This window comes from Microcebus murinus, chromosome 23, assembly GCF_040939455.1.
Source record: "Microcebus murinus isolate Inina chromosome 23, M.murinus_Inina_mat1.0, whole genome shotgun sequence".
In the NCBI taxonomy this organism is placed as follows: Eukaryota; Metazoa; Chordata; class Mammalia; order Primates; family Cheirogaleidae; genus Microcebus; species Microcebus murinus.
In genome coordinates, this window is record NC_134126.1 from 33,411,777 (window position 1) to 33,533,672 (window position 121,896).

The 121,896-nt window shown below is 35.3% G+C and overlaps 1 long non-coding RNA gene across 1 annotated transcript; it reads left to right on the forward strand.

Annotated features, from left to right (window-relative positions):
• Positions 1 to 46,635: 46,635 nt before the first annotated feature.
• On the forward strand, positions 46,636 to 106,147 carry LOC105860012 (uncharacterized). The gene is made up of 3 exons (XR_012914498.1): positions 46,636 to 46,826; positions 81,764 to 99,880; positions 100,194 to 106,147. It is a non-coding gene; the product is annotated as an uncharacterized LOC105860012 (long non-coding RNA).
• The last annotated feature ends 15,749 nt before the right edge of the window (positions 106,148 to 121,896 follow it).

The window sequence follows — 121,896 nt, forward strand, 5'->3', positions numbered from 1 at the left end:
GTTTCTTTTCTTCTTTAATTTTTTAAATAACTATTTGTTTAAACTGAAATTGTTCAGATTAAATTAGATTTGCTTACTTGTAGCTTTGATATTTCCTTTTCAGAAGCCCCCAATTTTTCAGCTAAAGTTTAATTTCTAGTTTAAACTGCATACTTTTGGTTTTCCCATATTTTATTTCAGATGTTGAGCCAAGCCCAAATTAGATTCATATTTTATTTTATTTTCTGAAAAAAAGAATTCCAAAAATTCTATACATTTATAGATTATGTGTGTTTAGAAAAAATTGGTTAGACTAAAAAGATATGCTGTATGATATGAACCTCATAATTTATCCTGAAAAATTCCCTTTAAATTATTGCCATTAAATAAAATGCACCAGGGCTAGTATGGGGATAAGTGAATTTATTTAAATAAGGAAGGACTCTAAAGAAAACATGACTTCAAACAAAATTAGCATTTTGCATGACAGATCCCATTATTGCTGAATATTCAATGTGTTTGACCAACCTCCAGTAGCACAGAATGCAAAGAAAGCCTTGCTCAATCATTTTATGAAATATTTACTTAGGAAATAAAATCCTAGTTCCATTTATTAATTATATTTTAAGTCAATCATTTGGAAGTATTCAAAATTTATTATTTCATCCAACAAGTAGTGATGTTCTTTGATCTCATATCTTAAACTCTGCCCACAGGAATTACAGAATGCTCTGATACTCCAGTCTCACAAGGCTCATTCTCAAAGTATGATCTGCATGGATCTTAGGAACATCAGATTCTCATTTCTCACTTTGGAACCTAATTTTGCAGGATATTCAATTAGTAATGAATACCACACAAAGAAGCTTGGTGCCAATATTGTAGAAATTTGCAAACAGGTCAAATAGGTCAATTAAAAGAACAACTAATAGAAGAAAGGCTGTGAAGTCAAAAAGGCATGACCTAGGTTCTAATCCCAACTCTACCACTATTGCCCTTACCAATATGCCAGAAGATCATGAATTATTCTCATTTTAAATCTGTATCCTAGAGTACAACTTTTTAAAAAAAGACTCTAAAGGAAGAGTAAATCTGTAAGTGTCTGCGTGTTGGAAGGCAAGGCCAAATGAAGCCAGCTGGGTCTGGTAACAGGGCACAGGCCCCTCTGGTCTGGGTGGCAGACAGTGAGGACTCAGGGCAGTGAGGCTGATAGGATGACAGAGCTGAGAGAATGAGGTTGATAGCAGGTGATGAGAAAATAGCAAAAGCTTGTCTTGAAATAGAACCCAATCAAGTTTTGACAAAGTCTGCAAAGAAGACAGATGGATAGAAACATCTTTGTGAAGGAAGCATTTAAAAGACAGAAATAATTAGTTATAGCTTCTAAAACAATGTACGGATTCTCACCTAATTAAATTGAATGTTGGCTAGGACAAATCTTATAAGCTATTATTGATGCGTAAATAAAAAAGTAGATTACAGAACAAATTTGTTCCTTGTGCATCAGGTCAAGACATGTTTATTCCAGTGTGTTAGAATTTGTTTTTAAAAGTGTATAACATGTGCATGTGGTTTTATTTTATTCTCTGAAGTTAATTACTATTGTTTTAATGTTTCACATACTTGTGTCTATCTATATTTACTGTAATAAATATCTAATCAGTACACATTATGCTGTGAACACCACATCAAAAATTAGAGATGCTGAAACACTAGTGTCTGCCCTTGAGGAACTTACTGTATGTTTAGCAGAGGCAGATCATAAACATACATAAATTTATACTATGCGTACTAGGCACTCTAATAGATTTATATATAAGTACTGTAGGACCACAAATGAGGAAATAATTCTGATTGGGAAAGACATTAGCAATTATTTAGTTCTATTGCTTCATTTTAAACAGGAAAAATGGGACTTGTTAAGTATTTGCTGAGAGGCACCAAAAGTAAAAGGGGAAGAGAGATCTTGGTTTTCAGTTCACTGGACTTCCTATGTCCTACAGGGAGTCTGTCCCCAAACCAGAGGGCCCTCTTCAGAAATCCTACTCCTAAGTCCAGTTCAGACCAGTTAATATAAGTCTAACACACACCAGTTAATAGCGATCCATTCCTGAATAGGAAAACACTTAAATCTCAATTTAAAGGAGAAAATGATTCAAGCAAAAACCTAGAAACAACATTTTTAGTTGTTGTTTCAAGATTTTCCCATTTACTTATTCCACTAGCTAGGAAATATGATGTTTATGTATATATCATTTAGTTTAGCATAAAAAGCATAATACTATTTTTTTAATTAAAATTCCAGAAATTGTTAATTTGCAAATGTTATTTATTATTTAGAATACCCCATGAAAACCCATAGCCATCTGAAAATGACTTCCTGGGATCTGGCAACTTTGAATTGGGCCTTTTGCCATTTTGACAGATGGTCAGAAATATAAGAAGCCAAAATACCATATATGTGCACTGATTGTGAAAGTTTTGGGTGTGATTCTCAGCTTAATCACCCACATGGCTTTCAATGCTGATTTACATGATCATGATTAAAGAGATGAGCATGGTAAAAACAGCTCTTGATTTGGTGGCTAGATATAGATGCTCAAATTCTTCTGCTGCCTTGTAGTTCTCTTGATATATAGTTCGTATGCATTTTTAAAGCTACAGAAAAGTGTATTTTGAATATTGGTAGACCTCTGTATATTTCAAGCATATGCTTTTATTTGGATGTACCTTAATCCCAGAGCAGCCAGACAACATATTTGGCACTCAAGTATGGACCATAGCCATATTATGCTTTTGGATAGAATGAGCAGAACATTTATATCATTTAGATTTAATATTTTTCTTATAATAAATATATATTATTGCAAGCTTGAATATTTGAAATTTAAGATCCAACTAATTACATTGTTAATCCATTCTGTACTTATGGTTTTAACAGAATAACAAAATGGAGAACTGGCTCTTCACATTATTTTGAAAATTTCAAATAGCTAAATTAGTTTGGCCATATGGAGATCAAATGACAATTATTAACTGCTCATTGATTAGCCATTATAATTGCAAAAACATGACCATCTTTGGGTCACTTTGATTAAGCTACAGAGACTATATCTCTGCATTACACCACCTATAAGATCTTTTTGAAGAATTCATTGATTGAGCTCAATTTTATTTTCACTTTCAGTATAACTAATATGGATATAGTTAGTTGATTAATTAAATGCTGATATAATTATTAGTATCAGTAGAAACCTTTTAATTCATAATCATTATAAAATTACTATAATTTTAATGCATGCTAAAATATATGCAGTATTTGTGTAATGAAAATTGTCAAATTCTACAAATTCTTATTTTGGTTTCCATTAAGTGCAGTCTTAATTTTTTTTCCTTCTTAATCATTAAAGGAAAAAAGGCTTAACATTTCAACAATTATTCTGATATAGAGCACAACAAAATATCTATATTTTTCTTTAATGTTAGCACATTATGATTAAATGTCAATGGTATCTTATTTTATTTATTTTTATTATATGAGAAATTATATAGTTTTACAGTGCATAGTACTGTGGAATCTTTAGGATAATATGTGATACTTATTTAAACAAATGACAAGAATCATTAATACTTTCAATAAAATTACCATACACCAAAGAAAATAACCATATTAATTGATCTTTTCCTTTAGGGAATTGGGGAAATGAAGTAGGAAAGATGATTGGCATGGCGATTTCCTTGTCTTCTTCCAAATGCAAGGATGATAATCATTATTCAAATCCTCCATTCTTTCTCCAGTTTGAAAAATAGTATGTGGGGGAAGAACTGGCACATCCTGTGGAATATAAATTATATTTACTAATCTTTCTTCCCACCCACTTGCCCTTCAAAAGGAGACATTTCTTGATTGGTTATTTGAGGGTAGTAGCAATTCAAATGCAAATAGAGATCCTCTTTTGCACTTGAACTCACAATGACCCACCTCAGAGCTCTTAATAAATAGGTCATAATGTAAATGCTTTAGAACCAAACAAAGAAAAGCACAGACAATCTAGATGTTGATACATGGTTCAAATCTTTCCAAGAATAGAAAAGTTCAGTCTTCCACTACTTGAGGTGGGATGTAGAATTAGAGAAAGGCAGTTTAATTTTTCAATCTTTTCACCTTTGGCTCAGTAGTGGCTAACCTGGAAAGAAAAACTGGAAAAAAGTAAGTTTTACATTTGTGCTTCTAGTAGAGTGTTTTCTCCTTAACCCACTACATATTTGTATTGTGTGTCAGAACACAGCATATCATACCAAAAGAGTTTCTAAGATTAACTGAGTTATCACGAGAGGAAGTAAGTGCTTTCTCACAAAGTGTGTGTAATATTAGTATACATATTAATTTTAATTATATATAATGTTAATTTATAAATTTATATTCTCTGTAAGTTCATAATTCTGCTTTGGGGTATAAAAGCATAAAAGATATAGAAGAATTGATGAAGTCTTAAGTCTGATCAAAGAAACTTAGAGGACTTTTCCTAACAAATTTTGGGGCAGAGTTGATCCTATATCCTTGTGGGAAAGTTAGGACATATAAAGAAAATGTTAGAAACACAAAACTCTCGTGATAGACTGTTGTAATACTGTGTCCATTGTATGATAGTTTTCAAGTGAATGAGCTTCATCTAGTTTCTTTCCAGATAAAAGAGAAAGTGAACCTTATATTGGATACTGGAAATAACAGAAAAGAGAAAAAATGGATAATATGAACATCCTCTGATTATTTCCATATGATCTCTTGCAGACTAACATCGATTCTTTTTCTTACAGCAAAAAAACAATAAAGGTCAGGATTTTCAAAGGCCATGGCTTGTAACAGTCCAACTAATAACAGCAATAAAACCTACGTACAAAGTTAGTGTCTATGTGATGTTATATTAGAGTAAAAAATAATAATAAAAGTGTTAAATAGCGATCTTTTAAAAAGTCATTCTATTATAGTTTATAATCCTCACATTCATTAGCATTATGAAAATGTCACTCAATAATTTGATGGTTTAATCACAAGAAGAGTTAAGCTTAGAACAAAGATATTTTTCCAAACTGGTCAATTTTTTTTCTCTATTTCCTCTTGCTAGGGAAAAAATTACATTGCTAATGTAAACACATATTGTAGCGCAGGTATTATTAAGAATATCAAAATAGCTGATGTTTGATTTAAAATGCTCATGATGGTTCCACAATTTAGTCCTAAGAAAAAATATACCTTTTTTTTTTTTTTTTTTTTTAAAGAAACACACCTATTCCCAGATGTCATTCAATGCATCTTTATTTCTTGGCTACTCATATTTCATAACTTAACCAGGCTGATGCACCTTTGCTGTCTCAATAAGAGAACAAGAAGAGCAACCAAATGTTCAAATGAATGAATGAATGAATAAATAAGTCTAAAACTTTTGACAAAGAAAATACTAATACATTGATAAAGTATCCTATTTTATTTCCTTGAAACCAAGAGAGGAGTTATTTTCCTTGTAATGTTAGGTCGTATCTGATGATCAAAGTGACACAATGTATGGCCATTTCACTGTAGATTCAGCATGTCCTTGCTTAGAACCCACGTGTCAGTGTGTAATCTTGTGCCTGGTCATAGAGTTCCTACATCATACTATTGTATTTTCTATTGATTGGCTGGAGCTTGCTGTTGCACAGGGGTACTGTTGATCCTCAAGTAATTACCACCTCCTTGGGGTCGACTAAGGGTCACAGATGAGCCTTAGGTTTAGATTTTGTGAATCTGGATCTTTGAAAATATTTATTCACATTCGTTTGTATTTTCATCAATTTTTATCTAAATGTCCCCTGGATTTTTAGCCTAAATATCCCCTGGATACCAATACTCCTTCTCCCCATTTCTTTTAGTATGTCACTCTGGGTAAAGTATATTTGTTTGTGAGTTAGATTTTGAACATCCTCAGCCTGTAGAATTTTTTTGCATTGTTTCTGAATTCTCTGCCAAAGTATGACTCTATTTGTACTCTTGAGTTTACTAATTATTCACTACCCTGCCTAATGGGTCTACCATTACAAATTTTATCATGTATTTTTAGAGCAATAAAGCTCCGTGTAGAAGCTAATGCACAACAATACAAAATAATTAGCAACTCATTTGCTGATTTCACTTTTTCCAAATTCTTAGGTATCAAGAAAATGTGTGTTCATAGCTACTTATTGCTTTTAGATAGTTCATTAAAACACACACCACCATGGGTACAGGGCAGATTTTTATTTCTTCTTTCATTTATTACTGTGTTCCGTGATCCATGTGGTTATGTTGTAAGCAGGTGGCTATAAGTATGTAATGATATTTTTAAAGTTTAGATTCAGGAAATACCCTGATGTCCTTGAATGTGTGTTGCTGTAAGAATTGACAGTCATAACACACGTGTCATTTTTCATAAGTACATTTTAAAAATAAGTATGAGTCAATTAACTTTAATTTGTCTACTATGCTCCCTCTACACCAGATATTTTTACTTTAATGAAATCTTTTGAATTGAGCTTCAAACAGTAAATTGTGTTTGCTTCTTTTTTATTGTCGTACTATTCATTAGATGTTCTGATGGCCAACACACGGTTTCTTTCAGAAGTTTGTAAAATTTTCATGTGAATTTACTGCATTAATATATTAAGAAGAGTCTTTAAATTCCGTATACCATTTCAGGAATATTTCCACAGGTTTAAACTGGAGAGTTGGTTTCAAAATCACATTGAGAATTCACCAAACTACTTTTTCTCCTCCTCTTTTCCAGCTTTGTGTCTCACCACACACTTGACACACTTGGTCCTTTCTAGTTGTCCTGGAGGGACACGTATGCACCCATGTTCTGTCTGATGGTTCACCAGCTTACATGGAAAACATACATTGTGATGCATGTGCATGAATACATTTGACATGAATATTTACATGTGCATAGAAAGACACACATTTGTAATTTACCCTTCATTAGCACAGTTCTAAAATGTGAGCAAAATGCTCCCATAAGATTGAATTTAAAGCAAAATGGCTTCACTGGTATTAATACTTTTTTTCCCATCATTGGGAGGGAGAACCCACATGTCAGGGAATTAAACTGTGGAGAGGATTCACGTTAGTGCTGAATTTAATCTTCTTTCAAAAGGAGCAGGGGGAGAGAAGGAAGCTCATGGAGGCGGAGGGAATATCATGGCAGAGCCAGAGGCCCCTAACGTGCTCTGCAGGCCCAGAAACACTGCCTTGCTTCCTTTAAAAAACCAAAAGACGATATTTATATTTTCTGGGTTTAAGCAATTTCTTTTTCAAAATAAAATGCATGTGCAATACCTGTAACTACTATTTTTTGAGCACCTATCATGGAATCCTTATCACCACTATGCAAGGGAAGCTTTGTTGTCCTTATTTTACAGATGAGAAAACGCAAGGTTGGAGGGTTTTTTTTTTTTTATGATTTGGAATTATAATACATTAAATAAGGGATAGATTCGAGAACCAAAGCCAGTTTAACTGGTGTCAGAGCACATGTTTGATCTTTCATCATAATGGCTGCTTAATAACATTTGTATTTCGTCTAAATTTTGAGGGCTAATCTCCCCCATGATGATTTTCTAAATCACTTATTTTGTCACGTTTGGAATCTCTTAAATCATTCATTTATTGATTGGGCACATAATGGTTTATCACCTGATACATGCCAGGCACCATGCGGGACCTGCTCTACTGGCCTGAAAAATATCTTCTGTATTTAATTCTCACGTAGAAATCTAAACTCAATCTTTGAACACCACAAATTCTTGCTCTTTCAATATTTTCTGAAATATAGCGATAAATGGTAATGGATATGAGCTGAGAATTCTCTGAATATTTATCACAAAGTCTGAAAAAAGTACATTTTGCATTACTAGGTCATCCAATTCATATGCCATAAATCACAATTATGTCAAATATTTCAGCCATAAAAAGGGATATATTTGTGTCTTTAAGAATCTTGTTTCTTCTAATAGCATGATTCTGACAATTTTATTATTAGTTTAGTTACATAAGTGAATCTTCTTTCCCTTTTTCTGCTAATAAAGTGCTTTTGAAATAAATTACTCCAGCTTGTGTGTAATGGATAAGGACATTAAGCCCAGTACTGTTAATCATGACTGCAGGTCACTTATTTTTAGCCAGGAACTGTCTCTTAAATTTTGAAATTGGGAACTGGCCACTAGGTTTGTCTACAGTTTTCACTGTAAACTCATAACAAATCAATATATTGTACTAAATTAAATTATGAAAAATTGATGATTCTAAAAATCTCCTTTATCAACAATTATATAATGTTTACTTCCAACTGATACCTAGTTTACCACAATAATTGAATCAGACTGTGGATCTTGTTTAAATGAAGGAAATAGAAATATCTTTAGGCATTTTTGTGCAGACAGGGGTTTAAAAACTGCTGGTTCTTACAAATCTGTTGAAAGCACTGGAACCATGGGCTCTATGGTGGCCTTTCTAGAATTACTGACAGAATACAGCAGCACTGATTTGCCAGGTGAACTACTACTTCTAACACAGCCAAGATGAGCTGAGACTGCAGCTATTGAGTCCTAGAAAATACGAACTTGGCTGTGATTCAGGGATCGGGAAGCCAGAATCAGACCCCCTCCCCCAAAACTGCTTATACAGTGACCGTAGAAACAGAGTCTGGTCACTCTTGCTAAAATGCCACTTATATTCCAGACTCTAGAGACCGGACTCTGGTTATCCCAACACTTGTGACCACAATCATGGCTTCACTTTCCACCAGGTGACACTGGTATTTCTATGACTTGACAACAGGAAACACCCCAAAACAGTAAATTGGCCTCAGCCTCTTGTTGTATCTAATTGGGGAAATCAAGTTTGCATTGCTTCAACCATGGTTGCAAAACAGACCGAGATATGTCGCTTTTTAACTTTCCATACTCTACATAACAGACTGGTACACAGAAGGAGGTAGAGTACTAATTTACTACATCTAGCGCTGATCCTGGTAGGTCGTGAATAAAATCATTCCTCAATAATAGTAATTTGAAGAGTGTCCTCAGTGAAAAAGGGAGAACCTTCAGAGTCATCTTTGCTACTTCATGTTTCCTTGTCCCACAAATCCAATCTATGTGCACGTCCCAAATATTCTATACTAAGAATATATTTTAAATCCATCCACTCTCCTCCATCCCCAATGCTATACCTTAATCCAAGTGATCATCTTTCGCCTGCTCTACAGAAAGTGATTTCAAACTTGTTTTCCAGCTTCTACTTTTCATTCATCTAATCCATTCTCCATGCAGCCAGTGTACAATCCTTGCCATGGCATGAAAACTAAATTCAAAATCCATCCAATGGCCTACAAAGCCTATTATCATCTATCCCTGCCTACCGCTCACACCCCTTCTCATTCCACTCTTCCCCTCTTCTGCTACGTCATAGTCATGTTGAATCTGGACAGTTCCTTGCAATAAGACCTCCTCTTTTCCAACTCAAAGCTGTCACTCTTACTGTCCCCCTGACTCGTGGTATCTAATCTTTCAGAAGATCCTTATTTAGGAGTTTTTTGCCCATCATGTGTAAATTAGCTTCCTCATTAAAGTCTTTTATTTTTTTCTTCATGTTTCTTGACTGATCACTGTCTATCTTCCTTATCTGACTTTATAAACGTACATGGGCAACTATGTAATATTACTGTTTTGTCATGTATTCTCATTGTCTAGTACAATGCTTAGTACACAACAAGTGCTCTGTAATTATCTATTGCAGTATTTTTCAAAGCAAAATGCCCACATCTCAAAGTGCAAGTAGGATTTTCTGAGTTTCATTGGAATTATATAATTAATTAATATATATGTGGATGACTGTTATGTGAAAACAGAGATACATGCATTAATTTTAAAAGAAATACATTAAGCATTATTGATATTTATATTGTCATGATTTGTCATACTCTGACAAATAATCCTGTGCCTTCCATGATCAATGACGTACTCCTACGGAAGGGAAGTGAGCATTTCGCAATGGGAAGGGATCACAATTGTTTCTTCACATATTTGTTCATTTAAGCACATTGTGATATAGTTTTTATATGCCTGGTTGTATGGGATTCTGGATTATATTTTCAAATTTTAAAAAATAAATGCTTAAAAAAATGGACAAGTGACAAAAAAAGATTCCTACAATCAAACATGGATTGAAGATGCCACAGAAATAGAAGTAAAACAAACAAGAAGGTGGTAGAGCTAACACTTTCCCCATTTAGACCTACCTATTGGTTCACATTGCAATTTCTTAAACGATAGGCATTTTAGTTATCAAGAATCTCAAAGTCTAAGACTTCTCACAAAATTTCTTTGGAGCTAAAGCTAATTTTAGCTTTTTAATGTTTTGATCCTTTCATCTGTAATATAGCATAATATTTTTATGCTTTATAATGTTATTGTGAGGATGAAATGTGATAATATATTCATATATGAGAGCATCAAGAAATGGGTATAAGAGCTGGAAAATATAAGTTTTTTCTTATGTTAGGGGAAGGAAAATAAAAAATAAAAACAATATTCATTTTGCATCTATTATACAAAAATCTGTCTTAGGTTACATGCTGATTTTTTAATTTTCAGAATAAGACTATGGTGTACGGTATAGTTGCAGCATTTTAAAAAAGAGGAAACTGAGGCTTTGAAAAAGAAACGATACATAGTCAAATACTAAAAACCAAAATAAAACAACAATGAAGTAGAACTAGGATTCAAGATAGGTCCAGCTGACTCCAAGCTCAAGGAATGCCTGAAGATGATTTGTTGTTTAAAACTGAAATAGTTTATTTTTATCAAAAAGCCATTGAAACTTTTTTCTGGGTAGCTCATATAATGACAAATCCCAAAACACCCACCAAATAATTAACATGAATATGCATAATAATAAAAATATGCATAAATATATGTGTACACGTATCAATCCTGCTGAACTCTATGTATGTAAATTGTTTTTTCAGTATATATATTTTAAAACTGAGCTGCCTTATAAGTTTTACATTATAAAATGTTTGTTTTAAAATTTTAAAAATTATTTAAAACTTATAAGTAGACTTATCCTACTGTAGGAAAACAATAGCAAAAGTTCTATTTTGTACAACACAGTTTTGCAGAGTTGTGATTCTCGTAAAGGTTGTGATGTGCTGCACACACATGTTTGGAAACCTTCCTGGAAGGGAACATTACCTAATTGTAAGTGTTTTAAAACATTGTTTGTTAAACAAACACAAATATTGTTCACTGGAGTGCAGCATTAACATATATTTTACACAAGACTTCAAAGACCTTTCAGGCTTCTGAGATACAGTTTAAGTTATGCCCTTGTTGGGAGGGGTACACATGACTTGGCTTTGTGGTTAAGGGACTGCATTGGTCAGATTTCTCAAGGTCATGCTGCATGACAAACAGGCTAAAAAATAACTCAGTGGTTTGCAACAACTATTTATTGTTCATGCAAATAAATTGTTCACAGACACAAGCTGCAGGTTGCTGATGTCCTTACAGGTTGCTTCTGGCTGTGAGCCAAGTTCAGGTCTGCTTCCCCTCACTTTTTATTCTGGGAATTAGGCTGCAGGAATGTCCCTTGCCTGGTACATGGGAGAGGGCACAAGAGCAAGAGCTGGGGCAGAAATTCCGCTCTGCCGTTAAGTGCCTGTGTAGGAGGAGTGTAGCACATCCACTCACATTGGATTGGCCACAGCGAGTCACCCTCACCAGTGGGAAAGGACTAGAAAGGGAAAAAAAGGGAATAACCATTTGGGAACAGTAATTCAATCTACAACAGGCACTTTGGAGAAAAGTTTTTGGAAATGGTAACATAGAACCTTTTATATTCACAGGGAGCCAGTGAGACTCAGCTTACTGATCCCATTTAACAGATCAAAGAACTGAGTGTCAAGTGTGTTAAGTGACTTGCTACATGCCAGGGTCTCCAGCTTTCTATCTGCCATCTCCATTAGAATGCTCTTCCTAGTACCCCACAGACTAGATGGGATACTCATTTTTGCATTTCTTTTAGTGCTTAACACAATTGATTGCTTGTAGCATTGATTGATTGATTAGATTGTATGAAGGATAGCTCATTCACTCCTTTATTCATCAAATATTTATTGATCATTTATCTTGAGTCAGGTACTAGGCTAGATGCTAAGAATAAATTTATGAATTAGAAACACTGCTTTCATTGAGTTCATATGAAGTAGAAAATATCCCATTTTAAAAATACAGGATTTGATCACCTTTCTTTGTCATGATTTAAAATCTCCTTATGTATTTATGTTAACATAATTCTATGTGCAAATGGAAAAGAGTAGGAATCTTACATATCATTTTATCATAAGGAAGGATAAAGTAGGATAAGAGCAGAAGATATAATATAAAAAGAGGGTCATGTTCTGCAATCCTGGGGGATTCATCCTAAAGAATCATTTTCTTAATTTATAGTTTTTACCCTGCCATTCTAGCCCTTCTGCGTGAACCTTTAAAGTTTTATCTTTCCAGGAAAAGGTGATTAGTATTTACTTTCAGATTCTTACACTTAAAATGGAAGATTAATGATCAATAAAATAGTCAAATATTGGCTGTGGTTTGCCTAGAAGTCTCTCAGTGTCCTGTCCTGGAGGAGGCAGTCTGAATCAATGGCTGAAAGCAAAGTGGAAGCTCAGGTCCTAACCACTGCCTTGTCACTAAAGTGCCCCAGGGTCACTGGCTCCATTGTGGAATTTTTAAATTGGGAGGTAAGATTAATCTTTAAATTGCATGGCGCGATTGTTAAAAAATTCTTAGGTATTATTGCCAAGGATTGTAGGTAAAGCAGAAATTGTCTTTGTGTGTCTCTATCCTTTTCTATATCTTTGGCTTTTTCTTTGTATCACATGTTTACTCTTCACTTCATACGAATTTCATTTTACTAATCCTTGATTCCACACTTTTTACATATATCACTTTTCACTTTCTTCTTGTCTAGCTCCCGAAACTGTCAAGCCACTGCTTCCTACCTCAAGAATGGAGCAAGTACTTAACCGAGCAGCCCTATCAATGGAACACTCCAAAGACACAGGTCAGCAGGCCTTAACAGACCAGGCTCTGCTCATGTTCTCATTTAATGTGCTTTCTCTGTCTTTATGCCACTCCATACTTTTCCCTATGGAAATAAATTCTTATTACTCATTTATATTATTACATTTCGCTCTGATGGTCATTAGTTAAAATAGTCATATTCAAAATTTTAGTAGGAATATTTCTAATGAATATTCAAACTAAGACAAAATGACTAACAATGGGGAAAAAAAATCACCTTTCAAAGCTGGAGAGATGAAATCACAGTGTTTTGTTTAAAAATCAGGCAAACTTGACCTGAGTTAGGAGCACCTGGAGAAGAGGTAAGGTCAGGAAACAAACCTGCAATTTCTTATGTCATCGGCAGGTGTCTACTCTATCCTGTTCTTACCATTCTTCCCTCCTCTCCTCCTTACCCTTTTTGTTTTTCTTTTGGTCTTAGAGGAAATAGTCCTTCTTCCCATAACCGAGGTTAACCCCGCCAGTGCTCATGCCATGCGAGGGCCCCCTATGGGTAATGCCCCGCTGACATTTCCTCCTTGCTCAGGCCATTCTCTTTATCTATAAGAATATAAAGAAGAGCAAATCACTACCATCTTTAAAAAAAAAAAAAAAAAAAAACATAAAAAGAGGAAGATTTCAATCCTGTCTACACCTCCAGTCCTCATTATATTCCCTTCACAGCCAGTGCTGCCAATCACCTTCAGCCTGGTCTTGCACTCCCCTGGAGTATGGTCACTGATATCAGCAACGACTTCCCATGCCAGGGCTCTCCCTCCTCAAAGAATCGCACAGTGGCAGAGATGAGAGACCAGATACTCTAGTGTTGGAAGAGGGTCCCCAAAGCTATCTTGCTGTAAAACTGGTATGTCAGATATGTTTTATATCTCACCTGAGAAATAAGTGGAATGTTTTCATTATACATATATGTATACCTGTGTTCTACTTGGATACAAAGATGATTCATAACAGTCTTGCTGGATAATGAAAAAATACTGTGAGAATGTATTACTGCATTCTCTAACATGCAAATATGTTTTGTGGGCCTACTTTGAGCACTCCACTGGAGATTAAACAAAGAGCAGAAACCAAAAGGGTCTTTGCCTTTATGAAGCATATAGTCAATAAAGGAGATAGAAATTAATTCATTATACTAATATGAATATAAAACTATAGCATGCATGATAAGCGCAGGAAGAAAATGGACACAGTGCTATTAAACATTGTTGATCAGAGTTTAAATGTCCTTGATGGCAGTTTCTGTGCACAAAAAATAATTAGCTTGATGCTTTTTTAAGAATGTAATTTGATATTAGTTATTCCTTGTGCTTAAGTTCAGCTTTCCAGTTTTATTCTATTTATAAATCTAGCTAATTTTAAGAGTAATTTTAAATAGAGCCTAGTTTAATGTCTTGTTTCATTTATAAACTAATTAATTAAACTCACCTAAACATTTTAAGTTCCATATTTGTCTATAACATTCTACTTCCTTTTAAAATATTTCAATTATATAACCAAGAAAACTGCAAACAAAATCTATAAGCGCTTTAATAATTTTTAAACCTAACAGAGAGAGCCTATACATGAAGTGAAGCTTATTTTTATTAAATGTTTTGATATTAAATATGTACTTAATATAATTTAATCTCAAAATCATGAGTCTAAATCAATATTCAATGATACTTATTAAATTGATGTCACAAGTCTGATCTATTACAATAATACATGGGAAACATTCTAAAATATTATAGATACATAAAAACTTGTCTGTATTTTCTTGCTGTAATACTTTATTGCCAAAAATTAATGCAGATGATTGTAAGTATATCCATCTATAGCTATGGCAATTACAGTGGAAAAGCCACCCCTGCAGATAACCGAATCCTTTTAAATGGCAGAGCTAACAGTGTAAATTTTACACCTTGCCATTCTTTCCATTCTCTTGCCTTTGCCTACCATGTAACAAACAGACTAGAAACCTCATCACCTAGCCATATTTCCTTCTTTTATGCTTCATGGCTATATTTGAATATTTTAATTAATTTCCTATTTATTTCTTAATCTTTTCTGCTCAAAACTTTATAATTATATTGGTAGTGATTGCTTTTATAATTCTGTCTGTAATTTGAAGAATATTGAAACAATATATCATCAGAACAAGAAAAATTGGCTTGTTCAAATGGATGGGGATTGCAGAGCAGGTTACTAAATAGAAGAAAGCTATTCAGAGACAGTGTTACAGAAAGCTTCCAAGGAGTCCCCTATATTTTTATGCAGATATTAACTGTACCTGAGCAAAGGGAGCAAAGGGAGAAAAATATGAGGTATGGAAAAGGACAATGAGTAAGAGAGCTGTGAGCTGAACAGAGATCCTGCAGTGTTGGGAGATATAAGATTTCCAGTGTCCCAGAGAGAAGAGAACACACTAAATAGCACAGCCATTTGTAATGACTGAGTCCCCAGAATAGTTATATAGTAGAAATAAGGCAATTGTAACCCCAGAACTAGAAGTCTATTTTAGAGAATAACTGATAAACAAGACTTCAAAGGATCTAGCTCATCTACCAGTACAGAAACTGTCTTCCAGAACAAATTCAACATGCTCATTGTCTTGAAAGGAAGACAGTAATAGACTGTCTACAATATATTCACAATACCAGCAAACAGTTTAAATTATTGGACATGAGAAGAAATAGTAAAATGTGAACCTATAGTTGGCAAGGGTATTACAATAAAACATTTATTAAAATATGTTTAAAATATAAAGAGGATGAACATAACAAGTGAAAAGTTAAAGAATCCTAAGCAGGGTCATGGAAACTATAAAAATGAACCAAATGCAAATTCTAGAACTAAACAACACAATAACTGAAATGAAAATTCAATAGATGTGTTTAACAACAGATTAACACTGCAGGAGGAAAGATCACAGTAGTAATTGTGCAGCACAGTAGTAATTATTCAAATTGAAACTCAGTGAGGAAAGAAAGGCTAAAATATGAGCAGAGCCTCAATTACCTGTGTGACAAAAACAGTCAGTCTAACATATATATAAAGGAGAGAAAAGAGAAATTGGAGCAGAAATATTTGAAATAATTTCACATTTGGAAAAGAAGCCACACTAAAAGTCATTTATCAGCTTCTCTCTTGTCCATTAATTCCTGGAATGCAATAATCTTTTCCATCATGTAGAAGGCTTCTCTTCTAGTTATTTTGGGTAACAAAATAAAAACAAAACAACAACAAAAAACAATCACCAAACAATGGAGTAGGTTTGTACCCTTACTCTTTTTCTTTTCTTTTATATATATATATATATATATATATAACTTGGGCCCTCACCTCTGGCTCCCTTTATAATTCTTACTTGAATCCTGTGGTAATACATTTTAAGCCAACATCTGGAATAGTAACTGTAATTACATTTACCATCTGATTAAACTAAAAATAATCCATAATCCATTGCCATTCCCAAAACTAATCTATCTTCTGTGCTGCTTAAACTGTAAGATTCAATGGCATATAATAGGAACCCTTACCCATGCATGCTTTGAATCTTTGACGGTGGCATTAGTCTCTGTGATATCCCTACGTATATAGAATTGCATTTGGTTTAATATTTTGGTGAGAAGTAGGAGTTCCAATTGCTTTCCCTTGGTCTTGCCTAGCATAATACCCTTCAATTGATCAGTAAGAGAACCAATGTGAGGATTCTGCCAATTTCTAAAAAAAGATATCAACTACACACTCAAGAATTGAGTACAGAACCATGAAATGAGGTAGAGAACTCAATGAGTTTACTATGATGTGAGCTACAATCAAAAGCCTGTCATTAAATGACTCTCAAAAGCATTGCCCCCTGACTGACAGCCTACCAAGATTGTCCAGATTCCCTGGAATTAATACTGTCCCAGATTCAAGGTCTGATGGTACTGAAAAGTTTGGGTATTTTCCTTTTCTCAATGTAGAATATCCTGGTAAATTTAAGACAGTCTCAGGGACATTTGGTGGAAAATTTAGAACATGTACTTTGAATATTATTACAGGGCCTTCATCATGGTACTTGATTCAAGTAGCTGCGCCCTAGGAGTTGACTAGCTGCAAATGGGGTGAACAGTTATCTATTTTGATGATTTATCTCAGGCATTTTTTGCCAGATGAATTGTCCCTTAATAAAACAAAGAAGATGTTTGTGTATTGCCTGTCTTGGTCTCGTCTCTTCTGACTCTGGAGACCCAATCTAGTGAGCAGGCTCATACCGCTTTCCATCACAGTTGTCTCTCTCTCCTAGAATTAACATTTCATCACCACTACCTGTCATAACAAACATCTCCTCATTCTTGTCGAAATCAACTATGAAGTCCACCATGAGCTTGCTTGGTCTATAGAGAATTTCCACAAAATTATTTTTCAAAGATGGCAATGCATTCCTCACCAATATTTTTTTCTTAAGGTCTAGATGAAGGGAAGGGCAATTGTGTCTTTTCAGAAGGCACAACCTCTAAAGTCTTTGGATTCTTTCTGTATGTCTTAACAACACACTTTTGCCCTCTCAACTGTGTTGAGTGTGGCCCACTTTTGAATCAAACCAACCTAGCAAATAATTCAAACTCCTTGTAACTGTTTTTGGGTGGATTCCTTGGCTAAGTGCGTCCAAGCTGATAAATTCAGCTTGATCTAAAATTATTTCTCTTTCCTGGTTCTATCACCTCAGAATTAATTCTCACATGTATTCTCCAGAGATTTGGCTTTATAAGTCAGCAAGTTCTTGCATTATTTTCTAAGGAGATCTGACCCTGTGTATTAGGTTTAGCAATGACACAATTACTCCTCTGTGTCTTAAAGTCACAATGTGTCAAAAACCCCAGTTTTACACAAATATGTAGCTATAAATAGCAACTGTGGTTTTTTTTCACACAGTTTTATGTGCTTTGTCTGGATACCCAAGGAATCATGCTGGAGCCACTGCCAGATACGTGGTCTGATGTAACTTTTATAGCTTTGTCTTCATAGTTATTAGTTAGGTATTTGAACTTGTCATTGTAAAGCATTTTTAGGATCCATTATTTATCATTATGTAAACAATATAATCACCATTTCTAATTTTTTTTATGTTCTCATTTTCCCCAGAGTAAAAAACAATTTAATCCTGAATTAAGTTGTTCCAACATTTTCTTGCTTAGAAGGCAGTCCATTTGACCAGCAGAGCAAGCTTTCAAAGTAATTAGTTATCGCCTAGTTCCTACTCTTTAGTGTTTCTCCATTTCTTATCCTAAAGTATAAAATCCAAGATTATTTTTAAGACACATGAGCTGTGTTACTTGGAGAAGGTTATCCTTCTCCAAATCTGCATCACATCACACTCTTACATTGTACTCCAATAGATAGAGCTGCTTGCTGTGGTTTTTGTTTGTTGTTCACTTTTGTTTTTAAAGTAGCATGTTGTGTCCTGCTTTCCTACCTATGCACATGCTGGCTCATCCAGCAGGGCATGATAGATCCCTGTCCAGCTTTAGTGATCATACTCGGTGATATCCCTTGACCACTTATTAACAGCAGGCAGCATGTCTGCTATGTAATGCTGTGCTATAACTTCAATAATATTGTTTATAGCTTTGTCCACTCTCAGGTTAGTGGCTGTGAGGTTCTCAAAATGTAGATATAAAAAATAGTGACTTAAATGAGGTGAGGAAATGAAGATGAAGTAGAAGTAAGTAAGAAAATGATGCTTTAGACTCCTCAATATTTTACCATTATTATAATAAAATACTATTGTTTTAGAACTCAAATAGAGTTTACTGAACTTCTGCTTACTTGTAAATCATAAGATGTGTTTCAGTCTTGCTTCTGAAGCAGAACTCAGCTACACACACAGATATATTGCTACAGTCTTATTATGCTGATTATTCTGTTTGGTACATCCCTAGAACCAAACTTCTCCTTACTCTGCCCTCTTCAAGAGCCTTAGGAACTTGTCATCTGTGGATTGCATCAGGAGGTTCCCCTGTTGGCTGATCCCAGTGGGTTTGGGCCAGTGGGACCCACTGGTGAAGGAGTTGAGGTCTACAGGTTGGAGATTGGACCGGAGAGAAGGGAGAGATCAGGGGGTTTCCTGCCTTCCCTCTTCCTGTTTTAGGCCATGCTTCCGGCAACAGCTGAATTCCCCAGGACCAGAGCTCCTGTGCATGAACCCCTGTCTCCCATGGCAGAATTCACTGGGCTTTGCAACTCCACATGCTCCTTAGCACTTTAGGCCAATAGGTGATGAACGCTTCTCGCACTTGCTAATCTCTGGCTGCTTCAACATACTTTGTCAATTCTTTTCATTCTCTTCAAACCCTTCATTAGGTTTCTTGAATCATCTTAGTTGTATTCTGTTTCCAACATGAGCCACAATTGTACAGAATGTTGTGGTCTGCTTACTTGTGTGTGGTTCATCTCAGGCGAATATAAGCCTTTATGCGTACCTCTTTAACACTAAAATGCATTATTAATTTATCTCCTTGCTTCTAAAATGAGAACAAATCTTAATGCAATTAATTTATTTATGATCTGTGGAGCTATGATAATAATTTATAGCATTTCCAAAAAAACCATGACATCTTTCTTGGGACGGAAGAAAATATAGATGACTCATTTTTTAAAAATAATAAATCATAACTTTAGCATGAGTTATGCTTCACAAATTACTTTTTTTAGTGTTTAATTGCAGTATATTATATGTGACCAGTGAAGACTCCATATGTTTTATTATCTCTGCAATGTTGATCAGTAGCAAGGTCTATTATTGTTCATATTGAAAAGTTTATATCAGTAATTATCTTCAATTTTAGCCTATTAATAAAATCCAAAACAAGTAAAAGTTATTGATTTTTTTAAATTATGTAAGCATCATTAGTGGTAATTTGGAAACTGCCCAGGACCTGTTACCTGCTAAAATGTGTTGAAGTTGATTACCCCCATGAAGGAAAGAAGTTAGTACAGGCAGTCCTTGCTTTTCACAATAGGGTAGGACTTTGAAGAGGCATGAAAGCAGCCACTGTACAAAGCAAGCTTATTAATCAATGAGAAAATCATTGTTCTAAGATTTGTGAAAGTTTTTTTCTAGAATGTTAAGACCTGTCTTATTATTAGTGGTAAATGTAGAGGAAATGAAAACAAATAGTATAATTAATATATTTCTAAAACACTGTACTTCAAACATTTAGAAACATTAAGAATTAAAGTGTTTTATCTCATCATAAAATTCTTATCGAAAGTAGTTGGAACAGTGTTTATCTGCCTCTCATTATATCATTTAAGATGCAGGATGAGCATCTTTTCTATGCCTCAGTAAACTGACGTACTCCTTTCCAAGTGTGGATACACTTTCAACATTTTATTGTTTAAATTTTCAAAGTCATGAAATGTCACTGAGAAAATCATTAATACAAAATCGTTTGATGGCATCACCTTTTCTGGGACATCTTCATCTTTTTTTGTCATCTTCCTCATCCTTTTCATTTGTGTTGATAATCTGACCCTCGCTTAGTTCCTCTGACTGTGTACATTCGGTCTCTTCTCACAGTTAACTATTTCTTCTGTGCCTCTATCTGTTCAAGTTTCACTTCCAGTATCATCGCTTCATTTCTTTGCTGAAATTACATCTTCATTGTCCAATTCCCTCTTTCAACAATTCATTTTGTAAAATATCCTATGCGTTTGCCAGTAGGAGACAAGGAGGCAACACAACCGCATGCTTTCCTCTCCGTGTGTGGACTGAACAACAGACCCGTTACGACCAAACACCCACCCACTCTGAGATAACTGACATCACTGGCCACTGAGCATGATTCGCATCTGTTATTTACATGGCGATTGGTGGACTGAAGAGCTAGCAGCAAATTTTGTAGTTTGTGCAATTATTCACAGTTAATATGAGATGATGACTGAAATTTGAACCATGGTGTTTGGGGGCTCATATTATATGTCCAAACTGTCTTGACTAAAATCAGTGTATGTTAAAACTGTGAAGAATGAGAATACTTAGGCTATTGTTTGTGTTTTAATGAGAAAACTCTTTTTCATTATTTAATGTTTTTTAAGTCACTATTATACATTAGACATCTCTTGGCATGTGCAAAAGTCATGAGGACTTGTGATGTCAAAGAACATTTATATTGAAATGAAAATAGTTCATATATTTTTCTTCTCCAAACTACAGATGTAGCAGGTTTTACAACTATTCCAACAAATGTTATCAATCAATACCAGAGCAAAACAATAGCCTCATTTCCTCAAGCATGTCTTTTAGACATTAATATAAATGTTATCTAAAAACAAAGTTTATAAACTGGAGACAGAGTTTGGAATGTACAGTCTAAACATAACTTATTCTGCTTCCTAACAATAATCTCAGACTGAAGTTAGAATTCTCAAATCATTTGATAGAAAAGAGAGCAATTACATTTTCTAAGTTCTGAATGGAATAGAGGAATTTGGCAAATTATAAAATTAGAATTACATTCCTCCTCAAGTAAACTAATTAACTATTCTCCATTGGTCAGACATAAAGTGTATAAAAATAGAAGCCAATTTCTATATCAATTAAGGTAAAAATGTATTAACTATACTCACAAACATAATTTAAAAACTAGAACAGTACAAAAAAGGCTCTAAATCAAGTATCTAATATACCAAAATCCAAGAACAGATGTTGTAATCACATTTTACCTACTGGAGTATGACTTTTAACAACTTTGTGTGGTTTCATGGTTTCACGTGGTATGGAAAGATGTTGGTTGCCCAAACTCTGCTATCGTTGCTGATGGCTCATGTTCATGCACTAAAAATCCAGAGGATAATGAGAAATTTTCTTCCTTTGTTCACTAATTCATTTACTTTCTCACCCATTCATTCATTCATTTATCCACGTGTCTATTAATTTCTTTAGTAAATATTGCTTCCTGTAGCCAGATCAGTATTTCCTAGTGCTAAGCCCACCCCATGGGGCCATATGTCCTTTCAGTCTTAGTTCCCTTAACTCTTTGATCTGTCCAGTTTTGCCAAGCTATGTCCTAAATACTAGAATTCACTTGTTCTCCTATCAATTCACTTATCTACTGGGAAGTGTCTGAGTAAGAGGTCTAGCTCTTGTTATTGAACTCTTGAGAAAATTTTTGTGTCCCTCTCTCTGATTAAACCTCTGTAGGGTATGCTAACTTTGTTTGTCTGTCTTTATAGAGGTCAATTTCAATTTTTATCTCTCTTTCTAAACTCTTCTAGATAATTCTGTTTTTTTTTTTCTGTAGCTTTAAATGCTTTGTAAATATAGAGATTTCTCAATACTTTTCCTCTAGCCAAGATAATTCTTCTAAGTGCCAGACTCATGTATCTCACTTGACATATCCTCATAAATGTCTCATAAGCATCTAAAAATTCACATGTTCATATTTGATCTTGCTCTTCCTCCAGCCCCCACTAAAAAAAGCAACAACTTGTTCTCTGAATTTTCTGTTTTAGGAAATGGCACTAACATAGCCTTAGCTGTTGAGCAGATGATTTTGACTCCTTTGCCTTTAAGAACCACCTAAAGAAAAAAATCAGAAAATTCTTTTGATATCTTCAGAAATTATCTAGAATTTATCTACTTTGCTTCTTCTCACACTGCTTTTCCCCATAATCCTCCATTCCTTCTTACTTCGCCAGGACAGTAACTTGCTAATTGATTTACCTGATTATACCTTTGCTTCCCTTCAACCATGTAGACGGGCATCCTACAATCCCATGAACACATAAACAGTTTTACCCTTTTTGTTTCTTGAGACCATCCAGTACTGTCTCAAACAACTTCAACTGAAAGCATAAAAAATATTCTTACATTTGTTACATTGGGATTCTTAACATTTCTTACATTTTAGCATGTTTAGGGAGAAGTAGGTGATAATGTTGAGTATTTCCATTTCCTAAGTTCCCAGTTTGTGTGAGGCAACGAGAATCTTAATACAAATAGTCAATAATAATAATAAAAAAAGTATTTTAACCAGGGGCATCCTTTGCAAACATACAAAAAATTAGCCAATTAAGTATCTCTTAGCTGCTAAATAGTAGTTTAGACTTAATAAGTCTTGCCATCAAAGTTAAATTACTATAAATAAAAAAGTAAAAATTATGTTTGGTTAAAAAATGAGATAAAATAAAATGTTTATGGAGATAGAAGAAACTGAAGTGAGTTGAATAACGTAGACATCATCTTCCTCATGGGACACAGTGCAGGAGGTTGGGCAGGAAAGGGGCATGGCTGTCTTTGGTATTATTTTAAAACATAGGGGACAGTGTCCAACTTATGCTTGAACTCTGAGTGGCCACGTGTTCATTACTTTCATAGCCCATCACACTTAAAAATATCCAAAACTATTAGAAAATCTATCACTATTTTTGCCCCCAAACAAAACCTTGGTCCCTGATCTGCCCTCTAGAACCATATTCCAATCTAATTCCTCTTCCGCTAACCTTTTAAGGGGAAAGCTCTTACTTTGTGTCCTATTGAGCAGCTTTTCTACTGGGACCTAACTTATCATGGTTCTTTGCAATCTTTCTTCATGTGATTTTGTGTCACTATTCAACTTATTCTGGGTATTCTTTCTGGGCTGTTATTTGGAATTCACATCAAATTTGCGAGTATGTAATTTCCGGAATCATTTTGTTATATTTACTTTACATAAAATCCTGTCGAATTATGTTTCTTAATTTGTCTGGAAACATTACTACTCTCTAAATTTTCCCAAAGTTTCTGGAGTCGTGTTTAAAAGTTATTTCAGTGTCTTTATGTATAATCCTCATGATCATAAAAATCTGAAGTTCTTTGAAGCAGGAAGAGATTTCTTTCTTTTTTGTCATATTCCAGTGTGAGTTCCAGTTCTCATTTAATGATATTCATCAGATTTCCAGATTGACAATAAGCCTAGATGGATGAGAATTTGAAAGCACAGACAAAAATAAAAACAAACAAAAGAAATCCCTTTACCAGAATCACTGTCAAAGTGCCTTTTGCCCAGCTGGAATTTAAAATATCCAAGTGATCTTTTTCCTATTATTTTATAATATGCTTTGATTATTTGTCCTGCATGAAAATTACATGAGAATTTTGGAGTTCTCCAAGTAAAGCCGATCCCATACATTGCTTTCTCTCCAGAAACAAATGGTCTGATTTCATAAAATGCATAACCAGATTTTCAAGAAGTTTGAATTAATCTCTCTTTACATGACCTCGATTATATGGCACTAACAGAAAAAAGGAGAAAGACTATGAAACGCATAGTAATCTGCAAATTTGTAACCATTTTCCATACCCCACATAATAAAAACTGAGATTTATTTTCTGACATGCTTGCCAAGAGGTAAGGGAAGAGGCACCCCAGAAGTTCAGGCTCATCGTGAATGTTTCATATCACTGGTTAGTGATGCTACATATTAAATTTAACCACCTCATCTTCTTGCTACAGTTACTACGTGATAGAGTTTCAACCGCTCTTTTTTTCCTTCCCCTTGCTCATTAGGAAGCAGATATTACAGGGGCTAAAAGGGGTCGTGCGTTAACTGGATGAGATCCAATTATGGGAAAAGCAGAGCAGTACTCCTGGGCAAACTGAACGCTGTCCTAAAGTGATCACATGACTGCACATTAAGAAGCATGAAAATGTTCACTTTTTTCAAGATAATTTAATATATGTATGTCAGTAAAATTATGATTAAAGGATCCACTCAGTCAGATATAGATACCAAGTGACTGGAATTCCTAGAAAAAGAAATAAGCCCTTCCATCAAAAAAGCTATTTCATATTTGATATTTGCTAGTGTGATTTTTATTTAATTGGCTGTAGAATTGTACATTTGGAAAATGTACAATTGAATTTTTTGTTAAATAATTGAAGAATTCTTTTTGGTTTTCTTCCTGTATTTAAAATATTTTTCAATTGAAGTTACTATTACTAGTATTATAGGAAAACTATGTTCTCTTACAAATTGTAGGCAACCTGATTTATAAATTTTGAATGTGAAAATCATATATTGTTCTGGGAAATTATCATTATCTGAGTGGTGAAAATATATTGATGCAAACATGTATCTACTTCTAGTAGAAACCAAGCATTATTTATATTTCACTTTTGAAGATAATATATGTGAAATATATTATTTCAAGTACAAAGTTTCTGTACAAAAATATTACTTTAAAAAAACCTCAACAAATGGTAAGTTGTGCTTTATAAAACAAATCCTTTTATCTTTCACATTTCAGAATTGTTTCCCATAGTTTTACATTCAATTAGATAAAATAGTTACAAGTACATATTTACTGGTAGCTAATAATCAACTTTATTTTCAGTACCAACTTGGTTACATCTAAGAGTACAGGCACACTTCATTTTATTGCTCTCCATTCACTATATGATGCATTGCAGATATCGCGCTTTATACAATTTGAAGATTCCTGACAACCTTTCACCAAGCATGGCTGTTCTGTTTTCCAACAACATGTGGTCACTTTATGTCTCTGTGTCACATTTTGGTAATTCTCACGATAATTTAAACATTTTCATTATTTTATCTGTCATGCTCATCTGTGAGCAATGATCTTTGATGTTACTGTTGTCATTGTTTTGGGGCACCATGGTTACCACTCCTGTACGGAATGCAAATTTAATCAATAAATGTCTCCTGTGCTCTGATTGCTCCACAAACCAACCTTTGCTTGTCTCTCTTTATCTCTTCTGGCCTGCCTATTCCTCGATAAACTACAATATTGAAATTAGGCCAATTAATAACCCTACAGTGGCCTTTACGTGTTCAAGTGAAAGGATGAGTTGGAAGTCTCTTTCCTTAAGTCAAAAGCTAGAAATGATTAAGCTTAGTGAGGGAGGCCCATGTAAAGTCAAAACAGTCCAAAAGCGAGATATCTTGTGCCAAACAGCCACGCTGGGGATACAAAGGAAGATTTCTTTAAGGAAATCAAAAGTGCTACTCCAGTGAAAACAAGAATGATAAGAATGCTACACAGCCTTATTGCCGATATGGAAAAAGTTTGAGTGATCTGGTTAGAAGGTCAAACCAGCCACAACACTCCCTTACGCCAAAGCCTAATCCAGAGCAAGTCCGCAACTCCCTTCAATTCTCTGAAGGCTGAGAGAGGTGAGGAAACTGCAGAAGAAAAGTTGGAAACTAGCAGAGGTTGGTTCATGAAGTTTAAGGAAAGAAACCACCTCCATAACCTGAAAGTTCAAGGTGACGCACCTAGTGCTGATGTAGAAGCTGCAAGAAAAGTTATCCAGAGGATCCAGCTAAAACCATTGATGAGGTGGCTACACTAAATGATAGATTATTCAGTGAAGAGGAAACATCCTTCTCTTGGAAGAAGATTCCGTCTAGGCCTTTCACAGCTAGAAAGGAGGAGTCAATACCTGGCTTTAAAGCTTCAAAGGACAGGCTGACTCTCTTGTTAGAGGCTAATGCAGCTGGTCTCGTTAAGTTGAAGCCAGTGCTCACTTGCCATTCCAAAAATCCTAGGTCTCTTAAGAATTATGCTAAATCTACTACTCTGCCTGTGTTCTGTCAATGGAATGACAAAGCCTGGATGACAGCACAACTGTTAGAATATGGCTGACTGAAAATATTAAGCCCCCTGTTGAGACCTACTGCTGAGAAGAAAAGATTTCTTTGGTAATAGTGCTGCTCATTCGCAATGTACCTGCTCACCCATGTGCTTTAATGGCGATGTACAAAGAGGTTCATGTTTTCATGACTGTTAGTGTTTTCAAGACAATATCCATTCTGCAGCCCATGGCCAATGAGTACTTTTGACTTTCAAGTCTGATTATTTCAGAAATGCATTTCATAAAGCTATATCTGCCATAGATAGTGATTCCTCTGATGTATGTGGGAAGGAGTCACCATTCTAGATGCCATTAAGAAGATTCGTGATTCATGGGAGAAGGTCAAAATATCAACATTCACAGGAGTTTGGAAGAAGCTGATTCTAGCCCTCATGGATGACTTTGAAAGGTTTAAGATGTCAGTGAAGCAACCACCTGCAGATTAGGTTGAAATGGCAAGAGAACTAGAATGAGAAGTGGAGCCTAAAGATGTGGCTGAATGGCTACAATTTCATGATAAAACTTAAAGAGAAGAGGAGTTTCTTCTTATGAATGAGCAAAGAAGGTGATTTCTTGAGATGGAATCTACTCCTGGTGAGGATGCTGTGAATATTGTTCACATGACAATAAAAGATGAAGAATATTCCATGAATGTAGCTGATTAAAGCAGTGGCAGGGTTTGTGAGGATTAACTCCAAGTTTGAAGGAATTTCACTGGGGGAAATATGCTATCAGATAGCAGTGCATGCTACAAAGAAATCTTTCATGAGAGGAAGGATCAATCACTGAGGCAAGCTCCATTGCTGTCATTTTCAGAAATTGCTACAGTCACTCCAGTCTTTAGTAACCACCACCCTGATCAATCAGGAGCCATCAACCTATAAGCAAGACCCCCAGCAGCAAAAGGATTAGGACTTTCTGAAGTTTCAGCAGATCATTAGCACTTTTAGCAATAAAGTATTTTTAATTAAGATATGTACACTGAATTTTTAGATATAATGCTATTTCACACTTCATAGACTACAGTATAGTGTAAAAGTAACTTTTATACACACCAGGAAACCAAAAAATTTTTGTCACTTGCTTTTTTGCAATATTCATTTTATTGTGGTGGTCTGGAACTGGATCCACAATATCCCTCAGTTATGCCTGAGTTATAAACACAGTAGTCACCCCTTATCGGTAGTTTTGCTTTTCACAGTTTCAGTTACCCATGGTTAACCCTAGTCCAAAAATATTAAGTGGGAATTCCAGAATAAACAATTCCTGAGTTTTAAATGGCATGCTGTTTTGAGTAGAATGGTAAAATTTCACACCAATCACCTCTGTCTGCTCCAGACACGAATCCTCCCTTTCATCAGAATATTCACCCTGTGTACACTACCTGTCAGTCACCTAGTAGCCTTCTGAATTATCAGACCAACTGCCACAGTATCCAAGCGCTTGTGTTCAAGTAACCCTTAATCTACTCAATGGCTCCAAAACGCAAGAGTAGGGATGCTAGCATAGTGTTACATTTTTTTCTATTTTATTATTGTTGTTAATCTTTTAATGCATCTACTTTATAAATTAAACTTTATTATGGGTATGTATGTGCAGGAAAAAACATAATATATGTAGGGGTTGGTGACATCCAAGGTTTTAACATCCATTGGGGGTCTTGGAATATTCCCTGTGAATAAGAGGGGGGATTGTTAAAATCCCAAGGAGTATCATAAAACTTACTTTCAGATTATTTCATTATAATTAGTTTTTCCTAGAAATCAGAAGGTATTAGGCTGAATTTCCAAATTTATTGGAAACACTTGACATAATAAGTGAGCAACCATCACCAGATTCGCCAAAGGGCTTGAACACAGCATCTTGGAATAGACGCACCTGGAAAACAGCAAAGCAACAAGTAGAATCCTTAGGTAACACTAAGGAAATAGGAAGGTAAACATGGGTCTGGTGGACTTGGTAACCACAGATTTATCCAACAGCAGTCAGAAGAGATAAAAACGTTTGCTAACAAATGAAAATGAAGTTGGTTTAATCATTACCATGAACTCAGCATTCTGCTAGATGCTCCGGAGAATCCACACAAATTCCAAGATAGGATCTGTGCTCATGGACTACGAAATCTAGTTCAAATTCTGATGATTGGCCTGAATAACTCTCTGTGGAGAAGGGATTTTCCAGGTATGACACGTTTACCATGTTCTTCAGCGGACTCGCCGTGGGTAGAAGGCTGCGTGGCACAGTGAGAGAGAAGGAGGACACCTGCTTAGCCGTTCAGTTTCAGCCAAATCAACCCTGCCGATCTGTAGCCAGATTGCCCTCCCAGCTGTCATTCTGGCTAAAATTAAATATGAATAAACCGGAGAACATGACAATATGTTTCTCCCCTACCCCCAGCTTTATTAAGATATAATTGACTATAAAAATTGTATGTATTTAAAGTGCACTTATATACTTCTTTGTGAAAGTATCACCATAATTAAGCTAATTAACATATCTATAGCCTCACATAGTTACATTTTGATAGAGGGTGGTGAGAATATTGAAGACTTACTCTCTTAGCAAATTTTAAGTATAACATATAATATATTATTATAACCATAATTTCCTTGTTGTACCTTAGGTCTCCAGAACTCATTCATCTTATAACTGGAAGTTTGTACCTTTTGAACTACATTTCCTCATTTCCCCCACCTCCCAAATGCTGTTAACCACCCTTCTGCTCTGTGTTCCTATGAGTTTAACTATTTTAAAATCCACATATAAGTGATGTCATGCAACAGTTCTCTGTGTCTGCCTTATTTTATTTAGCATAATGTCCTCCAGCTTCATCCATGTCATTACAAATAGCAGGATTTCCTTCTTTTATAAGGCTGAATAATATTACATTATATATTATCATATATCATGAATATGTAGTGATTAATGCTTCAATGAACATGAGAGTACAGAGATCTCATGTACAGAGATACTGATTTCATTTACTTTGAATATACAAGTTTGAGTACCCCTAATCTGAAAATCTGAAATACTCCAAAATCCAGAACTTTTTAAGCACTAAAATGATGACGCAAGTGGAAAATTCTGCGTCTGCACTCATAGAGTGGAGCACGGTCAAAATGAAGACAAAACTTTGTATCATACACAAAATTATTAAAAATATTATATAAAATTAACTTCAGGCTATGTGTATAACATTCATATGAAATATAAGTAGATTTTGCTTTTAGATTTGGATCCCAACCCCAAGATATCTCATTATGTGTATGCAAATATCCAAAATAAAAAAAAAATCTGAATTCAAAACACATCTGGTCCCAGGTATTTTGGATGATGGATACTCCAACCAGCACATCCAGAAGTGTGATTGCTGGATCATGCAGTTATTGCACTTTTCATTTTTTGAGGAACTTCCATACTGTTTTCCAAATGGTTATTCTACTTTGTATTCAATCAACAATGTTTGTTTTCTTTTTTTCCTTGCCTTGTCATTTTCTGGCTTTTTGATGATCACCACTCTAACAAGTGTGAAGTGATATCCTATTGTGGCTTTGATATGTATTTCCCTGATGATTAATGATATTGAACATCTTTGGAAAAATGTCTATTCAGGCCCTTTCTCAATTTTTAAATCAGGTCATTTGTATTTTGCTATCAAGTTGCATGAGTCCCTTATATGTATTGAATATTAGCCCTTATCAGGTAGATGGTTTGCAAATATTTCCTCCCATTTGACAGGTTGTCATTTCATATTGTTGATTGCTTCCTTTGCTGCTCAGAGACTTTTTGGTTTGATATAGTCCCTCTTGTTTATTTTTTGCTTTTGTTGCCTATGCTTTTGTTATCATGCTCAAAAAAATCATTGCCATTACCAGTGTTAAGGAGGTTTTCCCTTATTTTTTCTTCTAGGGCCTTTATGGTTTCAGGTCTTACATTTAAGCCTTTAATCCATTTTGAATTTACTTTTGTGCATGGTATAAAATAAAGGTCTGGTTTTATTCTTTTGAATGTGGATATGTGGTTTTCCCAACACCATTTATTAAGAGACTTTCCTTTCTTCACTCTGTCTTCTTGGTGCCCTTGTCAGAAATTAGTTGACCACATACATGTAGGTTTATTTCTGGGCTTTCTATTCTGCTCCATTAGTTTCTGTGTCTATTTTTATGCCAATACTATTATGTTTTGACTACTATAGCTTTGTAATATAATTTGAAATAAGGAAGTGTGATGCCTCTAGCTTAAACTTCTTGCTCAAGATTGCTTTAACTATTTAGGTTCTTTTGTGCTTTTATACAAATTTTGAAATCATTTTTTCATTTCTGTGAAATATGTTAGTAGAATTTTGATAGGGATTGGATTGACTCTGTAGATCACTTTGAGTAGTATAGGATTTTGACAATATTGACTCTTCCCATTCATAAATACAGAAAATCTATCTAATTATTTGTGTCTTCTTCAATTTCTTTCATAAATGTTTAATAGTTTTCAGTGCACAAATCTTTTACCTCCTTGGTTGAATTTATTCCTAGGTATTTTATTTTTTGATGTTATTGACATTATTTTCTTAATATTCTTTTCAGACAATTCATTATTAGTATATAGAAATGTACTGAATTGTGTATGGTGATTTTGTATCTTGCAACTTTACTAGATTTTTTTATTAGTTCAAACAGTTGTTTGATGGAGATTTTAGGTTTTCTATTATAAAATTATGTAATCTACAAACAAATATTATAGTAGTTTCCTATGGCCATTATAATAAATTATTATAAATGTAGTGGCTTAAAACAATATATTATTATTGGGCAAAAATCAAGGTGTTGGAAGGGCCACATTCCTTCCCAGGGCTCTAGGAGGCCTCCTTACCTCTTCCAGCATCTGGTAGGTGCTGGTTTTCCTTAGCTTGTAGTGTCATCACTCCCATCTCTGCTTCCCTTTTCATGTTGCCCTCTCCTCTGTCTGTTTCAGATCTCCCTGTGCCTCTCTTTCATAAAGATGCTTGTGCTTACATCGGACCCCCTGCATAATCCAGGATAACCCTTTAATTTAAGATACTTAGTTACATATTTTGCCACATATGGTAATATTCATAGCTGCCAGGTATTAGAACTCTTTATCAGTGCACTACACCACTTATAATCTTTTAAAAAAAACACTAAGTATTTTAAAAATCTAGTCTAGGAAAGCCTAGGCATTTCAGCCCTTTTTTAGAAACCAGAACAAAGTTATCCAATATTGCTAAGCAACACTCAAGAGTGGCTGAAATAATGATACAAAAACATCTATCTTATTAATATTTATGGACTATTTGATTATTTTTGAATTTAAGCCTACACATCTGTCATTTGAAAATATGATATGTCCAATATGTCTTTTCTTTTCATAACTATAGTACTAGTACACTACCCTGTTTGTTTTCAAAGTTAGGCTACGTACTCATAGAACAAATATTTTTCAGAACCCATTGTCTGTTAGGCAATTTTTAAAATTTTTACCTGAAGACTTATAACAGATGCTACCAATGATATATTTTTCATAAATTCCAACATAAATGAATCAAAATGATTTGCCAAAATTCCTTACAATCGTGAGTTGAATTAGCACATTCCACTGAAAATGTTTTTATTTAATGCTAAGTATGTCCTCAGCATTTTACCATCTTCTTTGAAAACTAAGAAAGCATAAACCATTGTTGAAGAAATTATAGAGCTTTAAGGAAACAGGAAAAAGTGATCTAGTTCAAAAAGACACAGACCTCTCCATCAGCACAGGAGGTTTAAAACAAAGCATGCACTCATTTGGTTGTTGTTATCACGGTCCTGCCAGTTGTTTCACGTTTACTGTGGCATTCAATACCTGGAATTTATCATGCAATGGAGAAATTACCCACATGAAATAGGCAATTTAGTAGCATGAGTTCTCGAATCCAGATGAAACATGGGTTGGTTTCTCAACACTGGCACCTGTACAAAAGCAAACACATCATTTGCCTTGACGCATTCACTTCTATCAAGTGACGAAACATGGTCAGCCTCTCAGGAAGTGATAATAGCTATTATGAATAAAGAAAATATAAATAATAAAATATAAATAAGGCCTGTGTTATGTGGTTAGAGACTATGTGTGCCTCTGTCTGCAGGAGTTTTTTTTTAATATGACAATTGATTATTTTTAAGAAACTAATTTAGCCTTTAAAGGTTGAAGAAAGAGGAGGAGTGAGGAGAAAGAGAATGACACATACTCACACACACCCACACACACACACACACAGAGGAGGAAGTGGTGGAGGAAGTACAGGAGGAAGAAGATAAAATTATGTGGGTGAATCTGGGGTGACATGTTTATATGACAGTAAGAAGCAGCCCTGATTGCATTTGAGCGAATGCTGGATAATATGAGAAAATAATGGAGCCTAGTTAGAGGAGGGCCCAGGTACTGCAGATCTTGAAAATCAGACACAAATGGTTACACATGTGGTACAACAGCAGCTAGGGAACCACGGAAGGCCTTTGAGCAGAAGAGTGACAAGATGGAAATAGTTGATAATTTGCATATATAGTGAAAGAGTTTAAAGAATACTAATCAAATGAAATTGGGAACAGGGAAAAAATACATCCTCCGAAACAGACAATTTAATGGAAAATTGTGACACTATCCAAGTAAATAACATAACAAGAAAAAGACTTTGCAGAATATTGATTTAATGCATCACTTAAGCAAGAGAATATCTCAAACCTGCATTATCTATGCTCTATTTCCTTGTGCCTTGGACAGCTTATCTATTTACCTCCCTCCAAAGAACAGGCACAGTTTTCTACGTGGATTGTTTGCTTGTGATGTATAGCATTTAGCAGTACGATAAACTGCATCGCACAGAGAATTCAGCACTTTCAGAAGTTATGTATTCTTCAATATGCCATGGGGGAGACTATCATGAATAAAAATGACTGAAATTAAATTCAGACCAGCAGAAGATAACTGCCACCATCATCATCTGTTGAAAGCATATCACTGCCAAAGAAATTACTTTCAATATACACAAAAGTTTGTAAATTGCAATTTGACCCCATTGTATAAATTTCAATAGTCATCTGAAACATCGAAAGAACCCATTTAAAATAATTATGTTGATTCTAAATTGTGCATTCAAATGATATGTTCAGTTCACAGTTTGTAGATATGACAAGAACACATGCCATAAAACCAAGATGAAAAGTTGAAGTTAGTTATCAAGCCTATTGTTAATTTTAAGTTGTAGGTAAGGAAAATGTACCTCTTTAAAAGGATTAAAATTAAAAAAACCATAGAAATTGTGTGGTTATATCTATGTATTTATCATATTAGAGATAAAATTATCCTTTATTACAATGAAAGCTCTATGGAATTCTTTTAGGATAGGAAAATAAATGTCACTCTCCATTAAAATGAAGCAAATGCCTTATTTGGTCAAGGCAGCATGCATAATTTAATTAGATGCCCTAATATTCTGGAAAATAGCATGAAAGGGCAGCTCAAATATGTTTAGCAGTTCTGAATTTTATAGGTATTATAGCTAAATGGTGTGTGCCCTTACAGAACACCTCGCCATAGCATCTCTCTGCTCATGACTACAAAGAGATCTTAGCAAATTTCCACTCCCCTAACTCTGCAAAGCACAATAGGCACAGAAACAACTGGATGTGAACGTTGAGAGGCGGAGAGGGCTCGGTGAGTTTCATAACAAGGATCTGAAGAGATCAAGGTTTGCAGCAATCTGGAACTGGTAAGAGCTACAAAGGATGTGGCTTTGGGGAGTGGAAGGTAGAGGGAGAAAAGTTCTCATGATTGAAATTCTTTTTTGGGATGAAAAGTTTGATCTCACTTTTGCTTTCATGAATATAAGCAAATAAGAAAAGTGATATCTGATTATTTACAAAACCCTGGATATTTAGACAAACCCCTAATTTAGGGTTGGAGGCCAGAGTCAGATGAAACACATCAGTGTCATTTGAGTTTCCCTTGCTCCTTTGGGAGTTGATTTGACCCGAGCTCAAGGATAAGATCCAGGGGATGCTAAATGATGTTGATGAACTAAAGTCATTGATAAAGAGATACCCTAAAGAACTTCATGAAAATTAGACTATCTACAGGCACGGAAGGACTTAGAAGAGCAAAAGGAAACATTCATAAGAGATATTTACAGAGCAATGCTCTTGATAGCTTTGGTATCAGTGTTGACTGGACTTTCATTTCCTTAATGTAAAAGGTTATTTTCTTTTCTATGGCTCTCATACGTACAGTATACTACATATATAATTCACATAGCATAATTTATATAATCAGATATATTTTAAAAGTATAAAAATCAGTGCTATATTTGTCATTTTAGATGCATTGCAGTGATTCCATGGACAGTTCCGTATAGTAGGTTTATCTATACCTTGTTATTTCTTCCTGTAATGAAGAAAAGAGCATTATCCTCAATTTTGTTTTCCCCTATGATGACAGTGCAGGTGAATAGTACATTTTCAAAAAATGTTTGTTGACTGACTGAATGATTCAACCTCGCTATACATGTTATAAATTAAAAAAAGTATTTAGGCTTCACATGGTGCCTGAGACAAACATTAGGACAATTTATCAGTTGACACAGGAAGCTGAGGGTGACTCTAAAGACAGGGAATGTATCTTTTTCCTGGAAATGAAATGTGTTACATAACTCAGAGGCAAAATGAGGTCTGTTTACATATGGTATGATGACGATGTCTAGAAGTCGCATCAAAACATGTCTAGCCTGGATGTCTGTTTCTGTGACCAGCTCATGTCAGGTTTCAATCCACGGGACCTGGGTCTTTGGGGATTGAAGAGAGGATGTCAGGAAACACAAGGGCCAGAACAGAGCTTGGCATTTAAACCGAAACCTGACGATGGAAGTGTAAAAAAGCCAAAAAGTATACCATCCATATTTCTAGGCTCTGCATCGCTCTTCATTCTTGCTGAAGATCAACTTTCATTACTTTCTAGTCTCTGTTCTTGCTGGAAAATGGCCTGACTTTCCTCCTTAGTCTACAGACTGAAGCTAAGTCTCTTAGTTACAACTTCAAATTCCTAAGAAGAGGACTTTGATTAATTGAGCTTAGATCAAGTCCCAAATTGTGTACTGGGAGAGAGCAACATGACTGCATCCATGTGAATGGAAGCTATGATGGAATTTCCTAGAAAAGCGGCGTGGGAAGCCTATTCAATAGGCATCCACTACGTTTGTCTATCTTGAGCTGCTGGCAGGAGTTCTGCTCTAAAAAAGAAGAAATAAGGTCCTTCCAGTAGGACTTAAATGCTTTTCCTCCCTGCCCTGCCCTCAAATCCTTCCAGATGTGCTGTCTAGATTGAGTCGGTGGATTTTTATTTGATTCAGTAGTTTTCAACCTAAGGACCGACCCTATGATCATCTTGTATTCAAGTTTACACTCCACCCACTTCTGCTTCCTTCTTCTCCTCCCCAGACCTGTAGCTCAGCTTCCCACATGCTTCACTGATGACTGTGCCCCCTGTATAGTTCTTATCCCCACCAGCTACAAAGCATATTTTTGTCATTTGCTTTTCATTCCCTGGGTCCATCTCTAAGGCCAAAGCTAAAGTGGAAATTTTTGATATTACAGCAGCCAACTGATGTTACTATTCCCTTACCCCCATCCCCACTCCTTTTAAGCATATGTTGACTCAAATAATAACTAAAATATACAAGTGGGAAAAAATTGTTTGGAGAGGGTATAATTTCACTTTATTTTTAAACTTTCTTTCAAGAGTTTTATTGCCCCCATTATATACAGTGTATTACTCTAAGGCAAGTTCCTAAGAAGGATTTTTGTCTCTGCTTTTCATACGTCTAAGATAATTTTTAAAATTATACATCCAGAAACACATTTTCTAACTGATACTTTCACTGCTTATTCTAAAACTTTAAAATTTTAAGCTTCACTTGTAGAACTTTCTACTTAAATTATTAAAGCCATTTAATTTAAAATTTCATAAGTTATTAAAGAAGGTTGCCAGTGAGTAGCCAATTTTCAGATTTGGCAAGTTCTAATTCAAGACAGTGCTAATGTGAGGCCTTTGGGTATTAACTTTCCTTAAGTAAAGCATGAAATAATTTCTTTCATCCAAGATAAAATGTGGATGGCAGATGCTTTTCAAAAGGTTTAATTAATTATCTCAATTTTAGACCACCCAGGAGTTGGAAGTAGAGTTGGAATTGAATATATAAGATAGAGCTCAGAAATAATGGGATGTCTGGTAGGCCTCACAATTTTCATAATTGAAGACCTTAATAGGTAATTTGGTGTGTATTTGAAAGCCATGTATTCACCTCACTTAAGAAGCTAGAGTTGCCAAACAATTATTTTTTTTGTGCCTTTGCCTCTATTTTATTTTGCCGGAGTTGTTAAGATAATTTCTTAATATTAATTGACTGTAAGCTTCTTGCTTTCATCAAGTGTCAAGGTACTCACTATCATGACCTATAGAATATTTTTGAAAAGAAAAAACAGAAAAGAAACCATTGTGAAAATAAGACCCAGGGAGATGAAAAAAGCTTCAGCAGAAGTTTACATAAATAGGTACAGCTCCCCAAACAGTGTTAAAAGTACTTTGGCCTTGGCATTCCACGGTGTCACTGGCACATGGGTACTGAATTTATACCAAGAAGGCTAAAGCAGCTTAGGTTAATCATGCGTGTGATAACAGAAGAAACATAACTACCAGAACAAGAATGAAGTAGGTAGGTATTTCATGGTGTTATGTGATAATCTCATAATAATCTCGCCTTTTATCAAACATTTCTTCTTCTCCCAGTAGCCACATTGCCTAAGATTTTCACCACTGGAGACCCAAATAGATAATTATATTTATTCACACTGGTGCTATCTAACACAACAACACTATTGGGAAATGTTCTTTAACAAAACCAGGCTAGCACTGAGCAAACATTTCAGAAAAGCAGCAGGTTACTTTGAAATTCATTTTAGTATCAAAACACAAAAAACAAATAAATAAAATCAAAGCTAAAATTAGTTACGTGTTTGAGCAAAAAAAAAACAATCAAGAGCTACATGAAAGTGAACTAGACTTAGTTACAGATGAAATTCACATGTGCTACCTTGAACAGGTAAAGGTGGCAGGAAGTAGGACTTTGATTAAAAGTGATAGGGTGTTCCCACTGAATTTTTATAGATTCTGTTTTTCTGGTATGTGGCTGAAGATTACATGAGGGTTGGCGTGGCCCTTCTTAAGGGTATCACCTGGAGTTTGGCAACTGCATGAGATGTATATGGTCAAGCGACAGCAGCAAGGCATGACAGAATTTGCGGGGAGAGGGTGTGAGTTGACAGAGGGAAAAGGAGAGAAAAAGAAGGAGAACAGGAAAAACAGTCTCACTGAAGATGGTTTAATTGGTTAGCCTCTGATGTCATTTCCTAATCTAAGATTTCTAAATGGTATCTGGAGTCTTGCTAATAGAAGTGTGCACAGCTGACCCTCAGTCTCAGCGTCATCCGGGAGATGTGAGGCGTGCAGAACCTAACGCAGCGCTGCAGACCTACAGAGTCGGAGTCTGCATTGAACAAGGTCGCAAGCACTTCACGTGCACATTAATTTTGGAGCGGCATTGTTGCTTGGTATCCAGATATAAAAGCTCAAACGATGTATTGATAGGTGAAATTTAAACTCTAATAAAAGCATTTCTCTTTTATATAATTTAATTTTGTTATTTCAATCTGAGACTAGGCAATAATGACACTTTGCTTTGGCCAATTTAATTCTAAAAATTAGAGTATTTGTTCACAGTTTGCATGCTGTCTACATAGCTGTTTCCCTGTGATTAGAAAAAATATATATCTAGATGCTCTGCTTTTCATCAACGGAGGCATTGGGAATAAGGAGATTTAACACAAAGGTAGGCCAACTGATTTCTCTTCCCTCTTTCATATAATGCCAAAGCAGCCACCGGAAAAAAGAATAGCCAAGCTGAGCATGATGCTGGTGCCTGTAGTTCCAGCAACTTGGTAGGCTGAGGTGGAAGAATCACTTGTGCCCAGGAGTTCTAGACCAGCCTGGGCAACATAGCAAGACCCCATCTCTTTAAAAAAAAAAAAGAAATCAAGAAAGAAAAAGAAAGAAAAGATATTAAAATAGTGAGTTGTTGACTTTGTCTACATGAAATATACATAGTTGAACCCTCTATGCCCGCATGCTTTTACGTACTTGCAAGAAACATGCTTACTGCACTCAAGAGAGAATAATAAACCAAGAAAAATCAAAAGTGTTTCAACCACTTAAAGGTAAAAATCTAAGTTCACAGAAACATTTGTCTCAGAGTTCAACAAAAAATAAGAGGCGATCTTTTTAGCATGTTTGGCTCAACTCCCTATGATCTGACCACACGTCCCAGTATGTGCTCATTGTAAATTCAGAATGGTTGAGAAACTTCCTGCTCAGATAACTTTCATTTTCATCTGATCCCAATTTTCCCACCCAAGGCTCAGACCACCCATGACAGACAAAATTACTACCAGGAGCTAATTTTATAACAAAAAACATTTGTACGTAAATGTGTGAAAGGCACATATTTGTATGAATCTTCTCCTTTAGAATGCAAGTTTGAGGCAAATTAGAAGGCTTAGCACAATCCAATAATTTGTCTGCACGTCCAAGATACAGAACAATTTCACAGTCATGATAGTTTTTAGTGTTAGGAGTGCAGAGACATGGTGCAATTCCTATGTTGCATTGTGACTTTCCACAAATCATGTGATTTTCCAGATCTCAGTTTCTCTCTAGGTATTAAGGGGCTAACTGTCCCTGTACCACTTTACTGACTGTATTATTGTGAATATATATTATGGTGGGAGTTACAGAGCTTTGAGATGCATCAAGTGCTGTATAAATATAAAAGATTATTATTGTGTTTTCTTAAAGATATTTTAGGATTTATAATATGTATTCTGGGCTTATTTAATAACATGTAATTTAGAGTGTCCAAGCCTGCCATCAATAACATTCATTTTCCCATAGATTTTCCTTCAGAAAGTTGAAAGCAGAAATTGACCATTTTAATGTAGAAAAAAATCTTTTTACAGGGCAAAAAACACAGACATATATTTTAGTTTTTTTACTTAATTTCACTGGCCTTAAATAATTATTTTAAAAAGCGCATAGATACAACTGTAAAAGAGTGAGTAAAATACATCATGATAAATTAATTATTGGTATTATTATATTTTTATTTTATTGTTAGTGGTACTACATTTGAATAGTTTATACAATTTCATTCTCAAATAATTCCTTTATAACTGAATATACATAATGGCCATGGTACACTATATTTAGAATTTTTGAGCACAAATTCTTTACCATAAACACAAAAATTTCAACCAAAATTAGAATTTTACATAGTCCACAGAACATTCAAAATCATTACAATTTGGTTAACCTATATGTTGGACTTTAGCTTTTAGCAATAATGTCTGTCATAGAGTTTGCCTATTTTTTCGATATATGGAACTACTTTAATAATTTTTATTATAACAGGTAATTTTTCCCTTTTCAAATGTACTCCTTGAATTGTCCTATCATTATTTAAGTATTTATTCATTCATTCAACAAACATATGAGTGTGTATAATACACAATGGCATGTTCTAAGCACTGGAGAAAAAATTATGATGACCAGCATTCTCTCCTAAGGCTTATAAGCAGGTGGGGAAAGTGAGACAATAGACAAGTAAATAAACAAATGAGAATTGCTGTGAACAAAAACAAAACCAGGTAATAAGTGAGATAGATAGATGTCAGCCCAAGAGGAACATTTCTCTGAGCGGTGACTTTTGAGGAGGAACATGAAGGATGAGGAGCCAGCAGATGAAGCGCGAGGGGAAGGGCACTGCAGGCAGAAGCAGCCGCTGAGTCACACGGCTCGCAGGAAGTCTGCAACCCTGATAGAGGCCCGTGTGGGTCTAGTGCACTGTAAAAGGGATGGATACCAGGTGAGATCAGAGCGTTAACTATGGACTGTGATAGGATGGTGTTGTGTCTTATAGGTCATGGTAATGAATCAGGAGGTTAATATAAATGTAGTGGGAAGTGACTGAAGAATTTGAAGCAAGAAAAGGCTACAGTATATTTGATGTTTTAAAAGCTAGCTACTGTGTGGAAAACATATGGTGTTGGCGGGTGGGCAGGGAGTACTGCAGATGCAGAATCAGGGAAACCAGGCTGGGCACGGTGGCTCACGCCTATAATCCTAGCACTCTGGGAGGTAGAGACAGGATTGCTTGAGGTCAGGAGTTCGAGACCAGCCTGAGCAAGATTGAGACTCTGTCTCCAAAAATAGAAAACATTAGCTGGGCATGGTGCCTTAGGCCTTATAGTCACAACTACTTGGGAGGCTGAGGCAGGAGGATTGCTTGAGCCCAGGAGTTTGAGGTTGCTGTGAGCTAGGCTGATGCCACAGCACTCTAGCCAGGGCAAGAGAGTGAGACTCTTGTGTCAAAAAAAAAAAAAAAAAGAGAGAGAGAGAGAGAGAGAGAGAGAGACCAGACAAACACGATTATAATAATGCATGTGGGAGAGAATGGTGGTTTGGATGCCCACAGCAGCAGAAGACATGGAGAGAGGTCATTGTATTTAAGGTCTCTTTTGAAGTCAGGCCCCACATGTTCACTTATCCAAGGGCACACAGAGGACAAGGAGGGGAGTTAAGAATGACAGCTACATTTCAGACAGCAGTTGTCAAGTTGTAGGTGCTATTAACTAAGTTAGAAAAAAAAAATGGAGAATGAGCAGAGTGGTGAAAGAAGAGAGGAGAACCCAAGAACATTAGAAATCCATGTGACTTAACCATCATTTCTATTCATTCTTTTATGTTGAGGAAGCTGTCACTTCCACACACTCCTGGAAGGGGAAGAGGCTATATAAGAATACTTACAATTTCCTACAACTCCCCCAGATTGTCAAGACAAAAGATTTCAGGCCAGGAGAAGGGAAACAAAGTCCCTCTGAGGTTGTGAGTGGGCTTTTAGTCCTTTCTAAGAGACTCATGCTCTAAGCTAGGGTGTTAGTTCCCTGGAAAGTTCTCCAAGCCGCCGGACAATGTGCTGCTCTGCTGATGCATCAGTTTTACTTGAAGATTTCAAAAGGCCAGGAGAGCACATTTAAAAGGCTAAACTGCAAGTAATTTATAATATTATTTATAAACTGCGGAGTAGAATTAAACCTTTCCATGCATATTTTTAGATAACCCTAGGATTACAAAAGCAGGCTCCCCAGGGGCCTTAAGGTTTTGCCTTAAGGCGATGGGGCCTGCTATATGGGTTTAAGTAGAAGAGTGAGAGAGTAAGGCAAAACCTTTTTAAGAAGATCCATTTGGCTGGAAGATTGAGAAAGAATTTTTATGGTTTTGGAAATAGTGGAGTGGGCTTAAGCAAGACTGGAGACAAGAGGACCCTAAGGCTGCCTGTCGTGGGTACGGAAGCACAGGTACCAGGAATGAGAGGGAGCCAGGTGGGCAGACTCAGGAGATCTGTGGGGCACACTGATTAGCTGGATATGAAAGCCTGAGTAAGGGAAAGGGCGATCTAAATGTTAGTCTCAACTTTCTATTTTTGGTCCCTAGTGGATAGTGGTACAATTCACTGAGACAGGAAACAAGGAAAGTTACACAATTTGAGAGATGATGACTTCAGTGTTAAACACACTGGATGCGAGTTATCAGTGAGTCATCCGAGGAGAGACGTGCAGTGGGGTCTACAGTTCCTATGCTCGGAGGTCTGGACTGAAGACAGAAATGTGGACATGGTCGGTGCAGAGTTGTGATTGAAACCACAGAGGTGAATGAGATGATGAGAGCGTCTGAGCAATGAGAAGAGAAGAGGGTCTATTGGGGATTCTGGTAATGACAAATATGCAAGAGATAAGAGTGGGGAATGCACTTCACCAAAGAGAAAGGAGAACAAGAAGGCACAGGAGAGATGGGAAGAAAATCAAGAATACAGTGCATGAGGCCAAAAGGAGAGAATAATTCTAGAAAGAGAGGGTGGTTGACAGCACAAATGTTTTAGAGAAGCCAAACAATGAAAAGACTGAATATTGTTCATGAGATTCAGCAACACAGTGGTATTTGCTGGTCTTGTCAAAAACCAGCGCGGTGAGGACAGAAGCCACATTGATTGGGTAGCGCCATGACAGAAAAGAAAGTAGAAATGGTGAATATCACTAAATCTTTCAAAGGACTTTCCCAAGAAGGGTAGAAGACAGGAAGGGGGACCTGGCTTATATAGAGGAATTCTAAATATTAAAGAGAAAAATTGAACATTTTTAAATGGTGATAACAAGGAGTTAGTGGTCAGGAAGCTGTTGACAATTTAAAAAAGACAGAAACATCTAAGAAAAAATTTGGGGGTAGGTAGAAAGGGTTGACATCCAGGTACATGGTGAGTGATCTGCTTCGTACAGGTTGAAAATAACTTTTCCATTACGATGAGATTTGAAAAGGATAAATCTATATATTGACAAGTTTATTGGTTCTTGTGAGGATGAGGAGGCAATACAATCTGGTGAGAATGCGGAAGGAGATAGAGAAACAATATTGGGTAGCATGGTGGAAAATAATGAAAAAGAAATGAGTGGGGAAACGTAGGTTTTTAATACCATTTTGAGTAGTCAAATCTGGAGACTATCAGGTTATAGTGACATTCCTCCTAGACTGTGAGAGTTTTATTCAGCAACATTTAAAAGGCCCAGAGTAGCCTAGAGAAGCTTATCAGTTGGATTGAGTCAAAATTGGGTTTTGGCTGGTGGGACTCTTCCAGGGGAGAGGGACAGTATCAGAAGAAAAATAAGGCAAGAAAGTTGGGGGTATTGACCACATGGGGGTATTTCACTATGTGAAATCCTGAGCAATGGCCTGGAAGAGAGAATGAATCATGAAAGAAAAGGGAAAGAAAAAAAAAAGGGAAGAAGATGATAGCCAAAGCGAAAACGGAGAAATCAAAGGGTTGGAACTATCAAAGAGGTTGAAAAGTAAGTGTAGTGATAAGAGTTGGAAAGATTGAGGATGGTAGTTAGAAAGTGGGTGGCTTGATTTTACAATTTTAAGAGTGAAACTCAGTCAACGGAACTGAGGCGCCCTGAGCCTGTGAACTGAAGTGTCAGCGTGTCAGAGGGACTGCCCTGTGGGAGACGGCAGGGCTAACGGCAGAGGGGAAACCTGCAATGGGTGACCGAGGAAGATGAAGAAGCTGGGAGGTGACGGCAGACAGGACTCGGTGAATGTCGCCTAACACACGACCATCAGTTTAGCCCATGTAGCTGCTGCTTGTGATTGATTTAGACCAACACTGGGGAAAGGCTGTGATCTCAGAATGGCTTTTCTACTTGTTCTCCAGTGTTTGATTTCATTCTTTAGACTTTATTTTAAAATGTTAAGGTATTTTTTTAGCACATTAGCATCATCTCAGATTTATTTCTCATCTTAGAGGTACGAGTGAATAGGTCACTGCAAGGTAAAAAAAAAAAAAAAAAGTAAAATATTTATCTCCTCTCTACTATGATAGGCATTTGAAGGATTTTTTTAAAAAAAATAATGAGCTACTACTCAGTCTTTAAAATATTTACAATTTAGTAGAGAAGCTTATTTGATGGAAATAAGGATGCCATAATGTTATCGCATGCACGTTGTGTGGAGGGCAGACCTAGAAGGGTTCAGAGCAGCATGAGGTAATCGGATAATTTAGGAAAGTGAGCAACACTCATGGAATGAAAAAAAAAATGTTCAAAAGAGAAAAACTAAAAATTGTCTTGTACGCCTAACTAGGACTTCTCTAACTTGTCCCACATCATACGCGGAGGGGCAGCCATGTGTGCTTTAGGAAGTGCAGGTCAAGACAGAATCACACTACCTTTTGTAATCACCTCCAGTCCGTAAACAAACCACAAAAGGAGGGAGGAAAAAATTTGAAGTTTTCTTTGACTTAGATGATTTAGGCTGCTGCGGGAGGGGCACAGTTTAGGACATTCCCTGAGGGCTCTTGATATTTCCCTGGCTGAGATGAGCTTTCTGACCCCATTTCTGAAAGGGCCCAGGCGCTGTCTGGTGCTGGCATACAGTGGGTTTCAGTCTTTGGACCAGCAGCAGGACTCCTTAAGGCCCACAGTGATGTCCTGAGAGCTTGTGTCCCTTCAACTAATGTGGACTCTCTTATGGATGCACAACCCTTTTGCGGGGCACCCAAGGTGAATACTGTTCCACGCCTACCACTCTGATGCCTATTTCTAGTCCCATGTGGGCCACCACCGAATGTTCTGGTCTGGGTCTGAACCACATACACCTATGTGACTATAGTGAACACTCTACATTTGTGCTGAAATACTCATGTATTGCACTAGAAAGCAAGCAAACAAAACCAACCTTATTCAACACAGTGATGAGAATCCATATAGTGTGTAAAACAGATGCAAGTTGGTTTGAGCCATATGCTACCAACTCTATGACACCGAGTGGTATAAACCTTATTTCCTCATCTGTGGAATAAGGATAACAGAATGACTAACTCACTGATAGTTGTAAAGATTGCAAAAGATGCTGTAGCGTTTTGCACAATATTTGCCATATAGAAGGAAGGGACATATGAGTGATAACCATTAGTATTTTGGAAGGACATATACGAAGTTGAAAGACTAGACGTGACATCAGTCAAACAAGGGTTCAAATCCAAGTTCTACCCTGGTAGTAAAACATCAGTGTGTGCCACTGAGAAATAAAAGCAATAAAATTTACTTTATGGGTTGTTACAGTTATTAAATTGAATGAAAGAGTGGCTGGGTCTTTGTAGTATGCAAGACAGAGCAAAGCACTTTAGTTTCAACGTTTCCTTCATTTATTCCTGGCAGCTCTGTGGGTAACTGTTAGGAAGAGACACATTGTCACAGCCCACCTTCCTCATTGGGGATATGGGGTTTGATGATCTCTAAGGCAGCTTACACCTCTAAATCCTTGAAAGTGCACCTGATGTTTTTTTAAGAAATCTGGTGCATTAAATAATCCTCAAATAGATGAAAAACACCTTCTTCTGGCAGTGGTGTGGACATTCTGAATTACCTAATGAGCTAAATTAAAGGATGCCTTGGATTGGAAAAATTATATTTCTTATTTATCCTTACTTAGTCGAAGCCCCTTCCTTGATTTTTTTTTTATATTGTTGCCTTTCAATATTATCTAGAGTTCTTGTTCCCCTTGCTTTCTCTGAAATGTAATAACTACTTTAAAATGTTAATTATGTTTCCGGCGTCACAAACAAACAATTTAGTCTGTTAGTTTAGAACTGCAAATAAAGCCTGTTTAAATATCAAAATAAAATTGGAAAACTCACGATTGAAAAAAATATTGATTTTTGTCCTTCAAAAATAAACTGAGTTCTGCACAGGAACGTGATGATAATTTACTTTCTGTCACTTCCAAAGTTTACTGAAGGGAAAAAAAAAACCCACATCTTTCTGACAGGCAAACAGGCAAATCACAGACAAAACTGCAGGGCAGGGGGCTAGAAAGGGAAAAAAAAATCTTGAAAAAGCTGAGCTTTCCAATCTCCTCCCACCAGTCCCTGTGAAGGATGACTTCAGTCCCTTTCTTAACTAATTCTGTCACTGTAAAATCCTACAGTCATTCTTCCACACATAAAGGACAAATAAGCTGAAGAGGAGGATCTAGATGCTTTCAGTTTTAACTACTCACCAATGGTGGCAGAGGCAGAATGCCTAAGCTGTGTCTCTGTGGCCAATAGGGTGGCCGTGTGTCTCTCACATGACTCCCTGCCCCTGTCTTTCACATGGGCTGCAATTTAGTTCAATTCAGAACTGCAGATAGTACAGCCTCCCCAGCAGCGAGGATGCCTGAGCATGAGTGCCTGAGTTCCGTGTGACTTTGTGAAGCACTTTCTACCTTCCTCCGGCATAGAAACAGGGATTCTGCACCTGCATCAGCGACAGTCTGGCCAAAGCCTCTGCTCTTTCTCCGGGGACGAGGAACTAGAGAGCAAATGACCATTTTGAAATTGTGAGTATACATTTCTTTCCGTCAAAGAGTACTGATTAAAATAGTTTTATGTCGTAAGCATCAAATATGTGAAGAATTTTTTTTTAGGGTACTCTTTTATGTGGATACTGAAGGATATTCGACTGGCAGGAAAATATTGCAGGAACAATTGTTGCATGCTTTATTATGTGAAAGGTAAAGAATTAAAAATAAAAGTCAGGCATTCCAAAGAGTAGCTGTGGGAGGCTGCACACGGGAACATTGCTCCAGTGTGCTGCTTTGTTCATAAGAAAAAATGAAGGCACACGCATATGTACTTAGTTCACTTCTTTTCGCTTTGTATGTCTAATCAGATTTGATCTGTCCCCAAGAAAAATAAAAGACAAACTTTGCTGACTCCTCTGACAAGGGCACCATAGACTCCCCAGACATCTGACAGTTATTATAATTAGCTATGAAAGACGGCTGAGACACTCCGGGGCAAATAGCTCTTAAATTCTGAACAATGGCTTTCAGCCAGGGCTTTCTCTTTAATTATTTTTTTTAACCACCACTTTTAATTTTATAATAATGATAAGAGACTGAGCTGGTTTCAGTGTTTTAGTCCACAAAAATGTGAAATAACATCCCAGCAGAAGTGAAGACGCCTGAAAGTGGCCAGTGCAAAGACAGAAGGAAAAGACAGCTTTCCGTCTTAGGATCCAGCAGCCTTCCATGTATAAAGATTAAAAAAAAAATTCCTAATAGTGAGGATGTGGGGGTGGGGAGGAAGCATGTGGAAGCTCTTTTATAGAAGAATGCTTGAAGAATAAAATAATTTGGAATTTCTTCTTGCTAGCAAGCAAAAGATGTGATTAGCATCTAAGTTACTTACATTCATACCAAGATTTTTTGATGGGGTTTCAAACAGAAGCAACATACAATGCAGTTTTTTTTTTTTTAATTTATCAAATAATTGGAAACAAATGGAGAGAATGTTCCTGTATTACTGCCTCTTTTTATATTCAGCTAGGATAATCTAGCAATGCCTTCTGCCTGTACTTCCAGAATCATACAAATCCTTAAAAAGTTATAAGCCGAGTCTCACAAGGAATTAAAAGACAAATCAAATCGATGTGATTATGACGGATGAAGACTTCGAATGACAAAGCCTCCATCAAAAAGAGAGTTTATAAGAAAACATGGTCCTCCTTATTTCTAAAAGAGAATATTAACTCCATCAATTATTGAAAGGAATTATTCAAAGGCTCCAGACATAACTAATTATGGCTTAAAGAGAGCTGCCAGAGCAGAGCTTGTGTTCTAATTATAAAAGTCCAAGATGTTAGGCTTCATTTATTTAAGGAGGACTTGAAAATAAATACAAATTTTCACATAATCTTTTTTAAATACACCATTTTTTTTTCTTTGTCTGCTCTCATGTTATCTACACCTCCCCCACCGCCGCCCACTGTGTGCTGAGACACCTGAAGGCTAGACATAATGATCAACAGAGCTCCAGCCTGTCTGGACTCCAGCCAGATTTTTTTCCCCCTTCTACAATCAAGGAGCTTGCACGCAATGCATGCCGAGTCTATTCCTCTGCTATGTGCAGATCCGGGATGGAAGTCTTACACATACTGCGGAAAGATTAAAGACAACAATATCCCCTTTCTCTTACCCTAGACAGCCTCGATTTTTAACCCCTTTGTTGCCTTTAAAACCAAGACGCCTTATCCATTCAGAGGCAGGTCTCGAGGGGCTTTGCAACTCCTGCACCATGTTACACAGATGCACATGCTTCCTTTGGTGTAGAAAGGATTTTGCTGAGATGAGTCTCAGCAAACCCCGTCAGGATATTTAGGATTAGCAGTGTGCCAACTAAACACAACATGATTTGCTTGTGCAGGGAATGCATTATTAGATGAACTTAAGGTGTACAAAATGTGGAAAAAGTCAAAAGTCTGTAGAAAGGTTCTTGCAAACCTCACAGAAGGTTATATGGCATTTCTGATGATGCTGTTCTTTAAGCATCTCTCTTTCTTGCTTGCTGTCTCTCTCACACACATACACTCGCACACTCTCTCTTTCTCTCTCTCAAGGCACGCACACTCAACCGGCAATTATATCATTATATCACAGAGAAATCCAGGTTAGCTGGTGATGTCATCACATGTAAAATTTTGCCTTTGTGGGCAACATTTTCTGTCACCTAATCGCCAGTGTCTCTTGGGTGTGTGCCCATAGGAAGTTCACGTGTTTGTGGGGTTAACCAACACCCACAGGAAAGAACTATTTTATTTGCAGCTATCTTCCTTTTGAAGATATGTTTACAGGGCAGTGGGTATGTTTATAAAGATGTATGTAGCCAGCCAGAGTTTCCTGGTTCTAGGAAGCCTTATTAATATGCTGGTTGAATGTTTGAGAGGTGGCTGAATTTCAATAATGTGAATAGGATGTAGAAATGGTGAGCATTTTGAAATCATTTGGGTAAAAATGCTAAGATACTGTTATTCATTATGATTTGGTGTTTCTTATTTGTTATTTAAAATTTCGTACCATTAAATCATTTTCACTATTAATTTATTCCTTAAGAAAAGAATAATTTTATACAAATGATTTAAAAGTAATACTCATTTCATGTGATTTTTATAAGGGTATATCTCTGGCTTAGATCAGAGTTGAATTAAATTTTTGTGTGTGTGTTGATAGAGCATTTGTATTTATTTTCAAGCGCATTTCATGGGTCTTACACTAAATAGTCACTCACCAAACAAGTGTTCATATTTTTATTAACGTACATATTTAAGTAAGTTATTTTATTTTACTTAAATAAAACAAAGTTTAATACTTTACCAAAACATATTGTCAGATTTGAGATGTATATGTAGAACAACTATGTATGTATACTGCCTCTTAACTACCAAGTTTTGATATGTAATTTAAATTAATCTGCATTAATAGAGAATGACTGGTGTACCTACCAGTTTTTATACGTCAAACATTTGATGCATAATTTTTAAAATTGGGGAATTTGCTCCTAATACTTCTACATTCTTGCATACTAAAAAAGGATTAATTTTGAAAGGATTTTTTAAAGCATATGTGTATGAACAGCACTATTTATATGTCAACACACAAATTAATGAGATTCATTTTGCCAATGTATTGTGTGATTGTTTTGAAACAAGAGAAAAATGTTTTGTTCTTTTTTGCTTTCATGTTACTATTATTGAGAAAAGTATATAGCTTAAAGAATTGGCACATTTTGTACTTAGAGAAACAAGCTACACGAGTTAGGTGACATTCTATGGGGTAAGACTCCACTGTGAACTAATAACTTTTTAAAGAAATTCTTGGGCCTGAGTCTATAATTTTTACATAAACAGTTCTTCTAAAATATAGTGGAGTTCTTCCCTGATGAATTATATAATTGCTTTATCAAAGATAAAAAATGAACAAATATGCATATTTAGTTTTTACCTACTTTCAAAAAGCAATACATGGCATTGCCTGCTGGAGACACAAGGCATCTTTCAAAGACAAGAAGATAATGGACTTGATTGAAATAGTTGAACTACGTAACGCCAATTCAAGAACAAATGGTTTTTCAGAGCATAACGGAGAAAGAACAATTTACTATAGTACAGTTTATTCTTCTTACACAATGGCAATGATTTATTTGAAATGGCAGAACAAACATAGTAGATATACAAAGAAACACCCATGGATATCTTATATCAGAGATATGTAGAGATTCTTGTGTTTCATACATTAGACTATTTTAATCCAAGTATTTATCTGAAGACTTAACTTAAATCTACCTCCTGTTTAGCATATGTTGGTGTTATGATCATGGAGATCTTGCACATACTTGTAGCATATTTGGTATATATGTGATATATTTGAATATAATCTTATGACCCAAAACAATATTGTTATTATACTATAAAACAAGAATCATTAAAATGTTCTAGAATATTAATATATTTTTATACAAAGAAATTTAGATAGTGATGTCAACTAGCTATGTCTATGCTAGCAAAAAGGCATGCTAGATTTAGATAAATTAATTTACTGACATTGTAATTATTGCAGATGCCCTGTATCAAAAGTACTTTAATTATATCAAAAAATATGACTCTAATTTGGCAAACAGAATACAATGTGACTTTTTTAAAAAACCTCTCTGTTTCTTACCACTATGAAGATGATTTTTAAAAGAATATTCAGCATGTATAATTTCTCTTTAGGAAGAGAGAAACTGTTTCTCTCTAAACTTAGCCTTCAGGCATAGGGCCTGAAATTATTGTGAGTAGATGCCTCAGAACTGTGCAGAGTGCACAGAACCTCAAGTAGCAATGAGAAAAGAAGGGAAACTGGTTTGGCTGCTTCATGCTTCAAATTTTATTCTTCCAAGCCTATGTGAAGATAATACTCAAAATTAATGTGAGTGAAAACTATCAAAGTTATGTCCACAATTTGCAAAAGATCTACGGTTCTGTTGATACCCCATGAAGAAAAAGTGTTCTCAAAGTGATTGAATGTTCCCCTGCCCGAAACCCAGTCAAGCTCAGTGAGGCGCTGGGGTCAAATGGGCTCATGAATCACAGATAGGAAATGAACTGTGTGTTGCATATTTGGAGGTTCAAAAAGAAACATTTGGGATATTTTACCGTAAACAGATTTGGGGTTGATTTTTGGCACATCTTTTTAAACATCAAGCCTGCAGTTCAGCTGAAATAACTTTTTATATGTATAGCTAAGACCAGATGGCCACGTGCTCCTTTCTTATTTAGATGAGACTTTTCCTTTCAATAACATCTTTCTTCCTGACCTGCTTAAAAATTCCAGCGAATGAAATCAGCACAGGATTTTCAATTCTAATTGACCATGTGCAGAGGAAGGGCCAGTAGAGAAATCAGTAGAGGCATTGTGAGGCTCTCTGCCTCAGTTTTGTCTTTGTGTTTTACCCTTACTGGCCAATCTAAACTCATCGAAAGTGTTTAATTTTTATTAATATTAATACAGCTGCAAGATTAGTCCTCAATGAAAATTATTTCAGGTGGCTTTTTCTGTCACTTCATCACAAAATATAATTTTAAAAAAAGTTGTCATTCACTTATACAGTCTCAACTAGCTGGTAAACAGTTTATTGGTTAAAAATGTGTTAAAATATTGTCATAATAGTTAAGATGAAAGAATGATGATACTAAATTGATTTTCCTTGTCACTTAAATACATCATTATTACTAGAAGACATAAATGCTTTTGAAATTTGCCATGAAAATATTTACTATTTAAAATTCTTGGTTCATTATGTGTATAGTTATTTTATAAGGAAAAATATTTTTCCTGGAGATTTCATTTGGACTTGGACCAGTGAAAAACATCAAGACTAGAAGGTGATCCACATATGCAGCAGAGATAGAGAATTATGTAGGTTTTAAAAGTGGGCATCTAATTTTTCAGTTTTTTCTTTCTGACAAATTCTTCACTCAAATAATTACATTCATAATTTATTTATTACTGTGAAGACTCAAAGATGTTATTTTTTTTTAAATGTAATATTAGAATGATGAAAGTGTTAGATGAAAACAGGTTATCCTGACACTGACATTAGTTTAACTAATAAAAGAAAAATATGAACTAAAAGCACATATTTGAAAAATATATAATAGAGATAAGAAAAACTCTGAATTAATTATCATTATCACTGTAAAATATCGAAGTGGCCTCACAGTAACACTATCTCTGATTTGGTATTCTTTGTTCATTCTTCTTCAGATAAACTTTTATCCCAAGCACATTTATTAATTGTCAAAAATGTGATGCCTCATCAAAAGCCACACTAGTGTAATTTTTTGAAAAATGCAAGTCTTATGAATGATAAGATCAATTAGAATTCCTCTGTATCAAAATCATGCAAAAAATTAAACTGTAGTTGTCCATGGGATAGACAACTATGAAAGTGTGTTTTAAACCATCAACATATAAGTCAATTCTTTGTGAATCTTGTAAAATTTAACTTTCTGAGATCATATATATATGAGTCAATTTGTGCCACTAAAATATAAGAATTTTCATCATTCTTTTATATTTGTGTTGGTTAATACTTCTCATATTTGATGATTCCCTTACTCATTTATTAATTATAAAATTCATTAGAAAATTAAATATATGGCAATGATTCAGTCAATTCTCTTATCACAAATGAATGAAATATATTTAGAAACGTAAGAAATCTAAATATAAACAAAAATCCCAAGCATAATATAGAGCCTAAGGTATTAAATGATATACATTTCTAGCTTAGCTTTACTTTTAAAATAATAGATTTTATTTAGTAATAAATCTAACCCTGTATGTAGGAGGTGATGGATAATGGGATCTTAGAAAAAAAATATTAAAATTACATGGGTGTTATAATTTCAGATGGTTGAAGCAAAGATGTTATAAACAGAGAGGTTTAAATAAGGAATAAGAACTCTGAGCTAGTCCTATTTTCTCCTTTTCCATGTTACTCTGGAAAAACAGCCAGGTCTTGAATCTGTAGGATCATAGACAATCATAACCACAAATATTAAATAAAATCAACTGTTTTTACTTCCCTTTGAGATGAGATTTGGTGTTTCCATTTGTATGGGGTCAGGGTTAAGATTTACTACTCTATCCTCATGTCTCCTGATTCTGTAGGTGAGCAGCACTGGGGAAATTGTGATCTGTTATGGAAGCTTTCTTTGCAGGTGTGGAAACTGTCTGCCCTTCACCAGACCCTTGTCCTGGTCTGTGAGACAGTGATGACCAGTCAGAGACAAAGATTCTTGAGAAACTCAGGCCTCCTTGGACTCCCTGGGGACCCCATTTCTCTCTGTGTTCATGCTCCTTCTGAAGGACCTTTCCCCAGATTCTAGCACACTACTAAACTGTGGATACTTCCTGCCCAGTGTTCTGTTTTCTCGGCCATGGCTGTTTTATAAGGACTTTGCCTCACCCTTAACTGTGCTGTTTATGGTTCCATATGCAGAGCTGGGTTTTTTTGTGTTTTTTTTTTTTAATTTTTGTTTTTAAACTTTACATTTTCAACTGTAAAGGAAGTGGGGTTAACAAGTTAGAGGCGACATCAAAAGGATACGTGTAGGGGCAGATGCAGATGTCTTTGGCATTCTGAAAATCTGCCGTGTTGTAAACGGAACAAGACGGCCACACTGCATCCAGTTGGGCAGCTCCCACGTCTAGTGTGTGAAGAGTGCCCACTTCAGAGGGGAAGACGCCTTTCAACTAATCCTCTTGAGGCAGGCGCTCAGTTCCTTCTTGTGGTCCATACTTGATTTGATATACTTCCTGTAGGGAAATTACTGTTTTAACTTAAAGAGCCTAACTTCTCTTTCAGTAAATGTTAGGCTAGAGAAACAAAGCACAAGTATGAAAAGAGGAGAGACTATGCCCATAAGAGTATGAGAGTCTGAAGGGTGTCAGAAGATCTGAAATGAGAATATGTCAAATATTGGTTATAGACATTTTCACCATATACATAAGTTATCTAGAAACTCGTATATAAATATACTCACTGTGTGCTGGGAAACCAAAAATAAAAATTCCTTTTAAGGTTTTAAGTATTAATTTAAGCTGATTGCTTTAGACACGTAAAAGAGACATATTTCACTGATTTGTATAATTGCTTGATTGCCTTGTTACTATTAGTCACCTACCAGGGCATGATTCGAAATATATTGGGAGAAAATAAAACACTCAAGCACAACTTTGGTTATTGTGAGCCACTTTACAAAGTGCCTCTTGCCTTGAAAGGGGTTAATGATTTAAGCTGACAACAGTGACTACGAAGAAATTCATTCTTCAGTTAGTCTAAGGACAGAAAGGGGTTAATTTTTCAAATCTCTGTGAAGAGGAGGGGGGAAAAACCCTGAAAGATAAAAACCAAACCAAAGACTAAGCTGCTAGTGATTTGGTTGTATTTATGGATTATACTACATGTTGAAAAGAGGAAAATCAGAGCTGTAAGATGACACTGCAGGGGTCGTCTGGACTTTTCTCTGAGTCTAAAGTCTGTTTGGTCGATGCTTATTAAGGCCTGGTTTTGACCTTTGCCCTCCTCGCTCCTCCCTATTCCAGGTGCAACGTTCTTGCAAGTGCATTGCCATTAATGTACACTGTGTGCAAACTTCAAATTGTGAATGGATTTTGATGTTGAGCATAAAAGATAATCCAGTAGTTATGATGCTCCCGTTTAAAAAAAAGAAAAACTAACAAACTCTGCAAACTTGCATCCATTTCCTTTTACAATTAATAAACTGTGAATATAGCTCTTCCCCAAGATGTAACTAAGTCTATTCAAGTGCAACTCACATTTAAACTACATCGGTACATTTATTGTTATAATGAATTTTTGTTAAGAATATATCTAAAATAGTGATTTCTATTTAAATTAATTCTCTTTGAGGTGAACATAGAAAACTTTATATGATTATTTCTTTTGAATTTTCACATATACACTCTTAGTTTCACATGAAGCTTTTGTGTTCCAGGCTTATATACTTTTAAAGATTAATTTTACTTTTAAAAATTATACCAATGAAGAGAGGAAAACACCAAATACTATACTATGTTTAGAAAAACATTTTCCTATAACATTTTGTAAAGTATATTTATGTGTTTACATAGTGTGTGATAAAAATAAATGAAAATCCATAAATACATACTAATTAATAGATACTTGAGAAAAAGATAGCTTTTAAAATTTTATTGACAGAGTAATATATAAACATTTATTTTAGCTAGAATAAAAAAGTAGAGAAAAACTTCATTTTTAATTTTGAAATATTCCAAACTATACAGAAAAATAAAAGCAATATAATATACATACCCATATTTCCACCACCAAAATTTACAATTCTTAATGTTTTGCCCTATTTATTCCAAATCATTAAAAAAAACTACTTACCTACAGTTGGTGACTCCAATTCCCATTCCACATCCTGATTTCTCTCTGCTATAGAAGTAATTGTTGTTTTCTAGTTGGTGGGTCATCTTTTACCTCTTTGTTTTTACACTTTAATCACTTACATATAAAAAAGCAATAAAAAATGACACATCAAATATAAAATTTCTAGTTAGCTGTTTTTAGATTTATTTTGAAATATTGACATTTTTTAAAAGAACATATTCATTGGAAATTATATTTATTTATATGTATTTTATTCAAGCACATAATATTGGTTAAATATAAAGATTTAAGTTAAAAGATTTCTCCCCCTGCCTCAATTTTATGGTTGCAGAAATTGAGAAAATATGCCTCCTGCCTCTTTTATTCAAATTCTTTAAAATTGAGTCTTTTAACTGTTTTCATGTTACATAAGGACTTGGTAGGAAGGTTATAACATTATACTTTAGCATTATCTCTGTTTCCCCCATTTTATTGTGGTCATAAAAGCACCTGTATTATACTTACCTTCATGCATAGATATTAATTTTCATATTGCACAGTCTCATAGTGTATTATAAAGGTGCTTATTTCAAAATACTATAAGGAACCATAAAACTTGCCTTTGGTTTCATTTGCTAAGAAATTATCAGCCATATCATAGTTAAAGAAATGAGCATCGACATTAGGATTGTTTTTTGCCTCTTCATTTGGAGACAGATTTCCCTTAATAAAAGGAACAAATACATTTTTGAAAAAGTATACTGAAACCAACATCCTTATTTGAGTACTGCATTATGCAGATTTGCATAAACTATGTGGTGATGCATTGCTATATACACCTCCTAGTGCTCCTGTCTCTGCCAGGCATTAGAGTAGAAATCAGCATTAGAACCTTACTATCATATGTTATCTTAAACATAATGTGCAGAGAAAACTCCAGGTACATAAAGGTGAGTTTAAATGTATTGTCCCCCTATAGTTTCCTTACTAATTAAATTATTTAGGTAGCAATATATTAAAAGAAACTATAGTCAATTTAAAACTTTAGTCAAGATCTTCATACTTTAATGCCTAAATGTGAGTTTTCTATACCAAATCATTTATTCGAAGACATCGTATTCTTTTGCTATTAAATAAACCCAAGAATATGGAAAGCTGCTCTTTAAGGGCTCTCTCCTTGTAAGTTGGCCAAAAGAACTGCAAATATATTTACTAAATATTTATTAAACTTTTCTTTTCTTTTTCTCAGCCCTTTATTATCTTCATTAGCCTTTAAGCTACCAATATTCTTTCCTCCAGATAATTACATGGTCAGTGTCACTCATTTGGGTCTTTTTTATTGTTGTTTCTCCAAAACTCTGGTCCATTCATTAATTACCTTTCAAAATTCTTATGTCTGTTCCTCATTATAGTCACACAGAAAAAAAGCACTGGGTAAGGAGTAAGAAGAGTGTTACTAAGCAGCTGGGTGACTCTCTTTGGAAGTCAATTTCCCTGTCAGTAATTTAGGGAAGTAGGGCGAGTGAATTTCCAAGGTCCTAGGACGTATCTCCACATGATTAATTAAAAATGACACCATCAGCCGATTGATTAATTCTGAGCTCTCAGAACAATCTCTGTATGTTACACATGTGCCAAGTGATCCATGTATTTACAATGTAGTCTCACTTATAATTATTCAACTCCCCCCGTAAGTATTTAATGTTACTTTTTAAACTTCCTTCGTATATGAGCTTTGATTCCTATATGTGTCTTCTGAAAGTTACTCTTTCATCTGAATCTGCTGATTTCCTGCGTGAAGTATCACATGTAAAATCACAAAGCTGAAAGGGATCTTATTTAATTCTGATAATGCATTTGACTGATAAAGTAACGTCTGGAAACAGCATGTCACTTATTTATAAAGGTCTTTTTGGGGTAGGAAGCATTCTCTGCAAACTCTGTAGTAATCGGGAACCAGTGAGTCGCACAACAGAAGGAGGGATTCGCTGCAAGATAGATCTTAACTGTCATCACTGGAACCACATGATATGGCTGTGGGGCGTTCCCAGAGGCTGGTCTAGACATCACTGCTAAGAGTTGCAAAATGGATGTCTTCCAAGTATTACCACACTTATTATGTTGTAAGTTACCATTACTACTATTTTTATTATGGGGAAAATGCTCATTGAGTGACTATTGAGGAATTCTGCCAAATTTTTGCCATGAATTTCATCAGTGCAAGCTTATTCAGGTTTTTTTCTTTATGAACAATTCGGAGTATGCTCTAGGTTTACATTAGTGTATGACAATGATGTATATATACTGAATTTCCATCAGGAATGGATATAAGGAATTGAAATCATAGTTTCAAGTGTCAGAAGGAGGGATAATAATAAAAAAACTCAAAAAAAAAAAAAAAAAAAGAATCAAGAGCCCAGTATGAGTAATGAGAGTCCATGGAGGAAAATGTCACAAGTGAGTTAAATAATAAATATAATATGAGTTGCAAAAATGTACTGAACATATAAGCAGTTCTACCTATATTGACAATATTTTTCTGCTGAAGTCTATACAAAAGATTTAATGTATTTATTTAGGAAATTGTAATCAACAACTATTCAGATCATGCCATAAAGCTGACAATTAGAAATAAGTATTTTTTAACCTATTTGTTCACCAAAACTATCTTTGCCTCTAGAATATTTTATAAACACAGAATAGATCCAGATTAAATTGCTTTTGTAGGTACCCAAGTCAAGTATTATTGATCTATCCATAATTAGAAATTGCAGAAATGTTTGTGATTTTCTTCATCCTTCTTTTTAACAAATATCAGTTTATTCAAATAGTCATATAAGCCTATTTTAGACAGGGGAAAATGAAGCAGAAAAAGTAAAAGATGATGCAACAACAGATTATATTAAACATAGAAAGTAGTTTCTTATTTGAACATGTGAAACTAATTATATCTTGAAATCATGTAGACTTTCAGTAATATTTACTTAGGTCCAATCTGGATGTTGTTTGTCATTGCGTGAGACTGTGATGCATCTCTGCACGTATGCATATGCAGAGTAACACACCACACATCAGTGATGATCACATTTGAACTCGATAGGAGAAACCTTAATTCCATAACTGCCGCCAATTCCCCTTCCAACATATTTTGAAATGGGATGTTAAACAAAAGGAAGAATTAGCCTAGGGAATACCACTGCCTAATTAATGTATGTAAAATAAAACATAACAATATTTTTATGGTCAGAATTGGGTCCCTTTTCTTTTAGTTTAAGAGTTTATTTGCTAGAGTCAAATCTCAGAGTTCGAGAGTTTGATGGTCCAGTTTGTGAAATAAGGGAGCATTATTTTATACCAGAAAAGAACCTTAGAGATGATGAGAAGTCCAAGCAACTAAGGCCTAAGGAGAGAGGCTTGGGTAACTCAGATTCATGGAATACATTAGTTCGGGCAAAGGAAGTATAATTCCTTCAATTTCTCAGATGTCTCTTTAAAAATGACTAGATAAAGGGAAACAAAGGGCACAATGAGCCCATTTGGTTAAAAACATTAGCTGTGACAAAAGTCCTGCTAAGGATAAAGCTCAGCAGTTTGTTTTAATAAGAAACATCAAACTTCCTGCAGAAGCTCATGAGCCCTTGCCACTCCTTTTCCTCATCTGAAAACTGTTATGACAGCACCTGCACTATGTATCTCACAACGCTGGAAACATTTACTGAGTGCTTGCTACCAGTAAATCATAGTACCATGTAGATTGCATTTAATTTTTACCAAAATTTTTATGAGTTAAGTCTCTCATTAGTATCTCATTTTGGAAATGGGGAAACTTAAAACAGGTGGATAAGTAATAAACCAAAGATGCTATAATGCCTGTGGGGTAGGGTTAGGATTTGAACCCAGAGGCCAAAGAGACTATTCCCTTATGTGTCTAACTGCTTTGCTTCATAGTTTCCCCCATTTTTGTCTTAAAACCTGGGATTATAGGTGAGAGGGAAAATATCAAAGTAATGAAGCATTTTTCAAATGCAGTATGGTATTAGTTCTAGAAAGGATTCTGGCCCTATCTCACATCATCATGGATAATCAATACTTAGATGTGCAGGTCAAATCTCTCTAATGAGTTCCATTACAAGGAGAATTGAGATAGAACATATATAAGCGCCATGGAAAAGCCCATTTATTTTACTTATTTATTTAAAATTCCTGGATACTGAACTCTCTTGAAATTCACTATAAGAGAATTTGAGCTGTGTGGCTAACACATCTTTCATTTCCACATCAATTATTTGTTTTATGAAATCAGTTTGTTTTCAGTCATATTTCTTTATGGTTCCTGTTTTATCTTCTTTACCTATGCAACATGGTGTAGGCTGCTATTTCATCTAAATAGAAGTAATATCTCACAAATAAGTATATCAATAATGGTTGCAAATATAAAAATTTTAGAATGAGCTTGGCTACAAGACATTTTTCAGGAGCATGGAAGTCCAGCCTGCAATGGCATCCCTCTAAATGAATGTAACCACCAAGAATCCTTACAAAAGGGCAAAACTGAAGACAAGGACCGTGCTATCAAATTGATACTATGTGGTCATTTTATAATCCAGCTAAATGCTTATTGAATGTGAGCTCTGAGGAAGACATTGAGCATTAGCATAATTCATGTTCTCATGGTTTACAAAAAAAATCTGTAGACAATCTCACTCTTGGACCAGGGTTAATGGGGTCTGTCAAGGCTTAAAATTATGTGCATAGAAAATTGAAAATCTCACACCTTTCATTTTTTTATTTTTTGGCATTTTCTGAAAATTTCATAAGCAACTATGTTAGAAACTTGGTTGAACTCACAAGTTTCTTTCTATCTTGTGACTCTTTAAGCATTTATCAACTGAATGTTACTAGATGTGAAACTGTGACTCAAATCAACTTCTCTCTTGGAGAAGAAATGTGAAGTCATTGCCCGAAAATTTTCTTGTTGGTTCCCAGCTTTCTAAAAAAAATAGTTCTTGATTTTATGTCCGGTAGTGAAACTCACTACAGAAACTTACTTATTCCATAAACAACAGTAGAGCATCTTTCATTATATGCTAGATCTGAAATAATTCCTACTACGTAATAATATATTTTTCATTCAATTGAAATACCTTCACCTTGAAGGTGTCACGATTTTTAATTTTTTTATTTTTAATTACTATGGGCACATAATAGTTGCATATCTTTATAGGGTACATGTGATGTTTTGATGCAGGTGTACAATGTGAATTAATCACATCAGGGTAGTTGGAGTGTCCATCACCTCAGGCATTTAACATTTCTTTGTTTTAGGAAGCATGCCCCTACTGTGTCTATATGCAGTATCAGCCTACTGTGGTAGAACTTTTATTAAAGTTCATGGGCAACATAGTACTAGGGGACTGGAAGCTATTATGGCAAAGTTTCCTGCTTGCAATCTTCCTCTCAATTCTAAGAAATTCTACACTAAATTTTAAATTGTCTTCTTAAGTCATGTTGGCTATTCTGGAGAAGCTCCATTATTTTCCCTCAAAAATAAGTAATCAGTCTTTCAAATGTTATTGAATAGTCACTGCAAAAGTCATTAAAGAAACTATTATTATTAATAGAAAGTTTCATATTTGAATACTTATTCACAGTATCAGCTTTTTCCTTCATCCTCCATATTCATAAGTGATTTTTGACTCATTCATTGAAACATTCATGTATTATTGTGGATTTTTTACTCTATAAATAAAGAGTAAAGCTAAATTACTATCATGTTCTTAAGGAGTAGAAAGTAAAAGATGAAACACTGACCAAATTTTTTAGTTGGTTGTTAAGGTAAAAAGATAGACCAGGGATCACTGTGCTACTTTAATTCGGTATCTGTTTATTGAGCTCTTGTTTATTCTAAACGCTGGCTGCACAGGAAGGAAGATATCAAAGACATGAGTAAAACGTATTCTCTACTTTCATAATAAATAGATTCAAAATAAAATTTAAAAGTATGCATGGTAATTAACACTTATTTTATATTTAAAATATATTCTTAACTTTAAAAAACTGTCTCCTACATGTTTGTAGAACATTATATCATAAAAACCTTACATTTGAGGATAGCAAGCTTTTTTGCACATCTAAATTGAGTAGAAATTTCAAGTAATTGCATTTTCAAAATTGTCATTCAATAATTTGCAAAGATCATTGATGTTCATAATAATTACCAGAGGAGTAAATATTCTAAAGTCTTAAAATTATAAAAATAAAAACTGAATTATATTTAGTATAATATTACAATAAAATCTATTTATTGATTCCTAAAGTAATTAAAATGGGAATCCAAAATTTAACCAAATATATCAGTTCATTTTCAGAAAAAATAGACATTTCTGTATTAATAGCTTTTGTTTTATACAATTTATAGGGGTATTTTATTAAACAAAATAATTACCACTTGCTTTGATACTGTATGAAATGGTGGTGTCATTATTAGTTTACTAAAATCATATTTTCTCCAATTCTTAAAGCATGCACAGGTCACTAGGGCCAGAAAATCACCAAGCAGGGATATCTTCTATGTGAACATAGAAATAGCTTCTGCTATGGGATATTTGTTCTAATATTGATGGGCATTTAGAATAACTTAGACACACTCCAAACAACAACTGGGATCTTAAATTTCATTCATTTCTTTCTTCGTGGTCCAGGACCTATCTTCATCAAGCCGATGATGTCATTGAGAATTTAGGTAGGGACAGCACAAGCACAACCAGCATAAACACTGACCACATGCTCTGAGTCAATTCAGTCCCATCTATGATCACTACAAGAATCTTCAAGATTAGGACTGGTCTCCTCTTTTAGCTCAATGCCCTAAACCACATAGACTTTTCAGTAGACATGAGAGCTGAAAAGATTGTGGGTCTCAGAATCATTTCAGAGCAGTAGAAGTGATAGGATGTCATGTTGCTCTTGGAGCTAAACAGATGAAGATGAAATACCTTCACCAAACTGAAATGTCTGGAATGTCTTGGACTCTTCATAGTAATAGTAGCTCATGGAACCATTGATTTTAGAGAAGTGACAAGTGACTTCTTGCCACTTGTCATCTTAAAACTTGGTCCTATGTTTCTTAGATCCTTCCTCTGGCTATTGAAGCCTCATACTAAGCCCATACCATTTGCTATCGTTATTATTAGCTTTCTACTTTTTTCTATGTGCCAGGTAAATGGGAAAAAACTTATTTTGACTTTTACTCATCTTCATTAACCTGAAGGATACAGGCATATCTCAGAGGTATTGCAGACTCAATTTCAGACCACTGCAATGAAGCAAGTATCTCAATAAAGCAAGTCACATAAGTTTTTGTTTGTTTGTTTGTTTGTTTCTCAGTGTATATAAAAGTTGTGTTTACACTATACTGTGGTTGATTAAGTATTGTATGTTAGCATTATATCTAAAACAATAACATACATAACTTAATTTTAAAATAGTTCTAAAAAGTGCTAACAAACACCTAAGCCTTGAGCAAGTGAATCATTTTGCTGGTGAAAGGTCTTGCCTCAGTGTTGGTGGTGCTGCCTGACCAGGGTGGTGGTTGCTGAAGGTGGGGATGGCTGTGGCAATTTCTAAAAATAAGACGACAGTGAAGCTTGCCTCATCAACTGTCTCTTCCTTTCACGAGAGATTTATCTGTAGCATGCCCTGTCGTTTGATAACATTGTACTCACAAAACTTCTTTCTAACTTGAAGAGAATCCCCACAAACCCTGCCACTGCTTTATCAACTAAGTTGATTTAATCTGTTAAATCTTTTGCTGTCATTTCAACAATGTTCATAGTATCTTCAAGAAATCAATTTCTGTGCTCATTCTCAAGGAGCAATTCCTCATCTGTTTAAGTTTTATCATGAAATTGTAGCCATTCAGCCACATCTTTAGGCTCCACTTCTCATTCTAGTTCTCTTGCCATTTCAACCTAATCTGCATGTAGTTGCTTCACTGACATCTTAAACCTTTCAAAGTCATCCATGAGGGCTAGAATCAGCTTCTTCCAAACTCCTGTGAATGTTGATATTTTGACCTTCTCCCATGAATCACGAATCTTCTTAATGGCATCTAGAATGGTGACTCCTTCCCACATACATCAGAGGAATCACTATCTATGGCAGATATAGCTTTATGAAATGCATTTCTGAAATAATCAGACTTGAAAGTCAAAAGTACTCATTGGCCATGGGCTGCAGAATGGATATTGTCGTGAAAACACTAACAGTCATGAAAACATGAACCTCCTTGTACATCGCCATTAAAGCACATGGGTGAGCAGGTACATTGCGAATGAGCAGCACTATTACCAAAGAAATCTTTTATTCTCAGCAGTAGGTCTCAACAGGGGGCTTAAAGTTTTCAGTCAACCATATTCTATCTAACAGTTGTGCTGTCATCCAGGCTTTGTTGTTCCATTGACAGAACACAGGCAGAGTAGTAGATTTAGCATAATTCTTAAGAGACCATAATTCTTAAGATTCAGATTTTCTGAATGACAAATGAACATTGGCTTCAACTTAAAGACACCAGCTGGATTAGCCCCTAACAAGAGTGTCAGGTTATCCTTTTAGCTTTGAAGCTAGATCTTAACTTCTCCTCTCTAGCTGTGACAGTCCTAGATGACATCTTCTTCCAATAGAAGGATGTGTCCTCTTCACTGAATCATGTTGTTTCATGTAGCCACCTTCAGCAATGATCTTGGCTGGATCTTCTGGATAACTTGTTGGAGTTTCTGCATCAGAACCCCGTGCTAGTTTCCAACTTTTCTTCTTCCACTTTCTCACCTCTCTCGGTCTTCATAGAATTGAAGGGAGTTGCGGCCTGGCTCTGGATTAGGCTTTGGCTTAAGAGAGTGTTGTGGCTGGTTTGATCTTCTATCCAGATCACTCAGACTTTTTCCATATTGGCAATAAGGCTGTTTAGCTTCCTTTCTGTTTTTGTATTCACTGTAATAGCACTTTTAATTCACTTCAAAAACTTTTCTTTTGCTTTCACCATTTTGCTAACTGGTGCAAGAGATCTAGCTTTTAGTCTATTTTGGCTTTCCAACATGCCTTCCTCACTAAGCTTAATCAGTTCTAGCTTTTGATTTAAAGAGAGAGATTTGTGACTCTTCCTTTCATTTGAGTACTTAGAAGCCATTGTAGGGTTACTAAGCGGCCTAATTTCAATATTGTTGTCTCTCAGAGAACAGGGAGGTCCAGGGAGAGAGAGACATGTAGAAACAGGTGGTCTGTGAAGCAGTCAGGGCAGACACGCATTTACCTGCTGAGTTCTCTATTTCTATGGGAATGGTTCATGGTGTCCCAAAGCAATTACAACAATAACATCAAATATCCTTGATCACAAATCAGCATGGTAGGTATATATATATATATATATATATATATATATATATATATATATAATAATGAAAAAGTTGCAATATTGTGAGAATTACCAAAATATGACACAGAGATGTGTAATAAGCACATGCTCACTTTGGAAAAATGCTGTAGATAGACTTGCTTAATGCAGAGTTGTCTTCAATTTGTTAAAAAAAAAAAAAACCCACAGTCTCTGCAAAGTGCAATGAAGTGAAGCACAGTACAATGAGGTGCGCCTGCATCTGAGCCAGATGATGGGATCACGCTTCCTTGAAATTGCTCACATCAACATCAGGGATTTCTATTCTTTCTGAGGATGGATCTGGAAAAAGATGTTGCAAATAAAACTGCTAAAAAGATTTTAAGCTAAGATAGTTTTTAACATAACGTAGATGGAATTGTTTTATGAAGCAAGGTGGTAACAAAGGAACACATTGTGAAGACTACGCAGAGGCCAGGCATGGGGTGCTCTGGCCTGAAAATCTGGATGAAGCTGATGAGGAATCCAGAAACAATAGGCACATTTTTATGTTGTTCACATAGACTCAGGTGTGCAGTGCTCACTCTAAAGAGATTTCAGGTGCCACAAAAGGCAGCCCCTGACATTCTGTGCTTTCCTCTCATTTTTGTGGAAATGGCATTCTAGTAGGTCCCAGTGGCTGTGATAAAGCCACCATAGGGTTCCCTTCGGAGTGTGTCGTTCCTCCTGCTAACACGGTCGGTTGGGCCTGGTGAGCCTCTCAGCACCAGTATGTCTCCTTATGAGTCACCTCTACAGCGTAGACTGTGACACACGTATGTTCTCAGATTACGTCCGTTAGCGTATCAATGCATTGCTTTGCCCCGGTACAGCCAGTGTCACGAGTTTTACTAAATTGCCATAGTTTTATGTGGTTGAATGTTAGGCATGAGAGTGGTGTGGGTCTTTCAATTGCTGAAAGAGTAAATGAGAAGGTGGATTTTTATTCTGCTCTTAGTTTTAATGGTTTTTCACATTGGAGAGAAAAACTACCCATGAATTCATGGTAACACTCAAGGCAGGAATGAAGAAATCATAACAGAGAGCAGGGTATAGTCGTCACCCTCTACCTTCCTCCTTAAGTGCTTTAATGTGATGAGGAGGTAACGGCCACATGTGTCAATTCTGTAAAATTGCACAATCTGTGATAAAACATAAAAAGGGAAATTATTAAAGCTCTTTGCTTTGTTTTTGGTCAAATTTATATTCCCTCAAAGAACAAAGGAAAGTATAATACAGGCGTTTACCATCAAAAGTCTTAATCTGTATTCATTTGACTTATTTTCCTCATTTAGGTACATATTCCCCTTTTACTTTAAAAAATGAAGTATCAGCACAGCTATTGAAGAAATTAATTTAAGCTGTTTAAAAATAAAAAAATAAGAATTGGTCAAATTAAGTTTTGGTACCCATATATTTCTGAGTCACAATTAAAAAGAAAGTAAGGTATTATAATAATAGTATAAAATATAGGTAAGTTGGTGTTCTTAATACTTCATTCCATGCAGAAAACAAGGACATGTTTGGTTTTTTGTTTGTTTCAAGCAAAGAATTAGAGAGTTGGGGTTCTTGAAGTAGTCAATAAATAGCATCCTGCTCCCCCACTCAAGGTCTGAAATACAATAAAAAACAAAACAGATAGAATATCGCCTTTATCATTGCTACCATTGATCGTTTTGAAGAATGCGGCTCACGCATTCAGACACATGGGCTGGAGAATCATAGCATGGAGAGGTCGTCTGAGAATGCATGCATTCTGTAGGCAGAACAGCTCTGCAGGGACAGAGACGGGGAGCCGAGAGCTAGAGACAGAGAGAGAGGTGGAGAGAGAAGGAGACAATAGGAGAGAAAAAGAAGCCATGGAGCTATGCAGGCTCACATGCCCAGTTCTTCCTTCCAAACTTCTCAATGAAATGCTTGCCTGGAGGAGATGAGTAAGAGAGCTCAGAGTGTTTAGTGGAGCTCACTGCACGTGAAAAGTCAGGAGGAGGGACAGAAACTTTTCCTGCATAAAGAAATAAATGGTAATAAAATATAAAGTAGTAAAGTTAAAAAATTGTAGCTTTAATTCTGTATCTAAATTAATATTCATAAAGAAAGCTAAGAAATAACCAGCATGGTAATGAGGAGAGAGTTGTCCACAGTGAAGAGTTACCAAGGGTTGAAGTGACTTCCAGAAATCTCCGCTTAGAACCAACCATGGGTGAAGAGCCCGTGTGCATTTACATCAGGGGCAATGGGCCTTTTGTTCCCCCCACACTTATCTACAGGGAACCAAACCATAAAGGGTGGAGTAAATCAATCCTCTACCCAAACCTGTCCCCACAAAATCGCCCCTCAACCTCCTGTCCACCAATCACTTCAACTCTGGATTCGCCATCCAATTAAGTGCGTGCTTTGAAATAAAGGATTCCACCCAGCACTTCTACAGAGGCTCTTTCTAAAACTGCCAAACTATCATAGACACTTAAAGTACCAGGACATGGCAAAATGTCTATTCATAGAAAAATATTTTGTCATAGGAAAGATGTGATTTTTATCAAATGAGAATCTCAGCTGAGATTCACATTTGATGAAAGCCTTCTAATAACATGTAAAAGTTCTTTACCATCAAATCACAAGAACATTTCCAGGCACATCATTTTACCATGTAGTTTTAATTAATTTTTGCAGAGAGTAGAAACAATGTTGCTCAAAATGTTGATGGGACATAGTATTTTCTCATGCTTTTTCTCCATTAGCTTCTGTTCTTGGTTCTTCCATTGATACCACTGCTTTGCCTCACAAGGCAGCTAACAGGAGGACGGACAGCCGTGGATGTAGAAGGAATAGCCTCAAAGGTGCTGCCCGTGAGCACAGACATCTAGAGATGCAGGGCTGACTGCTGGGAAAGTCATTCCTGCATGTTGGAATGACCTTAGTGTCAGGGCAAAGCTGATACATACACATCTGATAGCTTTCTACTGACCTAGTTCTAAAACAATTTTAAGAAGGAGTCTATGATAGAATCTATCAGGGAGTCCCACAGCAAAAGATATCTGAAGAGGCTGGTCGGTATTTAGACAGCCATCTTCAAGACATTTACCTGTTCTGTGTTAGTCAGAGTTCTCTAGAGAAACAGGTTCTCTCTACATGTATGTATGTATATACACATGTATGAATGGACAGAAAGAGAAAGAGAGAGAGAGGGAAGGAACAGACACATGTGACTGGACACTAGCAAGTCCAAGATCTGCAGGGTTGGCCCTCAGAGACCCAGAGTTAGTTGCAGCTCAAGTCCAATGTCAGTCTGCAGACAGAATTCACACAAAAGATCACGGGTTTACAGAGACATTTATATGATATTCCATTCTCAGAGTGGAACTCAACATATATGTGTATCATTTTATTCTGAGAATCCCTTCTAGCTCTTTTGTGAGCACATGGTTCATTTACACAACCATGCTCATCGAACACTTGCTGTATCAAGCACTCAACAGTCATTCGAGGATTATGAAGAAAATTATGGCGGGATCAAATTTCACATTTTGGAAAGATGAAAGGCACCAGTTCAGATGAGGTAATTACTGTAATTGCCAAAAATGAAATATGGGTTCAAGTATGACATATATTAATAACTTGTATTTTTCCCAAAGTGTTTATTCTCTAAACAAAAGACTAAAAACAAGAAGTTGTTTATTTTTCTTCTCATCTTAGTCCTCATTTACACATTTGGAGCACATGTTTAAGTGAGTGTAGTTTCAGGCCTGGTATGATTTTATTATTTCAAAGTGTAAAAAGCAAATGCAACCTACGTAGGAAAAACTCACAGTCATTAATCTGCACATGGACTTCCCAAGAGTATATGCCCGGTCACTCTGGCTGATGTTGCCTGGGCCCCCGACACCCCCTATAATCACTCTGCCGTACTCAAAATCCACCTTGCAGAGGGCTGTTGATATTTGTCATTCAAGAAAGAAACTATACAAAGGGAAAGATGCTTTCCAATGTGGAAATGCTCAATGCTGACATCTAATTGGAAGTGGCATGCCTTACTTTGCCATGTGTTTGCTCGCGATGCAATGGATCAAGAAACTTACAGTAAAATCGCAAATTATACATGGGAGATAAAATGTTCCTTGTCATTTGAAACACAAAAATGGAAGAGCACTTTCACCCTAAGGGTTCTTAGCAAGTTCTCCATATTTATAGTCTCTGGGCATACAAAACATACCAAGTATCTCAACATGCATATGTAGGCGAGCATCCCACCTTGTCAGCAAATATTTGATAGCATTAACATATTTAAAGAGTAACTTGAAGTGTGTGGCACAATTCCTGATTACACTGAACATAAAGAATGTTTTTAAATTTATATAGTTTTTTTATGCAAGGACTCAAAGCTAGATATGCTCATATTGGCTACAATAGTATGTAATTATTACTTATTAAATTTTCTAAAATACCTTGAACATTAAGAATATTTTTTAAGTTATAAAAGTAGGAAAAACAGCAGATTTTTAAAATATTTAAGTACATATTTCCAAGTACATATACAAGTGCATTTAAATTTAGGTCATATTGTATATTAGGGTTAGCATACTCTTATAAAGAATTTAAATGTACAAACAATAATAACCCAAGGTTTCCCATTATTATGTGAACCTATTGTTCTGTTTTCCACATACCTCCCAAGTTTGCTATTTCCTCCAATTGGAATGAATTTTTCTTACTCCTCTGAATATCCAAATATTGCCCAACTCAAATGCCACCTTCTCTGATACACCTCCCCTATGTATCACTGCTGAGCTTAATCTCTTTAAATTCCAGTAACCTTTCAGCTCTGTTCCCTTTCAGGGTCCTTACAACACTGTTCCTCATGTTATTGTATTTTCATCAGTAGAAAACCTTAAAGGCAAGATCTCCATCACTCAGCAGAGTGGTCTTGGTCTAGTTTTGAATTTTGTCTGTTTGTTTACCACTGTCTTCTCAGCATTTAGAAAAGTGCAGACTTACATAGGTACTCAATAAATATTTGTCAAATAAACGAATGAGTGGGTGTCAGTCAGTCTCAGAGGCATCTAGGATCACATCTATTTCTTGTATTCCATAATCACCTCTTCTCCTAGTCTTATACTATTATTTCTATTTTATATAATTCATTTGTTTCTCAAGGTTATTCTTTGATGATCTCATTGTCTGTACAGACAAATTTCCTATTCATGGTAAACACATATATAATGAATCAGGTGGCCATAAGTACCGTGTTTCCCCGAAAATAAGACCTACCCATAGAATAAGTGCTAGCAGGATTTCTAAGCATTTGCGCAATAGAAGCATTTACCCCGAAAATGAGACCTAGTGACGGGCGTGGCTGCGCAGCGCGTCTGCACAACCCATGCATGTTGTCGCAGGGCGGTAAAGAAGACAACAACCCTTCTCATCTGCCCCATCGTGACAGCGACTATCCCAGAGGTGACCGGAAAGGTGCGGGCAGCCCCACCAACAAGGTCGGCTCCCCCTGTCGGGTCCCGGCCGTCCTGTGCGTGCTGGAAGCTGAGGCTTTGAGGGGAAAATAACACATCCCCTGAAAATAAGCCCTAGGGTGTCTTCTTGAGGAAAAATAAATATAAGACCCTGTCTTATTTTCAGGGAAACACAGTATTAAGGAGAGAAATAAAGGAATGATGGAAGTGGGGGGTGAAATTTTATATAAGGCTACCAAGAAAGACCTCTATGATACGGTAGTGTTTGAGCTGAGACCTGAATGAAAGGGTTGTGTGAATAACATGAATGTACAAAGGAAAGCTTTCCAGACCAGGGGCACAGCAGGTGCAAATGCCCTGAGGCAAGAATGTTATTAGGTGTTTGAGGAAGGATAAGGAGGCCGTTATACTCAAGACCGAGTGAACAAGGACACAGTGGCAGGAGAAACAATCAAGGAGTGGGGTGGACAGATCATGCAGGTCCCTTACAGGTTAATTCAGATTTGGAATTTTATTTCGAGTGAGATGGAAAGCTATTGGAGAGTCAAAGCAGTGGGCATATGTGATTTGACTATAGCTTTAAAAGAATCGCTCTGGTTAGGCTAGGGGCAGTTGTAGTGAGGAAGGATGGGGCCTGGGGACCACTGAGCGCAGTAATCCAGGTATGAGATGCAGGTGCCTGGAGTTAGGGAGACAGCAGTGGAGACAGTGAGAAGTGGCTGGATTCTGGCTACATTTTAAGTTAAAGCTGTGGTCAAATTATTCTTTAAGACTTTTACTCAGTAAGATTCTACCAGATATAGATTAAAGAAGAATCTCTTTTTTGAGAGGACTCCATTCTATCATATTTATACTGGTAATTATTCTCACACTTGCTCTCAGGGGAGCTCATCTGTTAGGATTAACCCTGGCTCTCAGAGAGGCTTGGGTGACATGCTTTGTGTCACAAGTCAAGCCAGATCCCAGAGCTCCAAAGCTACTGTTCCTTCCACTAAATGTCACATTTTCTCAGTTTTTTTTCCCTTGCATATCCAAGGAGTTTTGATTTAAAATATGTAAAGTATTTTTAGCATGAGGAAAAAATTCTGAATATTGACTAAGTAGTTAGCTTCATAAAAAATTGTTAGCATCTTATTTTCAAAAGATCAGTGTAGTGATTTTTAGCAATGTTTTGAATTTTGTATGCTAAAAACAAACATGCAATAATTTATTTTTGAGCAATTTTAACAAGCACACTATATGGGGAAGTGCTCCCTTTCTCTTAGTGTTGTTTTCTATGTTGCCTTGTTTTTAAATATGTGCATTTAAAACTTAAGCATTATTAAAAGCATGCCTAAAGATATTATTTAACAAACTAGTTCTAAGAGGAAAGTGTGTGTATTGTTAGTCCTAACCATTCACATATTTGTTTATTCTGAAAACTAACCAATGACTTAAGTTTTTTATTCTGAAATATTTTTTAATCAAATATGCATTTACAGTACTATAAAATACTAACCAAACAGCTAACAAGATTTATCAGAATGATAGTATTGTGCTACATAATGCTTTTTATATTGAAATATTTGAGTTCTAACCCATTCGATTCTTCTTGTTCTTGAATAAGAATATAAGGTTTCTTGGAAATTCTTAGCTGCTTTTATATTTGGAAGTTAGAACATGATGCAAATGCCCTCATTTTAATCGGGAAACATGGACAGTGACATTAAAAAATTCTTCCTCCTCATACTCATGATTCATTTCCACTAGACCCACACCTGTCTCAAATAGACTCTCAGACTCTTGAGTAAGGCATTCATTTCTTTCTTTTCCCTGCCTCCTTCCTCTGGAAACTCAGAGAATTTAATGTATTGTGCTTTTATTGACAACCCCTGAAATGCTTGATATTCTGGCTAAGAGGTAGGAAGAATACAGAGAATTGAACACAGTCCTTGCTTTCTGTGGGCTTGACTCCTAAATAATCATTTAAGTTCGATGATCTGAGTAAGGAGAAGCCTTCCATTAGCCTTGCAAGGATAAATAATTGATAAACTGGTGACTCTTACCAATTGCTTATTCTTTAAGAAAAGAGAGAGAGACAGAGAGAGCATTTTTCAAATGTCCAAAGAGAATTTTTAACCTTTTTTCTGTCCCATCAAAGATGAGATCTGTCATCTCTTTTAAGGTATTTTATCTTAGATCCTTCTTTTCATTCCAATTCCCAGTGTCGTGCTAATCCTTGCTCACAGGGGAATTTGCAAATGTAAGTATGGGAGATGGAAGAGTATAAGAAATAGGAAACATCCACTTTTGTCTATGCAGAACTATTCATATTTACTGGATTAAGTACATATTAAAATACAGAAATTAACAGTCACTGTTTAAGCATGTACAGTCACTAAAGGCAAGCGAGATGGCTCTGTGTATCAACCCGGAATAACCTCATTGGTCAAATGTCGTCTAAGCTCTCCTCCAATGAAAACACAGCTCATCGTTCATGTTCCCTTGCAAATATGAAGGGGAGTGATTTTTCTTGTTTCAGAAGATGCTATAATGGTTGCATGTAGAATTGCTAAAAGGAGGATAGAGTAATTTATCCTGTCAGAGTTATTGATACTCAAGTCTATCTTTTGGAAAATTGGATTTATTGACAGTTAGGCATGCTTAAATCCTGATTGCAAATTTTAGATGTTTTCAAAAGATTATGCAAGAGTAGAAATTGGAGTGTGTTATCCTTTGTCTTCTGTTTGGTGCTGTGCTGTTCTGCTTCCAGTGAGGGTAGTAACTATGATGAGAGAGTATAATGAAATGGTTATTTGGTTGTTTTGTTAGTTCCAGGGTCCAGAATTTTCTAATCCCATTAACAATAAATACTCTACCCCCTCAAAACCACAAATATCTCAAATATTTAAGTTCACTAAGCTTATAATTAGCCTAAGAAATATTTTCTCATAGAGCTTCAAGGCAATAACCAGATAATTCTTGAAATTATAGATGGAAATCAAGTAACCTAATATAAAAATAAAGAAGTTCTCCCTTTATGATATATTGACCACAAATTTTATAATCCACAGTGTTAACTTTGTAAGAACTAATTATTTTAAAACATACATCATTCCATTATGTATAATGAAAATTGTATATTGTGCTGAAAGAAAAACAAATAAGTGTTGAGTGGTTTTGCATAATGAACATTGTTAAAATAAGCTTTATTATCTGAAATTATAGAACTTAAACTTGTATAGCAAGTCTGGCTTGATTGCTGTTTGCTGCTATAGAATATACAAGAAAAAGAGCAAAATATACTAAAAAGAAAAGACAATCTGTGTTTTTCTATTCCATAAATCTTTCTTCCCAGATATTTCATCAATGGCTATTGGTTCTATTTCCTTCCCATGAAATGTGGAAGCCAATGAAGACGTAGGATCTGCCAAAAAGGGGCACCCATCCTGTTTGTAATGAATATAGAATACTCATTTGTAGAGTGAAGAAACAACAGATACAGGCAGAGCTGACTTGTGTTCTATTCTCTATATACAATCTGACATGAGTATTTATCACACTTTGATAGAAGTAACTGAGAACTTTAGAAATATTTTGTCCGTTGCAGAATAGGAATGTAGAATTGAGCAATGTCAATTTCCAAAAGTTTCATACACATTATTCTAATTTTCTTCCATAGGAGAAGTTATGTATAATATTTAAGATTTTGATAAACCCTTCATCTGGAAGCAAGTAAAATTCAACATGTAAAGGTGGGAAAGGAGGAAGAAAAAAGGAAGCTTGCTGGAGGGCAGTAATAGATCACGACCTAGCTTTGATGGTGAGACCAGAAAAAAAAAGGGTTCATTTTTATACCTTAGGTATATTGTATCATTTATTACAGAAGAAACAGCATCCCTGATATTGAGGGAATGTGCATGCCCAGTCCTGACCTATATTTATACCACAAATGCCATTTTAATTGTTACTTCAATGTAGTCCCATCAAAACCATCATTTATTCACATTTGAATAGATTTTTAAAAACTGCTCTTCAATCTTAATAATTTCTGCTGCTAGTACATTATTAACAAAATAACATGCTTTCCTTCAGTGGGCTCAGCGTATATTACAGGCTTCAGCGTTTAGAATGATGACAACAACAGTAAATATGTTGGGATGTTCTAATGAGAGCACACAGCAACGCAAGATAAAAAGATCTCCAGAAACCTGGTTGAAGTTGGAAAGAACTTCCTTGTTTGGGGAAATATGAATAGTCTTACAGTTTTATTTGATGATAACAATGAATCTTAAAAGACAGCAGGGAAGGAGGTATTGAAACTGCTAAGTTTTGTCTAAGAATTGCACCAATATTCGATTTCCTTGCTCTTCAGCAAACCCTGCTGATGATCCCCATCAGCCCAGTTCATACCTGACGGTCACAACAGAAATTTCCCAGCTTGTGCTGGAAATTCACTAGGTACCAGATAGACTACAGGGACTACCGAAAGTGTTAGAACACAGTTCTCACTATGCAAGTAAGAGCTAATTTTTCAAGATTTCTTTTATACCCATGTATTTTATCTCTTTAGAGTATCTGTCAGAGAAAATTTACAAAGGAATACATACATACACACACACATACATACATAAAAGAGGAGGAGGCAGAAGTCAGGAAACAGATTTCCAGTTTTTTCCAAGGCAGGTTACTAAAAAACAAATAGAAACTAGAAGAGAGTACGACAGTTCAACCTTCAGACATATGTTTATAGGATGAGCAAACAGAAGAGTGAAATTTATATACCACACACAAACCACTGGAACCAAAAGATGTTACTACGGGAACATCGACATAAGTCTAACTTGGGGCTTTGCTTTATATATATTAGTTCTTTAATCAACATATTGGTCCAGGTTCAGTGGCATGTATAATACTGAGGTTCATGTCGATAATATGTTTTTCTTCCAGACCTCATTTTCAAGGCATAAAACATTAGTTAGTACTTTATATGCAAGCAAGGTGTCACTGACTCTGACAATTGTGCACAGAGCTCATTGTTCTCTTAATACATACACCGAACTTTCCCATTGAGTTCATCTAAAGACTGTACATTGTGCTCTGATGGAGCCAAAGAAAGGAGGAAACGTTATTGCTTCCAGGCACTGGCAATTCTATTCAACCTAACCTACCTGAGAAGTAACCCGAACATGAGTGGCTCTGGGATCAAGCCATTGAACAGTGTAACTCATATCACCTGCACGATCTTATGATGAACCATTTCCAAGAACAACTTTAAATATCATGACAATAGAGTGTGGTCATGGGCCTGCCTGTAAAAATGATTATTTTAAAATTTACATATCCTCATTGCTTCCATATAAACTCTGAGTTATTATTTCAAAGCTAGTTTATATTTGAAAGTTTTCCAAGAAGATCTTTACCTTAAAATTCTGAAGACTATATTTTCCAAAGCATCAATCTACAAACAGCATCATTCTCATAGCAAACATTGTAGGTTTTGCTTTCTTTCTACACTGTTTTAACAGAAAACAACTGTATTTAACATTTCTTAGAATTTAGGATGTTTTTACATTTTGTATTAAAAAAATTATCCTGTAACTGATGCATACCTAATAAATTATATATAGGCCATTTTATACTTAACAAAAATCTCAATAAGTACCTTTAATCACTTTAAATTTTTACATGTTTTTTCTTGCTCACCTACAAACTCACTGAAATTTTACAGCCTAGCAAATGTTTTACTTTCTCTTGCAATTAACAAAGATCCACTCTGATAATTTTTCCAATTCAACTGTTTCTTCAAATTCAAGATATTAATTTGGTTGGTTCCAACTTCCACAGTAAATATGCGATTCTAGAGGTAAAGTGTGTTTTAGGTACTTCTCTTTCACTCATTATATATAAAATATGAAACAGTAGCTATTTATTTGCAATAGGACTTAGTCAGCTCTGAGTATAACTTCCGTGCCTTATTTATATCCACTGTAGACTTGGCTAAGAAAATAATAAATTTGGTTTTCAGCTCCTGGGTCAGTTATGTAGATGAATATTACACATGGTCAAAACAGCTGCCCCGACCACTCAGGACACTTTCCATTCCCATTTTCCTGGTGTTAAGACACAACTTACAGAAAGCTTCTCAAGAAGGTACATAATTCTAGCCATATGACATAGTTTAGGTGTGTTCTTATTACTCTAGAATAGCCAAAGTACATCCTTTAATTTGCAATATAGTACACCATAAAACAAAAATATTTCCTTACTTCTGCCATCATTGCTTATTCTCCTGTTCTTCCTGCAAAAGCAGAAATAAACATCTGAATAAGCCTAGTTTTTATATTAAACCGTTCTCACATAATCACCTTTAACATGTGATAAAAAGGATCACTTAAAGGGTCAAGCAATTCATTCCTAAAAACTGATTGTAAATTAAGCAACTAATTCTGTGAAAAATCTCCCCGTATTAAAATTGAGCTCAATGTTTCTGAGAAGCATCTGAGACACCACATATCACCTCAGTTTGCTGCTTTCAAGATCAATACTGAGCTCAGACAGTCCTCAGTCTATGATACAATTGGAAGGTAAAGACACGTGACTTCCGGGGGTGAGCATTGTCCAGACCTCTAAGCACAAGTGGGTCAAGTTGTCCAGTGATCTGTCTACTTAATGACTGTTGCATTTTGTTTGCCTGAGATCTCATAAATACATACCAATCCTGCCCCACAAAAAAACCTTACACACACCAAATTTATCTTACTATGTGTTCTCATTTCCAGAAATGTGTAGCTAAAATGAACTTTAAAAATCTCATAATAATGTTCATAGAAAAAGAAAGATTGTCCTCTTTCATGTTTACTTGATTGTGTGGAAAATCTATAGTCCAGGAAATAGTGATTTTTTTTCTGCCTAAGTGTTAAATGTATAATAAATAGCCTGAGTTCACTTTCAAATACTAAGCAGTGGTATAAATGATTGCACTCTACAGGCATGTGTTTAAATGGTCAGAAATATATAATTAATAATCTTTTACTGTGGAGTTTTATGTGAGTATTACACAAGCATATCTGAGCTGAACCATTCTTTTGGTATAACCATACAATGCCACATTGTTTCTTTCCCATGTTTCTGTGTATATGTTACTGTTTCAGTTTCATTTGTTAGCAAAAGTCTGTTTACCCAGCTTCCTGTTATTAATTATGGGAAACAGGTTTTCTTGAAATGTACTAGAGACTCTTTTTAACTCTTTTTCCAGACACTTCAAGGCAAAATACTGATGATTCCTTTAATGTTTGTACAAATCTGAAAACAAAATTAAAATACATTGTTACTGCATAGAGCTTACAGCTTCTTATCTGCCTCAGAAAAAGAAAAAAAAAGACAGATTAAATAAATAATTTTAAAAAATTGCAGCAGCTTCTATTCCTGTTACTAGACCCTAAGAACTGAGATGACAGAGTTGGACACTTTGATCTGCCACAACGATTAGTTAAGAGACCATAGTATGAATTCTGAACTCTTAACAGCCCATAAAAATAAGTTGCAAAGATAGACTTAAATAGTAAACTGCTAAAAGACAATAAGATGTATTCTAAAATAAATAATCCATAAAGACACAAAAACACTGACCTGATTATTGGTGTATTACAAAGCTTTTGATATAGAAACATCTGGTCAGTCCATCTAGCACTCTCTCTCTCTCTCTCTTTTGAAATAGGAGTAAATATACTTGCATGCATTAAAATCATAAAGGAGCCAAAACATCTGGAAGTTTTAGAAGAAAAGCAAAATAGTTATGGGGGAAATTCAGATTAAAAAATGCAGATGTTTAATTGGGCTGTCAGCTTTGTTACCAGGAAATAAGAGCAGAAATAACCAGAAGCCACTGGTGGAAAATTAAAATAGTTTCATGAGCCCTTGCCAAGCTAAAAGCAATGAAATCAGTAACACGATATGGACAGGGGCTTTCTAAACTGAGATCTGAAAATGTTACCATGTGCAATTTTGTAAATTAGCCATTTCCAAAAAATCTTTTTCATTAAAACACAATAAAAGTTTTTAAGACTCTCCCTTCTCTCTTTGGTCATTAACATTGGGCAGTTATTCGGGGTTTGGCTTTCATCAATGACAAGCTCCCCCCCCCAGCCCTCCTCACCCCCTTTCTAAGACCTTCTAATACTGCTGAGTGGCCAGAAATTACAGATGCAAGAAAAGCTGACAAATGACTGCCAGGCCCCTCCCCCAGTGCCTCGACAGTCAAAGCCCCTGCCAGAACATGCCTGAAAGCAGCACGCTTAGAGACAAAGACACAAAGATTCCATTTTCTCAGGGAAAATAGATTTCATGTGTAAAACACTAGTGAGAAAAATTGAAAGCTGACACATATGTGCAATTGCAGAGAGGCAAGGCTGAATATTTCAAGATTGAAATTGCATTTGATTGCATCAAAGCCTAACAAATGTTGTTTAACCTAAAAGTCTTTTCAGTCTGTAAAAAGACATTCAATGGCAAGATATTTTATTTTTTAAAGCACATGGCTAAGAAGGAAGACGAATTTTGAGTTTAGAAGGGAGATGTTGATTGCATACTACTGTTGCATAAAGAATTAACACAGGCTCACATCACGGTGTCTATAAAATAAGGGGGGACATTTTTCTTTAAAAAAAAAACAAACCTATTGAATCAAAGGGTTCAGGAAGATAATACTAAGTTCTTAGGAGTATGTTTCCTATAAAAAGAATCCCCTCCCAGTAGCCCCAGGCTATCATTACTGAAGAGGCAGTGAGTGGTTTATTAGAGATTCAAACCTTGGCATCTGAGCCTTGCCAAGCATGCAAGTTTTAGCTTGTGTGCCCAGGGCCTTGGCGTCCGCAGTCCCTTCTTCTGGCATCTAACAGGGAGGCCGTCTGGTCGGCCTCACACCGCACCAGGCAGCCTGTAGGTACAAAGGCTAGGACTGGGAGACAAAGGAAGTTCATCATTTACTGAGGAAGATCAAGCTTTTCCTCCTCCCTGCTACGCACCCACTCACATCCACTGAATAGCATTCCGCTCTACACAGATGAGCTCCATGCTTGGAGAAAACTTGACTTAGCATGTTTTAGAATGTGTTAGCCCATTAACAGGTTAAAATATAATTCATAATAGCTGTCAGGGGTACTAGGCCAAGAAATTGCACGGGGGATATTTTAATTACAAAAAATTGTTTTACACCAAAATAAAAAAAAAATAGTGAACACATTTTGTACTCTTTAACCCCTTTTCTAGCTCCTGCAATTCTTAATTTTCTTTAGTCAATAGGAACATCAGAGAGAGGAAAAGAGACTTAATAAGTCACTTCATAATGTTAATCAGAGAAAAGGAAAAAGACAGTAATAGGTAGGCCCTACACCCATTAAGGATTTTATACAAACTCTTTATTCTTACAACAATATTCATGTCAGAATATATTTCTAGGTATTGTTTCTAATCTAAGGAGACTACTATATAACATTTAACAAAAAATTGATAACATTTACTAATAAAATTAATATTTCATTTGAGGTATTAAAATACTCAATCTGAGTATTCATCTATTAATATTTCATTATCAAAAGGAAGCACTGGTTTTAGAGTTTGAAGGCATAACTGTTTAACGGTATTCAGCCACTTGGTAATGTTAGTGAGACTCTGAGTTTTAGTTTCTCTATCTATAATATGAAGAATTTTGCCAATTGTAGGAAATTGTTTGGAGATCAATCTACAAAGGCTGCTTTGATTCCAAAATGCTAATATGTGGAGTTGGGGGGGGGAGGTATAAGACTTCTGCTGTGTTTTTAAACTGTAAATATGCAGAGCAATTCAGCGTCATTGGTAAGGACAAGAGTCCCTGGCGAATTCGGTAAAATAAATCAGTCAAAAGTTATGTTGTCACTCCCCAAGAGACCAGTCGATTGGTGTATTCGTTCACCTTTCAGAATGTTTCAACATTCTGTAACATTAAATCTGATAGTCTGATTTTAAATTTCTTAAAGTAGAGCTGCTTTATTTATTTGTATTTATTTGTTTATATTGTTGATTAGTTTTATGCACTTGCCCTCCCTTTGGTAGTCCTTGGACTACTAAAGAGATATATGCGGAGTAGCTGAGTTAGCCAAGGTGAACCAGAGAGACACTGAAACTCCGGCCAGGCAATAAGGGTGACATTATACCCCTTTCCATGGTGCCAAGGCTGCTGCTTCTGCCCGGAAGACAGAAATAGCAGTGGGAGACAGGTGACGATGTTCAATGCACTCCTGCGGGTCAGCCAGCCAGGCGGCGCACGCCTCTTCAGTTGTGCTTCCTAAGCAGTCCCTGACCCTACCCCAGGTGCCAATGAACACAGAATATTATTGGAAGAAAACATGTTGCATAATAATATGGAAAATATTCAAGAAAATCCTGATAGTCTTTTGAAATAGAAGTAATAGAAATATATTCCTGAAGAGAGGATACATAATGACTAACCTAAGAAGATCAACAAACTTGTAAATTCTAAACAGTGTCTCTTATAGCATTTTTTTAAACAGAATATCAGGATTCTCTACTTCAACACTGAAAAGAAATAAACACATTTGCTTGTCTTCATTTAGTCTAATTGAAAGGGAAGAAATCACATTGCTTAATCACATGCAATATTTTCTTATTTGAAAATTCAAATATTATCATAGACTAGAATAAAGATAGCATAGCATGATTAGATAGATAAATTAGTCTCTTTAGAGAAATTAGATGATAAAAATATATTTAAGATGTTTGAGAATAAAATCTAGATTTCATTAATAATTATGCTAATATTATTTAATATTTGTAAACATCTTTACACAGAGAAAATGAATTCAAAGGAAAACTAACCCTTATATTCAATTAGCAAACCAGAGGTAGCCAAAACTAGTTTATCTTTTCAGGGCTGTCTGGTTGTTATTGACAAAGCTTATTTATGGAGGAATAAAAACCCACAAAAAATGTTTTCTGGAACTAAATGAGTAGTTCTAGAAGAGGGTGAATTTAGGATGTGAAAAGTTGGCAAATTCCTACTGATTGTTGGACTGGAAAACATCTAAGAGGGTAAAAATGAATTTTAGCTAATTTGCTTAGCATGACCTGAGCTTCACATAATATCTTTTTTTGTTTGTTTTGATAGAGATCTTGGAAAAGTTACCAACAATTCCATGAAGGAAACCGAAGGCAAATTGATGAGGAAACATGTCATGTCTCCAAAGAATAGCAGAGAGCTTGCTTAGTTGCTTGCCCTAAAATCAAGGCATGGTGAAGGTACGACATTTCTTTTTAGTTCAATCAAAATGCTTTGTTCTCTCCATCGCAGAGAATTTCTCCTTCCTCTTTTTTCAATCTCTCTCTCTCTCTCCGCCCCACTTCCTCTTCTTCCTCTTATTAGCAGACGCTTTTTATAATTGATGGTGTTTACTGCCCCGTCATCAAACATACGCCACATCACTTAGGCAAAGCAGCAGGCAGGGCACCTAAGTACCCGTTCGAGGAGGCTGGCTTCCAGGAGGCGCTTCCACCGTCTCATCGGGGCAGATGTAATGAGCATCTTGGTGCCACTGAATGCAATGCTGTATTCAAATAATAGCTTTCATCTTCGCTCTTTTTAAATATAAAAGTAAACCTTGAAGCCCTCTGAAGGACCTAACCAAACAACACACACATGAAAACAGATCAGGAAGGCTTTGAAAAACATAAGGATGTAAAATCCATAAAGCATCTTAGCGTTTTTTCTAAGCAAGACCTCCAGGTAAATGATGGCGTTTAATAAGACACATGACAATCTCAATTACAGGAATCATTATCGTGTGCCCTGTGTGCCCTTTTATGTTCCCGGCAGGATATATTTTTTTTTTTTCTCATCAAGAGTTTCCAGGGCTGTCTACTGCTCTGTGTGTGTAAAGCATATTTAAATGTTCCTCCAAAGCTGCACTAATTTAAAACAACACACACATACACACACAGAAAAAAAAAAACAACAACCAAAAAAACCTTTGTCAAGTGGTCAGACAGACTGGAACTAGAGGATTATAGGTAAGAGGGATAAAATGAAGGGTTGAAAGCTGTAATTTCTGTTTCTGTGGTGGCAACTTCATCAGCTGTTGGAGTCAGGCAATTCGAGCCAGGGCTACTCGGGCTCCCAGTCTGGGAAGAAGACGCTTCTGAGTCTAACTGCGAATCAACCCCAGGTCCCCGGGGTTGAAGATGTTCCACGTCATGGTGATTCCTCGCCAGAACCCTTTTCCTGTTATTATAAATTCTCCTCCCCCATTCCTGTGCCTCCCACTTTCCATTTGATTTTATCTGTATCTGAAAATTTCATACTTTATTTCTTTCTTCCCATTTCTTTAATTCCTTACATTTTTTTAGAGTAGTTGCTTGGCCTCTGACTAGTGTTTCATGCTGGGTGCCCCTAGAAAACAAAGAGCGTGTTTGGAAAGGAGACGCTGCATCTCAAAAGGCCTCCTTGATCCACTAGGGACAGTTCATTTTTGAGCATGCTCTTTTGTAGATTTTGTTTTGTTTTTTTTTAAAAAATCTCCTTTCCTAAAATGGTTTTAAAGAACATGTGTGCATATATGGGTGTCAGGCACATTTGTAAATGGGAGTAATTTTAAGCATGAATTTTAATAGAAACAGATCACCAATAAAATGATAAACATAGTTTCCTGTTTACCTTACATAATATTCACTACAATCTTGGTGGTTTCAACTCACAATTTGTCTTTGTCTTTTATATTTTCATGGTAATTAAGAAAATCATAGAATTGGTACATACAGCTGTTTAATACAACTCTCATATTTTGATGAAGAAAATGAAGCCCAGAAAATAATCTGCTCTAAATCATTCAGATTTTCTATAAGTACCATTGCCTTAATTATCATTTTTCATATATTTAGACAAAGAAGTATTTTCTCAGAAAGTAGTTATAAATGTTTCAGAAGGTATACAATCATGAAAATATATGCATAGTAAAATGTAGCCAACATAGCCAAGAATATATATTGAAATTGGCCTGAGTGTATTATTCATATAGCAAAACTTTCTTTGTTAATGTATCTTCTGACCTCTTTATCTGTGTAAAGTATGTAAACCAACCCAAAGTTTGTACATAAATGAATACTATTTTTGTGTACAAGTGCAATCTCCATTTGACTTTTTTATACTCCAATTATTTATTACTCATAGTTCAATAGTTTTAACCAGAACAAAGGCGTTATCCAGAAGAAAAGGAGGTAAACTATTTCATAAGCTGTGTAGTAAACCAGAAGTTCTTTTCCCATTATTAGCACTGTCCTGTTAAAAAATGGATAGAAAAAATCCTATCTTCTCATTTTTATAGGAACGTATTTCCATAAATACTAGTTTTTAAAGACATAATAGATATGATATTTAAAATACCAAGATATTCAAAATACCAATATTTGTATTAAACAAAGCTTTTAAAATTTACTTATAACTTGGCTTTCCAGTTTTTGTAAGAAAATAAAAAAATTAAAAAAATAATACTCAGATTAACATTTTAAACATCACACAAAATATGGGGATGTTACTGGAAATGGGTATTTCTATAAATTAAACAAGTAGAAAGTCTTTGTTCCAAAAATGTGCCACACTACCCTAAGGTTAACAATTCGAGTCTTAGATGTATTTAGAAAGTCATAATTTGGTTTACTTTCTAGTTCTACATATGTTTTGACTGAACTGTTTGAACAATAGCCATCTCTTCAGTTAAAGATGAATACTTGCATGAAATAATAAAACTTAAGTGGATCTTAGGGTCCAACTCACATGCCACTTGCTACTTGTTAAGAGCATGTGTTTCAGTCTCAAAACACGGGGGACACACCTAAGTGAAACAGAAAAAATTAGTTTTACAAAAAGGAATTAAACCAGAATTATGTGACAGTCTGCAGGTGTGTATTTCAGGGGTTCCAAATTCAGCTAAATATCATCAAGATCTGAATTTTCTCCATGATTGTCATAATTTAAATAATAATGTAGAAGATCTAGGATACTATATAATATAATGAATTCAGATTCATAGAAAATTGCATTCCCTTAGGCAAAAAAAAAAAAAAAAGTACAGAGAAATTAGCACAATGAGGATGAACGTGGTTATTTTTCCTGGCACTTGTGTAGACTAATCTGTAACAACTGGGTTTGATATTTGTTGTCTTAATGCTCTATGAAGAAATCCATGGCTAACATCAGAGTTTGTAGGTGTGCAGAATCTGCATTCTTAATAAAGACATCTATGATCAAACGCAGCAGAGACCATGAGGCTGCTCACCAAGCTGCCTTTCCTAGAATCTTCAGGCCCAGGGAGTGCAGCTGTGCGTCACCCGCCTGCATTCTACAGAGAGCACTGAGGGTATAACTCAATGGAACTTCCAGTCGGGTGGTGCAAAAATGCACTGCCCCCAATCTGCTATTTCTATGTCATTAGACAAATTATGAATACATGGCAACATTTTCCCATTGTTAAATTTACATTGCAAAATTATGCCAAATTGTGAATGATACCTTTTGCCAGGGAAGTCTAGAAACATCCCTTGGCTAAAAAAGAAAAAAAGTCCTAACATACACATGAGAAAACACTTCTGGAGCTAACTTAAGAGATTTTGAATGGCACCATCAAATACATTCATTTATCAAAAGCATATTTTGCTTTAGAAACTGGGCCACACTTTAGTATCTTATCAACTAATTTTTAATCATCAAAATTTAGAAAGAGATGAAATGGAAATATAAGTCTTATTAGAAGTAATAATTATATAGATAGTGAAATGACTACTTTTTCAAGCAAACATGCAATGACTTTCTTTTCAGAAAAACAAAGTTGTTGAGTAACAAAGCTGAACATTCACACAAGGCAATGTGCCACAGAACACAAATGCCACTGCAACGTGTTAGTTCATAAATGGGGATTCGATGCTGGTCTGTCATAATTAATCATATTTTCTTCACTGAGAAGCAAAGCTCTCCCTAGGGGTTGAGGATGAGAGTGGAAGATTCTGAGTATGAGAAAAGTATATTTCACTCCCGTTATAGGGTTATACTACTACGATGGAAGGCTTCATTCCTCAAGTGGGAATGGAAATGATAATAATGGAAATTATAATAATTATGGCCAATTTATATTGACTAGAGAACACTTTACTTTTCTCTGGGCCAGGGTTCTCAGCAGGTGGCCCTAGTGATACTTTGGACAAGATAATTCTTTGTCTTGAGGAGACTTCCTGTCACTGGAGGCTTTTTTTATTAGCATCCTTGGTTTCTCCTTACTAGATGTCAGTAGCGCCCCTCACCCATCATGTTGATGTCCAGAAGTTGCCAAATGTCCTCTAGAGAACAAAATCTCCCCTGGTTGAGATACACTTGTCTAGGTATATTTGTTTTTTTCTTTTATCATTATGCCAAATGAGTTATGTTTGTTCCTTGCATTAACTTTAATAGAAGTTTTGCATATGGAAATGCAAATGTACTAAGGGAAGAGCAGCTCTGTAATGCAAATGTTTCCTGCGGGATATAAAAATATAGGAATCTCAATGGTACAGTCACCACTTTGAATATTTGCTAGATAATACATGAATTTTTAGGGATGTTGAATGTGGGCTTATACTTTGTGGCTTATTTGAAAATTTGTAATGTAAATCAGGTAAATAAATGCAAAATGTTTGTCTTTGAACATAAAAACATTTTCTTGTGGATTATAGTTAAATATAGTAATATATTTTCAGAGGCTACTTTTTGCATCAGAGAACAAAATAAGATTGTGCTGGAATGATTCTACATGGGGCTGACTTTAGCAGATGAGTGGCTCTCATGTGCTTTTCCATAAAATGTTAGCTTTATCCGCATATTAAAGCACAGATTTCTTGGGATGGTACACAAAATCTTGAGAGTGAACAAAAACATCTGGAAAGAACCTGGGAGATTATTGTTAAAAATGGGTTGATAACCATGTATCTAAAATATGGGTTGTCAACCTTTTTTTTTTTTTTTAACTAACAATGAGATGGTAGAGATGCTATTAACTAGCTATGCCTGTGTGTGTGTGTGTGTGTGTGTGTGTGTGTGTGTGTGTGTGTGTGTGTGTGTGTGGTTTGGGGGGCTTTATTTGGTGGAACTATATTGATAGAAAGGGAAAAAATAATAGGCACATGGAAGCCTACAAGGCAATTCTAAGCAAAAGAGAAATAGGCAGGACATACAGAATCTTAAGTTTTAGACCATAGGAAAAAAAGTCATCATATGGCATTGATCCATTCATTATTTTTTCAAAAATTGTGAAAGTTGTTAAAACCAGTAGGTTTTAGCTTGACTTGGCTTTAACAAGTGATTTATTCAGACACAGTAAATGATAAAGATTTCCTCCCAGTATGAATTTATGAGTGTGGAGAGGGCTTCCTCATGGAGTGCCTGGAGTGACCAAGGTGATTTGCATTTTATTCTTTACGTCTTTCATGGATTTTTCCCAAAGCTCCTGAGCATCACTTACTTTAGGACCCTCTACGAGTTGATATGCAGGTACCAAAATTTAAATATACCAGTACTTTTTTTTAATTATATTTTTGAGATTTGAGATTTTAATAAGTTTGCTGGATCCATTAATGATAAAATAACAGGTTTGCCTTTCATAGGCCCTGAGTTGTACGCTAAGGGTAGATACCAGCTTAGTACCTTTCAGGGATTAATTGTAAGGTGATTGAACATATCCCCATGGATCTGTAGTGTCAAGATTTAGGCATTAAACTTGGAGACTTTATAGCCCCAATTTGTAGTAACTCTGTAGTAAAATGATGTTATGCTTACCATTCAAATTTTTTCTTTATGAAGAGCATAGGGTAATGATGTTTTGTTTCTATATGTTGTATTTTTAATTACAGTGAAGTCTTTCCCTGATAAAAAAAATAATACGACATGTAACAAAGGGGAAAGTAGAGATAACAATTTAACATGGCCAGTGGATTGGAAATGTGATAAAACATTTTTATAGTGAATATGTTCAAATCAACAAGAAAGTAAAATTTCCTTTAATGATATACTGCATCACTATTTCTTAGAACTTGGTTACTGAAAAAAACATTTAACTACCATAGGTTTTCTAGGTCAAAGTTTCCCAAAGTTTAGCTGTATCAGAATTACTTGGACAGTTTGTTAAAAGACAGATTACTGGGCTTCAAGCCCAGAATTTCTGATTCAGTAGGTGGGGTCTGAGGCTCTGCCTTTCTAACAAGTTCTCAAATGATCCAGTACCACAGAGAGTCATTGTTCTAGAGGCATGCTTAATGTCAGGGCCAGTTCCTTATTTTGACTCTGTAACTTTCTCTTTATTAAAAATGGCAAAAGACCCTACAAAAATAAATAAGCAAATAAATAAATACCCAGTTGCATGAATTTGGGTTTGCTCATTTGCAATAGACCAAATCAGCTTTACTACTGGAAAGAATGACTTATGAGAGTGGTTGTTTTTAATGAAAGATTCTTTACATGCCATTGAAAGACAGGAAACCTTAAAAGAAAAACAAAACAGATAATCTGCCCCCAAACATGGATTTGAATTAGCTAAAAACCTTTTTTCTGAATGCCCACTACAGAGTATTAAAAGTTCGTTTTCCTAAGCTAGTAAATACTTTGTTATCAATATTTGTTTAAATTTTTCCTTAATTATCCTTATTTCTCCCCTCAGTCTTCAGACCCTCAAAGTACCCAATGTCTCTTGTCCTCGTATATTTTATAGCCTAAATGTACTGCAAGACCCTATCAATTCAACACTTTTATTTAAACTTTGGCAGGATCTTATTAAGTTTAAGATATCATTAAATGATAGGACATCTGATATATTGAATAAATTATGGTTCAAGAAAGCATTTTCAAAGGGCTACAGGATGTTCCCCTAATAGAGATGGTGATGGGAATGATACTCTCTGGAATTGTGCCATCACATGACCCTTAGTCAGATATAATAGGCCAGATTTAACAAGACAGGCATAACGTTCTAGTATTGACCTAAAAATTCTGCAAAATGGCATAGACGTGGTGTAAGAATTGCACATGTGACTTATGATTATTTAGTCGACTGTGATTAGCTCAGTCAGTGTGAGTTAATAGTAATATAGAGTTTCCCACAAAAACTATGAAAAACTGAGTGTTTTAATAGAGGACAGGGTATCTGGTATGAGTGAGAGGAGTAGTCCCTCTCTCTATGGCTGATAGAAAGAATCCAAAATGGGCCACTTCTCATACCTCTCACAATAGCCTCCACCCTGCCTCGTTTTAGGTGAAACCAGCTCACCACTCATTCCATTCATTTACAAAGAACATTAAGCTAGTATCTATACTCAGTACAATAAGTAATGGAGATACTTCAAAAGTGAAAGAAGAAATTGTCAGATTGGATTTTTTCAGTTAATCTCAATAATCTATGGACAAGTACATATTGATTTTGACAATGCAATATGCCAAAATAACATAGTCCTTAAAATTCTCATATAGAAATATGGCACCTTGATTCTAATTTCTGAAAGAGAGCTTACAGAGCTCTCACTAACTTTCAGCCTTTTGACTACATAGCAGAGGAAATTGAGAAAGAAATTAGTTGAATACCATTAACTTATCATCCTGTCTCTTCTGCTCAGTCACCAGTATACAAAGAAAACCTCACACAGAGTTGCCAATTAATTTATCTGTGAACACTTATTTCATTTTCCCCTACTGCAGTGGATAAGCTATGGTACTGGAACACTTACAGTTAAATTTTGTTGCTTGGTCTTTGGCCTTGTAAGACCAACCTTCACTGATAGCACTTACGAACACTTACCGATGCTTTACAAATCAAATAATACAGCTTTGAGGGCACTTATTCTCTTTGTTTCCCACACATTTTAATAATTCTGGCCTGTCCTTTTCCACAGAAGCAAATACACAAACCTACAAACGTCAACACGAAGACCTCCGGTGCACAGCGCGCATCACAGCGCTGACGTTAGTGCCCTGTCTATGCTTGTCAGTGGGGAGGGTGGTCTGTGATAGCAAAATTGTGTCCCTTCCTTCCTGCAATTACCTCACTCTCCTCACAGCCTTGACATCTGGGAGCCCACTGCTACTGTAGCAGCTGTGATTCCTGTCCTAGCAGGAAGTTAGCTACACTTTCCAAAGGGTCCTAATTGTTTCTGATATTTTATGGCAGCTCGGAAAAAGCCTGGGTCTTGGTGGACACACTGTTTTGTACCAACGGCATCCTGGCACCATACACAAATGTATAATGGGTCACAGTCTGAACTACTTATAGGTATCAAATGTGGTATTTTGCTTAATGACATGTGACTCTACATTGTGGTCATATTCCAAATGTAACCCTTTTAAATATAGAGTAATGTATATTTCTGAATGGGACATCATTCTGCTCATACTCACAGTACTCTCCCTGTTTTATTTGATGACTATACTTCTGTCATCATTTTCCCAAATGACCAAGGTGGAAGAAGGCTTACCCAAATATATGCTTTTATTTAAATTGTTGGAAGAGAATTGATTAATTTGATTTAGTGAGAATCACTATGCTCTGTATTTGCTCACAAAGCACCTCAGTGAACAGAGGTATTCAGATACTTATGAATTTATTAGAGATCAATAGATCTCCAAAAAAAAAGTGCAGAATTATTCAACTCCAACTGAACTTTGGCTTCACTAAATGTCTAAAATATTTTGTGTTTTTGAGCTGATAAATCTATAAATTGTTTATTCAGTTTGCTTTTATTGTTTAAAAATAATCAAAGGGAATTACTGCTGGTTTGATTTACTGTTCGTTTATCTTTGAAATGCCTAAAATAATTATTATTCTCATGTTAAGAGCATTAGTGTTTTTTGTTCATCAAATTAAGAATGAAATGGATTTTAGTCCTGGCCTGCAATTACTTTGTTAATCAAAATGATTGCCACTGATCTAGAAACTAAACTGTTTTCTGGTAGAACAGATTGAGGATTGCTCTGATTCCTCCCATAACTCTACAAAAATACAATTACATGTGATTTTTATTTATTTTTTATTTCTGTTTTTTCTTCTTTCCTACATTTCTTCCAAAATATGCCATTGTTCTCCATTGTATGTTTTTATTTGCCTTAATTTCAAATTTAATTTAATATTTATCTTTGCTGAATTATTTTTTCTGGAATTTTATACTCATAATGATGAAATCTCAAACTCTCCCCCATCCCACTGTAATTTAATGATTGATTTTAAATGATTGCCAATATCTTTTATTGGGTGACTGCAACCTCTGATACCCTCTTCTGGCTAGAAATTTCTTTGAAATGTATTTATAATATATTCTCTATTATGCTGATTCCAGGTAGGCCTGAGTATTTTCCCACTTTTATTCAGCTATTCCTATGATAACTGGAGGATACTGTACATTCTCCTATTATTTTATACTACATACTACAAAATATATTCAGGCTTAAATAACCATAAAAACAATATTTGTTTAGATAGTGACTGGTTTGTATATCTTCACTGCTCTGGAAAAATCTTGCTAGGCAATTTGCCTGGGGCTGATACTTGTAACCATTAGCAATTATGGATTCCAGAAAGATGTTGATATGAAGTTTTTAAAAAGCCATTTCAAAATCAGATGTAAAATATACAGTACATTCTCTAGGATTGTTTTTCTGTTGCTGTTCAGGCTGCTTGCCTTTCTTATCGTAACTATAATTTACTTTTTCATCAGGACGCAATGAGTCATACCTAGGAAATTCTGTTTCAATCTCGGGCTGTTCCTGGGCATTTATATCCAGGTGAATTATTTTCAGAATCAATAAAACAGAAAAAAATTTTATATGACGGTGTCTTTACATGTCACTGATGTTTTGCAGAGGTTCGGACGAAATGCCAGGGATGTGCTTTCATTGCCCAGGGATCCACTTACACAAAGGAGACAAGGGCGCCCTGTTGCGGAGTGGGGCGCTCATCACCTGGCACATGCAGTGAGCTGGGGAGAAACCAAGGACATGCCTGGGCGCTGCTCTCAGGGTGGCTACACTCTAGGTTTTCACTGATAATATGGCGCAGCTGGGTAACAATAAACACTAGGCAAAGACTTTCCAACACAAGCATCTCCTTAGTGCCCACTTTGGGGAAGATAGCATAAGAAGCCCCTGTTTTTATTGAATACAAACCATTTCCAAATATTTAGAACAGTATTAATGAAGAGTTAACTTACAGGCTTTGGTTTTATTTGTTTACTTGTTGATCGGTGTTGCAGAAATACCCAATGTGTTTGAATTGTTTTACTTTGAGCCTGATTTGTACCAGAAATAGTGCCGATTAAGTTGTTCTTGTATTTTTCTTTTTTCTTACACTTTTAAAATCCCTTTAACTTTCCAAAGACCTCTTGGTCAGAAAGCTGACTTTTAGAATTTTGTTATGCCATAATATAATAAAGTGTATCAAGGTAGAAAAAATTGAAAGAAACAGATGATTTATGCATAGGACATTTTGCCTGTAAGCTATGCAAACCTGACTTTCATAAAGTTTATTATCAAGATTTTCCCATGTGATAACATAAATTTTGGAAATGTTATTTTTGCCCATTAAACATACTGCCTTCAATCTTCCCCAGATTTTCACTTAGTAAAAAACTGGAAATACTTCTTAAGTATACTGAGCATAAAGAGAGATAAATAATATTTTTAATATTAGGTTCAATCTTGGCAAAAGTATTTGTATTTCTAACAGTATCTACTTTTTAAAAAGGTATTATTCATTTTTTAATATAAGGGAGAATTACCATATAAATCATTAAGAACTAAAATATGCTATATTCTAGAAACTATCAGTGGCATAATGTTATCCAAAAATAATAAAGGTTTTTGACATTAATAGGATCATGTACAATGAGCCATCAAGGCTATGTGCAAATCACAACTGCTTCCTTTTGTCCAGGTCTTCTTACAAATGAGGCATAATAAATCTATTATGAAATCCTCCCACATCATAAATTCCCCTTGATAATGCAATATATGCATTTAAAGTTACAATTTAAAGCCAAAAATTGTTAATATTTCACAAATTTTTTATAATTTAAAGACAATCTGGAGAGCATTCGGTGTGATTTTGCAAACGGTGCTTAATTGTATGTGTGAAATATATTCCTCTTGTTTAAAAAAGAAAAATGCATAAAGAGAAGAAAACTACGATGTTCTTAACCGCTAGCGTGAAAATACCACTAAACTTTCCATATCAAGACATCTGAAGTTAGAGTGTAGTCACTTTAAACCCAGATGTGTGTATTTTGGGCACATTTTTTTGAGCACTACATAATCATAACATAACCTAAAATAACAATGGAAGAAAACTGAGCTCTGCTTGATAAAATATGCTTTACTTTTTGTGTGCTGTTAACAAAATGACTTAGACAAAAAAAAAAAAAAACCCGAAATCTGTCTTAGTTTAAGACAGAAGCACAAAGACATTTCCCTTCTGGACAACAGACTTTGGCATTGCAAGATCAAAGGAACAATTTTATCTGCATTGTGACTACAGACCAAAAGATTTTACAGTATTCCTGTCTCCATGCTAAAGCTTATGTGTCTTCAATGGCATTTAAATTATAGCCCTCTGTAGCCAGGCAGTCAAAACACCATGTCATCTGATGGGACACCATATTATAATCTGTCAGCATGTCTCACTTAAAAATTCTTCTATACTGTACTTGCCCTCGTTTTTCTCTTTTGGTAGAAAAACTGAGCGAATTATCTTCCTTTTAAACTAGGTTTATAAGTTGATCTAATAAAGATAGACAAATAGCATACCTTGGCTTCCAACGTATATATTTTTCCCCTTCCTTTTTTTCTGTGATACACCCCTCCACACTTTGCTTGTTTTTAGGATTTTCATCTTTCTTATATCACATAGTACATGGCATATTATAGATACTTATTAGATGAAAATTAAGACTGTGTGTCCATTAGAGAATTATAGCTAAACTATTGTTTTCTCAAAGCAAAGTATTTGATATTAAACCCATTTATAACAGAGTGAGTATTATATATAAAGGAAAGGAGCTATTCTCTGAATTCTGGGATAGCACATAATACAGATGGCATTTTTCAAATGTCACTGGAGAGGCAAGTTTTAATTTGAATATGTACTTTTAATGTAATGTTTATTATAGTAACTAAACAATACAAACTTTCTGAAAATTAGCATTTCACTCAGAACACCTCTGCACACGTAAAAATAAGATTTTACACTTATACAGGAGCAGTGAGCTTTTTCTCAAAAATAGACGTAAGCAGCAATATACAATCAATTATCTTACATTTTCATGCTATCCAATAGTATATGTACTTATAAGTAGTTATAGGAATTTAAAAGAGCAAAACTCATTGTTTTCTAGGAGCATATGCTAGATTAGCAACTGATGGATAACTTTGGTTTTGCGATTCAAAATATAACATGGGACTTCATGCATTTTTAAGACTAGATTTAAATAACTTGAAAAAATAATGAATTTTAAACCACATGTTCATTTTAAGATTGAGATGCAATATGCTTGATGAGGAAGAGTTATTTTACCCTGCTCGTGGAAGGCATATTTTTAATTAAAGTGATGCCATTTTAGAAAAACTTCAATTAAGAATATTTATGCCAGAATAGGCGTGTCTGCTCTGGAAAAAGCCAAGAGTTGCAAATAAATTAATTCTTAAGTTTCTAAATAATTTTGACCAACTTTTATTCCTATTATTTTTGTGTAGAAAATCACATCTTCTGTCTGCTCCATGCAGAGCAGAAATAAAGGAGGCTACTGTGCACATAGCAGGTTGAGCAGTAAAATCTTTCTCCCAACATGGGGATGCCAAATATTCTTCCACATAATATGGTACTTACCTGAGGAACCAGACATGGAACACAGAAGATATTTATTGAGAATATATCACTTTCTCATTGAATCAGGATTGGATGTCTACACACATGGTTAATATTTGACAAGAAATTACAAGTATTTTATTGTCATAATTTGATACAGCTAAATGGGGCCATGTCATGCAATATTTTGATTAAAAATGCATTATTTTCTTTTATTGGGAGCAAAGAAAAAGAACAGTGGCTTTCAGGGACAAAAGAATAGAGTAGGAAAAAAATTCTCTATGCATGGAAAACAGTCAATTTTCTATCCCCACTCTCTTCTGCCCGACACCACTAGGATATATCCAAGAATTATTTCTTGGAGTTTATTATCAATAAGTGCAAAAGATTATATGCAATAGCATGAACACTTACAAATCTACTCCCCAGTTTAAGAACTACAGCAGCACCAAAATTGACAAAGCAACCTCTGTACTCGTCACATGCCTTCCTCTCTCCCTCAGAAGTTACTATTATCCAGGTCTCCACGTGCAGTTGTGCAGGGTGTGCACTTTACAGACTTCTGTACAGGCATGATATGAATGATGCTCTTGAAGTGTGTAGCGCATCACCTATACACATTTTCTCAAGTGGCTTGGCGCTTTACTGAGCTGTGGGATTCCCTTTTCATATATATGATAGCTTTGCTTGCTTTGAGCTTTACAAAAATTATGACATTTTGTACATATTCGTACTAGGGCCAGATTTTTCCACACAAAATTATGTTTCCAGTTGTCATATACATTGTTACTTAATGGTTACATGTTTCTGTAGTTCATTGCAGTATAGAATTCCATTACATAAATATCCTCAATTTATTTTTTTGTCCTCTTCTTTGACATTTGAGTTGTTACCTGCCTCCCAATTATACAAGCTGTTGCAGTAAACATTCTTTTATATGTCTCTTAGTGCACATGGGCAAGAAATGCTGTAAGGTGTGTACTAGAATAGGAATTTCTGAATCATAAGGTTTCCAGATGGATTAAGGGTATATATGTGAAAAGTAAACTTTAAAAACTCTAATACATGTAAATGGAAAATGATATGATATGAAACTGGGCAAGCCTTCCTTTAAAAGACCTAAACATTTTCTAATACTTTCATCATTTGTGCAAGTACTATTAATATTTGTGCATAAGCATCAATTCCATTTATAAGTAGCTACTTGAGTGGTTTTATAAAATACCTGCCCTTGTTAAATCAATCAATTCATCATTCTATCTAAATCCATTATCCAGAGAAGGAAGCAAAGCCAGAAACTGTTTTGATTATCTTATTACGGATTAAGTGCATTTATTTTAAACTTGGAAAATGATTAAAATTAGAGGCTTCAGGCAATGTAAAAACGACGAATTTTATTTCCTTGCCCATATCCTTTTCAAATTACATTTGGAAATATTGACTATGAACACCAAAACATGAAGATTATAATTACCATCCTAAGTATAAGGAAGCAGATTAATGTACAGAAAATTATTAGATAGGAAGATTATTTTTCATTGTGGTAAAATGTGCATAACATAAAATTTACCATTTTAACCATTTTAAGGGTATAGTTCAGGGTGTTAAGTACGTTCACATCATTGCACAGCCATCACCACCATCCATCTCTAGAACTTTCTCACCTTCCCAAGCTGAAACTCCAGATTCATTACACAATAATTCCCCTTCCACCTCCCTCAGACCCTCACAACCACCATTCTACTTTCTGTCTTTATGATTTTACCTACTCCAGTTACTTCATATAAGTGTAACCACACAGTACTTGCCCTATTGTAAATGGCTTATTTCATGTTACATAATGTCTTTGCATTTGGTCCATGTTGTAGCAGAATATTCTTCCTTAAAACTGAATAATATGCCATTGTATGTAAATGCCACATTTAGTTTGTCCATTCACCCACGGATGAGCAGAAGGCATGTTGCTTCCAACTTTTGATTATTGTGAATAATGCTGCTATGAACACAAGTGTATAAATATCTTTTTAAGTCTTTGCTTTCAATTCTTTTTAGAGATGTTAAGATCTTTAAGAACTCCCATAAAGCAGTTTCTGACCTAGGTGTTAAAAGAAAACTGAGAATATTTTCTTCAGATTGGCAAAAGAAAGGATAGAGACACTACACTTTTCATATTTTTTCCTTTACAACATTTTTCTGTTACTTGAATGCATTTATTTATTCTAAAAATGAAAATTTGATATTAATATCCAATTGCTATACTAACTTCAACAATATGAAATTGTTTGAGAATTTTACCTGTGACATGAAGTTGCTAATACAAAGGGCACATTTTATAAATACAATTTTTCCATGCTACTTCCATTAATAATGGCTTACATTTGAATATGAACCTGAAAAATACTTTATTACACTTTATTAATATTTGCCAGCACTCACAATGTGATGATTAATTGATAGATAAATTAATAGCCAGATATCTAGATAAATAGCCAGTCAGGCTGGGATAACCCTTTCTTGACCATTTTACAGGGGAGCAAATAGATTTCAAGAAGTTAAGCATATAATGTCCTTCAATTACAAAGTGGCAAAGTCAAACCTCCAACTTGGCTCTTCCTGGTATCAAATCACATTTGAAGCATTATAGATTCTGACCCACCTTAGCTAAACTAATCCTCACCAAAACACCATGAAATAGATTGCAGAGTTGGCAGCTGTTCTTTTTCTCACAAGAAACAGATCTCTCAGAGGTTCAATTATTTTTTAGGATTTCATAGCTGATAAATGGTATTGTAAACATTCAGGTCTTCTGTTTTTGTATTGATACTTTTTTCCCATAACCGATACAACTGATGGCTGCCATGGGTTTTTGCTGAAGTTAATCTGCTATATTTTTTTCCCAAAAGATAAAGTCCAATTTATGTATACTGAATGCATTTTTTAAAAAATTAGGTGAAGTGTGTGACTTGCCCTATACCATATTTCTTTTATCAGGAGAACCAGCATGATATTTTAGATCTGTTGCGCTTGGGAACAGTTCTCAATCATCTGGACCTTAGGCTCATTGCACTTAAAAAGAATTCTTGTAAGAAATTTCCTTAAATATAGACATAGAGGATTGATGATTTTGTATTAATAAAACTATTTTTAAGCTTATATAAAATCCCACCAGTCCTGACCCTGATATGATAGGAATGGCATAGGTGCAGTCACTTAGAGGTTACCACCTAAGCTCACCTTGATAAGTAAATCTAGATAATAATATGCTACAGTATCTTCTAGAGTGCTACTTATGCCTGAAAAAGTTTAATAATTATCATCAGCGTTGTTTGTAACTTAGCTGTTTTTGAATTTTAGTATTTTAGTGAATAGAAATATCATTTGTACATTAACACAAGGGGAAAACTCCAAAAGGTAATTATTCATTATTCTTTGGATTAATCCAGTTTCATGTCACACAGTTATGTGAAAATGAACAAGCACAGGTGTAATGAATTTACCTTTCTCTTTATGTAGCCCGAATATTTCACCCTCTAATTACTTCATCAAAATATCTTTGCTTCTTTCATTGTAATTCTTTTCCAGAAAAAAGTGAGAAAAAGTGCTGTTAATTTTAAAATATGGAACTGTGAAATAAATAATTCATAATGTACATAGTAAATAATTCATAAAATATAAATGATGCTTCCAAAAAAATCCAGACCTATACTTTCTTAGGTTTATTTCTATTAAGAAAACAGGTACAGTATTGCATTCCTGTTATTACAAGAGTGTTTGTTATTGCCTCTGCAACCCCTGGACTTCATTACCAACTAGAAAAATCTGTATACTAACCTCAGCTGTGATTCCTATGCTATAACAAGCCCTTATCAATGCTCACATAGTCCCCGTCTCCTGGAGCATAAATCATTAGGTCAATTTTGCTTTCATCCAATTGACTTCACTTCTGCCATATTTTGATTTCATTAGTGTAAAACAGAAGACAGCTTAATTACTACTTAGGCTAAAATAAAGAACAAAATATTTGGTTGGTAAAGGTTGGAAATAACACTCAAATATTTTCAGGTGTAAGCAAAATAGAGTTCACTAGAGAAAAACAGAAACATACTTAGGCTCATAGTTTTGATATAAACACTAATTTAAAAATGCAAATGTTCTGAGTTACAAGTATAACATAGTTTCATTTCCAAAGGAGACTGATCATTTGTCCTCATTTTTTCTCATTTAAATGAATAAAATGTATTTTTCTTTACCACAGATAAACTAATCGCATAGGTTTATCTACACAAAGTAGAAATTGTTATCTCTCAGATGTCAACTTTGCAAAAAGCCTGCCATTGACTGCTGATACAGTCATTTATTTTAGAAGAGCCGCATTCTGATTATCAGAATCAATTTCTTTAAAGTTTGTGAAGTGGCCATTCCTTTATAGCGATACTTCTCACCTCCAAGTACTTACTGCACAAAGGTACGTGAATAGTGAGACTCAGGGTGTTTTAAAAATGTAAACAATTTGAAGGTAACTAAGACATGTATTCTAAAATATGATGACGATTGGTGAGTTAAAGAAGGCTGTGAAAATATGAATGGTAATCAAGTAATCAGAGAAAGAAAAGGAACAACATAAGGAGATATGGGGGTTCAGTGGTTGTCATTGCTTAGAAAGTGTGAGGAGCCGTTTGGAAAGGGGAAAACAAAGCTTGTAATTGACTTGTTTTCCACTTCTTAAAAATTTACTACTTAAAGGGAGGCAATGATATTTTTAAAATATATACGCATGTATGTTACTGAAATATAGACGTGACATATGTTTATGTATATAAATACATACAAATCAAAGCCATCAGAGCAATAGTTCCTTTGCTTTTTAGAAACAATCACTATCATACACAATGAATTTCATCTTTGAATATGGTATGTTGATAGACATTATAGTCATTTCTAGAATTAGGTCATTCTTCATTATGTTGGAAACTTGGCTTAACTTAGTTAAATTTAAATTTAACTAAATTCATTGATTTAGTATGAATTAACTTAAAAGTTTAGATTTGAAAGTATCTGGAATTTCCTAATATGGTCAAAACCCAGACACATCTATACTTTGTTGTATCTGTGCTTTGCATTTTTTTTCTTTTTGACTTATCTCTTCTGAACTGGATTTCTATTATATTTTCTTACCACATTTTATAGGCTATTGCTGAAAACTATGTATTAATTTTTGTATGGCCTCTATTGTAGATGCACTCATATGCTAATGGCCATGCGAATTATATTGAACGACTCTGGGAGAAAAACCCAATCTCCAGTTAAAAGTGAAGGGTGCACATGGGTTACCCAATGTGTGAGTCACCGAGAAGTGCAATGCTGCGCGATGACTGGTGAGTCGCAGGCTCTGAAGGACGTTTCCTGAGATTCTCACACAGATGGCTGCTGAAAACCATAAGTGAGAGGGAGGAGGAGGAGGAGGAGGAAAAGAAGGGAAGGAAAAAATAAATGTGTGGGGGGCAGGGGGCTCTCTGTAAGCAGCTTTTATTGTTCTTTAATTTCTTGACTACTGAACCAAGTACTTACAGAAATCCTACAACTCTTTTCTGCAATTGCCATGGGATGTACACAGTCTTAAAAATTCTAAAATTGATCACATTCAATTTAGAATCTTCCTTTTAACTCTTACACCGTATACACTGCCAGGTGATTGAGAAGGAAGTTTCCGTGGTGTCTATCTGACGCTGCCTGCCACTGTGTGAGGAGCCGCATGAGAACACGGAGCACATGCCTTATAGTCTATCCTGTACAGGTCAGAAAGCAGAAAGGAGGAATGTTGTTTTTACATCTTTGCAACTCATTCCCATAACTTTTTAAAGCGCTGTCTCTTCCTTCTCTGCCTTGCCTTGTAGAATTCATGCCAAAGAAAGTATTTTAAAATAAGAAACTGATTAATTTTTACTGTAGCCCATGCTGTAGATGTGTCACTGATCTATGAAATATATACAACTCTGGTAACTGCACAGAAACTGTGGATTCTTTCTGCCACCCACAGAATAGGGTCCAAACTCCTTACCACGGTGTTGAAGATCTTTTATATGCTGAGCCTGGAAAACATAGTACCTTCAAACATGCTCCTTTCCTCTCGTCTAAGTAAGTTTTCCAGACGCATCGGTCTAATACTTATGTGCTCTTTCCCTAACACATGGACTTTTAGGCCCAGTTGGCTTCTCTTTATAACCCTTTTTCCTGGAATGCCTCTGTCTGTTTCTCTTCAGAGATAATTTCTGCTCATCTCCTCAGTAGATAAGAACTGTTCAGAACTTTCCAAAGTATTTCCAGGAACTTAATACTTAGAGAAAACATACCAGGAGAAACAGTGGAATATTTAGGGGTTATCTAGCCCGACCTTTTCACTTTGTAGCTAAGGAAACTGAGGCACAGAGAGAGGAGACTGCCCAAAGTCGCAGGGTAATACCGGACAGGCCAAGACTAAGTCTCGGTCTCTTGCCAGTCTCTGCAGTGCTGACCACGACAGCCTGTGATTCAGACGACTCCGGACTTAACCTTGGAAAATGTGTTAGCCTTTCTGAGTCTAAATGAAAGTTGGGAATGTAAACAGGTAACCAGAATAGCTCCTTTTTTTCTCCTTCTGTTCATAGTCTTTTCTGATTTCCAGTTCAGCTACTGCGTCTACACATTGTGTGTTCTTACTTTTATAGAGAACTGGGAGCTGCTATAGCAGCAGAGAATAGTGATTAGAACACAGACTGTACAGTTAGATTGTTTTTAAATTTTTTTTTTTTTTTTTTGGTTCAAATCTTACACCCACTACTTACTACCTGGATATTTAAATGTTGTGCCTCGATTTTCTCATTTGTCAACTGAGAATAATTTATTTAATGCATTCAAACATACTTATTCAGAGATTTCTGTTCTTGGCTGTAAGGATACAGTAGTAAACCACACAAATAAAATCCCTGCTTCATTCTAGTGGTCAGGGACAGATTAACTAATGATACCAGTCTTTTCCTGATTGCAGCCCTTAGTGTGTGTTCCGCCTTTCTGGAATTTTCTTCCTAGACATGTTTGAAGAGTTCACTCCCTCTCATCCTTTGAATTCTTATTTAAAAGTCGTCTTCACTGGCTACCTACTTTAAATTTCAATCCCACCCTTCTCGCAGTTCATAGTCCTTTTCCTGCTCTATTATTTTTTCATCATCAGTCTTTATTACTGTCCAACACACCACATATGTTTTCTTATTTGTCTCGTTTATGTGTCACTGTTCTCACTAACATGTAAACTTCAGGAGGGCTGGGACATTTTTCTATTCTGCTCTCTATTATATCCCAAGATCTGAGAACAGTACCTGGCATGTAGCAGGTGTTTGTTACCTATTTCCTAAAGGACTGTGTTAATATCTAGTTTAAGGTCCTATGGTGATATTTGCAATTAAGCAAAAATAAAACAGAGTAAGTGGTCAAGGATAGTGACTAGGGTGCTGTTTTACATAGCATGGTGAGGGAAACCTCTTTAAGAAGGAAAATGTTGACTAGAGACATGAATGAAGTGAGCAAAATGCGTCACGGTGCATTCCAGACAGAGAAAACAGCATGTGCAAAGGCCCTGAGGCACATTCATACTTGGCAGGTTCTGCTAATGGCAAGGAAGCACTTGTGACTGGAGCAAAGTGAATGAAGAGAGGAGAGATAGGAAAGGAATGAGAGAAAGAGTTCAGATCATTCATGTAAGCCCTGGTGAGGACTTTGGATTTCCTAATGTGACTATCTACCAAATTGAGGTGTTTAGAGGCATTGAAGAGAGAGCATGTGGCAGAATATCAGACATGTGCACAAGTATTCAGTGGAAACTATTTATTATATACCATAGGTCAATTCATAATGATAAGATACAAATAAGGACAATGAAAAAACTAAAAGAGAAATTAACACGATTTCCTTCCCTATCCATATGCTTTATGATAACAACAAAAACACACATAGAAGTTAGAAAGAGACCTGTGGAAAGTTTTACTTAAGAAAGTATGTAAAGACTAAGAAAAAGATGGATTATAGTCTTATTTTTTAAAAAGGCTTATCACACGAAGCAGTCCCACTTGAAACCTGAAATATTTTAGTCCTAATCTGTGCTATGAATTTTTCTGCACTCATAGTATAGTCTTATAATATATGGCTGAATTTTATGAAATAATCAGTCAATGAAATAACAATAGTTTCCTGCCACAGAATGTATTTATTTCAAGCTACTGTTTGATCTCACAAACACATCACAACATTTCTAGCCAGGTCATTTGACCTCTTAAAAATATACCCCCATGGAGGAAATTATCTATTATTGTTGATAGTCACAATCTTAATTTGTCATATGTTTATATCTATTCTAAGCAAGAAAGGGGATGGTAATATTAAAGATTGTGCTTTATTATATAGTTTATCAATTGTGGTTTTCTATTATTTATTTTCTACATTCAGCACATTCTCTGGAATTTTCAATAAATGCAACGGCATGTTCGAAGAGAAAACTTTCAAATTCCCTGGCACTGTTGAGGTGATCACCTCACTGTTGAGGTGAGAACCATTTCAGTGTAACAGGAGGGACTCCCCTTCAACCTTGCCAGAGAAAGAGCAAAGTGTGTTCTTAAAAGACTCAGAATGTGTCTGGGAGTTTTCAAACGAGAGGCCATGCTTATGTTTCATCATTCAGTTCAATTCTTTGTGTAACAGTGAACATCTAACACATTTAATAGATTTTATTTGTCAAGTTAAAAAGCACATTAGTCCCAAAAAGAGTTATAGAAATTGATTGAAAAAAAAATTCACACGGCGTTGGTGGAATATGTAGGCTTTTAATTATTTTCCTTGTCCAAAGGGCACACTGACTGGGCAGACTGCCTCTTACACATTATAAATTAATCCCATTCGTTCCCAAAACTTGTCCATTATTTCACTACTTTGAAATTTGGCCGCCCTAATTAATCGCTGCTCTATAATTCAGGCGCTGGGGCCTGCGCGAGGGCCGCGTGTTTTCCAGCTGTGACCACGTGTCCAGCAAATGCCCAGCGCAGCGGACCATGGCCCTTCAGGCTCTCCTGCACCCAGGCGTCCGCGAGACGACTTTCTGTCCCTGGTCTATGGGCTGAGCCCTCCTTGGGAGCAATGCGGGTCGGGGACAATGCCCAGCCTAGTGCAGGTGACTTGCCCTGGCCGTTGGCTGTGTCACCGAAAACTGTCACCGTAGCACTGCAAATTGCTGAGAGCCCCTCGGAATATCCCCCAGGAGAAACAAGCCCACCCCAGACCGCCTCTCTGGGTTACACCTGCTTTCTAAAATCCCAGCACCGTGCCGAGTGCTGTGCCCAGGGGCCCTGATTCTGCTTCCTCCCAAGGCACAGAAGCCTGAAGCTAAAGCACCCTGGCGGACGAGCACGCCAGCCCAGGCCTCCCGGCTAATTAAAAGCAACAAACAGGGCCAGCGGCTGCCATCCTGCAATTGCTGCCAGTTCTCCTGCTCCAGTGTGGCTGTTCTGTGCTTCCTATGCATGGGAAATGGCTCCTACCTTGGCTTATTCTTCACCTAGAAAGAAAAAAATGTATTCTATCTCAACTTTTCTAATTATTTTCCTTTTACTTCATATGGTGATACAGGGAAATTACAAGGAATTGTGCATTTAAAAAAGAAAACATATAAACCAACCAACCAACAAACAAACAAAAAAACCCTACTTGTCACCTAGAACTTCATTTATTTCAGAGAAATCTATGGCCTAAATCGTCTCATCAAAAGATAACAAAATAGAATGATTCTTTCATTGCAGTGGCAAGCACAGGGCCCGCACTCTGGCGCAGATGTGGACAGGGGGCCAGGCCCTGTTCAAAATATGTTAAGTATCTTCTCACATAAATCCAACAGAACCTGAACTTTGTTACATTTGTTTAGGGTATCAATTCAATAACGGGAAGATACTGAAAAAATGCAATTTTAAGATCTGACGTATATTTCTACAGGTAAATCTTTCTTCTATAGCCACATCTTGTTTTGCCCTCATCCATTTCAAATATTGAAAAATAAGCTATTTCTTTGAAGAAGAAGAAGGAAAGAGGAGGAAGGAAGAAAAATAGCCAGAGATTTAAGAGTTAATAAGCTTTTTAAATTGCAAAGTATAAAGCTTTCAATACATTGTCCCAGAGAAAAATAACAAAGAAAAAATCTATTAAGCATTCTTGCTCTTCAGAAAAAAAATGATTGGACATTTATGTTTTATGACATTTTTAGATCAAATGTATTTGCCGGTGGCTCTGTGGGGGATGGGAGGGAAGGGCTGGGTGGAGATGTTCGCTTTCCCTGTGTGCTAGTATGACACTGATCTTACAGACCTAGGAATTTTAGACTCCTGAATGGATTTGTTAAAAAAACAAAAAAAATGAAAGAGAGAAAAATAATTAGGGCAGTAAGTATGTATTGTCATGAAACATGGTGTGTATATTGTCATGTATCGTTACATTGTTGCAATGAAATATTATAAAACTCTAGGTATTATCTCTGAACTGAAGCAAAATAAAAACAAACTCATAAAATGAATAAAAAAATAGAACAACAGAGCAATAATTACAGTCTTAAGTGTTGGGAAGAGACTTTCAGCTCGACCCACGACATTCCCCGAGCACCTGACAGAGGAGGAAATGGTTATTTGACAAGACCCCTGATCACGCACTAACTCCTTGCTCTGTCTTTACATTTTTATAGTATTTCAGGCAAGTCACTTACATTTTCTAAGTCATCATTTCCTCTTTTACAAAATAAAGTGACTCAATTAGATTGAGTGGTGAAAATCCAAAAAAAAAAAAACAACTAGAAATTTGAGTACTAATATATTGTGATAGGAAGTATCATCTTAGGTAGAATATGTTTTATAATAAAATGAATAGAATTAGTTTGAATAATTTTTCACCATTACTTGATGAGATAATTATTATTTTAGAGTTACTTCTTAAGATTTCCTTTTATCAGACAGTGTGTATATTTGTGTTTTTAACTAAATGAGAAAAAAATCCAAATTTATACTCATTTTCAGCTAATAATCTATAATCAAAGCCGTGCCTAAAGTATAGCACAGCCTTTATTAGGTATCTACCCCTCATGTTGACATTCTATGAAATTAAAACATAGACTTGTATAATTTTCAGTTTCACAAAAGAAAACAAAAAGAAGCAATTTTAAAAGATTTTTGTTTGTTTGTTTCCTGTTTTCTTAAAATAAAGCTGCTGTTGAATAGTATGTATTTGACTATAAATGCAACCTGTTAGCTGATTGGGCATCTATTTACTATCTAACTGTCCAAATATAAAACTCTGTAAGAGTATAGGAATAATGCAAAAGAGTTGATTCTAACTCAGCTCAGGTATAGAAACTCAAAAAGGGCCATTGTTGAAATCAAAGAACAAAAGAAAGATTCCATTCAATAACTGCATCTCCATTCACTGGTAAATATTCTCTCGACTAATGCAGGAAATGAATCTCAGGAAAGATAAAGGTGGTTCAGGTGGTTCCAAATCAGTCTCCCTTCATCCCTCATGTCCCTCGATGTGTACGGGCTTCTCCCTGCTGCCTGTAACCATGGCCATCTGTCATGGTGGCTCCACGCCCGTTCAGAAACCTTCTGCTTCCCTCCCGCCCGCCCTCCCTCCTTTCCTTCCTCCCTCCCTGTCTTCTTTCCTTCCTTTCTCTCTCTTTCTTTCTCTCTCCCTTTCTCCTTCCTTCCAGCCTTCCACCCTCCCTATTTCCCTTCTTTCCTTCATTCCTTTCTCTCTCTTTCTTTCTCTTTCTCCTTCCTCCATTCCTTCCTTCCTCCCTCCTTTCTTTTCTTCCTTCCTTCTTTCTCTTCCTTTGGTCTCTCCCTTCTTCCCCTTTCCTCCCACCCTCCCTCTCTCTCTTCTTTCCTTCCTTTTTCTTAGTCTTTCTCTTTCTCCTTCTCTTTCTTTCTCCCTCTCCCCCCTTCCTCCCTCCATCCCTTCCTTCCTTCTTTTATTCCTTCCATCCTTTTTTCCCTTCCTTTCCTCCCTCACTCTCTTTCCTCTCACTCTCCTTCTTTCTCTCTCTCTCCTTCCTTCCTTCCCTCCCTCATCCTCCCCCTCCCACCCATCCCTTCCTCCCTCCCTCCCTTTCTCTCTCTCTCTTTCTTTCTTGTTTCATTTTACTAAGAAAAATTGAAGCAAGGGTAGCATTACATGGAAGTTGCAATGACAGAAAAATATTTTATTTATTTGTATTTGGGGCTTTGGTGTGCAATTTCTAAATTAGCAATAGAAGTGGAGCATTTGGTTGCCATGTTTGCTTCTAAAGCTAAGGAAAAAATGGGTTGTTCCTACTTGGAAAGTTGAACTTTAGATTCCTGAAGACTTTATGTTTCCAAGGTTTATAACAACTATCTGAACAAACTCTGCTGAGAATTCTAAATCAAACTATAAAGCCATGAAGTTAGATGATTGATGCAGCCTCCAAATTCAGCCTTATTCCTTCAGATAAAAAAAAAAAAATACTTAAAAACAGCCCTGGTGTATATTTTCATGTACTAGTCTCTGAAATCTTTAAAAATATAAGAACCAAAGAATAAAGGCTGAGCAAATATACTATAGTACATGTGCAGAAGTATTAAAATAAGTCAGCTTAAAGCAAATCATTAAACTTGATTCACTCATATATTCCTTCAAATAGAAACATTCTGTCACACTTGGGATAATTGTAAAGACTCCATCTTATGTAGTTTTATCAAATGTAGCACTTTGAATAAAATGTATTCTCCCTCTTCCAGCCCTATTATCCCATAGTTTCACACAAATTATCCTAAATAAGAAATGTCATATTTTGGAAAGATATGCTATTTAAAAGCATGTAAATATACTGAATTTTAGGAGACATCTGTTTTGAATTTCTCAGTATGCTATGTATATTTTAATTCCATTATTTCACCCAAGTTATTCCAAATTTGTGATGATGGATGTACATCTAATTTTAAATTTTTACTGTCCATTCCAATAAGATATCTTTGGTAACCATAGAGGCTTGCAAAAATTGTACTTTCATTATAGTGTTAGCTTTAGCAAAAGTCAAAAGTTATATTTAAAGGCAGAAGAAAATCGAGCCCCTGGCCTTTGCCTCCACAGTATGCCGTAAGCTATTTTCCATAATAGAAATGAGAGCTTAATTGTTGGTATCTTTCTCTCCAATAGATGTTTTTAGCTTTTTGATTATAATATTTTTATCCAAAAGAAATGATAATATTTCCCTGAATGCCCTCAAATGTTTTCATTATAGTATGAAAAAACCATGATAACTTAAAAAAGTACTTACTGAACGATATTTCATAAAGCTAACTTTGTTCATTACAGATCCAGTATTGTAGTTTTGGTCCACAGAATGGTGTGCTTTTGTGGTGGCTTTTAAATCATTATATATTTGCAAACTTTTGTATCATTTGGAAGGTCTTAACAAAACTGGGCAGAACGTAGAATTGCAAATGTGAAAAAAATATTTTTAAATAAATATTTAGGTTAAAAACCTCCATTTATTAAGTGATTTTTGTTATCCTGAAAATGAAAAAAAAAAAAAGAGGGGAGTTTGAAATGCTATTGCCAAAAATCTTTTTTTTTTTGCCCCAAAATAAAAACTAAAAATAGACTGAAGCATAATATTTTTTATAGTGCTCTCTCCAGAATGACAGGATTTTTCTGTAAATCTCATTATGAAAAATATGCCTTCCCTGTAGTTAAGTATTAGGTATGGGGAGAAACTAATAGGATTGTTCAAATCAGTCAATAGGTTTGAAACTATAAATATTTGGAGGCTGCTTAGCCTTTTAGGTGACTATATAATTCTATTTGTTGTTTACTGGTCAGAGTTTCTTCTTTTGAACAATAAGGAAAAATCTAATACAGCATTAAGATGAGCAATTTTAGGCACAATATGACAGCCACAGATTGCAGTATAAATAGGTGTCTCAAAACAAGATATCACATGGCAATAGAATGATTATCAACTTTTAGACATTGATATACACTGAATTTAATAAAAGCAAAAGAAATGTTGGAAAAAGAAGACTCTAAAATAAATTATTTTCTGTTATTTTTAATGCTCTTTCTAATAGTATCTTTTGGGGAAAATATCTTCTAGTCATTATTTCAATTAAAAAATTCAAGAATGCTAGAACATTTTCTCTTAAGAACATTATAATTGGCAGCATCTTAACTATTAGTAAAGAAGTCTTTGAGTGTTTTTTTTTAAGAGGCTGTGGAACAAATTTTCAATTTGCTGAGTTCTTTTACAAATATCAATATTTCTTTCTTCTTTCCTTCCCTCTCTTCCTACCTTCCTTTCTCTTAGTCTTTCTCTTTCTCCTTCTCTTTCTCTTTCTTTCTTTCTCTCTCTCTCCCCTTCCTCCCTCCCTCCCTTCCTTCCATCTTTTTTCCCTTCCTTTCCTCCCTCCGTTAATGTGACTGAACTTTTGATAAACATATCCCTATAGCACATACATCTGTGCACCATTTGCCCCTCAGAGTTAACTGCCTTGAAAGATGCCACCATAAGCCAAGGAGTCTTCCACCAATCACAAGGTTTTTTTAATTGTCTTTAAGTCCAATCCCACTTATTTTTTAATCCCACTCTTTAAAGGCACTCAAAGACAACTAACTCTGCATCCTTTGAGACTGATTTCATTTCCAAGAATAGCTGAAAAAATCGTATTGTTGCAAAGCTTAGTGCATGAAATAGCTGATCAGATTGGTTCACAAGAATTATAAAAACTCAGACTGATTTTCATCTGTGCTAAATGAAGTGCCAGGGAAGGTCATTTCAGTGAATAGACCCAGAGTAGCTGGATATCTAGTCCTAAGCACCCTGCTAGAGAGCATACTAAAAAAGTAATGAGACAAGAAAATAATTTTTTACCAAAATGTACCTCAATAAGAAAGTAGTATGTGGTTAAGATATTTGGATACCTGGGTAGAGGTGAAACTCACTACCAAAGACATGTTAGAGTAAGAACAGAAGTAGATAAATTCATTCTAAGGAGGTCTAACAAGAGCATTTTACTGCCTTTTCTGCTGTTCCTACGAGCCTTTTTTCACTAAATAAAACTAGAAACAGTTAATGAATATTGTTTTGCATGGGCCCGAAATTATTGTACTTTACATGTCTTAATCAACAGAGATAATATAGAAATGTTTTAAAATATGAAAATATTATTGGAAGAAGCATACAGTCTCTTTGAGAGTATTTTAAGGACAATAAAAGTTTAAAAATTCAAATTTTAAAATATGATAATTTTGCTTTTATCATTAGAAGGAAATACATGGTCCTTTTGCACAAAAGAGTAAAATTCTTAATTTAGTAAGGTACTTTTTCTGAAGAACAAGACAGCATTATTTGTCTGAAATTTGGTCCTATGAGTTGCTATATTTCAATGATTCTGGAGGTGGCTGAGTTCTCTGATGAGCATCAAACCTGTTTAAACTTTTCTGTTTGAACCTTTGAAGATGATTAGGTTTGTGACTCAGATTTTAGATTCTAGTACAGTCAGACACATGGTGCCCCAAATGGAGTCAGGTAATTGGGGAGTAGAGGAGAAACAGACTGAGTCTGATTGAAAAGCTAGACACTGATATGTACTAGGGAATCAAGGAAGAGGCAACAAGCACATATGAGCACTTACTGTATTCCAGAAAACACGTTAGGTATTCAGGATCTACAGATGACTAAGGAATATTCTCTGAGTCCATGGATCTCACTGTCTGCTGAGGAGACAGACCAAAAAAGAGAAACTTTGATAAAATTATTGGTGTAACTTTTGTTCATTTTTAGAAAATATTTCGCAGAGAAAACTATACTGGTACTGAAACTAGAATTCTATATCCTCTTGGTGCATTTGTCCTTAATTTATTACACTATCCCATTCTCCCCTCATTTTAAAAGTCAGGAAATAGCAAGTGGACATAAGTCTCAGGATACAAATATGGAACATGATTAATATTGTATTCTTGTACAATATTGGAAAAGAAAGATCCTTAGTTAATAATTAAGAGACAAAAAAGTGTTAAGAATAGAAGCTAATACATTATAGACATAGAAAGATATAAACGACATGGAGAGTAACCACAGAATTCTGTCCCTATCTGATGGCTTGTCCCAAATTATTCAATATTTTTAGTCTCTGTGCCAATTTGAGTACGTAATTCAATATTTTCATAGAATAAATATTTCTGTCTTCATCTTATGGCTGCATGATGTGTTTGTTTATTTATACAGTAATCATCACTTTTTCCATAAAGTATTTAAGGCACTTATGGGCATATTTGTATTTTTATGTCTGAAAGTTTTTGACAACTAAGCTTATTTTTAAAAATCTATGCATTTATAGACCTTTTAGCAGAAGAAACTTAACTATATTTGCATGTGTATAATCCATTCATCACTAAGAAGCATTAGCTTCATGGTTGGAATGCTGCAGCTGTTTAAAGCTTTCAGGCAACACTAAAAACTTAGTTTTAAGACAGGAAACTGGGAAGATTAGTATATTTAATTGGAGTTTCAGAAGAGATGTTAAAATAAGCACCTAAATTGATTTTGATATAAGATTATCTGGATAATACTCTCACTGATTAAAAAAAATATAAACTATAAAGCCACTGTATTATTAATGGTAAATAAATTGTTGAAAACAGTTCTGCAAATGAGTCATTGTATCAGTTTTCCTCTGCATTAACTTCCAATAATCATTTATGACCAACACAGGAGAAGAGGGTGCTAGTCCAAAAAGAATACTTTTAAAAAGTATGACACAATTTTATCATCTTTACAAGAAACTAGGTGTTTTTTGGCTGGACTAATGGTGGTGGGAGGGGGTCGGAATTTCAGGGTTGTAGGTAATAAATTCATAAAGATCACTTAAGTCAAATCACGGTTTTCCATACTTACCTAAACATGTCAAAGATGATTTACCTTTATCTCCGATAGACTGTCGTTTATCATGTGGCACTTTTTGAAAATTTAAGTCATTTAATTTTCTGTAAATATGTAAAAGTAAAAGGAAAGCAGCCCAATAGTGAAGATTTGAAAATTGGATGGAGGAAAACTTTCTTACTTAAAATCACTTTCTCGTTTATTTCTCTTTGACTATCTATGTATAGAAACATTTTAACAAAGAATTCTCAAGTAACGTTTTTGGAGAAGAAAAAGTTGTAAAAAATGTAATGAATAGTTTAAAACTGCTAAAATATCTGGATTATTGCTACACATTTAATAAGGAACATCTTTACTTTGGTAGAAACATACGGTAATCTTTGAATGAAGTCTTTTGTCTTTTCTTTCCTTAATTATGATTTCAGTGAATCAAGTGATCACATGATCCTATTGTTCAAGGAATAAACTGATCTATTAATATTTTTAAAAGGAAAAAGTACTATGAATTGTTAACTAAATATTGGATTTTTGCCTGTTTGTTCTTTTAAAATGTAGAATAGAAGAAATAGTAATTAAACTCTCTAGAATTATTCTCTTTATCTTAGGAGAATAAAAAATAGAATAGAAAGTATAAAAATTACAGAATTTCAGGACTAGAAGAGATCATTTATCAATGCATAAATCTAAATTCATTGAGTTGAAAATCAATGCACAAATTCTTTAAACAATTAATCCAAACATGTCATAATGGTACATATCTGATGAGTAACTTAAGCCAAGGTATTTCATTTTCATAGGATTTATTGAGAAATAAAATATTTAACTGTTACGTAGTCTTGGCTTTTGGCTGTAATCCTTTCTCAGCCCACAAGTCACCCGTGGAGAGAGCACAGTAACATGCTGGTTACATCAGGGAGGGTTTAGAAGCTCTTCTTGCATGTCCAAGTCTATTTAGATTATTCATCCTTAGAAGAAAAATTCTTATAAAGGCAATTTTGGTGACACAAACTACAATCCATGTAATGTATACAGAATTCAGTATTAAAATTTTATAAATTTTCATATTTTCCAAATTTTATATAATATTAAAGTCATAAGAAATTACCTTTTAATAGAGATGCAGCTTTGTACTTAAAATTTGTCAGGTTCTGCTAATTGGTTTAAAAATTACTATGTAGTGTAGAACCCCAAAAGGCTTTGCAACTAGTTTTATATCATAAATTCTTCTTTAAAAATTCCCAGGGATTTTTGTAATACATTTTTGCTTACTATTTTTCATCCTTCTTCCACCATCTTAATTACTCAAACTTTTTTTTTTTTACTACAAAGTCAGTGCTTACTAAAAGCTCGTGGGAAATAAAATAGTATTATATACATTGTTTCACACAGATTGATGTAAAAAACATTTGGTGTCCTGTTGATTGAAAGAACAGATGCTTGTATAATTTATGAAGCCAGGAATACATCACAATATCTTCCAAAAATAGTAAGGTATTCTAACAACATAATAAGGAATGCAGTCAAAAAGCTTGGGAGACTCTACATTATAGACTGAATTTTGAATGGAACATAGAAAATCTGAAAGATGTTATCAATATTCTAAAAATACAATTATAAGCAGTCATCTTATAATGTAGCATGATAAAATATTAAAATAGTATTGTGTTGTTTCACCTGAAAAATAAAAAAGCCTAGCATATATTTTGTTTGTTTGTTTTTAATTATGCATTTGGGGTCCCCCACCCCCTGGCAAATTTTAACAGTTTTTATAAGCAAGGTGCCTTTGTCTTTTCATATTGAAGTCCCATTATGTCAATGTTTTCCCAGAAAAAAATATTTTCTCAGAAAAATGCTTATTTACTCTGACACACATATTACTCTTAATTTTCCAATATTAATTTACATTATTAATAATAACACAATGAGACAAATTTTGTTACTGATATCGTAGTAGTTTACTTGGGATTAATTTTAGATTATTTTGAATAGCAGTTAGCATGTCTATCCTTTCCAAACTGAGGGATTAATCAACCATTAGTACGAAGTCTTGGATCAAGGGCACTCTATTTCTTTGCTAAAAATAAACACTGCTCACCGTGGCATTGGCACAGTTTGTGGAAGTCATGGGGTTATACTATTGACAAGATGGATCTTCACTATGAAAAAGAAAATTCTAGCTTATAATGAACACAAATTGTTCATTATAATCAGTTCACTCTAAATCTCACGCCATCATTGTGCCTTTTGCTATCAAAAAAAAATTTTTATCAAAAAAAACTGTATTGTAAATTCATTCTTTAAATGATTCATTATTCATAAAAAATAGTTTCGACAGACCAATATAACTTATCTACAGTAAGTTCAAGGGTTTTGGAAAATGTAGTAATATATATATTGTTTTTGTCATCATCTTTTTTTTTTCTCCAGGAAGAAACCTACATTTCAAAACAAACACAAATAGTTTTCCAATAAATAAACCTCAAAATACTAAAAAACATGAAGATTCATAAATTTATGAACATAAAACAATATTTAAACACTGGTCTAATTCTATGTAGAGTCCAAAGCATACTGGTTTGATTGAAGATTGCTTGTGGCATAAACTCAAGGACAAGAAATTGTTTTGAAAGGTGATCAGAAATAATTATCCTGAATACACTGTAGCCATCATACTCTGTATTAGTGTTGAAGGTTAAGACAGGGATGCATTAGGTTAATCAACGGTTCCTAACTTTAGGAGAGTTTAAGATTAATTATAACTTTTAAGTACACATCAGTCCTCTCTAGAGCTACGTGTCTTGGAAGAGCTCTTCCTGCCTGTCAGTCACTACCACCTACCAGGTAAGAAAGCCACGCAGCAGAGTGCTGCATCTTACTGGGAATGTTATTGTGCATTAAGAAAAAAATTGATATATCTTGAGGCTAGTTAGCAAAACAACTTAATCCTTTTTTTTATTATTTCATTTTAAAAGTGGAAAAACAGGTGTTTTTGGAGGGAAGCAGCACTGGAATCATAGGAGACCTAGATGTAACTATTGCCCCTTAAATAATGAGTGTCATGCTATCCCTTACAGAATATCTATGATAAAGGATTATTCAGTAATGTATTGAGCTAGCATAGGTAATGATAATAAAAAATGTGAAGATTGATACATTTTAAAAAATACAACAATATTTAAACACTAGTCAAAGTATATCCAGATTTTATCCAGGAAAGTAAAATTCATAGTGGTTCAGTAATGAAGCCCATGAGTGGCAGATCCTGGGTTCACTGACTTAGTTCTATTGCTCTTTCTTTAGTTATTACATTACGATGCCCAATAAAGTACACCTTTTAATTCGCTGCAATTCATATGCATAGAAAACACATACAGAGATAGTTTGTATGTATACACTCTCTACTGAAAAAAAATGCTTTAATCCAACATATAATAATAAGTTGTTAATTGAATTAAAGTAAAATAAGCAAAGGAATCAACAGTTAATATCACTATCAGTAATTAATAAGTCATTGTTAAAAGTGAAATTCATGTTGGAATTCTGATGGTTCTTTTTTAACTTTTTCTATTAGATTAAACTTTATAAATATTTGAGCTTATATACAATTTTTAAACAACAAATACTTTTGTCTGTGAATGCTTACAAAAACAAACCACAAAGATGAGTAGTCAGTAGATTTCTAACTCTGTTCAGAGCTTAAAGGTGCTTTTCAAGTTTTCAGTGGTCAATATGCATCAATTGGATGGATTTTTCTGTGGAAAATATTTTTAAATCACTCATAGCCTATTTTGTAACAAATATACAAGGTGGGTTTCCACCTTGTATATCCAGCTCATATGTATATTTTAAATAAATTAATTATTTTAAATCTCTGGTAACCTTGCCAAATAGTGCAAAGGCTGTGCTGGAAATTCTTTCCTTCTCCAAAGCAAATTCATAGGGCGTTTTACAAACTGAGTAATGTAAAGGGAAAAAAAAAGTGAGTCATGTAGAATCATTCCCACAGTTTTCTGGGAAGGAGAAACAGAAACTTCTCAGGCTCTTTGCTGTCAACAGGAGTAAGGGCTATCAGCAATTACAAAGCTATTGGAAAACAAAATTATAGTCCCCTCCAGGGTGCCAGGATTTCAGGAGTAAAAGACGTCTCTTCTGAGCCAAGCTTTGATGCCTTGCCCTGATTTTTCTTCTTTCTCAGTGGAGAACCATGTCCAAGTGCTCAACTTGGCTCTCGACTGCATTTAATCAGTCTCTGACCTCTTTCCTGCTTTTGCTCTTTCTATTGAAGGAGCCAGAAGCACCAATAATTACGATTATAATTACCCAGAATGAGCATTTCTGGAACGAGCCCTTTCACCGTGTAACTGGGAAGGTAAAAGTGCTAATGTTGAAACATTTCACGAGATTCTATCTTCTGAGCAGAGGAAGCAATCTTCAAAGAAAATGGAAATAGATGTCAGAAAGGGGTCTTGGGACCCCCAAATACTAGTGACCTCCTCCCCCTGTTCCTTCTCCTCCTCCATAAATTTTATTTATGATGGGTTTCAGAGATAGTGTTATTTCCTTTGGAGGAGCAAGGAGAAGCAATGGCATTTTTTTTTAATGTAATATTTTTTTTTTCCACTTCTTATGTTTTGAATAGATTGACTTCTGTGGACAGAAAATAAAACTGATTAAACTATAAATCTGTAGATACGTGCTGCTCCTCGAATTTTCAAATAACCAGAGTTAAGGACGAAATGCACGTGGCAGCAGCGAAGGCCCTCGCCTCCTCTGCCCCATCAGCGCCCACTCAATCTGGGTCACGGCGCCAGGCGGGGAGGACGGGGCCTGACGTGGAGACGCTCTGTTTCACACGCTCGCCCTCTGGAAGGGCTGGCAGGGGAAGTCACTTAAATTAAACACAGATCGTCAAACACGATATATAATCTATTCCTAAAACAGACAACTTCAGCACCCCAAGTCCCCATGGCTTTTTACGGAGGCACATTGCACTACTTTTCATGTGTCTCTGTCAATTCGAGTTAGGGTTTGCTTTGGTTTAAAAGTGGCATTTCATGTATTCCGTGACCCTCTTGCTCAAAGCAAAGAAGTTGCTTTGGTTTATTTATGACCTACTAATCTTAAGCAACACTGAAAATACTTAATGCTCCCACACGCCTAAGGATGAGAAATAAAAGCTACGATAAATCTGGTCTGGGCGCAGGTTTGTTTTCTCCTGCCCGCACGACCCTCCAAAATTAGGGAAAAGGGGATAGAAGGAGATTCATCCGTAAATCACCTATTGCTTGTGGCTCTTTTCATACAAGGAAAATTATTCAAGAATGCAGATTGCGACCACCAGTTTAGAATTCTGGAATTATGAACAGTGTGTTCTAAAATAAAACTCTGCACACTTTCTTACAGAAAATGCAAAGTCTCAGTACTATGAAATCTCAATATGTTAAAAATAAAGGATTTATAGCTAAGTATTGAGTTATAAAAATATAGAATATATAGGGTTAGAAAATATAAGACAGTGATTGAAAGCTCACATGAAGTAGCAAAAAAACTAAGTTGAACCACCAAGTAGAACAAGTTTTCTGAATGGGACAAAAATAATTCAGAATACAGAGCCCTGAAGTTTATTCTCTTCTCTGACACTAGGATAAGTGCAGGTAAACACACAGAGATCCTATTTTCCATTGTGGGAAATTTAAACTGTTCAGAGGTGAGGTTTAATTTTCAACAAACTATGTCTATGTGAAACATGCATCTAATTTAGTGCAGGGAAAGAAGAAAATTTAATGACTGTATTTACTACTGCTATTTTATGTGTAAATGGCAAGACATCTAATGTAATTTCTATTGTTATAATCAAATTATTGTAAGATTTTTAAGGATTTTAACATTTAAGTTAATATATTGCACGTTTTAATTTTAAAAATTCAAGAATTTTAGGTTTAAGTTAATTGTATTCTGCGAAGGACTTCTAGGAGAATACCTTAGAAAACAAAAAATAACATAGTTGTGCATTGCAATTAATTGCAACTGACTAGAGCTGTGCTTATTGATAGGCCAAATGCGTATTTTGTATTAAGACAAAACACACGGTTTAGAGTCTTTTATCACAGCATCCCTGGTATACAAATGTTAGCAGATGAAGCAAGAGATGAAGAGGCATGATTGACAATGGTTGCATATTGACCTGACACTAATAACACAATGGGCAAGCAGCAGAGCAGGAGTGATATGCCTTCCGCTGAAATTGATAATGCAAACAAATGGGTCCTCAGTCCCAGGGTAATATTCCTTCCGGCAGCAACACAGAAATGCCAACTGATAAAGCATTCTTGTAAAGCATGTTGTTCTGTGGGGAAAATCTGCTTATTTCAAAAGAATTAAACACAGCAAAAGTCAGATTAATCACTGTTTTATATTCTATGCCTATTTTTCACCTCAAAACATACTTCCAGTAGATCAGTAATCCTGTTTTTCACCACCCCCAAAAGAAAAGTGTGTTAGAAAAAGTTTCCATGTAAAAAATCTTTTCAGAAGGCATTAAACAATTACTGGCTTTAAAATATTCTAAGTGAGTAAATATCAGAGTGTGTAAAAGTTTGAGGTACATATTTCACTAATATTTCAGAAACAATTGCCTTGGCTTAAATAGACCATGGTTACTTTCAAAGGAATATTCCAAATTATTGTGATTTGTTTTATCCACCAATTATTACTGTATAACCATGTTGGATGCAGGTTAAGCAGATTAAATAGTGAATTTCTATCCTGCTTCTGATGCATCCAAAGTGACTTTTGTTTTAGTTGTTGATAGAAAATTATTGAAGATGGTTCTAAAAATAAATTCAATAGAATTCAATATAATTTACAAGTAAGTGTTAATCATAAAACACTCTTAGAAAAAAGGCATATGGGAAGAATTTCCCATCTATCCACCCATACAAAGGTATTAAGAGTTACAAATCTGTTCAAAACAATTGGAAATGAATGGTTTTGTAGTTTATATAGATCACATTTACCCTTCACAGATTAATAAAATCTTAGTGCCATAAAGTAAGAGAAATGGATTGAGCTGGTTTCTCCATTTATAATTTGTTCAGTATTTTCTAAATAAGAATATTCTCAGGATATGATACTAATTTTAAAACTCAATTTTAGGATGAAATGTATTAAATATGTAATTTCAATACAAAAGAGTAGCATTGGCATTAGTTTAGTTTGAGGAAATCTAAGAGAATTCTGTTTCGTTTTTGTATAATCGAAATACATCGGGTTTACCAACTATAGCATAGCAATATTTAAATTATGAGATATTGTTTTGATTTGATACCTCAAACTACTTCGAATAACAAATTCTCCCTGTCTTTAACAGTGAGATAATTCCATCTCTGGAGCTAAGCCAAGATAGGCATTTTGAATCAGATCAATGAAACAGATCCTTTTCTCTCATACGATGTGATGTGGAGGTTTGCCAAACCCTTGCTTGGAAAAAATCACGGTTATTCTTTCTCTCTTTCTTATTCTTTTGAAATGGCTTAAAATGCATAAAAATGTGGGACTAAAGGTACTCTTTTGTTTCTGTCTCTCACCCTCTTCAGGTACTTACAGATACTGTAAAGTCAGCAGAATTCTGAGTTTCAAGGTTGCTTCAGTGAACATTCAACGCTGTCGGTGAGTTTGGAATTAAAATCAAAACCATCGACCGTTGATTGTACCCTATGGCTAACCGTCATCTACTCCATGGCGCTCAGAATTCGCTGAAGACAGGAACCCAAAGAAGGACACTTCTCTTCCCTGTGCAGAGATTATTTTTTAAAAGGTCACAATCAACATTCATTGCTGTCGGTGGGTTGAGCTGTGTGGACAAGCTCACTGAACAATGAATGCAACTGTGGCCCCGATTTTTACTGTCACGATCAACAGATATCCCATCTTTGAAAGATGCAAAGTAGCAACATTGTTTCTTACTTTGATTCAATTTGTCAGAGCCTTCGGGTTTATTTATACAATTTATATTATGTAATCAGATTTCCATGAAAAAGGCACGACGTTCAACACGGATAATACTTCTCTACATGTCTGCATGTTATAAATTTCTTTTAGAGAAGGTAAACTACTTTGTTCGTAGAATGTATAACATGACCGTCTGGGTTAGCACAGCTTCCTGCCGTGGGAGGAAGGAAGATTTGAAGGAGGATGTCAGCACCCACACCATTGGCACTCACAGTTTTGCAACAATCACAGTAACACTTAAAAAACATCCATCCTCTACACTTTTTGTTAGATTTACTAGCCAAATTAGGATATAAACACCAGTCAATGTTCTCTCTCTGCTTCTCTGGGTGAGGATTCACTGAAACAATGTTTTCTCTCACTGTGGAATTTGCCAAGGAAGGAAGAAAATATACACAAATAACTATGTAACTATTATAGTCATATAGTAGAATGATTTTCCTAATTAAGTTTCAACTTTAAATTAAAATTTTGCCCACTTTATTCGTGTTTCTCCTTCCCCAAACCTGATCTGCATTGTTGGATTTATAACCATGGCACATTAATTGCCTCATTTTTATTCATCTGACTTTTAAGTAAAAGGCTATTATATAGATATATCATTGTTTTTCGTAGTTTGGCTCTCTATTTTTATAGGGACCATTTATAATTGAATTGGGTCACATCGGTTTTAAGTTTTCCATTTGTAATGATAACGGCAGTTATATTATCATATATATAGTAATAAGATATTTCTAGAACGTTTATGTTGGGAGTACCTGGAAGGCTTCAATGTGCATTGAGAAAAATTCATCACATACATTGTCCTTTCTTCTGTTCCTTGACCTTTCCAATCCCATCGACCTTCAGCTCCCACTGCAGACGTCCCCTCCCTAGTAGTCAGCCCAGGTGTTGACCTCCTTCCTCGGCTGCCCCTCGCCCCTTTCCACAGGTGAACTGACTTGCACTCATTGGGAAGCCTTGGTCCTTCTGACCACTGCTCCCTCCGCCCTCTTGTTTACAGCCCACGAGTGTGCAGACTGCTGCCCCTCAGGCATCCCCGCCTGCCCCGCCATGTCCTCTCCCTTCCCCCATGCGGCTCTTTCTATGTCATAGGTAACAAGGTTCAGCTTTCTCTCTTCTCAAACAGAAAACAAAAGAAATCTAAGAAAAATCTTTTCTGTACTTGCCTCATCCTCTAGCTGCTTACCCCACTTCTCTCCTTCTCTTTAAACTCTAAGATCGTGGAAACACTGTGTGGACTCCTGCAGCACTGTCTATATTTGTTGCTTTCCCGTTTCACCTCAGATAGCTGTGATCTGGCTGCTTCTGTTCGACCGTCCCTCTTCCCCACTTGCGCAGGGCATCATTTCACAGAAGCTGGTCTTCACCAAAAACCGCCAGTGAGCTCCACGCTGCCAGACGCTGGTCGCGCTTTGCTGCCAGCTATCCTCTTTGAACTCCCCTCGGTCTCTGGCAGTACCGCCCACTTCTTGCTAAACTCCGTTCTCCGCTGACTTTTGTGACCCTACTCTGATTTGGATTTCTGTTTTTGTGAAAGTGACGTCTTTTTCTTTTTCTTTAAAGAGCACTTCTTAATCTGCTTAATCTTGCAATGCTAGTATTCTTGTGAGACACATCCTTGGCTTTTTGGCTTTTATGTCTTCTCAGACCTTATGATCTTTGAAGGAATCTCAGGCACATGAATGATGTTTACATCGGCTTAGATGCTGCTGATGACTCAAGTCTTTATCTCCAGGATAGATATCCCAAAACTAAATATCTGTCTCCTGCTCTTCCATAGACCCAAACGTATCCATGACAGCAGCTGATTCGTCAGCTTTTCCCAGGTGATGACATCCTTGATTTACTTAGCAACAAAAGCCATAAATCTTGAAGCCATCTCATACTCCGGCTTCTTGAGTTCTAGTTTTTCCTGCACATATAATCACAAAATCTTAAAGATGCTCACTTCTATCATCTTGCTAAGTTTCCAAGTTTTCTGTGTACTTCTACTACCTTAGTTCAGAAATAAATAATTTTTACTCCTACTCTTCCATTAGTCTCCTAACTAATTCTCTATCAACCACCAGCCTGCCATCTGTTCAATATTTTCTCCACAGTATTTGAAAAATAAAATATTTGTAAAAATCGAATCACATTTTGAAATCCTTCAGTGCATCTTGAATAAAATGTCTTAAAATGTTCAGTAGATGAATTGTTCTGGTAGAAAAGTATTGTGAATATTAGCTAAATGAGAAAGAAATGAAATCTTATCTGGAACCTCACATAATCTCACAAGATTTATTTAAGTACATTAAGGAATTAAATATAATTTGTAAAAATTTCCTAGAATAAAGGTAGTTGAAGATTAACCTTGAAATGGTGGAAATTTTTTCAATATTAACACAATCAAAGCAAAAAGAAAAAAGAAAAGAATGGAAAGAT